Consider the following 144,179-nt stretch of genomic DNA (forward strand, 5'->3'; position numbering starts at 1 on the left):
TCTAAAGATAAATAAATAAAATCTTCAAAAAAATAAAAGGAAGCTCTCCAAAAAAACTTAAAAAAAAAAAGGAATAAAAAGCCATTAGCCTTTGGAGATGGCGTGGTGACTTCTAATAATAAAGGAATGCTCCATTTGGTTTTAATCAAATTATTGTATATATTTAACAAGAGATGTACACATTTTCTGAAAACCATATGTTGAACTTGAACTAGTTTTTGTTGCTACTTCTTCATGTACCTGAATCCCAGCTTTTCCCTATCATTTTGCCCCCACAGCCCCCCACCCCCTAGTACAAGCAGATTAAGGGAAATGTTCTTCGATGCCCATTACTACATCCAGCTTCACTACGTGAAATCAGTATCAACTGTTCAGTATGGTTTCCAGGTGGGAAGAACCAGGTCCTCTTAGGACTTCTTGCCACTCACAGCCATATTATTTCCAGGATTCGGTGTTTGACACCTCCCGACAATCACAGCCCTCGGTCCCTGCACCACTCTGACTTCCTCGCCCACAGCCCGTCCTTCATCTTCACTGCGATCTCTGTTTGGACCTCTGCTTGTTTCCAGGCCGTCACTTGGCCGTGTCTGCCCCTGACTCCTCCTACAGCCTGTGGCCCAGGGGCAAGCATCACCATAGTGCATTAAGCATCTTCCTACACCACTGCCCCGTGGGATCACCAGTGTGCCCATCTCTGCCTCTGGGGACACCTGTCTCTGTTTTTCTTCCCAATGGCCAAAGGTACCTGAAGAAAGTCAAGAAGACATCCGTGAAAGACACCATGCTCTCTGATGTCAGCTAGGCCCTCACTGCTACTTGCAATCCTGTTATCCTTCTTATTGATTATACATCAGCATTCTGAAAAATCCTTTTGGGCAGTCGCAAAGTTAAAAGGTTGGCATACACGAGCTCATGGAGTCGGAGAACAGACGAAGCCGAAGTCTGGAGTAGGCCCGGCTGAGACAGGCGTGACAGACAGGGGCCCCAGAGAGAGGGGTCAGAGGAGACACCAGAACAGCCTGCTATTTGCACATGCTTGGATGTCTCTGCCCAGAGCCGACAAAGACAAATTCCACTGTGGCTGAACAAATAGGCTTTCCTCATCCTCAGCCAATAAATATCCCATATTCTGAATAGGCTCCCAGTCGACGTCTTAGTACAATTTGACTTGATGGGCTGCACAGCTGTGTAGAAATGAGGGCTTGAGTTACATCACAGACAACCTCTGTGACTGTAATTGCCCCATTACAAGCGTGATCAACAGAGACGCCGCTGCCAAAAGTCCCTCTTTGTGAACTCCCCGAGCCGGCTACTGACTGTGTTTGATGGACGGCCAGCGGCTCGGGGATTTACTCCCCTTTGCGGTTCTGCAGAAGGCAGCGAGGCCCGCTTTCAGGGCACACGGAGGGAGCCATCTGTTTGCTCAGACCTGCGCCTGAGTGCTAGCCTTGCAGTCCCCAGGGCCTTTGCTGATGTTATTATTATTGTTATTCTTCATGATTTATTGATCACCAGGAATACATAATGCACTGAGAGCTGATAATGTTCATAGGAAGTATAGTTCATGTGTATGAAAAATGCTGTCTCTAATACACTATACATATTGTTTGCAAGCATGGTGCTTCTTACCTGGTAACGGATGGGGTTAACTACGTAAAGGGAGTAGATGTTTTTTGTTGTTTTTCCTTTAGGTAAAAATGAGTCTTTTTAAAAAAAAATTAACTACTGGAATCTTTGTCCAACTTATCTCCTGTATGATTGTCTCGCAGAAACTTATTTGATCTAGGTTGGTTGGATTCCCTAAATAGTCCTTCACGCACTTCTTTTCCTTCCTTTGTATTTCTTTTTCCTTCCTTTCATGTATTCATTCATTCATTCATTTTTAATAAATAGTTGTACAACTTGCACTGTGTGGCAGACATCAGGAAATCAAAGATTAATGAACTACTGTCATTATCTCAAAAGCTTATCTTTAAAAAGGCAGCCAAAGCGATGTACTACCTATCACCTCCCATCTCGGTAGGAATACTTAGATGTTGCCCTTAAGATTAATAACCTCGTAATTAGTGTTGTGGTTAAGATCCTTAATAGCACAATTATAAGAATATTTATTATTTATTATATGGATGATATGAAAAGGAAGTGGTTTTTAAAATTTGCTTAGAATCAAATATGATATTGTAAACATAAGTTTAAGGATACAAAGTATGAGAGGTATTTTTATTTTACTAATATTTTTATCTCTCCAAATGGCACAATTGTCTTAATTTTTTTCTAGTTTTAGCCTGTTTCCATGATAAGTGTCTTTGTCTGCATTTCCCACAATGGAATTTCCCAAGCTTCAAGGATAAGGAGATATTTACAAATCAATCAACTGAAATAAAACCAGACATATTTTGGAATATTGAGCTTCTATGAAGAAAATTAGCAATAATGTCACCTATTTTCCTTCCTTGAAATGTAGTTAATAGGCTCTGTTATAAATATAGTAACATGTTTTAACATTTAGTTGTGTAGAGACTTTTTTGGGTCTGTCTCTGCAGTACCAGAACTTTTCAATAGTTGGAACAATGTATTGACATTTGTTTTCTATGACCTTTGTAGACATCAATGTCTTTACAGAGGTTCAATACTTTCCTTTGAATAGGGAGAGTTCAATGGAGAGAGTGAAAGAAAGACATCCATCTTTGCACGCCCATATTCACAATTGCCAATATGGTACATTTAAGAAATATGTGATTGTCCAGCCTTTTAGCCTATTTGTGCTCTGGTTTCAGTTTTCTTTGTATTCACATTTCAGTCTAATCATGTTTAAATGTCATCCAGTGGAGATAAATCTCATAAGAAACCCTATAAGAGAGCACAGAGATTTGCATGAAATAAAGGAGGATTCATGTTGCCTGTAACACTTTCTTTCTGAAGCTAAGGATGCCCTTGTTTTCTTAGTTCTACTCGTGGGAAATGACAGAAACTAAATCCAGAACATTCCTTGCTGACATAAAGATAAAACTAGTTTCATAAATTTAATAAAGAAATAAATTACTCCCATGGTTTTTTTTTATTGTAAAACCATAGTGTTTAAATTATAGAGATTACAGAATGGAAGAGAAAATATTGTATTAGACCCTATAAACCATTAACAAATATTTTTAAATAATTAAAAGATAATTTAAACAAATATTTTCACTAGATCTAAAATCTCTTTCATAATAATAACAAGTGATGAGCCCAAGACTCACTATTATTTTGAAAGCTGGCTCTTTAGTCTGAGAAGTGGACTTTAGACTTTTAGTAGAATCTGTTGTTTATCAAGTAAGTATTTGAGGAAAAGTCAGTAAATCTTATTTGAACCTAAAAGATAAATAGATGTTTCTCAATGATTGTCAATTCTGCTTCTTCCATTTTTATTTGGATATTAAAACTTTGGAAGGAAATACTAGTTGAGATAACTTTGGTCTATTTTATTATTTTGAAGGATGTTTTTTACAAGCAGGATATAAAAAGCCATCATTTGAAACTAAATATTTGAAATGACTTTAGTTTTTGAAACAATTTGGTTGAAGGAAAAATATCGGAAATGTCACTACAATGATATCACCCTGTGGTGCGGTGGAAAGACACTTGACTTTATGCTCTGCCCTGAACTCTCTTCTTGTCAGGCATGGGAGGTGGGACTAGGTATCGGTCATCTCTGATGGTTCTCTTCTAGCCTACGTGCTACGTTGTGTGATTTCAAAGATGTCTTCCCCCCCGAACTCCCCGGCATCCTTCAGTCTGCAAACTACACAGGGTGATCCTACACCACAGTGGTATCTATGGCACCTACTCACAGGACCAAAGGCAACAAAAGCCTTCTGTAAATTAGCCAATGTTGTTCAGAGCTGAAGCACTCTCCTCTAGATGACAGACTGTGAAGGGCCAGAGAGTGAGGGTGTGGGCTTTGCCCGCTATACCATCTTCCTTGCAGCCTCTGTGGTAGCGCAGAGTCTGCAACTGCAGGTGATGAGTTGATGAGTGAGTGTGGTCGTGTTTTAACAAGGCTTCTTTACAGGCACAAATACTTGAAATCCATTATTATTGTCATGTGTTGCAAAATGTGATTATTCTCCTTGTTTTTTCCAAATATTAAAGAAGTGTAAAAATCATTGTTAGCTCACAGGCCAAATGGGTGAGGGCCTGGGTGTGGCCCATCAGCTGGAGTTTGCTTACTCCTAATCTAGACCATGCACCTAATTATCTGAAAAATCTCAAATCCTGCTCCGCAGAGTGAGAACCTGGAATTGTCTTAGAAATGCAGAATCTCAGGCCCCTACCCAGACCGATACGATCCAAATATTTATTTTCATCAGAATTCCCTAGGTGATTCTCATACTCATTTAAATTTGAGAAGCCTTGATGTGGAACATGATTAGAAATCCGAAGGAGCAAAGAAAATAGCAGGCTTTCTGAATGGAGAAAGCATTAGCACAAAAGTACATACTAAGAGCTGTGCAGTTATTAACATGACAGCCCTTTAGGCCCACTCTCAGAACAAGTTTTTATATAGATTATGTGTTTTTGTCTATTGCTATACATATTCCATGGATTTGGGGTATGTGAGTGCACGTGGAGACACAGGCAGGGTGGAACCAGTCTACAGCACACTGCGAAAGGCGGATGTTGCTGTGAGTGTGGTTCATCTGATAAGGGTAACAAATAATATGTGAAAGCCTGAAATGCTTTTTTATTTTTATTTTTTCCATTTTTCTTTATTTTAGTTTATTGTTGTTTGAGTACAGTTTTCGGTCTTTTACTCCCATCCCAGCCCACCACCCCCAGTGCTCCCTACCTCCCGCCCATCCCCTCACCCTTAGTTGTTGTCCATGTGTCCTTTATACTAGTTTCTGTAAATCCTTCCCCTTTTCCCCCTGAAATTCCCTCCCCTTTCCCCTCTGGTCACTGTCTGCCTGTTCTCTCTTTCAGTGTCTTTGTTTATATTTTGCTTGCTTGTTTGTTTTGTTGTTTAGCTTCCTGTTAAAGGTGAGGTCATATGGTATTTGAAATGCTTTTTTAAAAATGAGGTCAAATTAAAATTATAAAAGATCAAGGGTATGGACTCTGTCAAGTTGATGGTTGTGTGTGCCCTCAACAGTCCCCAAGGGTATTGTCAAGTTATAGCAAAATGCGGTCACCATGTTCCCAGTGAGAACCTGGGGCACAAGGAAAAGTGGGATTGGTTCCTGTGTTCTCTGCCTAAGAAGACTGGGACATGTCTTTGCATTTTTAAAAAGACTTCCATCAGGGGCAGTTAAAATGAAAAGAATAACTGTGCCTAAAGGTGCTTGCCTTTAATTATTCATAAAAGTGTTTTGTTTAGAATGACATTCTCCATTGGTGCTAGATAATTATAATTTTGTCCCTTTGAATTTCTTTCATGTGTTACATTTTATTGACCATGCTTGAAAATGGACATCTCCAATTCTTTATTTCATGCTTCCCATTTGAGAAGAAGTAACATTTTATATATATATATATATTTTTTTTTTTACCTTAAACTTCTTAATAAGACCAGAAAGCTGCTATTATAGGTTAGCAGATAGTTGTGGGACTAAGAAAAGATACTGTTATTTTCATCTTTCTAGTTGTTCCTTTCCTCAAAACAGAATTATGATCCATCGTTTTATCATCATTCCTATCTCTGTGTCTCACATTTTAAAATTCTACATTTACTTATATACTAAAAAATGTATTATCCACAAGATCGCGGTTCGATTCCCAGTCAGGGCACATGCCTGGGTTGCAGGCCAGTTCCCAGCAGGGGACTCAGGAGAGGCAACCATACATTGATACTTCTCTCCTTCCCTTCCCCTCTAAAGATAAATAAATAAAATCTTAAAAAAATGTATTATGCTATTCTGTGACCCTCTTCACCAACCTGGCATCTAACATAACACAGGGAATAAATAGATCAAAGATATATATATATATATATATATATATATATATATATATATATAATTTGTTGGGGTATCAAATCCAGCCCATCATCCACTTCAAAAAATTGTAACCATGTGTAGTGATGGATATTAACTAGAGTTATTCTCATGATCACTACACAACATATGAATACATAAAACCATCATGTTGTATACCTGAAACTAATATAATATTATATCACTTATATCTCAATAAAGAAGAAAGATATCTAGATAGCTGAGTAAGTAGAGATAAAAACAAAGCAGTCATCATTAATAGTATACCCAAGCTACATACTTTTGAGCTTCGAATGGTTGTAAAGATCATTTTGTTCTCTGTTTAGAGCAATAAATACAGGACAGCTGAAATATAAATGAAGACTGATTAAGGAACTGCCTGTACTAATAGTGTTTAGAAGTTTGTTTCACATCCCTCTTTTTTCCTGTTGCGTGGTGAGATGAGAAAGGACAGAAGGGTGTCAGAGAGGGTAGAAATAATATATGTAGGGGAAAAAAAGTAGGGGAAAAAAAAAGAAAATCCTGTCCATGATAGGACCATTTCTGGTCTCTTCCCTGCAATTCTAACTGAGAACTCAGGCATCGCAGACTGCCGGAGCTATGGTCAGGCCTGTCACCGATAGACTATCCAGTTCCTAGGCAACTTCCTCTGTATGCTGTATTAAAAATTAAATGGCAAAATGATCTGCATTAATGAGGGCCCAGAGCACTGTCAGGACACTTGTAGGAAAGTCATACTTATGGTAATTCAGTTTCAATAGGTTGGTCTTGTAGAGAGAATGGCTGACAGCAGGTTTATCAAAGCAATTTCCAGGTGGGTAAGTGAAGATGGGCATTCCCACTGAATAGGGACAAAAGAAACGCTTCAAGGACAGAGTGAATACACGTCCTAATAACCTAGGAAAGCCAGCATTAGCTCAAGAGCAGAGTGGCAGAGTGCAGCTGGCAGAGAGCAAAGGCAGAGAGCAGTTATGAAAATCATGGCAGTAGGAAGAAAGCCACCTCAAGTTGACAACTACAGTCAAGGTCATATATCAAAATAGAGAAGGTCTGTCTGGCAAAAGCCCAGCTATTGTTAATATATCGAGAACCATTTATGAGCCATCAGTGTAACATTTCAGCCAAGGAGAGTAGACCGGAATGTGCATATGTTAACAATGACAACTGCACCTTACTAGTCAGTGAGGGTGGTAGATACTGTTGAGGGAGCATGTGTATTATGTGGCCATCGCAAAATGACTAAGTGAGTAGCGTAACAAATCTGTATCAAATTTTGTCTCAAACTGGAACATTCCTCTGCTAAAACTATTTGGATGATTCACAAGGCTGCAGCTATGGGCCACTGGTGATCGGCCACTTCACCATGACAACTTGCCTGCTCATGCATCATGTCTAGTACAGAGTTTTTTGGCAAATATCAAATCACCCAGGTGACTCAGGTCCCCTACTTCCTAGAGGTGCCCTGCAACTTCTGCCTATTCCCCAAACTAAAATCACCTTTGAAAAGGAAGAGATTTCAGACCATCGACGAGATTCAGGAAAATAAAGTGGAGCAGCTGATAGTGATTGGGAGAACAGTGTGAGGTCCCCATGTGCCTTCATGGAAGGGACTGAGGTGTCATTGTCCAATGTACAATGTTTCCTGTATCTATTATCTTCTTCAATAACGGTCTCTGTTTGTCTCGTTACATGGCTGGTATCTTCCAGACAGACCTCTCGTCTTATGCACATCCATTTAAAATTATCTTTATGCTTCAAATTAGCTTTTGTAGGAGTACTTATAAATTAAAAATTTATGTGCATAGGACAATCATAATTTCGTGCCACACTGGTTTTTTTTTTATTAGAAAACAGTAATTTTGCCTTCAGTACCTTTTCCCCCAAATGTTGTGTGTTTGGCACTCTGTGACCAATGCACGCATGGCTTCAGAGGGAGGTCAAGTCCAGATCTTACCCTTGTGGAGCTTACACTTGGATTCTTGAATAATTCAATCGAGTCTCTTCTTTGTGACTGGAAAAATGCATTCGTGTTGCTAGTCTACCTATATAAATGTTTTTCACTATTTCCCAGTGTTTTCTTTCAGAGAGTTTTAACCATGGGTTTTATCCACACATCATCATTTGTGTTCATTTTTTAGAGTCCACATTTCCAACACAGTGTTCTAAGAAGCCAAGCTCTAACAGATGGAGGGGTTGGTAGAGGAAACTATGCTGGTTTTCTCACCAAGGGGGGCATCCATCCCTGACTCTGCCCTCAAGTGAAGACCTCTGTAACATGCCTTGTACTCTCCACGACCTCAGGGTTAGCCATGCTGCCTGAATGACCCATTGATTATCTCTCAAAAGAGAAACCTCTTTCAGAGGTGCCCAGGCTACCTTGTAGCAGGGTATTCAAGGATGAGAAGAAGATCTTGGCCTGGAATCATCCCCTTATAAATGGTACACAAAAGAAAACAGAAAATGCAACAGTAGTATCTCACGGGCCATTAAGATGGGAAATGAAGCACATCGCTCTCTAGTTGAAGGGGTAAATGCGAGCTAAGAATATGTGTTGGCTTTCAACCAACACGAAGGAGGACTTCCTCATGTGCTTCATGCATGAATCATTCCAGCATGAGCATTGGAAAAGGGAGAATCTCAGAAAAGATAGTCCCCGTGAAGTCCTCCTGGGAGAGACCACTCACAACACAGATGGCCTTGAACGCCACCTCAGGACTCGACTGGGTGAGTTGGCTGAGCTGGACGCTGCAGAGTGCTGCCCTTAAGAGGACCCCACGGAGTGTCTCCCATAGGCCATAGGCCATTCTGTTAAAACTGATGGTGGGAGGAAACCGTGGTTGGGTGGTTTTCATGTGGATTTCAGTCAGTTACTAAGGAGCCGCTTTCTGCCCAGGAGCATTCCGACACTTGACTCTGAATTTGTTTAATCTCTTTCACAGAATACAAAGGCAATGAGCCTACCTCTCTTTCATTTCTTCCTTGGGCTTTACTTCTTTCTCACTTTTTTCCTCCTTAGAGGAGCAATTCCTCTAACAAAGAAGATAATTTTGAAAGTGGGCCACCTAAGTGCTAAGGAAAAGTCGTTTTCATAGACGAGGATGGTTTCAGTCAAGCTGGAAGAAGACTGCTCTCGTGCACATTTGCATAAAGCACAGGGTCTGGTGCTATTTGTTAAAGCAAGGTGAATAGGTAGTACTTAAGTTACGTACAAATGTGTGTTGTTTTGAACTGTTTATGTCAGTAAAGTAAATCTAATGACACAGGCATAATAATACCTTAACTGCATTTATAACCAGTTTAGAATATTTATCACGGCTGGAGCACAGCTAGCGTTATCTGCAATTCAACAGTAATTTTCCATCGCAACTTGAAAATAGTTAACGTTAAAAGGAATCAATGCGCACTGCGTTTTATTGCATACCCATGGGCAATAGCTTGCAGTTAATGATCACAACTGCCAACTTATATCTATCACAGTAGTTTTTCTCTTCATAAATTAAATGGAGAGAAGTGTGAAATAGACACCAAGATCATGCTCTGATATTTCGGCATCTTCCTCTCTCATCCACTCCCTCCCGTGTTCACAAACCAGGTTTTCTTCTTTTTAATGTTGGCTATGCACTCCATTGTCAGAATGATTACCACCAAATGATAAGGTTTTGCCATCAATGCCACGAGTGGAACACCAAGAAGGCTGGGTTTAGTGCTTTTTCTTTGATCCTATTCAAGCCACTGAGTAAAAAAATCTAGCTCTTTAAAATTCCCTGAAAAGATCAGTCTCATGCCAAATACATGTCACTGTAGAAAGAAGTGACATTGGATTTGCTTTTCAGAATATTTATGATGGCACATCCCTGGGTCATTGGTATGCGTTATCCGTTAGAGGTGACATAGCCTAGTGAGGGTGCATTCTGTCTTGAACATTCTTCGTCTAGCTTTTTAAAAATAAATATGCATTAAATGTTACTGTGTCACTTTTGAGCCTGACACCATGCTTGTTGTTGAACAGAATGAAAGGAAGAGAGAGAGAGAGAGAGATCCATCCATCCATCTAAGAAAAGTCCCTGGACCATGAGAAATACAAATTGCTCACTGCTGTTCTAGACCATTGATAAATTTTCTCAAGCCAACTCGAAACATCTGAAAGTGAAATCAGAGATGTGTTAAATGGACCTTTACCGGAAAGGTAGAAGGTCATGGTCTTTCTCAAGTTCCATTTAGACATCATCACTGTTAAGCTATTAATGTCACCCACATTGTACCATCATCTGCTTGTTTAACCATTTTCCTGCCAAGTGTTACAGACCCTCTCCTAACTCCAATGGAAAGCAACCCCTTAGATCTCCAAAAGTGGGATAAAAGTAGGTTTATGGTTGTGACCATGTAAAAGTTTGTTCTTTTTTTTAAAAGCTATATTTTTTAAAGATTTTATTTATTTTTCTTTAGAGGGGAAAGGAAGGAGAGAGGGAGAGAAATATCAATGTATGGTTGCCTCTGGTGTGTCCCCTGCCAGGAACTGGCCTGCAACCTAGGCATGTGCCCTGACTGGGAATCGAACCGCAATCATCTGGTTCACGGGCCTGTGCTCAATCCACTGAGCTACACCAGCCAGGGCAACAGTTTGTTCTTATATTAGTATTTATTAATTATTGTATTATTTTCCCTACAAACAACTATAAATCTACTTTTCCCCACCCTCTGCCTGTGTATCTACTATTCTGGGGACTGGTTCTCAAATCTTACTTCTTCCCATTTGTAATGCTGTTCTCAGTGTATGCCAATTTAATTTGTTCTTCCTCTAATAATACCCAAATTCCATTTACTGAAAAAACTATTCCTAATGAGATTCTAAGGGCTTTATGTTCATCACTAAATTTCTACAACAAACCCTGTGAGTTATTTATGACTTCATTTGTAACATGGATTTTTAGGTTACCAGTGAGGAAACTGAGGCTCAGAAAAGTGAATTTATTTGCTTAAATTTAAGCAGCTAGCATGGGGGGAAGCTGGGTCATAAATGAGAATTCATCCCATAAGGAGTTCACCGGATGCATGGTCTTCCTTCCATGTGACTTTCTGGTTCCCCACTTGTAACTTTTGAAAGGTCACTCCTTCCCCAAGGAATATTGTCAAAATTTTGCTTAAAAAATGTACTCCCTCCAGTAACCCTCCATATCCCCCCAACCAGCAATAGCTCAGCTTTCCTTTAGTTAAGGTGGCACAACGTGCCGTCTCTTTATGCTTTGAGATGGCTGTCACTTCCTCCCACGTCTATGTGGGACTCTCGATCTTAAACAGTAAAGCTGTTGTCCTCAAGGGTCCTCTCCTTGAATGTGTTTGTGAGTGTAGTTTTCTTTGCATTACCCATCGTTAGTGGTTACCTACATAGCAGACACTCAAATACCCCTGCCTGAGTTCATAACCCATTGTAATTCCTATGGAGACTATACAGTGCAGTTACAAGTTTAGTTACTGGTGTGGATTGTCTGAACTTAACCATTTATTTAACCTCTCTAGTTGTCTCACCTGTAGAATGTGGCAAGAATAGTACCTGACTTGTGAATTGGCTGAAAAGCTTAAACAATAATATGTAGAATTAGATTGGCCATTGTAACTATAATGGCTGTCATATAGTAAGTGCTGTAATAACTTAAAGCTATTTTTTGTGGCTGTCATTGTTAGCAGGAGTCCTTTATTCTTCTCAAAAAGGGTTATTGGTAACCAAATTTCTTTAGACCTGGGAACATCAAAATTTCCAGTTACCCACCCTTTCGCTCAGTGCTTTTCTTTTGTTATATGTATGCATTGTGTTGCTTATCTTTTTTTCACATTGCTTTCTGTTATTCTTTCTGTTTAGCCATCAGATACGTTTCTCTTCTTCCTTGGGCTCTCAGGATCACAGAAATGTAAAAGACCCATTGTTGCCGCCAGTGGTAATAGTCAAGCTCTCACTGATTTCATCAAATTCACTTGGTAGATGGAAGGCACTGATATTTCAGTGATGGAGAGGTACGCAAATCCTCAGAGAGTGAAAGTGGTCTGTGGGTCTCTGCCTTGGAGCAGTGGGTTGCCGCTCAGAGACTGGCAAAGAACATAAAAAGGTACCTGCATGCCTGAGCGAGAATTCCACAGAATACACTCAATCGTTGCTGATCTTGGAGAGAAGTGCAGGTGATCCAGACACAGGTGGATAACTGTTCTCACTGTTGTCTTCCAGTGGAGCGTTCTGTTTCCCGCAAAGCCCTCCTGTACACGCTCTCCTTTCTCTTCCTCAATCAATATTCTTTGAGTTTCTTCTGTTCTTTGGTGGAGAAAGCTTCAATTAGCTGATTATCTGTCTTTAGCACATTTCCCTCATTTCTGATGGAGTTGGATTGCCTCTAAACAAAAAAAGCTAATCATCTATTTTTATCAAGAAGGGTATTCTGTCTGCAGAAGTCAGAGAGCACCTGAGATGAGCTGACACCTCAGCCTGACCTGAGGAGAGGTTTCCGTGAGCTCGGATAGGTCATCAGAGCACCCTGGGCCCCAGGGCCTGGATAAAGCACTGAGTTTCGGATCCATAAATGTTACTTCAATTCTGAGATTTCCAGATGAGTATCTTTTCTCTGTGTGTGGATCCTTTCAATCAAGGAATCAGGCACACGGTGAGCTCTGCCTCTGGAGAAGTCAGCATCCACGCAGGGCTCTGGGTCATTCTGTCCTGCTTGTCCAACCACGCTAAGTAGTAAAATCTTTCTTAAAGCCCCAGATTAAACAGGTCTGTCTTTCTTTCTTAATCTTACTGCCTGACTAATACCTGGCTAAAAGTTTAGGGAAGGTAGATTACAGTTACTTAGTTCCAAGCCACATTAAGTGTCTTACCAAGTAGCAAGTTATACCAAGACCTGATTGGATGCTCATTAGAAACAAAAGTCTATATTAATCAAATAGTAATATTTGGAATCCATGTTTCCTCGTGACTACTATCCCTGTATTACATTTTGGGGATGTTACTATGTGTCAGACACTGTTTTACGTGTTTTATCAGAATTCTTTTAATCTTTACAATAGTCCTTTGCCACCATGATGAGTATTATCTCTACTATGTAGTTGGAGAAAATTAGGCAAATGTGTTTATTGGCTCCCCTGAGGTTAGCAGCTCTTACAGGCAGAACCCAAGTGACACCAACCAACCCTTGGCCCCATTCCATTTCACAAAATTGAATAGTTCTATAGATTTCCATAGCAGAAGAAGTCAATTATTGTACTTTTATAATTTTGAGTTTAGAAAATGATGATGGCAAAGAAAATGGCAAGGACATGAATAAGTGATGGTAAAAATACCGCCGTAGGAGCAATGAGAGCTGGCCAGGCATGCACCCCCCTCTCCATTTTCACTGTCCCGACATTTTCAGGACAGTTCTCTCCCCTACATGATTATAAACAAAAAAAAGCCTGTGATAGGGCTTTCCTAGGTTAGATAAGTCAATCTCCTTGGTGAACCGAAAACTCATTGAAGGTCTTTATTGAGATGGTTTACCGACCGTCTTCCACCTGTCCAACCACTGTCCATTTCCCTGCCCCTTTAATGACTCAGGTAGCTCGACTGAATGAATAGGACTGATGGGGATGCTTCCCCTTGGCTTCTTGTTGAGTTTAAACAGCCTGCAGCATTGACAGGTCAAAGGATGGACAGGGCAGGAGGCCAGGGTGTATCCTGCTTCCTTCCCTGACAATTCACCTCCCGTTGGCTGCCCCAGGCCACCCCAGCTCCTCCTGGCCGCCCTCTGCAACCAGCTCACTGGGGTCTTACCAACTGCCTGTTCCCTGAGGGGTTGGAAATGCTCCTGGCACTTGTAACCCCGAGCACATCAATAGAGCTTCTGCCCACTTGGTTGCAGTTAGTGCCTTTATGCTCCTCCAGGACTCAGTGTGAGCACACTCACATCCACACTCAGTCCATTTCCTGCCAAAATCCTGATGGAAACACAAATCTTTGGAATTCAGTACAGTGCTATCCATTTAATATTGCCCTTTCTATTCAAAAACAAGTACCCCCATTTTTTTCACGAAGCATGCCACCAAGAAACTCTACCGAGTGTCTGCTCATATGTGTATGATGTTGGTTTCGGAAACTCAGGTGGAATTTGTAGCCCTTTATTTAGCAGGAATCCTATGTTATGGGTAATTTTCATTGTAATCTAGAGAAAACATCGTGTGAATTGTGTGTGGTGGAACTCGGTAACGTCGTCAGCATCTCTGTGTATTATCGGGGCCATCAGAGTCAAGAGGCTTATTCACGATGAGTAAAGGGCTTGACTACCTGAGGTTGACAAAACTGATCACTCACGTGCATAGTCATTGCATCCTGAAATGACTGGGTGCTGTGAAGAACACAGAGGGTGTGAAATAGACCCGTGTGCAACTATAACAGGGGAACACTGGAAACACTCCTTTCAGGAGTTCGGGTTCCTTTGTGAATGGAGGCCTGCAGTCAGACCTCACTGCAAATACACTGCAGAACTCATGTATCTCCATGTCCCATGCCGGGTGCTCTTTATCCCAAAGTGCACCCTTTTTAAAACATCTGAGTCTTAAAATACCTGCTAGGATTCAAGGCCAGGGTTCTCAGATTTAATACAATTATTATCTGCATGGACAAATGAATGGATTGACTTTATGCTGTGAAATACACATAGTCCTTAAGGGATGCTTAAACATGTAAGAATAACAGATTAGTATTTCTGAAACCATCTTATATCTTGAACCACAAATATGACTCATATAGCCAGGTGTTCATGTGAGGTTCTTGGGAGATTTATGTAACAAGATTTTAACAAAAGTGTGAATTGTAAGTGTAGATATAATGCCTAATATATTCAATACTTATCACTACACGCACATGATTAAGCTATGCAAAACTATGAGTTGTTTATTGTAACAGTTAGCCTTGGATGCATAATGAATTACCCCCAAACTTAATATCTTAACTAATATGTATTGATTCCTAATGCTATTGGTCAGGAATGTGGGCAGAGCTCAGCTGGGTAGTTCTCCTTTTTATCCATGCTCATCCATGCATCTTGAGACTGTTGCCAGGTCCTCTGGGAGGCGACTAGTCTAGAATCACCTCTTCCAGGGGAACTCATTTCTGCTCCACGTGGTCTCTCGCCCTCTGGCAGGATAGCCAGGCTTGGTCATACGGCCTCCGGGCAGGATTCCAAGAGGGCCAGGAGAAAGGAAGAAAGGCCTGCTTTGTGTGGTCTAAAGCAAGTCGCAGGCAGACCAGATTCAAGGGGAAGGGAAATGGCGTCCATCTATCAATATGAGGGACTCCTAAATCCCAAAGCAAAAGGCCCATAAGGAAGAGTGGGCAATTGTACACAATTTGCAATCTACCAAAAATGAGATAATAAGAAGTGCCATGGAATGGAGTGATGAACCAAACACACTCTTGTGCTTTTGTGATAGAAGACGACGGCGAAGGAGGAAACATTGTTCTGCATGGATCGGCATCTAGAGATAGCACACACAGGCACATGTGCACATGCTCCCATTAGACATTTCTCAGATGCTAGGGGAGCTTTGCTCCCTAGCAGCCCTCCACTTTGGTCTTAGTTCTCTTTTTCTCCAGCCTTTCCATTTTTTGCTTGGCTTTTCTGTACTCTCCCTTTATTCACTCCCTGACTCTCAGATGATTCTCTCTTCTTTTTCTGCATGAGTTTTATTCTTCCCAAGTCTCTCCTTGCCTGTGTCTATTCCAGATTCTGGCAGAAACCAAGTCAGTGAAGAAAACACTCAGTCATTTGGCAACATGAAGAAGCAATTAGACGCCAGCTTGCAAAGAGCCAGAGGACATTGAAACCCCTCGCACTGAAAATCTCACTGAAATTGCAGGCAGAACAGAGGGGGAAATACTTGAAAGACTATTAGCCAGCCAGAGCTTGGCCCCTTCACATTTTCCCATTGCCTGCTGTAAGAAGGCTCTCAGGTTCTTGTTTAAGTCAGTACAAGTGGAATGGAGAACAGATCGATGAACAGTGGCGAGAGACTTCCGTAGAAGTAATGAGAGCTTGTCTCCGTCCTTTAACAATAAGATTTAGAGTCTGTGATTCCCAGGCCCTACTGGAGCTCCTCTGGATGCAGGTGACAATAAAGTAGAAGATTCCAAATTCCCCTGGTAAGCCACCACGCGGTTAATGTCTGAATGGTTACTGAGATGTATATGGTAATTAGAAGCACAAAAGTAGCTATTTATTTCATTCTGTAAAATATCCAATATTACGCTGAGACCTGCAGTAAGCTATTACTCAGGCATCTATTTTCAATTTTTTTTTTAAATTGTTTTTTAATACAGACATGCCCCTTACCCAGGCCAGGCTTCTACTCCACTGAGAGGTTTCCGACATCATTAACCACAGGAAGAGAACATAACACAGCAGAGACTTGGGATTGAATAACAACTTTGAAATTCAAACTGACATCCTGTATTATTGTTTGCATTATATACTAAACAGTTAGTGGGAACAATTAGCAATTAAAGACTCTTAGGTGCAGTTATATGGTTTTCTAAAATATCTCCTGAATAGCAGGATAAGTGCTTTGGCTGTAAGCCAGTCATCAAAAAGCCCACAGAAAACCCTAATCTAAAATGCAGGCTCCTTTACGGCCACTGAATGAAGCTCGTTAATCAAGCCACGCCGCACAGGAGACGGGGGTGGGGAGCTTCAGGTACATACTTTCACGATGAGGCGATCTTCTATTTGATTCCAAATCCATGTATTCCCAAAGAAATCACCAGATTTGCACACACATTTTTCTCTACCTCACTTTCGTGGGGTGGGGGGGGAAGACATATAATAAGCACAGAAAGAGAGATCTAGAAATATTTTTAAAGAAATGTATCCTGAATCCAGGACAAAATGACTATAATCTCTTCCATCTTCTAAGTCCTTTTGTACTTGACACTGATCCTTGGTGTTCACTATGATGTTCCTGAGGCCCTAAATAGTCTTTCTATAGCGTCAGAGTGAGGCCATATTGACCAAACTAACATTAACATCAATTGTAGTATGTAAGTATATAAGTATTTGTTAACACATATCTATGTTCTTGAAAATTAAGTATACTATGGTGGTTTTCGTGTTCTCACAATATGCATCCTTCCAAAAGGCCATATGCCGAGTGAATAAATTGGACTTTGTGTTTTATTGTGCATTATGCTTGCTTTATTAACACCAAGCAGCAACAACTGTAATAGTATAAACAATAACATTTAAGAAATATATCAGAGTGCTGGCTTCGGTGCATCATAGTTGTAGAGGTGTTTTTTTCTGTTTCCAAATCAGAGAATGACCACACAGCAAACTGATCTCAGTCTCCAGGGTAACACAATTTTAAAGCATGCGAGATACATGGAAGGCGGTTGTCCAGCTTCTGTAGGGAGCTTCCCATGGAAAAGAGAGGCGAGTACTAAGAAAAGTACAACAGAAGTCTCAGGTACTCACTGGCCTCGCTCACCCGGGTCTTTGGGGTAATCTGCACAGTAACAGCTGACCCACACTGAAGGGCACAGCTCACCTCTGTCTCCATTCCGAACATAGCAGCAGACGTAGCCCTGACGTGTGCGACAGCAGCTCGAAGGCTAGGTGATTCTATTCTACACTTGAACATGACCTGAGCACCTCTAACTTCGCATAGCCTCAAGTTCTCCTGAGGGAGAAAAACAGGAAACAAATGACTGGAAGCAACAAAATCCATTTTCTTGTTTTTGTTTAAGCAAGAATGGACAATATGGACAGTCACTACTTCAAAGTTTGAAAATAAAGTGAGCCAGTGTATACATTGACACTTGAACTATATACATAAATATGCAAAATTGGAAGCAAAGTTTGCATAACCGAACCTTAGCTTTCGAACATGAAAACAGAAAAACAGATGCTCCACAGCAAACTACGGTGTGGAAAATGGTAACCAGAAGCCAGGTATTCTGTGCAAGTTGTGATTTTTACATTTGCAATGGAAAATGGCGCTAAATGAAGTTTGGAAATTTTCCAAACCACGAACTCCATACACTAACCTGAGCTCTTGAGTGTCGGTGCACCTGGCTCCGCAGTTGCTCTCGGGGGCCCGCAGCCTCTGCGTTCACGAGGTGGGCTGTCACGGGCCGTGGGCTGACTTTCCCTGGCGCTCACGCCCGTCATTTCCCTCAGCAGCTGAAGGCTGGCTAAGGGAGACGTGTGTTCCTCTCATTCTGATTGAGTGGAGAATAATCTCCCATAGTGAGTGAGGCACACTCGGCTGTGTAGGGGAGCTCGGGTGTCCTCTTGGCTGCTGGTGACTTGCACTTCCAGGAGCTGGGGCTCTGGATTAGTCTGAATTCTCACCTCCTTTCTGGCCAAGGCACTCAGAGAGGGGCAGGGAAAAAAAGGTTTAAAGTCTCGGAATCTCTTTTAAGCAGCTTAAAAAGGAATCCTTATGGATGGCTTTGGGAAGTAGGAAATGAGTTGAGAACACAACTATTTAGATTCAATACAAAAAAACTTCCCAAACTTAATTAAAGTGCTTTAATGACTGTATAGGTGCAGGAAAATCGGAAGGGGTCGAAGCCCAGTGTTTTGCTGGCTAGAACTAGGTATTTATGACTCCTTTAAGAGGGAGAAGTAAGATTAGCTTTTAGAAAAGGGGAGAGGCGAAAAGCATGCCAAGTTGCTGGTGGTGGTTCTTGGCTTTGAATGAAGGCCAGCTCATTCCCAAACCTGATAAGAGAATATTTATATAATTATTACACTTATTAAAGTGGTGCTATTTTACATTTTTTCATCTGTTTACGCTGACATATTTTTACCAAAATGTCTGTCCTTCCCCTTGATGTTTTCTCCCCTTTTTGTAGTCAAGGTGTTACTGTGCCTTGCAAAGGTCTGAAGTGCACGCTGTTCTCTCATTACATGCCTCCCGTATAGGGAACCCTCTAGTTAGCACGGTTTCTCAACCTGCAGCCACTGAGGTCAGTTGCTGGCCATAGAGGACAATCGTCCAATCACAGAAACCCACTCTCCATGGAGGAAGAATGTTCTGGATGGTGGCTCAGAGGGGCCCTTCCGGGTAGCGATATGCGATATGGCATGGGGACTTCCAAAAATAAACAACCAAGGCAATAATAATTGTATTGGGAGAGTTTTTACAATGATAGGATGTTCTTCTGGGTTTTACCTGGGTTGAGCCCCTCATGGCTGAATGTGTGAGGTTGGTGTAATCACTCACTTCACCAAGGAACCTGATGCAGGGCACCGACTGGATGCAGGTCGTACTCTCAGCAGGTGAGAGAGCGGCGTTTCTAATCTCCACCCTCCAAATCCTAATCTTTCCCCTAGGTGGCCTGAGCCACGAGGGTCTTCCCTGTTTTGTTTGGGGTGTGCTGTGGTTCCTCACAGACATGTGTGAGCATCCTCATGTCTGATAGGACTTTGCAAGGATGCGGGGCGTTATCTGACTTTTTAGTGACATTGTGGTGGTCCCTAACAGACTTTGGGGCCCTCAATAGTGCATCGTGTTCCATAGTAATGAAAGGGCAGTCAAGCAATCATTTCTACTATGGAGTGTTGGACATCCATCACAGTCTTTTGTGATTGTTTTAAATTTGTGAACGATAACATTTGGGGGTTTGTGTCTTCTCTATATTCCAAGCTTCAAATTCTCTTTATAATTCTTGACTTCTTATTTTACTTAAAGTTAGACTAGCAGTGATGGTTGATAACTATTAGTTAACATTAAGTTACCATAAGAAAAAAAAAAGTTAAATTTCCTCCTAATCGCAGATGACTTTTTCTTTAAATTATAGGTATGGAGCGAATTTTTATAACATGTATATTTGGCTTTTTTCTAATTTCTATCAGTTCAGAATATACTAAATAGGTCAAATACTATTCATAACACTAGTTATTTTTCAATATATGTTGATATATGATGATATGATTGATAAGATAAAATGGACTCACAACTCAGGCCTGAGTTTGAATTCTGGCTATTTCTCTCACCAGCTATGGAGCTTGGTTACATTGCAAATCACCTCTGAGCCTTGGCTTCTTCAGCCATAAAGTGGGGACACGCTTTACCTCACAGGACATAATACATTTTTGATACCATGAATATACTTAGGGACAGTCCTGTGACAGGCACCCTCTCTCCATTGCTCTCCATCTGTTCCAGTTGGTCCCTTTGTAAATGGCCACCCCTCTGGTTTCACAGGCTGCCTGAGCCCTTTTGATTTTGGTCTGATTATAACTGAGGAATCGGGTGCTCCATTTGGCCAGAGAAATGTGCATTTACCGAGTTTCTGAACTATCTCAGTTTTGCTTTCTTGCTAGAACTTGGGGCAGAGATCCTGTCAATACAACTTTCAGAAGACTGAGGGGAAGTGGAAGATAGTGAAAGAAATTAGCCCTCTGCAGGGTCCCCTAATCATCTCCAGGGTTTCATACAAGTGGGGGTGGGGACTCAATGAAAAAGGCTCCTTGGGACAAGCGGTTCAAATGGACCTGCCCGCACAGCTTTGTCACCCAGGAAAACTGGCTCTAAAACAATATTCGGGGTTAGTTCTACCTGTATGTTTTCACCTGTCACCAGCCTCCTCGGGGGACTGAGGAAGAAAGGCCTTCTGGAGGACCAGAAGTCCACGGGGGTCTCGGCGTGGGGATCTGCCAACATGAAATCCAAGTAAGAAGGAAAGTACATTAACAACCGCTCCTTTAAAAAAAAATAAACATGAAAAAGCAGTCCCACCAGACATGACTTTTCCAAGTGTTACTGCAGTTAGCACTTTTTAAAAGTCTCTGAATATAAAATATGAGAGGAAAGAAAATGTGACATTTCATTTTTTGTAAGTTTTTCTTCTGAGTGACCTCATATGCTAATTGCACACAGAACTTATTCTGTTTACTTTCACCTATAAGTTATAGATTCAAGTTGGTAAAGGTGTCAGTGTGCTGCACATAAAGTCGCAGCATTAATTATACATTTTATAACTTTTGGGGAAATGTAACACAAGATAGGCCCAGTGCCGGGAAGGTATTTTGTAAAAGTGCACTGTTACTCATCACAGGAATGGATTTCATTTTTAAAAAAGCAACTACCTCTTCTATAACCCGGCTGTCTCTGGCTGATTATTTTGGCTCCTAATTTTAAGGGTAGTATTTGAAAAATAACTTCATAGAAAAAAATCACAAACCCTCCCCTCTAAATTTCATATACCGATAGAGGAAGCCAAGCACTAATGTTAAGATAGGTGAGAAGTATGTAAAAGATATCTCGTCTCAGGAAGGAAAGAGCAGAGCCTTCCGTTTCTTCTCCTGCGTACAGTAACTTTGGTTCTTACAAAGGCTGGTAAGTCACCCCCAGCCAGCAGCAGTGACCTGATGGACCCCCAGACCGCCCACCCACACAGTGGCTGAGTGTCCCGTGTTTGAAGACAGTGATAATAACGACATGTAGAACACATTCCCCATTACGCAGGGAGCCTACCAGCACGATAGGTAAATACGCCATTAATCATGCTATTCCTTAAGCGCATGCAGTGTCCTTGCTCAATTATCACCGCTAATGAAGAGGAGCAATAGGGTGGGGGATACGACGCGGCGGAGAGAATAATTTATATTGGAGACAAAATGCCTTTTTGTACTTACATCGGTGTGTAATTGTGACCGATGTTCGGGGAGTCCTCATTGAGCGCCCAGCGGGCTGGGAGTTCCTGAGCTGCTCCTGGTTCCCGGGCGGCAGCAGAGAAAGTCAGCCAAGGTGCTCGTGGTGCCTCTGTGAGTGGCCCCGCCGCTGCGGCCCAGCCACGCACCCAGGGTCTGCGGGCACAAGTGTATTTGCTGCCCCTGCCCAGGCCTGCCCTGCTGCAGAGCCTGGCAGGGGAGGGTGAAGGAAACGCCACCTGCCTGGAGTTTGGGTGTTTGTACACCAGAGATGGATAAGTCAAAGGCGATGACCTGGAACTGGAAAACATTTTAATGAGACTGGGGGAAAAAAGGCTAGGGGTGGAGGGACACGAGAAAGCAGAGAGGTAGCTCCAACTAGTTCGCTAATGCAGCCACTTCATGAAAAATACACCTCGTCCGTTTATTTACCTGGGCCCAGGGGCTCAGGCATAACCTGTTTGGGCACCGCCCGCCATTTCAGAATGGCAGATGTCTGCGCATCTCTCCTAGCTGGTGCGTCTCTTACTCTCAGCCTGGTTCTCGGGTTACGGCTACTCCTTCTTGGAGAGCAGGGCTGGGTTGGGAATTAGAGAAGTGAGGGAGGAGACGGCAGACACACGGGGATCAGCACGGTGTGGGAAACGGCCTGCAGCACGGGGACCCCGAGGTCCTGCCACTAAGCTGTGGTCATCAGGAGCAGTATGAGCACAGAAAGCATTTCACTAAAGGGAATGAGACAGGGGAAGGAAGAGAAACGCATACACACACACACACACACACACACACACTTTAGTATATTAACAGCATATCGGCAGTATATTACATATTTTGTTTATTTTTTACATTTTTATGTATTTATTTTTAGAGAGGGGAAGAGAAGGGGAATGAGAGGAGAGAAGCATCAATGTGTGGCTGCCTCTTGCACGCCCCCTACTGGGGTCCTGGCCCACAAACAGGCACCTGCCCCAGACTGGGAATTGAACTGGCAACCGTTGACTCACAGACCAGCACTCAGTCCAGTGAGCTATACCAGCCAGGGCTATTTCATTTTTCTAAGAATTTTTTTTGCTATAAATACCTAATGGCAGAATGTTTTGTTTCAAAACCACCATTGTGCTACTATACAGGTATTATTATGAGGATTTCACGCTCTTTCAGATATGGATGAGAAATTATTATTTTTTTTAAATATTTTATTTATTTATCTTAGAGGGGAAGGGAAGGAGAGAGAGAGAGAGAGAAATATCAATGTATGGTTGCCTCTCGTGCGTCCCCCGCCAGGAATCGGGAACTGGCCTGCAACCCAGGCATGTGCCCTGACTGGGAATCGAACCGCGATCGTGTGGTTCGCAGGTCCGCGCTCAACCACTGAGCTACACCAGCCAGGGCTGGATGAGAAATTATTGATTAGCAGATAAAGTTACTAATTGAAGGAAAAGCAACAATGGTAAATACCGTTTTTTTTAAAGAGTTACTTTAAAAAGGTGCATTTAGACTGATGGGACTCAAAGAGAACCGTATTCAATAAATGCAAACTGTCTTAGTCTGTTTCAGGTGCCATAACAAAATACCAGAAACAAGGTAGCTTATAAATAACAGGAATGTTTCCCACGGTTCTGGAGGCTGGAGGTCTGGGCTCAGAGGGCCAGCAGGGTGGGGCCACGGCTCTCTCCTGGGTCAGGGCTGCTGCTTAAATCCTCACAGGGGAAGTCATAGGGCTCCATCTGGTGCCTCTTTTATGAGGGCGTTCATCTTCTGTGTGGCCTCTTTTGGCTACAATTATGAGTCAGGTAAAGTCAAGCTTTGCATATTCAGAGAAAGAAACTGGACATGTTACACCTTTGTGTATTTTTAATACCAGGTAATTCTCTTACACATGTAAGTAACATGGAATACTTGAGGGATTTAGAGGAACATATATAAAGGATACATGCACAACAATTGAGAAGGGTGGAAATGGGAGGGAGCACGGGGGGTGGGATGGGATGGGAGTAATAGACAGAAAACTGTACCTGAAAAATAATTAAATAAAATTTTTAAAAAATGATAAAAAAATAAAATCATGTGCTTTATGTTACCTAAGGCAGCTAACTGATATTTATTGTGCAGAAATGCACAGATAACAGGCCGATGACAGGATAACGAAATGGCCACTCATACTTTGTCACAAATCTTTTCTCTTTCTTTTTTTAAAGTGTGCATAGTAAATATAACTGAGGTGAAAGGTTCTTGGTATTAGTTATCTGCGTTTTAGTTACAGTCAAGAAATACATTCCTAAAAATTCATGCAAATGTGGTAATCTGTCGTTCTCATAGAGAAACGTCCATGAGGAATGGCTTCAGGCATGGTTGAATTTAGCTGTTCAGACACTATTGCTAATCCCTTGTTTCAGCACCAATACACCTTCATTTGTGGGATCTGCTTTCATTTCTCCTGACTTTAGTTCAGCCACTTTCTTTTCTCATGGACTCAAGTGGCCCATCAGGAAGTTCAGGCTTTATTTCCTAAATGATAAGAAGATGCAGCCAATGGATACCCATCCCCAGTAGTTCTACTGAGAGCCCCAGGGCTGACAGTCACTGATTCTGCCTGACCCGTCTGGTGTTGTAAGCCTGCCCTGACTCCCTGTCTGTAGCCAGGGGAAATGGGCCGTGCTGATTGGCTGGCCTGGATCACATGTAGAAGGGGGTGTTCAATTCTCCCAGGAAAGTTAAGATGCTTCTAAAAACTGAATGGAAGAGGTGGTTGCTGGACAGACCAAAGGGCAGGTGTCTAAGAAGGTTGTGTACAGAGTTGTGTAGAGAGTGGGCAGCTAACAAATGTTCACGTAACTGAAGTTTGAGCTATCAGACAGGCAGAATAGCCAGGAAACATTGGAACCTCCAGACAGCCACTTTGGAAAATTTAGTCTCTAGTGGGTGTTATGTTTGTTTTGGGATAAGGCGTACTTTCTAATACATAAAGAAGAACTTCATTGGAAATTCAAAGGCAGTGAAGTTTTATTCCTGTGTAATGAGCACTTTCTTCGGGATTTTCATTTCCCACAAGGGGCTTTATTGATGGGGCCTCTCCTGACTACCCTCCATAAAATCAGTGGTGCCTCCTCGGTCCCCCGCCAGTCCCAACACTTTGTATCCTGTGCCCCCCGCTTTGTGCTGCAACTCTCTTTGTCAACCTTTAGCATGTTGTCTATTTAGTTAATGCTCATCCTGCATATTTATTTATTTATCTGTCTTCTCTCGTTAAAATATGAGTTGCATGAGAAGCTTATTTGTTTCTCCCTGTTCATCTAGAGGATGGGTACATAGTACGTGAATAGTAAATACTTGTTGAATGAATGAGAGAATGAACTAATGGCTAAGTGAATGAAGGAATAAATGGCCAAGATGATTTAAGTGGCCATATAAGATTCCCCAAAGCTCAAGGGAACTGCATTCTATGGGTCAACTGATACAGGATAATTTGTCATCGATTTAAGACTCTTCTTGCCTTGAGAGGTGTGGCTCATTTGGTTGGGCATCACTGCGTAAACCAAAAGGTTACAGGTTCGACCCCTGGTCAGGGCAGAAGCTTGGGGTATGGGTTTAGTCATGCATCCAAGTGATGGTTCTCTCTCTTTTTCTCCTTCCCTTCCCTTCTCTCTAAAAATAAATAAATAAAATATTTTTAAAAGACTTTTAAAATAATAACATGTAATGAAACTTAAGTATCTATACTTTTAAAGTGTAAAAAGCCATACAAATACACACAATTCCAATTTTCTTTAATTTAGCAAATTGTATTTATTACTATAAACCTAAATTGGTATTTTTAAAAGATTTTATTTATTTCTTTTTAGAGAAGGGAAGGGAGGGAGAAAAAGAGGGAGAGAGACATCAGTGTGTGGTTGCCTTTCACACACCCCCTACTGGGGACCTGGCCTACAAACCAGGCATGTGCCCTGACTGGGAATCAAACCTGGACTGTTAGGTTCACAGGCTGGCACCCAGTTCACTGAGCCTCACCAGCCAGGCTTAAATTGCTAACTTTTTATCTTGTTAGAGTTCATACTGATACTTTTTCTCTGTAACTGATGCTTTTGCCTTTCTTTCCACTAATTACAGATTTAATTACTTTTGACTCAATTTGTTTAGCATTAATGGTGATGTAATATTTGTCTGGTGGTAGATACCACAAGAAATAACTTACACCGTGTCCACACACATGTAGAGACTATATAAGGTGCCATTGAGGCTCTAGTGTTATTTCTTCCTAAGTGAATGCAAGCCCCCGCCTGAATTACCAACCGTATGCTGTAGTGTCACTGGTTTTTACCAACCAGTAGGTGCGTGCCCTGCACTGCCAAGCACTTTTCAGAGACCACAAAAGATTTAAATGATTTGTATCTTGGGGAGGTAAAAAGTAATGCATTTAAAGGACACCCGTGGTTTTTTACCTCCTTTTAGCCTGGGCAATGGAGACAGAAAGGTGTGAACGTGTGTACAGAACCGGCTCGAACCCTCCCTCCTCTTTGATGTTCTCCTAACACATTCTAATCTTTTCTGTCATCTAGGCTGTGCTGTCACTCAAGACCTACTTCTCTTTAGGCAGTGTCATCCATAGCATTCGGACGGTCTCTTGTGTTCCTGCAGGAACTTGTCATGTATCTTAGTTTTAAGAAGCATAGGTAAATAAGTTTGAGCTCATAGGCATGGAAGCAAAAACTGTGACGTGCCCAAGCACGCAATTACCAAGCGCAGGGAACTGGAGTGCACGTTGAGACATGCACTTCTTTGTCCTGGTTTTATCCCCTAGCTGCGTCCATGATACCAGACCGCCGACAAACTGCTTTTCCAAATATGAACTTGCAGTTGTCACACCCTCCTCAAAATCCACAGTGATCCTCACTACCTCCAGCACAAAACAGAAACACCACCTGTAGGTCCATTGCCACCACCCGTTCTAACAGGTTTTATGTCCCACTCACCTCCCACTGAATAAAACTTTAGAGTCAGGGCCCTGAAGAAAAGTTTGCCTTCGTGCTCATTCCTATGTTCTCCTTTACAATTTTAACTATTCAAGGTCCATCTCAAGTTCTACTTCCTCCACGAGGCCTTATGATATTCACAGACCATGCTGCTTCTTCCATTTTGGGGCCAAAGCACGTAAACTCCCACATTCCTAAGACTTAGCTGATAATAAGCTCTCATCACATTTTGCTATGCTAATTACAGTAATGACTATGATAAGATTCATGACTTGGAATATGTATTGACTTAGAATGAAAAGGGGCCATGTATTCAGAGGAAATACAACAAAGAAAGTGATATAATTCACTGGTGGGAAATTTATTTTAAACATAAGCACTAATTTTTATAAAATGTAAATATATTTTGCATCAAGATAAAATATCCTAAAATTTATTATGCTTACACACTAAAGATGATAATTTTAGGAATGAAAGTGATGTGTGACATGCATATTATGTATTTTATAGTCCAACATGTATTTTTTAAAGATTTTAGTTAAAAATTTTTAGAGATAGGGGAAGGGAGGGAAAGAGAGAGGGAGAGGAGGATTACTGTGAGGAAGAAGCATCTCTGGGTTCCCTCTCATCCTCTCCCTGAGGGGGACTGAACCCATCACCCCAGCATGTGCCCTTACCAGGAATCGAACTGGTGACCCTTTGCTTGGCAGGATGATGCTCCTGCCAACTGAGCCACAATGGTCAGGGCTATCAGCATGACATATTTCTAATACAACCTTGCCATGATTTGCATGCCTTTAACAATTTTTGAAATTTTATTCTTATGATAGTTTTGCTTAACATGTCATGAGATACAATGTCATTTCATGTATGCCATGTATCCCTGTTTTAAAAAACATTGAAAAGTTAATGTACCTTTGTTCAATTTTTCTAAGTGTTCATAGTGTGGAATGGCCCAGTTTTTATGTGTGTGTGTGTGTGCCAAATCTTTTAGAAATTATTCAACTCCACTGAGGTGGAATCTATTTCTCTTTCTCCTCTAATCTAACCCCCCAGGGCCACTTCCATGTGAGCATCTCATCCTGCTAAATTAAGAAGCCCACCCTTGATGTTTTGTGTGTATCTTATTTAGGCCATCAGCAGACAAAATGGAAATTGTGTTTTGTAACCCACGGTGTGGTCCACAAGGGAAATGAGGAGTTGACAAGGGTGTATCCAGGACACTTTACTCTAAGTGATAATTAAAATCGGCACGCAGACACACAGAGGAAAACTTGAAATGAAATTGTCAGTCGAAAGAGTGTCCATTTGAAAATCTCGCCTAATTTTTCTACAAGCAGTGGCTCCAAAGAACCTAGAACCTTATCAAAACTTGCCTTTTCCCTCCTGGGTTCAATTTAGGAGGGGGGGTGGAGAAAGAAAGCTTGTTTGTACCTTCTAAAGTCCTGGTGTTTCCACAGTAGTGAAGGCGGTGTTGGCCTTTTCATTAACTTCTAGGATAAAATACAGCATAAAAGGTCAACGATGTAGGTGGCTAAGTACTCTGTTTGGGTGAATTAACNTTTTTCTACAAGCAGTGGCTCCAAAGAACCTAGAACCTTATCAAAACTTGCCTTTTCCCTCCTGGGTTCAATTTAGGAGGGGGGGTGGAGAAAGAAAGCTTGTTTGTACCTTCTAAAGTCCTGGTGTTTCCACAGTAGTGAAGGCGGTGTTGGCCTTTTCATTAACTTCTAGGATAAAATACAGCATAAAAGGTCAACTATGTAGGTGGCTAAGTACTCTATTTGGGTGAATTAACCAATTAACTTACTTGCTTTTTAATTTCAGGTGGAAAAGAGTGTCCTTTCACTTTAAAGGATACCTTGATTTCCCCCCCTATTTCAAGTGCTTATTTTTCAAATACAGTCTTGTGTATCTCCTCCAGAATCTGGGCTTTTTATGTACGGTTGCATACAATCTTTGTCTTTCTGGTGTCTACATGATAGCATTCTATTTTAAGAAATGAAACTCCATAGTTACTGAACTGAGAACTTAAAGAGAACATGTATTAAGCAACTTAATGCTATATATTTTTATTTTATGACTGGGGATTGTTTTTTTCTCCAAACCGGTCAACTAGTATTACAGAAAGTGGGCTTTGTCACACCGTCCCATCCCAAAACACTTTCTAAGCATAGGTGTATAATTGAAGTCATCTAAAATAGTGAAAAGAAGTAATCTAGACACAGAGCTCTGGGTTCAAATCCTCACTTCCATTTATTGAATGATCTTAGGCATATGACTTAATTTCTCTACGTGTTAATGCTTTCATCTGTAACAAGGGAATAAAAATAGCACATAACCCTAGATATTTTAGGGACCTTAAATGTTTAAACAGAGCTTGGCACAAGCTCTTGTCAAAAAGTAAGGGCTTAATAAATAGCAATTTTTAAAATAACTGAATATTAGGTATGCAAAGAATTATTCGAGCAGTAATACACAGCTCCCAGATCAAGGCATACTCAAAACCAAAACTACGTAATACATTAAACTGAAATGTAATAGTTATTTCTTTCCCGTGTAAGTATGTAAGAACTTTACTATTCTACTGGATATACCATGTAAAATATCTCCAGAAATTGTTTTCTGTGATTTTTTCCCCACTGTTGCACAGGCTAAAACATTAAAATGGACACACCAGGACCAGGATATAAATCTTACATTTGAGAAACTGTGTATATGTCATGCTAGACAAATACATGGAGTGCACTAAATGATAAGGCAGGCAAGGAGAGAGAGAGAGAGACAGAGAAGGAGAGAGAGACCGGGGAAGAGAGCCGTTGCCCCAGAGATGCAGTGTCCAGGAAGAAACCAAAGGTAAAACCGTGCCGTTGGTGATCACCTGGACAGTCCAGCCCAGCAGCATCTCAGTCTACAGGAAGCCTCGAAACTGCCAGTGTAGCTGCCTGTGGCGTCTGCCCCCGAGTCACATGCGGCCACGAGAAACACACACCACACAGGGAACAGCAGGGAGAGGGAGCCGTGGTTGAGACGGGCAGGACAGCTTCACGCCGCTGCACCATGAGATATTTTCAATATGTATTTCCTTTGTAAACTGACACAAAATGCCTTATTGTAATGATCCCCCTGGACCAAGGTGGCATCGATCCCGTATTTACAAGGCCATTTTTCTTTTCAGGTCTCTGATAAGGATCGGTGTGTTTTAAATCAGGCTTTCAATTAAAAGTATCCTATCAGATGCAAAGTATCTCTTATCTAAGTTATCTAGAGGCACTCGCCCTTATTCAAAGGACAGACTTCTGACCAGATGTATACAATTAAGAGGTTTGCAAAGGCAGTGTGTTAGATACACTAGCAACGTGTGCTGTATAAAGGAAACCTAATATGAGTCTTTTACTGCAGTGATTATTTTTTCCCGAAGTTGTATTTTGAGAGGATTCAGGTTTTCACAGCTATATTGAAAATCTAAAAATTTTAAATGCCTAGTCGAGAGAAAAGATAAAAGCTATGAGATAATGAGTACCTACAATGTGCCGAGCAGTGTGCTACAAGTTTTCTCCTAAATTACATCATTTAATTGTTAGTAAAACACTATTAGAAATTAGCACACTAAAATTGAAAGCATTAAGTGACTTGCTCAGGGTGATATATACTTGTGCATGTATCTATTAACTGTCTATTTTTTAAATCCATTTAGTGAGATTTGAAAGCCGTATGTATATCTGATTTTCAACATACTGTTTTTATGCCTGTTGTTTTCAACCTGTGAGTTGTAGATATTCAGAAAGATATCAAATTTAGAACATATATGGATCCCTCCCTACAAGCATATTCTGAAAACTAGTTTGGCTCCATGTCATACCACTTATTGCAAATAGGTGTAACATAAATAAAATGCAAATTCACCTAAAACACTGCTGCTGTATATTTAGTCAACATTTGTGTTCCACTCAACACGTCATCGAAGTAAAACCACCAAACATGGGGGTTCCAGGAGATTTTTGACATTTAAGATGACTATTTTAAAGTAGGAGAACCCATTGAACCATACATGCATAGAGTCACACTTTTAAAAACGGAGCCTCCTTAAATACTATGCAAGCACAAACGCTTCCAGTTTTAGAGGAGTTACCCAAAGATGGTCTCATTCTGTGATGTGATGACCTTGCTAAGCTTCCCACTGGCTCCCGTGATGGAGTGAGACTGGGAACCAGGCCCAGAAGAACCCTGGCAGCTGTCCGTCCAGCGGCAGTCTGCAGGGCATCACTGATGGAGAGACTGCCACGTCAGGCGTTCCAGCTACACCAGCAGGCGGACCAGAAGAGCAAGGACCAATGCTACTCACGAGACTGTAAAAGCACAGTCGTCTCATCTACATTGGTCTCTTCTTTCTGCTTCTGCAAAACATCATCGTGTTTGGGAATTTGAGTTCACAGGTGGTGTGGCCGTCCAAACACAGGGGCAGCGTGTTCTCCCATGGGTCCACGGTGGTCCAGTCGTAGATGGGACTTTTCAGAAAGTACGTTATTCCCACAGGGTAGCACTTGAATGGCCTGAGATAGTTAATAAGGTTGGTGGAAGGTCTAAATTTGCATTAGAATGAATGACCCAAGGCAGTACGGAGCAGCAGAAACAAGAAGTTTAGTTTCTCTTGTATTTCCATAATTGTTTTGGGTTTTCCTTTTGACCTCTATGGTGTAGCTAATGAAGTTAGTGATTTGGGGTGCAGGCAAAGATTTTTGCTTGACGTATTGTTTAGATAATTAAAATGACTTTCTGTACTACTTTTTCTGGCATTATTTAGAACATGTGCTTTTTCCTACGTGCTATTAAAGATGTGTGTCCACACCTTCTAGGACCTGCTCGGCCTACATTTGTGGCAAACCTGACATTCGTTTTATAATCATTGCTCGCTGATTGCAGACTTCAAAACATTATCTCCAAGCCATATCTACTTGAGATTTTTATTGCTAGCTGTTAAAACACTCACAGGAGCTGCAGGCTTCTCTCCATCCTGTGATCCCTTTGTCCTCTTGCCTGATCACCCACAGAAGCAAGATAGGTTGAGAATCAGAAGTCCCAGGTGGGAATTCTTCTGGTTCTTTTGTTTCAATGAACAGAAACTATCTGTACCTCTGCTGGAGGGGGGAGGAGACAGATTTCTCTAGCACCGCTCCCTACGGTACAGAAACAAGAGAGACTTTTCAGTAGGTTTTTTCTTAATGGCGTCTCAAATAGTTTTAAGGCACCAACCACACTCGACGCCAGATGTCTCACATCAAAGAGTAGATGTGTCAATGTCACGGGCTTGATGTCCACATTTTTGTTAACACAGAGTTCAAGGCCTCTCCCTGCAAATCTGGTATAACCGTGGAGCTCCTCTCACTGATCTTCCCTTTCAAATTCTCTCCCTTGTAAGTGAAATCTAGTGCCACATTATCTAAGTTTAAACCTACATTTAATATATTTTTAGAACTGCTTTTATCTGAAAGCATAATTTCCATTTTTTAGTCCATCACTTCAAATACACACATGAAGGATTCTTTATACATGGGAATGATTGACAGATAGATAATGAAAGTCTGTTCACTATTTGTCATACGTGTAACACCCATTTTAGGTGAGAAGTGTTAAATTTGTGCAACAAATTCAGAGAAACATTCTTGGTCTAGTGCATGCTTCTTGGGATTTAATTCTCACAAGTGGAAAATTTTTATAATGAATGTAGAATTCAGAATGCATATCAGTTCCATTTACAAACAGTACAGTTTAATGAATATTACCAAAGGTCATGTGGCTTGCAAACGTAATTAGCTAATTTTGCTGTGCAAACTTTTAATTTGTCAAGTATTTTTTTTTCTAAATGAAAATGAACATGGATATTCAGTGTGCTGAGAAGTGTAAGTCAAGCATTGAAAGTCTTACTTCGTATTGATAATAATTTAATTCCTTGTAATTATAATTCAGTTCAAAGGATGTTTGAATTTATTAGAATAATTCCTCAAACTGAAAATAAGAATTCTGCTAATCTTTGTGAATCTGTTAGTTTGCCAAATTCCGGTTTCCTGGGTGTAGCTAACAAAAATAACTGGTTGAAGGCAAAGCCCTGTTTACAGCTTATTGCAGTAAGTCATCTCTATATTTATAGAATGTCAGTGGAGTCTTGGGGAGGGGAAGGAAAAGCCAAACATCGATGAAATTTGGAAACTTTTGAGTAGGAGCTTGATAAAGATTAGGTGAATCTGTGGCCTACTGGTTGATGGTTGGTAGACACAGCTAGGCAAAGCTTTCAAGGTATGTCTTGTCGATTTGATGCGCGTGGCTAAGCTGTGTACTGTAACTAGTTCTGGGCGTTCCAGACCTGTCTTAAATAAACCAGGAAGTTATTTGCAATTTTTCACCTTTCTGGGTAAGCGTGTCCTAAAAGAGTAGAGGCGTATTACTTCCGTTAGTAAGATGTGGAGCTACATACAGTTCTGGCTACAAGAGGAAAATAGTCATTGCAACACCAGCCAGATGACAGCCTTGATTCATATACTACATGCAAAACCATCATTTTTAATTTGAGGTGAAACAACTATAAGTAATTGACATATTTACCAAGCATTTAGATAGTATTGTCCTGTTTACATGATCTATACAACCAAAAAAATTTGGGGCATAACGATCATGTAAAACCACATTCAAGAAAAAATCCAATTTCAGATATTGTCAGGACAACAAGTGATAGCACTCGGTTGGGTGGAGGGGGTTTCAGCATAGTCTAGGTGTGCATAGTTTTTAAATGATTATAAAACAAAGGGATTCTAGTGGACATTATATATAGATAGCAAAGAGAAATAGAATGTGTTCCCCATTTTTATTTATTTTCCTGCATAAGCTGCACCTGAGAGGCAAATGTTTGTTTTATTATTTGGACCATAACTAACACGTGCGTAAATATTTTCCAATGTTGACTACATTTACCTCTCCCTTGCCCACTTAATTTTTACAAAATCGTATGAGGTATGCCTGATAGCCATATTAGTGTCCCTTTTGAGTAGATAACAGGATTACTTTTCAAAGAGGCTGTTGGGTTAGGAATAGATAACTTAGTGGAGATAGAGCTGAGTCTTGAACCTTCTGACTTGGGATTCTTGGAATTCTTCTGTTACTAAAAGTCCTATTAATCATGATTTCTCCAGGCTTCATTTGCTTGTAAGTAGTGTGATTCAGAAAGTTCTGCATGAGATTCTAGTGGATGTTCTCACTCTGTAATAAAATTTTGGCCAGTAAGCAATTTAAATAGAATCTGAACTAGTTAAACATGTGAAACAGAAAAGAAAAATGAGCCCTCCCCCCGCTTTCTCCCTTGTCATTGGCCCTGATTATCTTCCCATGGGAAATTTCCTCCACAGGAAATCATCAGAATTTTACTGATATTAATTTTTAAAAGAGCAATAATGACCACTAAAATGTAATGTTCTGACCCCTCTTCCTTCCACTGGGGAGTTTTAAATTCCCACTAACTAGGTGAAGGAATGGTATTCTGTCAGCAAGAACCTATGGGTTTATTTTTGTTTGTGTTGATTTTTAATTCAAGCCGAGAAATTACTCCTATTTTCCAGCACGTCTGCAATGAACCATCTATTCCATACATGCTGACTCTTTAGTGTCGTGGTTGCTGTTTCATCCTCTCTTTGGAATAAAAGAATTTCCTATCCTATCAGGTGGAGGAGAACAGACTCATACATCTCCTTTCACACTTCCAAATTCTGTGAAGCAGCAACATAGCGCTTAATTATTGAGAGAAATTTACTCTAACCTCTTCTTCTCCTCTTCTTCTCTGCCCATCTGAATTTTCAGCTGCCCAAATGATTTACTGGTTTATTAAAAAAATTATTGAGCCCTGAACGAGGAGCACCCAAGAGAATATAAAAATAGTACAATGTGATAAGTACGATGGGTACATGAAACCCACCCTGGCCCCCCTAGCAAAAGTGAATGTTCTCCATTAGTACATTAACTCTCTTCATTTTCTTTTTTATGTCTCTCTTTAGCATTCCTCACTGTTCAGATTTCTCTGTTTTACTCATGTAGCCTGTGTTGGAAGTCCTGCTATGAGTAAGCCCCCCCAAGGTAGAGGTGTCTGTCTGCTGTGTCCCCCGTTGCAGCCTCAGCCCTTAGAACAGTGCCTAGTGCAAATAGGTGCTCTATAAATAATTTCTCCTGAAATAGGTGGGAAGTGTCCTCTTAATGGATTTAGTCTTCCTCCCATAGACGTGAAGGGGTCCAGGTCTGTCTAACAGGGTTCAGGACAAAGAGGGTCTGAGACAGAGGTGGCCGTGACCATTATGAGCTAAGTACAATAAACGTGGTTTAGGCATAGTTCCAGCTCTTTGCTGATTTTGTAACACCTTCTGTATCAATTCGTAATGACCATAAGTCATAAAAGAGTTAATCCACTGAGCAGCATTCACGTATTTCCCAGAAGCCCCTGGCAACCCAGGGAGCGGCTCGAACGCTAGGAGATTCTGGCTCAGTATGTAACAGAATTGGGTTAAGAGAACTATATAAGGCTTGAAAAAACAGAATCATAGAAATTAGAAATAAAAGGGACTATTAGATCACATTGTCCATCTCCTGCCAGGGCAAATTGTTGCCAACGGGATATTACAGCTTTATTCTTTGCAGTTGGTTGGTGCAGACTTCCCGGGAGAGGCCTCTCATCTGTCCAGAATAATGAATGGGGCGATTTCCCCCCCAGCATCTCACTGCTAGAAGGCACCGTGTCTGACCGACAGCGCTATTTTGGGGACTACATTGATGTCCAGCATCCACCTCTATTAGCTTTGTGTAACAGTAGGTGCAAAATAGAGGCTGAGCTGTTGGGAAGAGAGGCTTATGTGATTTCTTTGTACTTCATCAGATTGTTTTTGTTAAAGAGCTGATATACTTAACCTGAGAGGCTGGATATTTAAGATGCTTATAAACCTGCAGGATCATTAAAAACTGAAAAATTCAAAACTCCTTAGGTGATTAACTCAATCACTTATTTTCTTGGATTTTGTGTATAAAATGTCAAAACAAGCACAAGCCTTATACAGTGTATTAAAATTTCTTTTTTAAAAATATTTTATTTATTTATATTTAGAGAGGGGAAGGGAAGGAGAAAGAGTGGGAGAGAAACATCAATGCGTGGTTGCCTCTCATGTATCCCCTACCGGGGACCTGGCCTGCAACCCAGGCATGTGCCCTGACTAGGAATCGAACTAGCAACCCTTTGCTTTCACAGGCCTGTGCTCAATCCACTGAGCTACACCAGCCAGGGCAAAATCTTAATAGTTTTACTTAAATCATCTAATGGGTGCCTATGCCATCCTGGAGGACAAAACACCAGCATTTTCTATTTTATAGAATAATTGGCAGGGTCCTGGAAGGGTTGAGGATGTGGGTGTCAGAACTCAAACCCAGGGCTTCCAAAGTGCCCTGTCTGACCCCCCTGCCTTAGGTGAAAAAGAGCCTATGAAACTAAACCGCTGCAAAATGCATTATGGTTACTTATCATAATCACTTGTAATGATTTTTTAATTGGAGCAGTTTAACTCTTATCAGAAAATCAATTTTACATTTTTTTCAACATGAAACGTTATCTCTTTGAAATCCATTTTTTTAAAAAGACAAATACCTACGTTCTGCTTTCAGAGTTCCAAAACTAATCTAAAAGTAGTAAAGTAAAAATAAATCTTGCTTTGTGACTCATAAGCTATTTTTACTTTTGGTGAAAGGTGAGTCTCCAATTCTTCAATCTGGCAGTCTTTGCCGTATAACTTAATTGTAAAACCCTTCTCTGGCTTTCCAAATGGTGATTTAGATATTTTAACAATTTGTAGGATGTCAGCTTTTCCTCATAAAGACTTTTTAAAAAAAAACTTTGAATTGTCGATTATAGCCTATGAAGTCTGTCTGTTTAGATCCACCATTCTATTTCAGGGGAAGAGATGGTGATGATATAAAGAGTTAAGAAATGAAACATCTACAAGCTCATTACAACATAATTGATGAGACTGGGCTGGTGGATTTGGGAGAACCTAGCAAACTGGTGTCCCGATGAAAGCGTGCAGGATTGCTGGAACTTACAGTAATTACTAAGGGCCAGGTGCTCTTCTGTGTTGTTGGCAGATAATCATTTATTCAACTTCCTCAACAGCCTGCATGGGGAGGTATGGCACAACTGTTATCCCCGCATTCAGGTCAAGGACGTGGAGGCATAGGGGAGGAAATAACCCCCCCATGGAACCCAAAGGTGGGGGAAACAGGAAGTGAACCCAGCGTCCATGTTTTTACTGCCTCTCAGCAGGGCCTCTGCTCGGCTCCCGGCCGTGGAAACAGGGGACCCGTCTGGTCACTTCCAGTTTTGTCAGAGAAGTCTGAAACCCGGGGTGGTTTTTTTTGTTTTAACTGAGGTATCAGGTGACAATAGAATGATTTTATATTTATATATAGGGTGAAAATATCAGCATAATTAATCTAAGCCATGTCCATCAGCACATACAATTAGAGAATTGTTCTCTTGTGATGAAAATTTTTAAGATTTACTCTCGTAGCCACTTTCCATGTGTAAGTTTTATATGGAATTTCTTAACTTTTCAATGTGAGCAATGGATTGTAAGTGTTTTAAAATACAATGTGGGTCCCGTAGAAGACACCGGCAGGCTGGACTGGGCCGTGACCCTGTAACATATGACCTTCCCAGACAGGTCAATTTCATGTGTCCCCTCTCCGGGCACTCCCAGTGCCACCCCGCCGCTGCCCTCTGAGAACCCATCTTTCGTTGGTGAGCGCAGGCTCCTGAGATGTGTGTTGGCCTAGGAGCTTGTGAAATACAGGTGGAGCGTGTGTCGGGGGACCTTCTCAGCCCCAGGTACGAGAAAACGGAAGAAACTCCCGACGTGAGTAGATGCAGTGGCGTGTTTCAGTCCAGAATTTCTATGGAGATTCCATTCTAAACCAGGGCACACACTGGAGCTATAATGAAAGTCTTCGCCTGAGCAGCAAAAAATATTGTTGGGAAATTACCCCAGAGAAGGAGCAGACACTTGGAAATCATGGCCAAGACCAAAATATAGGTCCTGTCACACTCTCTCAGTTACTGCATAAAGCTGTGGTGTGAACAGGGTGGATCTTGGCCAGCGAGGGCACTTCTCCCAGGTCAGTGCTCCAAAACTACATAAATAAGTGCACACACCCACACATACATACACGCAGACATAAATAAAATATTTAAAAATTAAAAAATGAGCCTAATAAATCATAAACTGTATTTTTAAATTATAAAAGCGCTGACCTACATCTTCAACGCACTCACTGAGAAGTGGCGCTTTAATGATCTAAGGTGCTCAATGGGTATTAAAAATATAACTCATTTAACATGTATTTATACTATATGTCATTAGGCAGTTCTGAGGTCAAATAAATCATTTACACATGCGAGGCATTTAATATTCACAGTCGTGCTAAGAGGACAGATAGGATTTGCCCAAATTTACGAAGTTACGATGGGGTTGAACCAGGATTAATATGTAGAAATGAGATCCCAGTGACAACTACTCACTGAGCCACCCTGCCTCCCACGGGCTGGGTTTTCCCAAATGAAAGAGTCACGGACTGCAGATGGACTTGGTCTGGAAGAAACTGATAATGAGCATTTGCTGATTGGAACTAAGAACCAATTTAACATATTTTTTATTGTACAAAGAACTATAAATGCAACCAGAAGGTATTTTATATTTTATTTAAAGCAATAATATTTGTTATCCTACGTTGAACCAAATAAGGGAAATGACCACTAATGTGATTCTCAGAGTAATGCGATTCTCAATAGACACGTAGTAACATGACTTTTTTGTTTGTTTGTTGTTTGTTGGTTGGAGGTAGTGAAAATGTCAAATCTTACACAGTGTGTTCCCCAAGGGTAGGAATACTTCATAATTTTTTTTAAGATACAGTTCTGTAATTAATTTCAATTTCACTGAAATAAGTTGAAATTCATTTACAACTTAATAATCTTCCTGCTCTTTCTCTGCAAGGTATAGTTTTGAACTTCATGTGCTGAGTTGACTGTGTATGATGTCAGCAGAGATAAGTGGGAAGCATCCCTGAATGGTCCATCTTACTGATGCCAGTGGTCCCTAGCTGCATTTAAGGTGCTTTTTGCTCAAGACCTCCGATCACGAATTTTGATACACTCCATTTTCTGAACAGATATATATTTTACAACATCATTCTTGAGACACAGAAAAGAATAAGCCAACACTTTTTTCAGGTGATTGTTACTATATATAATCTGTTCTCCCGGCCTTACTCTTCAGTATTGTGACCTATACTCTGTACCCTATAGACTTGACCCCACACTCTGCCACAGTACCTTGCATTGTAATGCTTAGTAGCATCTGAAGAGTGGATGAGTGGTTCAGTAAGTGAATAGAGGGGGAGAAAAAGTGAGGGACAGAGACTGCTCGTCTAGTAGCAACACCAATAGACACATTGCAATCAAGGTCACTCCCACAAGAACTTCTTGTTGTATTTTTTCCCAGGGGTGTCCTTTTTATCTGCTCTATGCCCCTCTGTGCCTTTTAATCAAATGGGGTTTTTATGTTCTCACTGTTTCCCCTTTACTAGAAGCTACTCGTACGAAAATAGCCTGTGTCTCTTCCAGAGCTCAAGTGTGAACTTCCCGTGACTTTGTGCTGCCCAGGGGTTCCCTGTAACTCATTTCTGCCCCCTGCCAAAGGAAGTTCAGGTGTTGGAGAGGGAAACGCAACACAGCTTTCCTAGAGAGAACCCTAAACGCGCTCTAGGAGAAGCAGCCTGGTGGGAGGATGGGGACAGGGATGGGGGGCAGTGATAGGGATGTGGGGAAAGATAAAGAGGAAGGGCGGATTCGGGTGGGTAAGTTAACTAAGCAAAGCCACCTAGTGCGAAATGAGAGTAAGCTTGTATTTCACTATTGAAAGACCCTACTGGCCAGAATCAAAGAAAGCTGCCTCTTCTCCAAGAGGGCAAATTTGAGCAAATCCTACCCAGCACCCTCCTTCCTGTTCCATGCCTCGCCCTATCTAAGGTCTGGGTCTTTGAGACACTTGAACATCACTTTAGGGGAAAGAGAAAGACAGGGAGTAAAGAGTTCTGTTTAGAGGCTGGGGCAGTTGATACAGCTCCCCAGGCCTTCAGAGGGAAAGCTGGGCTGCCCTGGCCTCGGGGCGAGGAGTGGTCCCTGAGCCCTGAGTGGTGTGGCGCCCTTTATCAGGGGCCAGTGGGGTAGAAGTTGAGGAAGAAGAGGAGAAAGAAGAAACAGAGAAGAGAAAAAATATTTCTGTTCTGTATTGCCTTCTCCATTGTACTGGTTCTCATAACGTTATGTGGGAAAGCTAGAAGAGATTGTCTGTTGATTTTATAGAAAGTTGAGGCACCAAAGAATTATAAAAACTACCTCAGAACACGTGTCTAGTTAGTGACAGCCTAGAAATGGGATCTCACCTCTTTATTATGTATCCCACGACTAGCTTCACAGAATCTACTGGTTATGAGGTTTTAAATATTTAGCAACAAATAATATAGGCAAAACAAAAAGTGAAAATATGAACAGAAAGCCACCAGAGCAGCAGTCAGATATCTTTGCAGCACTGTGATCAATACTCCAAAGATAAGAAGAAATCGTTTTCCTCCCCCAAATTGGACACTGTCAGTTTCATATTTAACAATGTCTATACAACTTTGTTCATTTAAAAATGTCCTATTCACAGATATTAAAAATATTTGATTTAGTATTTGACAAAAAGCCTTTGTATACCAACGGTCTTTATAACTCAATAAATAACAAAACACAGGATTTGGTGTCAAAAGACCTCTCTTCACAGCCCAGTTCCCTCCAAGTCGGGCCGGGGGGCGAATGTGCTTAGTAGCACATGGCGATCAGAAAAGGCCCGCGTATGGCTGTTTGTGGGAATTAAAAGGAATAATCTGAAACGTATAAGCCAGATCACTGCATATTACGATGTGCAAACAGTAGGTGGTGGGACAGCTTCACGCCGGTCTATTAAAGTCGTTTCAGGGCGGGAAAGGCGGCTTCACTCTCCACTGGCACGTTAGGAACGTTTGCAATGTTTCGGTTTAGTGCAGAATGTACATTTCTGTTGTAATCAGAAAATAAAGCCTGTTTAACATGAGATGGTCGAGATGGTCGGTAAATAGACATGATGAGCCAATGGGAAGCTGTGAGAAGCGGACAGCGGGACAATTGTCCCAGCCCATGTGCATGATTTGAATAGAATCATGAGCAAACATCAGGCAAGTTCAGATGGGCAGGCATGCTACGAAATGTAGAATGGAACCTTCAGAAAGGTCTGGAGCCCTCCAAAAGTCCCAGTGGAGGAGGCTGTGGGGGTGCGGAGGCTCTGTTCCGGATAGGAGCCGTGGGGCCTGCAGGGCGAGGGAGAGACGCCTGACTCTCTCGGCGGGAGAAAGCGAGTGAAATTTGAACAAGGTCTTTTAGTGAACCTGAACATGATTTTTTGTACTTGCCTTTTTTTTTCTGGTACATGTTTGACTTTTCAGTAAACTTGAAGTTGTTTTAAAAGTAACTTCTTTTGAAAATGAGGTTGTTTGTAAAGTATTTACTGCAGTTAATAACAGGTGTTAAATAAATGTCACTTCTCTTTCATTGCCCTGGTACAGCAGATGACACTTTTAGTTAAGTATGACTGACCGAATGTGAATTCTGCTATTTTAACGTGGTCTTTTAACAATTTTTAAAAAAAGAGTATAGCATGGAGACATTAGAAGCCTCATTAGATCACAGATGCTTCAACATGAAGAAAACGACTCTTCATTTGTGTTTTATCCTCTGGAAATAATTTGGGACCTTGTATAAAACAGATGTGCAATAAGTACTTACTGAATACACTGTATAAACTATTTGTAATTTCTTACTTCAAAAATGTAAATAGAGGTAAAATAGTTTAGCCTTTGTTGCCATTGGACGAGATATCTGAGGGTTCGCAAATATGCTTCGGATTCCATTGTCCTAGAAAACTGATCCAAAGAGTTAAACTATCTACATTTAAATACAAAATTTAACTTGCAGCTTTTCTTAGGAACCAATGAAAACGAAAAAGAGCAATTGTAATTACTTCGTTTCTGCTCTGATGCAGAGCAGATTGAATAGGGCCCAAATACTTTCTTCTGTAGACAAATCTGTGTTCTATGAACTATCTTAGAATATGTTTGAGCTACTGTAGAAATTTAAATGAAAATGAATACCCCACAACCCAAGCCATTTCAGGGGAAAAAATTGGGATTTCTCGTTGTGCTGTCGTTTATGGTTCAGCTGCTCCGAGAGAAACAGAATGAAACCTGTCTCATTCCTTGTGTAGTTTTTCACCCGATTGCAGAGATTCTCCGCGTGGATTACTAGGAAATGGCCTGGTTCTACGGTGCCATCAGATTTCAACCCTCAGAGAGGAGTGTAAGCTGGTCAGATAAAGAGGCAGGGGCTCTGCTGAAAAGTACCAGTCCTTTCCCAGCTGAGAGTGAGGGTCGCAGAAGCAGCAGAGATGGGGTAAAGGCCGTTTGCACCCGCACCCTCGCCCTTAGGAGAACGCCTTCGCTGTAATCGCTCTATTCTTCCTCCACCTGCTAAGAGATCCCAGGAGATTCCCCTCAGAAAATGTCTCGAGCCTTTATGGCATCCGTTCTGTGAGACCGCCCATTAGCGCTCGGGGACCCTGCTGTGGGTCAAGCCCACACCCTATCTGATAATAGGGTATGGGCAATATTGTTCCCCCCCCCCAACTCCTACATCAGCCCCGCATGATTAATTAATATGCTAAATGTTATCTGAGTCATCTGATTCATTCTAAAAACTAAAAGCGACCCTACACTTTTCCTGCTTCGTCTGCTACAGACACCGAAGCTTTGAAACCAAAACAGCAAAACAAAGCGACCCAGTGATCCTCAGACACCCCACCCCCCATTCAGGGATCACGGAGGACCTGACCCACTTTTCTCCAGTCCCATTCGATCCTGTGGCCAAAGTTTGTAAGCAGCGCGTTTTCTGGTTTTAAAGACAAGGCAGAAACATTTGACAGCAGTGGGGAACGTCTTCTTATTCCTCTAGTGGACAGCCTCTGTGGGCAAGGACTTAAAGAAATTGGATTGTTACCTGCACAGCAATGGAAACTGCGATCAAGCGTAGTTTCCCATCTGCAAAGTGCGGCCAACAGGTGTTGCACTAAATACAGGACAGCGTCGAAGATGGCCAATTCTCAATGACCTGGTTACAACTCTTCCATGATGCTGTGATGTTATATTGTGTCCTCTAAGGTCAGTACGATCATTGTGGAACTTTACAGAAAACCTATACACTGTGGAATTTCAAACACTAGACTGACGGATGAAATATTTGAGGCAAAATAACCCTTCGTCTGTTGATCATTTTCCTTCTGCTGCGTGTAGTGGAAGTGAGCTTTTAAACCCAATCACAAAGGACTCTCCGGGGTGATCAGTACACCTCATTGTACAGGGGCTTATCATTTGGGAAGGCAGAAAGCCAGAACGGGCATTTTAAATTAGTATTAGAAAAAGCGCCGATGATGACTTAGATGACCCCGTCATCTATGAATAGAATATTACTTGTTGGCTTTTATCAGTGTGCTATTTTGTTACTGTATTAAAATATTCATAATGCATAGTAATAAACTCCCAGTCTTTGATATCCCTGTGCATCTTTTTGTCTTCTGGAGACTGTGGGGATGGAACCGCTATTGATGAAAGAGGAAGGAACAAAACGGCCCATTCACACCTCAGCAAACCTCCTAACCAGAGCCTAATAGCAATGCATTGTGTATCTTTCAAGTGCTGTTGCTGGGTACCGGCACTTTTTCAAAGAAACTTGCCGAAGTGAGGCAAACCATGATATGACTGAGCTCGTGAATAAGCCCACAGCAGCAAGTGCCACGCACACTCACGATGCCCACAGAGTGGCCTTTGCCGGTGGTGGGAGAGCACAGGCTGGAATACTCTGAGAACAGCAATTCAGCACCATTGTCACACGGGTCACCTTTAATGGTCCCGCTCCCCTGTTTCCGCACGAAGCAACCAGCAATGGGGCAGCTCAGCTAAGGCGGACCACGCGCATCTCGCCGCAGGCAGCCGCCAGCAGCTCAGTAGCACCTGCTTCCCCAATGGCTCTCGCAAGTTTATGGAGTTGTCTTACGGGACGGACTCCCGGTCTGGCGGTGAAATGCCCATTCCCTCCACAACTGTGCATTGAAGGAGGTCAATATATTCAAACGAGGGGACCTCTGTCCAGGTGGAATGGCACCTGGGTGGGGGCGTCGGGAGACAGGAAGGAGGGGATGCTGAAGCAGGAAGCAGGGCCTGACAGGGAGACGCACTGAGGGAGGGAGACCAAGTCAGGGGAGCTCTGCCATTCTCTTCTGAAGACTCCATGCTTTGCCACAGGCGCAGGAGGAGGCCTTGAGCCTTTCGGCACAAAACAGAGAGAGCATCTCACACTGACCCTAAGCAGCGTGGTAACTGCCATGCTTTCTCCTGCCTGGACGCCTGCCCAAAGCTCCGTGTTTTCTTTCCCCTGCTCCTTACCTTTCAGCAACTCTGCCCGGGACTCCTCCCTCTGCCCCCTCCCCCCACCCCCCCGCACCATCCTAACCTAACAACCCCCACAAACACAAAACTGACCCTCTACCGCCTTCCCCTTCACAGCCCATTCAGAAGTCTCTGTTAGGCTTTAATTCCCATTTTAAACTGATTTCACAGGCGTGATTGGTCACCTTTAACATTGTTCACATCCAGAGACCCCTTACAATTGATTAGGCAGAAGTCCTGAGGCTGTGGTCACTAGCTTGGTCGTAACTGTCACCTCTCATTCCTTCAATTGAGTTATGTGCCTGGCTAACACGAAACACGTTCAGGCTCATTGTCACTTAGAATGCCTTAAATGACAACATGATACTTTACTCCCAAACCACGAGTCACTGTGCATTCAGAAAGCTTAGCAACAGGTCAGAGGGCCATGGATTCGATATTGTTGAAGCAAGCAAATCCAAGTAACAACAAAGTGTGTTACTGGACCTAAGGAAGGAACATACCCACAAGTGGGTGAAGCCTGGTTGCTTGGTTATTGAGGGGTTTGCAAACGGTCACTGTCACATGCCAAGTCATACTCGGATGGTGGAGCAGGACTGAATCCCAGAGAATGGGTGCACGAAATTTCAAAGTGCCCAGAATCTACTAGAATCTACTCCTGCTTTTGTAGGGCTCACCTGAAGGTATGCTGTTCAACTTAAGTTGTGTTTTTTTCTTCCTTAGTGGGTTGTACGCTGATACCTATGCTTCATAAACACACGTTTTACAACAAATTTTATGAGATGTAATATCATTCTGTAATAACTTCTCATTCTTTTCTTTTACTTTCTTCCCTGTTCCCTTTTCCTTATAGATTTTTCATGCCACGACCAGATTGTAGGCTACCTGAAGGCAGGACTCTTTCCTTGTTGACCTTTGTATTACTCTCTGCCACTTGCCCAGTACCTTCCACCAATAAGAGTTTTCATGTGTTAGAAAAGAAATCATTGTTTTGTGGCTACGCATTTTTCACAAGGAGAAAGGCGGTTACCAGAGGAGAGGGAGAAAAAGAGGTCACGCCCACTGAATCTGCCTCATTTATATCTGATGCTGGTCCAGTAGAGAGAGCAGCAGCTTTAAGATAGACCTGAGTTCGTCTACAGGTGCCACCTGGATGAAATGTGTAAATGTCCCAACTAGGCAAAGGGTCTCACCTCCCGAAGCCAAGTTAGGGAGGCAAACTGCAGAGTAGAAAGAAGCTGCTACTATACAAGTGTGTTCCCGTGGGGAACATGTTCAGTGCGTGTGACCAATAGTGCATATCCCAGGAGGGTCAGCATCTCCCCACCCCCCTCTGTCCCTCGGGGCCATCAGTCTGCACAGGAAAATCGGAGGTCTGCTCGCTGGTATCAGCGCTTGCATACCAGTCACGTGTTTTACAACATGTTCAGATCTGGTTATTACATATTTTTGGACTATAAGACTCACTTTCCCACGGCAACACTTAAGAGGAATAATGATTGTTAATGCTTCTGTTGAGTGCTGTTTACATTTGCATTGGTGAAATATTATGTCGTTTATGTTATTACATATTTTACCACATTTTTTTGCTTCAAACTTTTTTTCTATTTTCCTCCTTTAAAACCTAGGTGTGTCTTATGATCCAAAAATGCAGTATTGGGTTTTATCTGTGCATGAGGGCTTTTTCTTAAGTAGTACACACGTTTCCCACCTTGCAGACTATCATCTATAATCTGGAATGGTGGGGTCTAAATTTTTAAATCTCTCCCTGGTCAGGTGATTATGATGCACTGTTAGGTTGGAGCATCACTGCTCCACCAACACTTGCTATTAATTGTACTATTTGGTCTAATCTCAAGGTCATATTGATGTTTGACATGTATTTGAGGGGCAGAAGAGCTGAAGAAAGACAAAGAATGTGGGCAGGAAACCATCGAGCAGGTCTACATCTTCCACCCTTTGTGGGCAGTTTATCGAGGTTGGAAGAATGACAATTTTTAGTGTTTCCTCTTCCCTTCAGAGTCATGTGGTAATGATGTTCCAGAGTTGCGTGATAAAGTGCAGTCTCTCCATTCACACTGAAATTGATGGTTACTGCTTAATCTTTAAATATTTAAGACAAAAATTTGCTCAGACAAATCTTGTCCTCCACATAAATTCTGGCTTCTACAGACTACTCTCTCTTCCAAACCCCATGGGATGGTTATAATCATTAATTATGGGGGACACAGCCAGATTACTCAAAAGGACAGAGATGAGCATTCACAAGGAAAATGATGCAGTAATCATTTAAAGCGTTTTTTGGCTTCTGATTTCCCAGACTAGCATCATTAAATGCATATTGATACTAACACACACACAGACAGAATAGCCATTGCTTTTAAAGTCCCCTAACCCAATCACCAGTAGGACCTTCAGGATGTAACCAAGGACACAGAAACGGTGCCATGCACTGAGTGTCTGCTTCGTGCCAGGCACTACACAAGAGAATGTATTTATGTTGTATCTAATCCATACAACAAGCTCAGATGGTAGAAATTATATTTGGACAAAGGCAACTGACTTGCCTACCATATGATGAATGAGTAGCATCTCTAGGGAGCTCTAACTCATAAAGCTAATGAATTGATCCTCTTTAGATTAGTCCCACACTGGAGTCTGAGCCAGCAGGACAAAGAGAATGGAGTGGATTCCTCCTCAAGCCCAGGGCATTTGGAATCACTGACAAATTCCCTCCACTCCCAGCCCCAGAAAAAATATTGTCCCGCCGTGTGTACTTAAGACCCAGGTTTGGGTCTTAAAATAGAACCAGAGGCCAAGATTGTTCATCAGGCATGTGATATGGGTTCTGGGAAGGCCCCAGTGCTCCCCAAATCCTCCTGCACCCTTCTTTGTATACAAGGAGCCTCTGTGGATATTTGTGAGTTCTCCTTCCCAGCTTCACCCATTTGCTCAAAGTTCCAATGTCTATTCAAAGCAACATGGGTGGGTCTGGAGAGCACCATGCTAAGTGAAATAAGCCAGTCAGAGAAAGACAAATACCATATGGTTGTACCCGTATGGAGAATCTAATGCATAAACTGAACTAATGAGCAAACTAGAGACAGACTTATAGACGGAGAGCAGGGTGACAGCTATGGTGGGGAGGAGGTTAGGGGGTGAAGGGATTAGCAAAAGGAAAAAGGACTCATGGACATGGACAACAGTGTGGGGAGTGCAGGGGTGGGGACTCTAAGGGGGATAAATGGTCATGGAAAATACAATTTAAAAATAAAAAATGCCCCCCTCCCCCGCAGATGTAACACTTTAGAATGTCATCAGACCTTCCCTTTTTAGTTTTGAGTTGGGGATTACAAAAGAGGAAAGGAGGGCCCTAGTGCCTGACCAGGGAGGGACCGTTCCCCCACGCAGAGCTGCTTTCCCAACAGCCCCCTCCAAAGAACCCACATAGCCAAAAGCCCGCCTGCTCACAGCACTCCCCAAGGTGGAAAATGAGCTAGAATTTCCCGCAGACATGATCTTCTTGTCCCAGATTCAGAAACTACCTCCCACCAAGCCTGGAGCCTCAGCAGACCTGGGCTAAACTGGATATTTATTTCCTTGATGTGTCCTACCTTTATGGAACCCTCCCTGCTCAAGTCATCACTGACAGAGAAATTGTTTTAAGATTTTTTTATCCTATTAGGAACAATCTATTGCAGAGAAAAACTTCTGTAAGTACCTGTATCTGAAAAGCACACTTCACTGCTCGCAGCTGGGGTTCAGTGCATCAGCTCTGTATGTCCTGCTCATTGCTACCCACTGGCAGAACCCAATGGCCTGTGTGTCACCGGGGGCGGGAGACCATAGGGAGTTCTTTTGGTGGTGACACTTTAGGGGGCAGATGAGTGCTGAGGCTCTTCCTCAAGGAGAGAGCTATAGGAGGTGGTTAGGTGACCGATGACCTCAAGGGTGACTTGCACGCTTTGCTTGTCTCTGAGGAAATAGCCCCTACAACATGTTTCCGAGATGGAGGGATTCGGGGCAGTGCCACTGGGTTTCTGGAGGAAGGAGTGAAGGTGATGTGGTGCTCTCTGGTTGGTTGTGAGAGGTCTTCATCCGATTGTAGACGTTCGCAGCATCTAGTGAGAAGACTCTCTTTGGAAAGTGTGAGTGGACCAGTCTGTGCCCTGTCTCTGTAACTCTGACTGTAAATCTTATGATATCACACATGTGAGAGTGAGAATATGACATTCCATTTTTTAATTTAGAAATAGAGTGGAATTGCGGGGGGGGGGAGTGTTCTCATAAGGGGAAATAAAACAAAGTTATTGTCTAATGTTTTTTTCCCGAATTTACAACGTTGCCCCATAAACACATGGTAAAGGACAGAGCCTCAGTGTCTGTACAGAATTTTTGGAAACACTTGTCCAATAGCAGGATTCTAGGCAATCTGGGATATACGCAATGGATACGTTCCGCCAATAATCAGCCACCGATACAAATGAGGACTACGTAGACACAAGGAAATATGTTCTAATTAAAAGGAAAAATCAGAATTAAAAATATATATACTTTTTGTCAATGTACACTACGATTTCAAGTATCAAACAAACAAAAACTATATACAGATGTGTTAACCTAAGTGTCCGTATAGGATAATGAGATTGTGAGCATTTTTTTCTTTTCTTTGGATTCTAAATTGCCTATAAAATGGTCCTATTATTTTAAAAGTTGAAAAGAGACTTCTTTAAACCAATGTACAGAAAATATCAAATAATTCAGACTTAGCCGTTAGTCCAATCAAATGTCTTATTTCCTTTTGAATTATTTAAAAATAATTCACCTTACTTCCATGCAAGTTAACATATTTCTCAACATAGACTAAAGATTGAAGAAGGGAACATTTAAAGTAGGAAGCTACTAGGCAATCAGTTTCTCTGCATAAACTGAGAACGAGGTACATCTAATTTTGAATGTCGTTTATTCTATGAGGATTTTAGAAGCCCTCCCAGGCACCTACTATATCAGGGACAGCAAGCAGTTCATTGTATTCTAGAAGGCTAAGGTGAAGGTATGAAAAGACTTTTCCTACAGTTAATTTTCTCTTTTTCCTTGTTTATGTTTTTATTTGTGTGTATTTGGACCCTAGCTCATGACATTAATTCAACCTGTGCTAAGACATCTATGATATTTGAAAAAAATAGAATTTTGAAAAGTTACAGCTACGATGTCAACACCCCTACAAGGGCTGCCATGGTTTTCTGTGGATTTGACTAGATCCCAGCTTGTTTACGTCTGGCCTTGGACCCCTCCTCCCAGAAATCAGTGACTTGGGCTTGAGTGGAGCAGACAGGCTTGTACAACACCCACCCGCCCTGAGTAGTGGAAGAAACACAAATAGAACGTGCCATCGATCTAAGAGTCCCCAAATTTTCAAAATACAGAGGGAGCAGCGCAAATCATACTCCTGAGAGAAAATAATACGTAAAGGGCGAGCTCTTTTGCAGTGATTGAGGAACTTAATTGTTACTCCACTTCTTGATATCTGAATGACTGATCATTTAATATCTGAGCCTTGGTTCGTCTCATGTCTCTTTCCTCCTATAGGTTCCAGATATGGTAACATTTTCTCAAACGCTAAAAACACTTCACAGTCTGGGTGTGCTGGTCCTTGAATCACAGGGGAAAGAAGGGTGAAGGAAAAATGGGGAGTAAAAAGGTGAGAGGACAGTGATGAAAAACTAATTAACTGGCAATGTTTCTTTTTCTTTTTAAGATTTAGCTGTTTCATGTTTAAACATTACCCCATATCTGCTATGTGTTCACATGCTATAATCTTAAGAACTGTAACGAAGTCAACTTGAATGCATCTAGAGTCCCCAAATTAAAAATCAACTAACTGCTCAACTACATGAGAGACTAAGTAGAATTAAAATTCTCTATGTGAAATAACATGATTTCAACACCTGCCTTCCAATAACTTATCCACTAATCAGAGAAGAGACCATAGGTTAGGACAGAAATGATAATATAAGACTAATGGGAACTAAATATACATATGTAACATTCTATATATAATACATGATTCGCTATCATATAGTCAATGCTATTTTATATAGTATATATACGTATATGTATTTATTTGGGTATTCTATAGAAGTACATGAATGAGTGGACAAACATGTAAGGGAAACATGGATATGGAAGAAGAAAGACTGGAGATTTGGGAAGCCCAGACTTCTGATTTTGTTCCAGTAGCAAATAAACACTGGCTGCAGCTTCTCCACTTGGGCTTCACACACTGCTGCTAATAGCACAACCGATAGTAGCTTACGAGGGATTGACTACCACGTGCTGGGCACTGTGCACACCCTCTTGGCACACCCTCTCGTTGAGGGCTTACGCCTGCACTCAGGGGCAGGTGCACACCTTAAAGCTTGAACCAGGAAGGGGTGGAATGGGGCTGTCGGTTCAGACCTTGCTGACTCCGGTGTCCACACAGGTTAAGCATGTTGTATAATAAGTGAAGCACATAAGTGCTATAAAAGATCGTATCTCCATTTTCCAGGCAGGAGTTAGGTTTCAGTAATCATGGTAGAAAATAACACAGTGCCTTAAAGTTTTTTTTTTTAAATTGTCCTTTTTATTAAATTTACTGGGGTGATTTTGGTTAATAAAATTATATAGGTTTCAGATGTACAGTTGCTTTTATTTGTGTTTGTCATGTTTTCATTTGAAGATGATGTTTTAACATTATCATGCATTGGTAAAATTTTCCTTTCCTATGAAATCTTCAATTTAGTTATTTGGGGATAGGAATAAATAAAAGGGCTCTGACTGAGTGCCAGGCCTGTGAATCAAACAGTCACTGGTTCGATTCCCAGTCAGGGCACATGCCTGGTTTACAGGCAAGGTCCCCAGTTGTGGGCGTGCAAGAGGCATCCACACATTGATGTTTCTCTCCTTCTCTTTCTCTCTCTCTTCCCCTCTCTCTAAAAATAAAAATAAAATAAAATCTTTAAAATAAATAAATAATAAAAGGGACCATTTTGATGTTTTTTTCTAGGACAGTGGTTTGGGATGAGGACACTGTGTTGCGATTCCAGTTCTTAGAACTGTTAAGAGTGAAATCTGTAGTAAAGTATCAAAGCTCGGTGAGCTTGGGTTTCCTCATCTCTACTGATGGAGACCTTATAACTTAGACATCGTCCCTTAAAGCCCAGTGACCACGCAGTCCCCTGCGTCCTGCCTGGCACACAGCATGTGTGCAGTGTGGCCAAGTGAATCATCTCTCTCACTCTCTCCCTCCTTCTCTCTCAAATAAACTTTAAGTAATTAAAGGAAAGATCATTCAGATTTCTAAAAAGTCACTGGATTTCATAGATGAGAATAGGATCTCCATTACCATTCATCAGAAAAAGTCATAATAATTGACTTTTACTCTGTGAAAGCAAATAGTTTCATGCTTCCCTTCGGCTGCAGTTTGTCAGTAAAGCAAAGTTTCCTTCTCTTCATAATGTCATACTTAATCCTTTTAGTGTAATAGGCTACATTGAGGTTCATAAAACTTTGAGCTTTAAAATGATTAATACACCTACTAAAATGACCTCTTGCATGTGCACCTTGCCAAAAATTGATTAAATCCACATTTTGCCCCTTATGTAACCCTTGAATGTAATAAGAATCTCAAAATAATAAAAAAAGCTCAAAGTTATAATTCTTTTTTATTTTATTTATTTATATGCTAACTACTTTCAGACAATTTCCCGCAATAAAAATGTGTGTGTGTGTGTGTAATTAGATAGAAAACAAGATTTTCTTAAGTGTCAAAAATCATCTGCTTCAACTATAAATTGGTAAAGCCAAATTTAAAAATAAGTACAGCACTCAAAAATATTCTTTTTCCAGCCCTTTCTCTCTGTCATAGCGCAGGAATTCTGGCTCCCATTTATCCAATCCTCATGGCAATTACAAGTTGTCAGCATGTTAAACTATTAAATTGAACAAAATTCTCTATTTTTTATAACTAATATTCTGTCTAAATTACTTCATAGCTTCAAACTCAACACGTGTGAAAGAAACCTCTCAGTGACTCAATACTTAGCTTCCCGAGTAATTACCCTTCTCCTGAGAAGACAAATCGGTCTCACAAGCTGATTCGGTCCCCTTCTTTGCCCTGGCTGCCAGAAAACTCATTTGCGTGACAAATGGATAAAATCTCAAGTACACATTTCGTTTATCAACCTCACGCTGGGCTTTGTGTTATTTTTCCGATACTTATGTTCCAATTATTCTAATCTGCTTACCAATTTTACTTGGCAAATTTTATCTCATTTTTTCTTTATATGTTTGTCACACTAAATCACTGCATTTTTAAATATTTGGGTGCAGATAACCTTAAAAATAAGTCCACCCCCACGAAGCCCCACGGTCATCCTGCGTCTGCCAGCCAACTCAGTGACTGTGGAGGTCAGGTTCTCGGTCCCCCTTGGCCTCGCCTCTCTCATTCCCACATCCAGTGGTTCATAGCATCTGGAGTTTCTGACTCCACCTCCCTATGCTTCTCTTTAATGGCACTTCATGGTCTTCGTCTAGAAATTCAAATAGTTTGACATGTGGTCTGTCAGTTGTCTCATTTCTTCAAACCATCTTTGAAGATTCTTGCCCAAATGACCTTTCAGAAACACAAGTCTGACAGTATATTGCACAGTTAAAAGCACAGCAAACTTAGGTTGTCTCAAGTGTTGTGTGCTTCTCGCCCCTTACTTGTGTTCAATTTATTACTCTCGCAAGTTTATCGTCTACACATTCCTTTACAATCGGATGTCCATTAAGAACAATGATTAATCGTGATATTGTGAAAGATGAAATGCATTGGAAAAGTAAGGAGATGATTTTATTCAGCCCATTGCAATAGGAAGAACATTCGTTAAGGAAAGCCTCAAAAGGGGGAGTGGCTGAGGTTTTGTAGAGGCAGGTAGACCAGAAACGCAGGCATGAGCCCCAAGGGAGTCATGGAGATGAGTCTCGTCCAAGGTACTGAGGAAGCATGGAGGTGGGAACACGTGGGACCAGTGTGTCACTGGAACCTGACCTTTTTCTGGAAACACAAAAGGGTGCAGGTATTTTGGAAAAGAAGAGGATGGGGAGATACCTTAACTTTCACTATTTTCCAGTAATACAGGGTTCGGGTGAAGTTTAACATTTTCACTAGTCACCTATCCAATAAAATTCTATGTCTTCACAGTTGTAATAAAATTATTCACACATGTGAAAGTAGAAAAATGCCAGTTTCCTGAATATGCTCTTGTTCCCATGTATATATAATCACACTCAGAAAATTATATATGCTACATATAAAAGTGTGTGTGTGTATATATATATATATATATATATATATATATATATATAGAGAGAGAGAGAGAGAGAGAGAGAGAGAGACAGTCAGTCACTCTCAGGAAGACAAGAATAGGGAGAAACTACATTAGTCAATAAACACCCTTTCCACCCCAAACCCCAGATGACACAGAAGCAAGTGGTTAGCAGGCCACACTTTAAGAAACCCAGACCTCTGTTATAACGTGTCCTACCCTCTGGTTATAAGGGGAATTTCTCCTTGTACCCCTCGCAACAGCCAAGAGCACACTGACCCCTCAAGCCAGGCAGGGAGACTGACTCCCCCTGGCGAGGTGGCCTTTGTGTGAGGTCTCCCAACTGTAAGGAAATGGAGTCATTTCATAAGCCTCCAGTTTCCAAGAGTAACTTCAGCTGTAATTTCATAGACATGAACTACCCTGAATTCCTCCCTCTAATGGCACGTCGGTGTAGCAGCTCACTAGAGAGCAGACGCCTCAGCTGTTCTCGCCTCAGCCAGGTGGTCAAAGGAAAAAAATATTTGCTTACCTGTGAAAACAGGTTGCCTATAAATCAAAAGGGGTCAAGCTATGTCCACCAGATGGAGGTTTTAAAATCTTAATGTGTGAGTTAAGATATAATGGATTACGGGAGGTGAAATTTTCGTAAGGGGGAATCATTTTGTTGCCTACCGGGATCGAGAGCGAAGCAAAGGTTGCAGCAAACAAGAGTGAAGTCAGATTCTCATCTTTGGTGACCTAATTACAAAGGATGGGACTCTAACCCATTAAGTTTCAAAATCATATCTAATTATCTACCAGTATGGCTTACTCAGGCTCAAAAATTCATGGGCAAACAGGTTTTCTTGGCTAAGTATATAACTTTTTTTGCATGAGTACTAGACTTTGGCATTTTACTTGCAAAATGATTGTGGTTGTGGGTGGAGGCGTATTGAACAACCAAGACCCATCTCTCTCTCCCCTTCCCTCTAGTTGTCTCTCCCTCTCCCTCTCTCTCTTTGTCTGCCACTTCTTGGGCCCTGATGTGAAATAAACCGTGTTAGGAAGAACAAACAGAATTCAAGGTAGTTTTCTCTTTGGGGGAAGGGAGGAATTTGAAATATTGTTTAGCCTAAACCTTTGGCATTGAGGTGGATTTCATTCATCCACGTTCCATCACAGGAATTAGCTATATGAACACAGGAGTTATTGAATGATTTCATTTTATGTAATGAAAGGGACCGTTACAAGGAAAGCTGAAATAATCTATGAGTGACAAAGAATATTATCAAAATACTTATTTATCCCTATGTGTAATTATGGTAGCTCTACAATATAATTCATTTTAGATTATTTTACAGTATTATTCCAACTGGGAATGATGAGTATCTTTCCTCACCTTTTTCTCTTTAAAACTCAGTGGTGTGCTTGTTTCTCCCACCTTTTGTGAAAGAGTGTGAAATTGTACTTCATAACACTAGCCACTTTTCTGGCCTACTGGGAATGAAGTTTTTTGATTTATCAAGTGAGCGTAAATTAGCATCTTCCTGCCTTGGGACTCCAACAGAGAACGTGACTTTTTTTTTTTTTTTTGGTAGAAGGGAGGACATTTGGATAAGTAGATTGTTCAGTGTGCAGACAGCTCTCTGGTGTCTTAAAGTACTGTATTTTGCTGTGTATAATGTGCACATTTTGCACATCATATGTGGGTAGTAGTAATTCCATATCTATATAATGTTTTTAGTTCTTCTATATATGCTTAAGCATTAAAAAGTGTAACTCTGGAAGCAATAACAATATCCACATGTAAAAATCATACCCTGGAACACGATGATCAGTTTTGTTTCTAAATATAAATTAATTGATTCATTAAAATTAAGACAAAAGACTTTTCCTGAACGTTCAAGCCAAACATGGATGTGCATTATACTCAGAAGTACCTTATACTTGGCACAATACGGTAAAGTCTTTGCCCTCGTCTTAAATCCTGAGCTACCTTAAAAATATCTCTACATTTAGATTTAATCTAAACCATCTCTGGAGATGGTCATCTTTAATGTACAACCTTAAAGTTCCTCTACATAATGAGAATCTGTTTCAGAAGACAAACTTTTTTGAAACATTTTAAATCATTTGGTAGAGACCATCGCCGTTAGTGGGAAGGAATGAGATAATACGCTGAAGTGACTTTTAATGAGAACAATGGAAATGTGGATTTTGCTTCTCTGTGTAACTCATGTTTTGACACAGGTTCCTGACTTGAAACTCATTTAATCATATGTACTTTAATTCATATGGGCCACAGTTATGATCTGAGTTTTTAGCTTTGTATATGTTTTTCTTTCTTCTTTTTTTATTGTTGTTCAAGCCCATTTCCCTCTACCACCTCCCCCAACCCCAGCCTAAGTAGTTATAAAGTGAAAGTGAAATTTTAATTTCATGTACATTTAATTATTATGTTTCTTTATGTTTTAAGACCTTTAATCTGTTTGATAACCCCCTCCACTCTTATTTTTCGCCTTTACCTTAGGTCTGTGAACATGAGAGCTAAGTAGAATTTTAGTGTGTTTCTGAAACAAACCGTTATCATCCAGAGCAAGGTATTTCCAGGAAGTCAATTTACGTTAATGTAGATAGGGACATTTGTCACTGGTTTAGTTCTCAGTATTATTCCTGGAGCGAATTGAATGCAGAGTAATTGAGTATGGATGCTCCACCCCAAAGGGAGTGTTTTCGTCCACTTGGTAGATGTATTTTTGTACTCAGCTCTGCAAGTACATACCTATGAACCAGATAAAATCACCTGTGAGCTAGCTAATATATGTACACCCTCATTTGCCTGATTCTTTGATCTGCTCTCCGTACATTGAAGCAAAGATAAAGACGTCTTCTATCTGTCATAGTCTACCTGCGAATAAATACATTGATGTTCTTCTCCTTGCTGTTCACTAAGGCAAAATGGATGTCTCCTGCTGTGAATAGCCAGTCACATCGCCAGAGTAAACCAGTGACACTCACACTGAAGGCTTTTCAGTGCTCCGTGTTTTCTTTTTATTGGAATGGAGAGAACTCTAGGACAGAGAAGGGTATAATTCCTCATTCGACAACTGAAGAAAGAATTCACCTAGATTACATCTCAGAAACTGAAGAGACAGCATCACTTACCACATGTATTTTTATGAATTATATCTTAAATATATATATATAGAAAATAACTGTGTAATCCAAGTGCAACACGTGCAAATTGCCATGAGACCACAACAACAGTTCTCATGTCAGCAGCTCCTGTTCTCATTTCCACAGAGGACAAGACCTGGAGTCGGTGATTTTGATTAAGTGATGTGAGTGGTCCTTTGCCAGGTCTGATGGATATAACACTTAACGCCAATAGTTTCTCATGTTCTCACCAGTGTAAAAGGACATTTCATTGCAGTTAAGTAGAGAAAAATCACCAGACTTTGAAAGACAAATCTATTTAGCAGGATTTTGACTAGCATATTCATTTCCCATTGTAGAAATGACCACTATTTTATTGTAGAAATAATGATAAATGATTGTATGTTTTTTCTGATGAGGCTATAAAATAATACAATTTGAGGGTTTGCTGAAGTTAACAAAGAACTGTAGGTCATAACCCACGTGGGTGGGCTGCTGAATCAAATTCAGTGGATTATTTCTCTTTTGCTTTTGATGATAATATTTGTGATAATAAAGACAGCAAGTACAATTTGCTGTTTGGTGGGAACAGTTCTAAGCATTTATGTGTCAACAAATTAAGTTATCAAAACAGCTCCATGCAGCAGGTACTTTTGTATTTTGGGGGGAAATTGTTTGGTGCACGAATTCCTCAACCTACAGAGTGAAGTTCGGGAGGACCAGCTCCCACAGCCAGCTCTCATTTCGTTTTCCTCTTTTGAAATCAATCCACCTCTAGACTTCATATAATAAAACAATCCAGCATTGAACTCTGATGTCCAAGGGTAGTACAACTGAGAGTCGGAATATATTTAAATGTAAGGTTGCCGGTTGACCGATGACAGTTCATTACCGACGTACCTTGAACGTCTGTCCAATAATCTGCTTTGCTTGCGGCGTAACCTGGACTCAGGACACCTCGGCTCCAAGTCTCTGAGCTCCTTCCTGGTCACACTAACATTATCGTTCTGATAAGAATAGCCTTTTGAACTTAACTCAGAGGTCAGTCTATACATCCTTCAGGCAGCCCAGATCTGCCCTGTTAGGTTTCCTTCCATTTCTGCAAGAAAAATGCGACTTTCAGAGATCATCCCTTCCAAAGAGCTGCTAGACAGGCAAACCAGTATATAATTATGTACTCCAATTATATAGTTCCAAAATATGACACCTTATCTAAAATGTAAATTTATTTATCTTCAAGATTTCCTTTTCTGGCTAAGATATATTAAGGTTGTGCAACAACTAGGAAATAAAGGGCTACATTACAGTTAAATCATATTTTTGTAGGACAATGGAAAGCTATGGAAGCAACAAGGATTTGGGGTAGATAAAATCCCTTTATTAGGTGAGCTGAGAATCTGTAGCTAGTTGCTTTTTTCCTAAGGTTATTGGCAGAATTGAGGTATGGGTCAAGGGCAGGGCTTGGCCTAGGCAGGCATGCTCTGCTGGTGGGGGAGACAGAACAATAGAGCAATTGCTGGGGTGAGCAGGAATCTAAGGGACCCGCGAACACAAAGCCATTCCCCAGCAAATAGTTACTGTGTTCCAGGTGCAGAGTGGGAATCTCCAGGACTTTCCTGCAATTTTTCAGTAATTAGAAAATAAGATCCCGGTAAAGGTGACCGGTCACAAGGACACACCAGGCTCCCTGTTGAGACGTCCCCAAATTTGAAGCCATGAGGGGTAAGACACTAAATCTCCTGGAGTTGTTCAGGGCCCTGTGGACAAGGATATGCCAGGCTCTCAATCGAAGGCTCAGGAAGCCATATCTAAGGAGTGGGAATATAACAGATGTGGACTGAGTTTAGAAGTCTCCAGCTCAGGCCAAGCCAGATAGTCTGAGACAGATGGGCCTAAGTTCTCTGTCTAACAGAGAAAAGCATAACCCCTTCTGGTATCCACTGTTACCATGTAGACCAACGATAAGATTTAGAAATAGAAAAGCCAACCCACCGATTATGCAGATTGTATGGCAAGAACATTAAAATAGCCATGATCAGTGTGTTCAAACAGGACAAAAGACGGTCGATGTGAAGAGTTTTCAAAGAAAGTTGGAATCCGTTTCACAATTGAATACTTGCTCACATTGGGAAAAGTATTACCTACCATGAGATCTCTCGGAATTCTGTGAAATTTAATAATTAGTTGACAGGATATTGTACAGGTTGAGAAATACAGAGAAAGGAGATCAAAATCTATGAAACGCCTTGTTTGTGCTAGACATTTGCTGAGCACAATAGATATATCATATCCTTTAATTTTCTATGAAGAAGTCATTGTGATTCCTGCTTCATAGATCAGAACTTCACAAAAGTGTTTAACATATCAAAGCAGAGGCACATACACCCTCTTATTTGTTGATTTTCATTGTAAACAGAGCCTTCTAAACTAGGAGAGCTGTAAATGAACTCACGTCCCCCAGAACATTCTCCTGCTGTCCTAAACTTCTGCCACCACCGAACCCAGAGTGACTGGAAAGCCTTGGGGGCACCAGCTATAAACTGGGAGATTCCTCACCCAGAGATGGCGGCTGTGCCCCTTATTTGGGGGAAGGGTGTTAAATGAGGAGGGCAAACAGTTGATTTTGTTGTATGCCTTTACTTTCCCATACTTAATAACATGGGTGAGACCAGGAAGCATAAAGTGAACCACAGGATTGGAAATACTTGAGGAGCCGAAGACAGTAACTCTTATTTTTAAGGACTTTGTGTGTAGAACTGACTCTGTTATTGATGGTGGGTTTTGTATAACACGCCTGATCTTTGAATTTCTAAAAAATACCACTAGAAACTGCCTTCCTGGGAACAATGGAGTCCCTGGTGAGGTGTCTTCTCCCTGAAGAATAGTAAAATGTCAAATAGACAAAAGTAGGAAAAATTGTGTCTCCAAGACAGCCCCTTTGCTGGTGTAACTTCAAAATGTGATGCTTTGTACTGTACACAGAGTTTGTTCCCCACCAACTATTGTACAAAAATACCACTTTGATAAAGGAAAATGATATTAATTATTCCCTAATATTTCCTGTCCTGTCTCATGACCACAGTAACAGCAGTGCCCATTTTAAGCCCTTGTAAATCAGGCACTTGACAGGCACATCTTCTACTAAATCTAAATACTGTTCCCCTTTTAGAGTTTATTTTTAAAAACGTGTTTTTAAATAGAATCATTAAAAAGAAACCCTGGACTTAAACCCAACTTTGTCCAAGGCCAAAACCCTCTGCCTTGCACTACGGTGCACTGCCTGACACGTGGACTACATAATCGTGATGCCAATGCCTTGTTCACCTGCGCCTTCTTACAGGGGCCGGAACGCCGCACTAAAGCATTTCCTCTCAATGTCCACGAGGTCAGTGCAGGTACGTGATGACTCCCAGGCAACTATGCATGTATCACCCTGAAATTGGGCCTGCGTTTAAGACACAATGCAAAGACACTTCTTACTCTCGAGCCGATTTCCAAAACAAATTAAATCGAAAGAACAGGAGTCCAAAAAGTAAATTGCTTCTAACCTTCTTTCTCATTGGCTTCTTTTGGCTTAGTGCCTAGATGTATTTTTTCCCATCCAGAAATCCTTTTTCCAGGGTGTTCCCGCAGCTGCATTGTGTTCCCCACCCTCTGCTCCCACATGTGAAATCTAACAGCCACTCACCGGATGTCTTACCTGCTTGCAAAACAAACAAACAAACAAACAAAACAAAGAAACACGTGTTTGTTTCATAGAAAATAAACAAAACATCAAAATGAGACTATAAACCACCCACTTTTCTTTGATTCAAGAGAAATCAGTGTGAACATTTTTGCATCTGTTTCGTATTTATATCTCTGCGTCTCCATCTCCATCTTTGTTATGTTGCTGTCTTTTGTTCTGAACATATTCCATCACTCTGTGTGTGTTGCATTGTAAGTTGCTAAATTTCATTCACCTCAGAAGAATAAAAAAAGCTAATAAGAGTGAAGAGAGTTAATGTACATTGAAGATAAGCCTAGAGGCAATGCTGTGCTAACAGTTCTGGAAGCCAGGGTGCCAGTTCTGCCCGACACAAGACGCTCCCCGAAAGACCAAGGGCTGTGAATCCTCCCCCCAAGTCACACCTGTTCCTCCAGTTTTGGAGGGGAGCCTTCTCCTTAGACACCAGAAGACCCAATAATCTTGCAGAGGGGGCCCAGTCTAGGAGAAGAATCGGGTGCACAGTGGTTTATGAAGAAGAGGAGTGAAATATTTGGGACAGTGTATAAAAGAGAAAAGACACTTTAAAAAATTCACTTTACATTAAATGGGGAGGATTTCTGACCTGGGAAAGCAGTTGATATTTGGTGCATATGGCTATACGAGGTCTGTTCTCAGGGTATCCGGCCATGGAATATGAAAAATAGAGACATTCATGCAAGAAGATATGAATACAAGAAACATTGTACATAGGACAATGGCATCTCAGTCACCTTTAAATTAGGCACCTTGGGACCTCACACAGTTCTCCCCATCGCGATCAGCTGCCCTATCATATTTTCCTGAATCTCATCAATGGTCTGAAATCTCTTCCTTTTCAAAGGTGATTTTTAGTTGTGGGAAAAGCCAGAGGTCCCAGGGCACCAACTCTGGGCTGCAGGAGGGCTGAGTCACCTGGGTGATTTGCTGTCTCACCAAAAATCCCTGCATAAGACGTCATGCATGAACAGGGACTTTGTCCTGATGAAGCTGCCAATCACCAGTTGCCTGTAGCTTCTGAATCATCAGAATAGTTTCCACGGAGGGATGTTCAACCTTAATGCAAATTTGGTGCAGATTGATTGCTCTACTAACTTATTTTGTATGCGATGATCACACAGTGTACATGAACACTCAACAGGGTCTACCGCCCCCACTGACTAGTACAGTGAAGTCATCATTGTTCACACATGTGCATTCCAGTCCACTCTCCTTGGCTCCCAGGTTACGTTGATGTTGCACAAACACTTCTCATTGTATTAGCAATGGCCGGGCTTTTTCCCAGACCTCATATATGTTCAGTCTTGGCAAAGAGATTCTAACTGGGATGGGCGTGGAACTGATACAGAGGTATGACAGGGGAAAAGAGACAAGGTTTCATGGTTGAGTAGTTCCCATTTGCCCTGTTTGGGTAATTTGTCTAAAATAATTCCTCCCAAACTTTCATCCTGAACAGAACCTAGAGCAGAAGAGGAGGCGGTACCTGCCCGTCTCATCTGAGTCTTTTTTTACCATCGTGAATGTTTGCACATGAGGCTCAGACACACCCAAGCACTGTTCCACTGTGTGTGTGATTCCTCCATGGTGGTCAAGGTGTTTCTTTCACTGTAACTCAAACTCCATCCACCGACGAGTTTCCTTAGCACATCAGAAAGCTAACGCCTTTGGACAATGAGCACTGTTATTGAAAAACAAAGTAATTTTCATAAACTATTTTACAAAGATTCCACAATGGAAATTTATTTTGCTTCATGGTTCCATAAGAGTAGGTGAAAGTCCATAATGCCAACTATTCAGGGGAAAAATGTTACCATGGCATATTAATTTAGATATTGGCTAATAATCAATAGGAGAGTTTTCATCTAATTTTTAATTTAATACCAGTATAAAGCTAATAATAGCTAGTCTAAAAGTGAATATCTGGTCATTGAAGTTTCAGCATTTTTTTTAGTTATTTTAATTGTTTCTCTTTTTTCCAACTTGTCGTTTTTTTTTTTTTACTTAAATTTAAATTTTGTGAATCTCTTAGTCCCCACAGAATTCATTTACTATATCTAGAGTAGGAAAAAAAGGCCAATTTAGCTGTAGTTATGTTTGGTGATTCTCATTTGGAGCACAAATGTCTAATCAACACCTCCAGTCTGGGTGTGCCTTCGTTAGAGTACTGGGCAGGCTGCCAAGAGGGGCATCGAACAAAGCTTCTGATAGACGAAACATTTGCAAATGAGTCCTCGGGTGCCTAAGTTATTCATGCAATGTGAGGCCAGTAGGGCTGCTTTGAAGTGCTTTACCTTCCTGTGTTTGTCTTGACACATAAGCTAGATTGATACTATTTTCACACACTAGCCATCGCTTCTTCTGTCATTTAAGATGTTACCTACTCATATGATTGAGAGAGGAGGTGGCAGAATAGCAGAATTTAAATTATCTGGCATTTTTAATTCATTCCTACAATATTTTCTATTAATATAAAGACAAAGTCTCTAAATTGCTTGCTAAGAAGTAGATTTTGTTTGTTGAGTTGGTCCTTTGAAATAATAACATAGCAATCATTTTATATCATGAAACTTCCTGCATGCATACTCATAGCCATTGAAATATAAACATATTCTACTTTGAAAAGATAAGCAATCACACATGATTTGTCCTGAAAACCAAGCTTCAGACTGTTCATATTAATTCTGAAATCCGGTATGTACTGTCTCATAGCACAACTTTGGATGTATTCAGTTTCAAGTACAAAGGAAATGCCAAGTTGCTTTACCACCAAAGTCACCATCAGTGTGTGTGTGTATGTTTTTACAAGAGTAAAGGGCAGCATTCAAAATATCATTTTCCCGGCTGTGACCAGCATATTTATTTTTCCTGCCTAGTGACTGGAACCTGATCTCCCTGGAGGAGTGAGAGTCGAGTCTTCTCTCTGAGGCCTGGGCTGCAGCAAGCTCAGACCCAGTTTCCTAGAGTCCACAACAGACGAGCAAACATAACCTGTCTCAGCTGTAGTCTAAGTCCAGAATGGATCATTCACTTTTTACAGTAATTAATATAGAAGCAATATTGTTTAGCTGAAGCTACAAAAATTGTTCAGTGACCCAGAAAGTCTCCGCAGGATCTAAGATAAGTAATGATACTTTCTCACCTGAAGGTCAAATAAGGCTGTCTTTGCTAATGAAAGAAACTCAGTAGACATCTATGATTTATTACTTCACCCTCCTTATCGGCCGTTAGTGCCTACTGGAATCAGGGCACTTTTCAAAGGTGGATTCAGAGTTGCTCTAACATGTCGGCATTCGTGGAGTAACTGGCGTTTCAGGGCTCACCCGGGGAAGGGAGAGGGGACATGGCGAGCTCCTGGGCTAACCCCTAACCAGGTGGGATGGTTGCCTGCCGGACCGCATCCAGGCAGCCGTGGTCTTCCAGACCAATGGCTCCGGAGCTTCACCGCTGTCGGCACGGACGTTTGGCAACCTCTTCTATTGTCCACCGTGTTTGTGACCAGGCTTAACCACAGCTAAACCCAGACATACCATTCAACTTGCTGGCACACTTTGTTCACAAGTATAGGGAAACATGTTGAAAACACAGAAGAAAAACCACGTGAAAAACCATGTGTGTGGGGGTGTGCATGCACACACATATATGAGGTGTGTCTGGAAAAAATACAGCCATCGTTAATATAGTGAGAATGGTTTGCACGACATTGATGTGACCTGGCAGCCAAGGAGAGTGGACTGGAATGCGCATGTGTGAACGATGACGACTTCACTGTACTAGTCAGTGGGGGTGGTAGACACTGCTGAGTGAGCCTGTGCACTGTGTGGCCGTCACACTCAAAATGACTGAGCAAGTAGGACAATGCACCTGCATCACATTCTGTGTTAAGCTTGAACACTCCTCTGACTAAGCTATTCAGATGACTCAGAAGGCTGCAGCTCTGGGCACCTGGTGACGGGCAGCTTTGTCACGACGATGTCTGCTCACACATCACCTCATCTCCTGACTCAGCCCCCTACAGCTCAGAGGTGATGCCCTGGGACTTCTGGCTTTTCCCAAAACTAAAATCACCTTTGGAAGGGAAGAGATTTCAGACTCTCAGTAAGATTCAGGAAAATGACAGGGCAGCTGATGGCAACTAGGAGAACTGTGCAAGGTCCCAAGGTGCCAAATTTGAAGGGGACTGTGTACAGTGTTTCTTCTATCTTGTATCTTCTTCCATAAATGTTTAGTTTTCATGTTATGTGGCAAGATTCTTTCTGGACCAACCTTGATATACACACTATACATAGTCTGTATATGTATTTCTTATATATATGAGCAGTGTATATGTGTTACACACTATATGTAGTCTCTATATATATCCTGTATATATAACCAGTGTGTATGCATGTATGTGTGTTTTCTGTATAAATTATGAAAGGAAGTTTTTCCAGGATGAAAGAAACGTTAGCTATGAGTATAATAGAAGTACCTATTTTTCGGAGTGTTGTTTTTAAGGGTTCTTACACTGCATATCTATTAACCTCGGAAGTTTGTGATCCTTTTTAAAAAATACAGTGGTTGCCCTGGTTGCTATGGCTCAGGGGATTGAGCTCTGGCCTGGGAACCAAAAGTTCCCTGGTTTCATCCAGGGCACATGCCTGGGTTGTGGGCCAGGTCCCCATTTGGGGGCGTGCGAGAGCCCACTGTCTCCCACACATTGATGTCTCTCTCACACACTGACGTTTCTCTCTCTCCCTTCCCCTCTCTCTAAAAATATGCAAAATCTTTAAATGCTGCAGTGGTTATAAGAATTAGGCAAACTAACCTGAATCCTATCTGTACCACTTACTGGCTCCGTGCGCTTGATATGTTTATTTCCTTCATCTTTGCCTGTTACCCAACCCAGCCTACCTGAGTACGGGCATAATAATTATGGCTGCTTTATAGAAATGTTTTAAAGGTAAAGCACATCAGACATATAAAGACCGACATGTAGTTAACACTCAACAAGTGTCAGCTACTTCCATTATTTTAATTTAATTAGAGTAAATGATATTTTAATCCTAAATGAATCAACTCACGTATATGTTTTAAAAGTTAGACATGTTGATAAATTATGCTTGTCCTAACCCTTAACTGATTGATCTATAATTTTTAAATGAACATTTAGAATTTAGAGTATTCACTCTTTATATTCTAAATTACCATTCATAAAAATCTCTATTTTCGAAAGTGTAGTACAGGGTACAGATGGGGTTTTTGTTTCTTAGGTTGTTTTTAGTTATGTCTATATGTTTACCCAGGCCTCTACTCTTCTCTGAGGGAATATAGTTGCATCAGTTGCTGAGGTAACGGGGAGGTGGAGGGACACACACCAGTAGAAATTGTGGGAATGACGCTACAGGGGTAAGGCGTCTGCGCAGAAAGCATCTCCAGCTCCGAGAGCCGCACACAATGAAAACTGGATTTATTTTCCTTTCTTTCCCCAAGAAGGAAGGCAGAATATTCTGGAATCAAGTGTACTAATTGCTTCCACTTGACATCTGTCTTTGCTCATCTTTTCATTAAACAATAAGTCTCCTTGGAAATGTGCTGACACCTTAAGGACACCACGCAAGTGTGTGTAGAGGTGCAGGTTCAGAGTGAGAATCTGATAACTAGGAACCTCATCCGTGGTCAACGTGGGATGACTGCTGGAGCCCACGCCTTGGACTTTCTCATCTGGGAAGGAGGATGATCAATTTTGGGGGGAAAATGACTTAATGCGCTAATAACCATATCACTCCATAGTTCACACTATATGTAGTAACTACTTTTATATTTATGCTGACAGTGGAGAGAGACTATCTTTGGTTTAACTTGATGGTTGTACCTAAAAACATATTTTGAATGTGCTTATAATGTTCTAATTGTTTTTCTTTAGCCAATTCATCTTTTGTAATGTCATTTTAATTTGCATCCTTTTCTTCAGTCTTAGTGTGTGTATGTATGTATGTATGTATGTATACATGTATACACATATATGCATAGGTATGTAGATATGTCTATACACACATCTACACACAGTATTCTCTATTCTCTCTCTCTCTAAATATATATATATATATATATATATATATATATATATATATAAAATACTTAAAGCTCAAATAATTAGGCCACCACATAACAATCTGAACTAAAAAATTCTAAACTTCTTTAGTTTCCCTTATAGCAATTATAATATTTTTTAAAATATGATTTTTTGAGTGTAATGATTATGCCCCAAACATTATTTTATAGAACCCATAAATTGTGCCCTTAATATTTTCCATGTAATAAAATACCCTCCAACTTAGAAATGTACACTCACAATATCCAAACGAGTTATCGTGCAACTTGCTAAAAGCAATGTGTTCGTATCAATGTCAAAAATACCATGGGCAGCACAGTCATCATCCCAAGTAAAATTTTTATCTTTAAACCCATATACATATATATTTTTCAAATAAATTCACTGCTTCGATTCCAAGTAAATACATTTTTAGAGGAAATGAAAGTCAGTTCAGTAATGCCTATAGGCACCTAATATCCTTGCATAATCATTCGGACTTGGTTAAGAAGAGCGTTGTATGGACATTACCTACCTCATAGGAATGCTGTGCAGATTAGGGAAATATCTGAAAAATGATTTGAGCCTCTTTGGGAAAGATGGCATTAATATAAGATGGCATTTTTATGTGAATGAGGGGGAGATTGAAAGGGGATTAGTTCCTAAAGTGGAAGGGAGACTCCGAGGTGAAGCAATCGAATGCTCCACCTTAAGACGGATTACAGTGATACCGAAAGGACACTCGGCTGGTTCAGGCCCAGACGACAAGAAGGAAGAAGCAATTTCTCATCTTCGAGCCAGCCCCTTTGGGTTTTCCTGAATACATTCGCTCTGGAGGAGAGTGGGTCGCAGGGGAGAAGGTTTGGGGTCAAGACAGTCAATAGCTGTTGAGCCAACCTAGTTAATGCCCCCCTCTGCCGCTCAAGATGGGACGCATTGGGCGACACATTGTAATTTGTGCAGAACTCTCCTGGGAGTGGACATGCTGGAAACTGCAAACAGCATGGCCGAGGTGGATGGGTTTTGAGCCTGCGTGATATATGGGGCCTATGCGTCTGCCCTATCAGAGCTCAGGATAGAGGCTCATAGTTCATTGGGGCCTAGCAACCTGACCAGTCAATTTTGGAGCATGCCGACCAACCCACCCCTCTCACCCATCAACTAAAGCAGCACAAAACTACACAGTGCTTCACACTGAGTAGCTAAGCACATAATAAGATATTAGGATTAATTGCTTTTTGTTAATCTGGTTGGTTTCCTTAATTATTACTCCCACTACAATTTCAATGCTTTGTTATATTTTATCATCCTGCCCCCCCTCCACCATAGAATATATAGCCTAATTTTAACATCTCTACCTGAAAAAAAAACACCACAGAATATAGTGATGCTTATGATATTTGTTCATATAATTAACAGTCTAGTTTATATTGGAATAGAAAGTCAAACTAATTCAGTTTACATGAGGCACAGCTGTGATGTGGCTCTTGGAAAACCATTCAGAAACCATATTACCAGTAAATAGCATCTGAATTCCCAAAGTCTTTATTCAGGCAAGAATGAGAATTGTCAAAACCAGACAAATCTGAGCTTCTTAAGACTGAATGAGGGAAGTCATGTCAACATAAGGATGACAGGTTGGGTTCAGGGTAGCTTCTGAGCTGAGTGTGTGATGAATCTAAACTCCCACTTATCCATCTATTAAATGGGAATAATTTAGCATCAGCTTTGTTTCCCTATGAGGAGTGAAGAGATAATACATATAAAATATATTTTAAAATACTTAGTGCATGACCTGGGTATATTGTACATGAAGTATTCAAATCAGCACTTTTTATGACTGTTACTGGTGATCATTGATGTCTCCAGTGAGATTTTAGGGTGACTGGGCCACACGCTTAAATGTGAGCTCTAATAAATGCTGTAAAGAGTTAAAGAGGGACAAACAAAGGGAATGTAATATTCTGAAGACACATGATCAGAAAAAACTAGGTCATGTGCCCCGTATCCGAAACCCATGCAAAACAAAGACAGGTGAGCAGCCCACTGTTCTCGTTCTTCCTCACCGCACGGCTGCATCAGACGCAGCGCCAACCGGAAATCACAGCCCCGGCCATGGGGTTGCACAGAGGGGCCCGGGACAGAGGTCAGAGAACTGGCAGCCCAAACAGGGGACACAGACAAGCCAGAGATCCATAGTGGCACCAGGCTACCCCTGTACCTCAGGCTGGAGAGGCAGAGGATGGTGTGGGTGTCACCTAAGCCTGTCAGCGGAGACTGTCACAGGTATGTGTGGTCACTGTGGCTTGAGTCCCACCTGAAACGGAAGCCAGAGAGGACGCTTCCTCCCTGTTCCAGGCCAGCGCTTCTCACTGGCCCAAGGTAACCAGAGCCAGGTGGTGGGGGGCCCTGGAAAGGCTGTTTGTGTGAGGTCCACCCCCAGGCAAAACAGGGGAAGGTAGTCTTGCCCATTTTAGTAAGAATTAAAAATAGAAAAAGAGGTAGTTTGCTATCTTAAAGTGTGTATTACCTATTAAAACTAGTACAAATATATAAAAGTAAATTTATAGAATATAGAACTCAAAGTCAGACTAATTGTATTACAATTCAAATTAACCTTTTGGGGGCCATTACTAGATATAATTAATATATCATTATATAATTGGCTGGGTGTGATTCTTACTTGCCAATATTACAATTGATTTTTTTAATCAATGTCTCTTGTTGAGAGTTTGAATCTCCAGATCTCTACTTCAGACTCTTGACTTAAAAGTTAACTTTTTAGGGGAAAGAAAAAAAAAACAGAAATGAAGCCTTCTTAGAATGATCTTACTTCTCTTCACCCACGATTTATACAAGGAAAATCCACAATGAAAACCCAATCAGAAATAGCACAGGAAATCCGAGGAGGGGTGTTGAAATACCCCTTTCTTCTGGGCGCTAACTGAAAGCATAAAAAGTGGTCACCTCTAGCAATTGTTCAGGTTCCTGAAACTCTTACACAGTGTCCCCTTGCAGGGTGTCATCCTGTGGGGTGTCACTCACTGGCCAGGACCCAGGAGCCCAGACTGGCCTCTCCAAATCTTGAGCTGTCACACCAGCTGGGTGTCCTGTTCATTCACTTTCCTCCAAGGCCTTGCAAACCATTTTCACTGTCAGCTTGGTCCCCTCCCTTGACAAGTGCTTTCAGTTGCAGATCATTTGTTCCCTGGTCATTATTCAGTACCAGCTTCCCAATGTATGTTGTCACTTTTGGTTAACCTCTTCTCTGCAGACGTATGTAAATATATATGTACGTATATTTGTTGACTCTCTATATATATGTACATATGCATATGTACATATGTATACATGTGTGTATCTGTATACAGAGAGAGGGAGAGACTTATGCAAATAATGCTCTTTGGTAAGCTTGACATACAAAATCCTCACGAAAATGTTTCCATGGAAGTCCTATACAGTTGGTAGAAAAAAACAAAATCACTGGATTACAGATGGATCTCCCTCTGACTTTATAAAGGATTTTACCCTAAATTCTCTCATTTAAAAATACAAAGAGAAGAAGGACACACTTGTGCATATGTGTGTGTGTGTGTGTGTGTGTGTAAGATCTTAGACAAATGAACATTTATCATGGTAAACTTTTCATATAAATCTGCACGTTATTTTTACAGGAAGTAAAAATAATAAAACAAAAGTAGCTCATTTTTTTCCTCATTTCTACACTTTTTTCCCTTTGTAACCGAGCAAGTCCATTTAAGAGTACATGTCAGAATTGCCCCCAGAAGGTGCCGTAATTCCATTTCCGTGTGACAGTACATTCCGCAGGAAACCACTTCTGAGATGCTCTGCAATAGGTTGCAAGGCTACCCTCACAGCTGTCCCTGCAGCTATCAGAGCTCATAAATCATGTGGTCTATAATAAGAGAAGTAAGTTTGAGAGGTTAGAAATTTAAGAAAATTGTGACAGAGGTGACAGATGATGTGAAATGACTACATTCTAAAGAGGTGATACAAAAGGGAGTGTGTTGCATTTGAGATAAGTATGTCCTGGATTTCTTTTTTTAACCAGGAGTGTAGTCGCAATGTAATACAGGGCGCACTTAGCAACATCATTTGATACATGTGAAGCATTTGTATATTAAAGGGTTTCATATAAAACCAAGTTTTATCTGAGCTTTCAGGAAGTCTCAGGGGCCGTTCTAATTATTTTGGACTTTGTGGAAGATAGCTCGTGTTCTCAAGTGGGCCTTCGGCAGTTGTTAGAAGTACCCAATACTAAGTCTGAATTCATTCGCCAGTCTGAAACTATTTCAAATACAGCGTATGAAACAAGAAGCACGAATAAATAGCCCTGGGGCTGGAGATCGGATTTCTGTGCTGGACTGGGAGGGCCTTGGCGTGGTCACAATGAGCAAATAAACCCTGAACGGGATTATGGAAAGACCAAGAAGCTTTGGTCTTTGTGAATGCTTACAGCAGAAACATTGGTGCAGTGTTTCAATATTTGATTTTTTTATTGTTGTTCAATTACAGCTGCCCCCATTTTCCCCTGTTGCTCCCCTCTGTCCTGCCTCCCCACCCCCTCCATTCAACCCGCGTCCTTGTAGTTTCTGTCCATGGGTCCTGTACACCTGTTCCTTGATTTGTCCCCTCTTGAAACAATTCTTTTGAATTACACCAGGAAATGTTCCAATTCTTTAAGCAATAGGTAATGCTTTTTTATTACTTATATTGAAAGCAACACCTTGAAAGACTCCTATCAAGAGAACGTCTTTCGCGGCCCCCAGGGTCTGTTTAGTTGCTCGGAATGGCCCATGGCCAGATCAGGAAAGGAAGTTCAGAACCAGAACAACTCACTGAAGAGCTCATGACGTGAACAAGTTTCTATCTATTCCCGGTGCTCTCTTTTATGATAGCACGAAGTATATGTATATTGAGAACCATTTAGTCCATCTGCATGTTCTTTTGGGAGGCCTAGATGCATCAGTGGCTTTTACCAGTGACTAAAACAAACAAACAAACAAACTCGTATTACTGTGAGCTACAAAAGTCTAAGTTTTATAACACATACACATAAACTCATAACATACTTGAGATATTTAAAACATTATATTCAGAATGACTTTGTCTCGTTTTGCTTGAGTCTTTCAGACAACCATTTTTTTTGTTGTTTGTTTGTTTGTTTGTTTTTACCAGAAAAGATATTCAATTCTTCTAGGGCCCCACACCTGGCTTCTCCTATTAGTAACATCTTTTGTTAATCTGGCACATTTGACACTACGCATGCGCAATATTGATACATTCCTATTAATTGTACCCCATCCGTCATTCGATTTCCCTGGTTGTTACCTGTTGTCCCTATCTCTGAGCCAGGAACGCACCCGGGACACCACTTCACAATTAGATGTTGTGTCCTTGGAGCCCTGTCGACCCGGTTGGTGTCCCGGACTTCCCTGGTTTTGATGACCTTCGTTGTTCCGAAGCGCGCCGGTCAGGTACTTTGTAGAATGTCCTTCCGTGGGGATTTGTCTGATTCTTTCCCATGATTAGACGAGGGTTCTACGTTTTTCTGAGGATGATCCAGGAGATAAACTGCCATTCCCCTCACAGCATGGTCAAGGGCATAGCCTAGCAGCATGACCTGGCACCCTTGATGTCGACCTTGGGCGTCATCCGGCTGGAGGTGAAGTCTGTTCAGTTTCTCGACTGTGACGTTCCTCTGTCTACACTGTTCTCTTTGAAAGAAAGTCACCACGCACAGTTCTTAAAGAGTGGGGAGACAGGTTGTTCCTCCTTGAAATACCAGCCTCCAGATAAATTGTTTACACTTCTGCACAGGAGGTTTGTCTGTTTTCTGTCATCCATTATTTATTCAATCACTTAATTGTATCCGTATGACTGCTGGGTGCATATTTTGTACTGTGAGTTATAATCCAGTGCTACTTGGTGTATTTCATTGCTCAAATTCTCTATCTCTGGCCTTCGGGAGCTGCCTCAGCTGCCTTCTGGGACCCCCTGACACACCTGACTCAGCTGCTTCTAGGCACAGAATAGAAATAAAATCTAGCAGTAGGTTCTGAGGATTTGGGGACTCTAAATTTTCTGGAAGTCTCCTTTTTAGCATATTATTTTCCTAAGGAAGTGAGTGGTAGAGTAAAGCAATCAAAACTTGACTGAAAATAGTGCAATACGCCGGCCGTCTGACCTTGACTAGACTACGCAATGCCTGTGAGCCCCAGTTCGTTCATTGTTAAGGTGAGAACACTTGAGTTTGAGTGACGAGGAGTTGCGAACTGTCGTAAAGACGGACTGACATCACACGGGCAAAATAATTTTTGTGTGCAAAAGCACATGCCTTGCCCCTTAACCCCACCCCCCATCATTTAGAAAAGGCTGGGTGGCCTGCCGGCCACGGACATAGGAGACGACACACTCCTAATAGTTGTTTCAGGGCAGGGAGGGGTACAAAAAGGCATCTGAAGCACTGATACGCACCTTCTCCCCACGTCTCTTAACCAGATGAAGGGCAGATTTTGGTACTTACATTCTTCAGTAATGACTGGATCTTATTTTTACCTCTTTTCCAAATCCATTTCAAAAAATGAAAGCTCGCAGTCTAGCATTTTACCAGATACTGAACACAAATTGATACCAGTTTCCTTATTACCTTGAAATTCCCCATTCCTGTATGGCAAGCAAGCCTCTGAAATTATTATATTCCCTCCATATAATGAGATACATTAGATGAAGTGACCCCAGCCCATTACATTGAATGGGGGCTCTTTAAATGCAGCGGAGCACCTGTCTGTCCCACTCAAGTGGAACAAGTGAGATTACTTCTCAGCTTTAAATTAGATGTGCTTTGCCAGCCCCTGGAAGTTTGTTTTGTGGCAATGACCGACGTGTGTTCTACTGGTATGAGACCCCCACCGGGAAGGCATTTCATACTCTCTGTACACTGATGGCATGAAAATCTGGGCCTCAGTGTGTGGGCTCTTCCCCTTTTAGTACCGTTAGTGTTTTGAAGAAAACAAAGAACCACACAGGTCATTTGATTTATGATGTTAGCCAGAATAATTGTCCAAAATAGGAAGTAGATAGACTTGTCTATGTGTTGTGCATCTGTCGTCCGTGTGTTTCCCCCTTGATTTAGGACCAGAATAGGTTTTTCAAGAGAAAGAATGCTCGCCTGTGGAAAGCCTTTGTAGGTCTCCCTCCTGACAAAGTGTTCACTCAGAAGTCACCATATTTCATCGCTGTTTTCCCCACACTATCTGGTATGGGCCTTCTTAAAAAAAGGTTAGTTACAAGGAGATATCAAATAAATGAGGATATTATTTTTCACAGAATAAGAATTAGCTTATGAATATTAAAGGTCCCCTGTTAGGAATTACAATATTAATCAATAATGAGAAATTATTTAGGAATTAATGGTAAAAATTGCCCAGTGCACTCTTATGCCCACCATTTAACCCACCTGTCTTGCTGAGGAAGCAGCTACCTGCCTGGTTTCCTTTGATTGACATGAGCTCCAAGCCACTCAGAATACTCCCTCCCGCCCCAAAGGGCACTGCAGTTTCTCTATTGGTGAAGACTCTGTAGGGTGAGAGCGTGCTGTTTCTCTGACTCCCGTGGAATTGCAGTTACACCTGGAGTGTTAACATTTTGTGTCCCAGGCACGTCCACCAGCCAAGCTGTGAATCACAGCAGGCTTATTTCATCTCCTTCCAAGCTCTACAGAAAAAGCGGGCCCCTCCACCCTCATTCCCCCACTGACCACCCCTTCTACAGCCTTTACTCACAAGACACCCGTTGCCTCCTGCTTCTCACCTCATATTAACCTCTCAACTCTTGGCTCATCGGCTTCCACGAACAGACAGTTAATTTATCACGGTGACTTTCTATGGTTTCACCATGTAGCATATTTCCAGTTCACATCCTGCTTTGACTGAAATCATTTGGGTTTTTTCCCCTTGAAATTCTTTCCTCTCTAAACTTCGTAAAATTTCTCCCCACCTCTCCTTTGCTCAATCCTCATCACTGAGTCTCCTCAGTTTCTGTAATGGTTAATTTTATGTGTCAACTTGGCTAGGACACAGACCTTACACATTTGGTCAGATTATTCTAAAGGTCTCTGTGAAGATGGTTTTGAGGAGACATTAACATTTGGATCAGTAGACATTGAATAAAACAGATTAACCTCCATTTTCCTCCAATCATTTGAAGGCCTTGGTAGAAAACAAGACTGCTCTCTCCCGAGGAGAACTGGGTTCTACCAGCCGACTGCCTTTGGACTCCAAATGTGACTTTTCCCTGGGGCTCCAGGCTTCCAGCCTAACCTGTGAATTTTGGGATTTGCTACATATCTGTATATGTAGATATGTAGATATGCATCTTGTAGGTCCTGTCTCTCTGGAGACTGCTGACTAATACAGTTTCATCTACCAATTCCCACTCCTTCATCCATCTCTTAAATCGCTGGCCTCCTAAGGCTCTGTCTCTGCTCATCTCTCTGCTCATCTCTCTTTTCAAAATACACTAAATTTGGGGATTAAAAAGGAGGAAGCCAGAATTACAATTATGTTTTTTATAAAAATAGCCCAAATGGGAAAAGGCAGCTGCAGTCCAGTACACCCCCTAAAAGCAAACAGCAGGTATGAGTTGATGTGTAACCATCGATGTGATTGTGTGTGTTCAGTTATACAAGGAAAGCAAGCATGACTCGTTCTGTGTAACTGTATTTTGTGTTTCTCTTCTGCTACTTTGAAATGTAGCATTATCACAGCCAATCCGGTGTCTTTAGTAAGCTCAAGATTTCTCCCTCCACCCAGCCCCCTGCCTCCCTGGAATCGCATTTACGCTTTGGGAGGAGGGTTGTGCTACCCACCTCCTCCTAGGTACAGTCATTATCACCACGGCTCACACAATGATGCATGCCTTTTTACAGCTCTTTGCATGTATTAACTCATTTAATTCTCACATGTGCTCCAAACAGACAGCACTATGGTGATTCCAGGTTAGAAATGAGAAAACAGAGGCAGAGAGAAATCAAGCAGTTTCGTACAGTTCACACCCCATCGATTGTGAAGCAGGGACTTCAACCCTGACAGTTTTGCTCCACCATCCGTTCATTCTCTGTGATGCCCAGTGGCCCCCAGGCCACGGAAGGGCTGGGCCTCATGGAGCCACGCTGACCATGGCCTCCTGTTTCTTTGTGTTTGTTTCTGTCTTGGCTGTGTATCCCTCACACCGACAGAGGATTCCTGTTTCATTTTTAGCTGCAAGTAGGCAGTTGCCTTATCTGGACCCCAACTTCAGACTGTGCTCCCTCTTTTCAGAGGTCCCCTCTCTGCATTCCCTCTCAGCTTAGAGAATTTGGGGATTGTTCAAGCGTTTGAGTAAAGTTTATATTCAGAGTGTGGGGCTCACAGATTCTCTCTGGATCCCTTGATTCTCAGAAATCCTCCTAAAGCTCCACCTTCCCCACCACCTTGCAACTGTCTTCTGCCACGTTAGCTCAGGAAGGCTTGAGCTCTGCCATGGGAGGTGCGCAGGGATTTTGGAAATGCCTTCCATTCAAAAGCAGCAGACACGAAATTCCTCCCCATGCACCGGTGTCTGTGAGGGATAATTTTCTCCCCCGTGCCTGCCAGCCCAGTCCCCAGCCCCAAGCCCCCTTCCTCTTCACGGCCATATGGAGTGTGGGAGTCAGCTTGGGGTTTACGCAGAGTTTACGCTCAGTTTGGGGATCTGTTCTTTCTCTCTTCCTCCCAACCCAGCATTTCCCCCCCGAAATTTCCAGTCTGTCTTCCAACTCTGCGTTCTCTTTGCCATCTTTAACTAAGCGAGTAAGGCTGCATTGGCTCTGCTCTCACAGCCGCAGATTTCTTGGGTAAGAGCACTAAAAGCTGAGAGCTCTCACCCCTTCCCTTGCAGCTGTGCAAGAGGAGACCCCTCTGGGGATTCTTTCTGGCATTAGATATTTTTTTCTGCGATTTTTCCAGCCCTCACCTCCCTTTGCTACCTCCGGCCAAGGCAATGGGGCTGCGTCTGGTTCTCTGCCCCATAATTCTGGGAACCTGGAGTATGCTTGAGTGGAACCGTTCGGGACACCCCCTTCAGGGGCAGGTTTTCAGGACTCCATTCACTTCTGCATATGTTCCAAGGCCTTCAAATAGCAGTTACAATTTTGTCCAGATTTCATCATTTTGATCTGTGAGAAGGCTTGCATGACAACTTCGGTCTGCTGCCATTCCTGAAAGCCCCCAATGTATTTTTATATTAATAGAAGAACTATTCACCAAAAATATGTAATAGCTATGGACCACTCTGCTTTTGAAGTGAAAAACGGCACTTATTGTCAGGTTGGTTCCCTTTTATGAGGCCGTGAGCTGAAACGTGAGTTGCGGCTTAACAAGCCAACTCTGTATTCTTTACATTTCGGGAGAACATAGGGCCCAGTTGGCCAGGGCTGTCTCCACGCATGCCTGTGAGCCAGCTGGAATGTTTCACTCACCCTCTCTAAAGACAAAAATGTTTGCATTATGAGGAACAGGGCCAGGGGAGGGGGAGGACTTCAACATACAAATTTGGGGGTTTACACAAGGTACCCCATTACACTTGTAGGGAACAGTGGTGTAAGAATCACAATAGATACTATCAGAGAGGCAATGTTTGTAAGATACAACGGAGTCAGTATAAAAACAGCATTCGATTTAACTCCTAATCATCGGGTGCCTTTTCCAAGCCAGGTGGTTACTGGGCCTCAGAAACTTGAGGTTGTCTCTGCATTTGACACATCGATTCCAATGACACTGTGCGCTCGGCATTCGACACCAGGCAGCTGGCCCAGTCTGCCGTTGTCAACTCGACTCGCTTCCTGGGTGTCCGTGTTCATCCAAAGTGGGGGCCGTGGATAGACAGCATCAGAAACCCTAGGAGGGCTTGTTAAACATGCGGAGTCCACCCCAAAACACACCGCTAAAAATTCGGGCAGGCAAGGCCCAGTGTTTTCATTTTTAATGTGCTGCCAAAGACCCTTAAGGCACACTGACATCTGAGTTACAATTCAGCGTCCCCTTGAGTATGATCCACCCAACCTTTTGCTCTTCATTTGAGGGAAAGGCCAGTTAAAAGACTCCAGGCAGAGTGGGTACATCCTTAAGATGCTCAGAGGCGCTGGTCTGCCGCTGGTATTATCAGACCAATCAGGATGAGCAGCGCAAGCAAGGTACAGCAATTTAGCACTAAATGTACTCACTAAGGAGAGCATGGGGGTCCAGCCTTCAGGGAGGGAGGAACGGTGTTGCAACCAGCTGCGTGCAATTGAAGACGGTTTACCTTAGGAGACAATGTACATGCTAAAGATATCTAGATAAACATTTGTAAAGGCAGATTTTCTGAAAACACCCTTTCTTTGGGACTTAGGAAATGCTATGAATTTTTTCACTTACGCATCGTGACTTTCAATAAATATTTGAAGCCTGCCTAAATAACTGTGGCACTGCCGGAATCAGATTACTGTCCTGTAACAAGATAACGAAAATGCAATAATACCTCTAATTGAATGGCTGACTTTCAAATGTTAGCATTTTTCCTTAAGTGAAATTGACCTTGTCACAAAGCCTGTCCCAAGTATTCTCTTCTGGCTATGATGAAATATTGCTGCAGAGTTATTAACATTTATGTGGAAAGGTAAATGTTTTAAGGCTGCTGCCTCTATGATACAGGCATGAACGTGATCTTTGACGTATGCTATGGAGATTCAATAATTATTACTGGATTGGGTCCATAAATTCAGAAAGATGGAAAAGGGTTCCAGACCGAGAGCACTTTATGTTTGAACAAAATTGATCTAAGGCCCTCTTTGGCTAATTTATCCATGACAACCAAATTCGGGCCATGGTCGCACACGCTCAGCTTCCATTGACATCCATAGAATTTGTACATGAGTTACTGAGCTCAGAATTAAGCCCTAAGGAAATAACTAAAGATTTTTGGTGAGATATACTTGTGTGATTAAATAAAATCATTTTTATGGGCTTTGTTTTCTTGTTTTCAGACTGTTTCTTATGAAGACAAATAGCCTAAGCACATCGAGGTTAATATTGCTTTTAAGCTATTTGTCTCCATTTGGGAACTAAATGCAAAGAAAAATGAATGTTTTACCTCTCAGAAGCTTTTTTTTCGGCTAAATGTTTTCACTAAATCCAGAGTCCAGCAAACTTAACCACTTTCCCAGGAACAGACATTAATCACCTCCAAATATTTTTGGAAAATAGTGGAAAACCCTATCTGGCTGGAAAAGTATTAATTATGCAGTTATTTGTCCCCCAACTTGTACCGCTAAAGCTTGCTTTCCTCTGGGGGAAAAACATATCATTTGATTTGACAAAATACATCGATTGATATATGCACCTCTAAAAATGTACAAATTAAAGATGTAAGTTTGGAGAAATTTTAGAAGCAATTAATGCTTAAAATACCTGCCCTAAACAGTGAGCTAATGTAATTGTTTTTCACTTATTTTTTTATGAATGGACTACCATGCTTAGTTTGTAAAAGAAAAGAGGTGAGCTATTCTAGAACTAAATGCTGTGGGCTAGGGGCTGCACAACCACTTTTTATCCGTATTCCCAGTTTCTCCTACATGTTTTCTCCATTTTGTAGATAAAGACATTTGAGTATAAGAGGGTGAATAAATGTATCAATTGGAGCAAGCATTCAAATTCTGGTGTTTTGCTTTATTTAACAGAAAGGACTCTTTAAAATTAAATGTAAAAAGTCAATTAAAAGAAAAATGTTTCGAAATCCAATTTCAAGTAGATTTGGATTTCAAAGTAAATCTTAGGGAAATACACATAAATAAATGTAAACACTTGTCAGTTGTCTGTAGGGACAGTGAATTTATCTTCTCTGAAAAATTAGAAATGAAGATTAATATAAAAGTTATACAAATAAATAGCTTCAATATAGATAAAGAGAAATGAGATAAAATTAGATTTGGTGTCAGGTTTCATTTTTACTGCATTCCATATACCACATGAAAAGTTCATAAAAACTGGTGACAGGCTTCTAAGATTCAAATAACTATGTTGCCAAGAGATAGTCAATTTATAAAATATTGGCTACAGTTAATAAAATAAATATACCTCATAATAAAATAAACATATTTATTGTTAAATTTGTTTAGTGTTAAATTCTGAGTTGACATTTCTAATTCATAAAATGAATAAATGCTAAAACTAAAAAAAATCTATAGTCAGGATTGAGGTCAAATAATATGCTTATTTTCATGACATTATTTTTTCAGTTATTAAGTTTATACAACATTACGTCATTAATAGCTTTTAAGTTGACTGGTTGTGAAACCAATTCCAGAAGTAAATGGGCTTAAGATAGATGTTTATTCCTCTCATATAAGATATTTCCTGAGACATGCAGTCAGGAGAAGGAGAGCAACTCCACAGTCACTACAGATACAGGCTACTTCTGTTTTTTGTTTCATTGTACTAGTATTTGGCTTCGATCCTCAAAGAGAACTCATTGTACAAAGTGGCTGCTGGAGCCTTAGCTGTCACCTCTGCATTCCAGACCTCAGGAAAGGTCATTGTAGAAACAACACAAGGGCAATCTGCCTGCTACATGATCTTTTAAGCAGCTTCCCTGGAAATCCTGCCTACATCCCATTGGCTAGAATGTAACTGCACGTGTAACATTAGCTACACGTAGATTGCTCAGGAGGATAAAAGAAGTCATATTCAAGAAGTCATATTTAAGAAGTCATATTCAAGAAGTCATATTTAGTTGGCATGGCTTCATGACATGCCAACTAAAATCCAAATTATGTTTCTTAAACTGTAGAAGACGGGATCTTGATGGCAATTATTCATCGGCCACAATTGTTTAACAAATAGTAGTGAGCCTCTTTTAGGGGCCAGACAATGTGCAATGCCCTGAAGTCCATGAATTAAAAACCATGGTCCCTAACCACAAACAACCTGGAGACTGTTTAGACGAGAGATACTTAAACATGCATAGTTTATGGAGACAATACAAACATATTTATCAAAAGCTATTAAATATTTACATATTTTGACCTATAATTTTCTTCTAGAAATGAACCATAAGAAACTAATTCAAAATAAAAAGAAACTAATTCTAAAGATAAAAATGCATAAGCAGGTTTATTGCCACATTGTTTACGGTAACAAAATATTGCCTGTAGCATAAACAGGAAAACCCCAGTAAATTTTGGCAAATGTACTTAAACATGATACAACCTCTGACCATATTTAAAACCTTCATGACATAGCCACAGACTAGAAAAATAGGTTCAGGAATATATAGCAGATGCAGGACTAATATGTGACGATTATAGTGTTAACTGAACAATCAAAATATTGTTTCTCTCTTTTTATGTATCCATAAAAATTATGTGTGTATGCTTAAGAACTGGACACCATGAAAAGGGAAAACAGTTTCACTTGTCACGGCAGAAGTGCTTTGAATGACTTGTTGTTTTGTTTAGACCTCTGTTACTCTTTGTCTAAGATGGATTTGTATTTTGTTACTCAACATAAAACTTTCTAAAGATGAAAGTTAAATGCAAAAAAAAAAGGGAAGGTCAGACCCTAGACTCTCTTTCAGTTTTCTGTCTTCACCCTTTTGCCTTTTTAATTTCTGTACTTTGTTATTCATGTGATGTTCATTACGTGATGTCCTTATTACTAGAGAGTTCTCCTGTTTGAGATTTCTATTTTTCCTCTGTATCCAGGCATCTTACTAATAATCTTAGATATATTACCCAATGCTATATATCAGTGGGATTGGCCAAAAGGTCCATTTAATTTTCTTGTAAAATAAAAGACATACTTTTCATTTTCACCAATAACTTGATTGATTTGGATATTTTGAGTATGTTGGCTATCTCCCAGATGGTGTAATGTTCATTGTTCTCAATTAATGTCTGGATTTGATCGCTATCAGCTGCAGTTGGTCTACCTGACTATGGAACGTTGTCCAGTGAGAAATCTCCAGCACGGACTTTTGACACCTTCCATCAGTCACAGCACCTTCTCTCCACACTGCACACATCTTTTTTGTGTTTCAGTTGCATCTTTACCTTTCTCAAAATAGCAAAGCACAATGTGCCAACAATGTTGGGTCTTCCTCCCTCTTCAGTATAAAAACGGCTGCACAAAAATTCACCCATTTTGATAAGTATTTTCTTTAAAGCACGCAGATAGGGCAACTGTCCTATTACAATCTAACAAAATTGTCTCAAATGACGTTAAAGATAACTAAGCACTACTAGAGCCATCCTACAGGAAAAAACAAAACAAGCTTTTTTGGCCAGCCAGATAGGCCCTGCTTTCCTGGTTAAGGCCCCAACTATCCTGTCTGGTGGGCAAAGCCCTTTCCATCCTTCAGAGACAATGTGGCCTTGGCTGTCACCTGCGTACCCCTCCCTTCATCTCCCAGTACAAGGCCTTCCTGCTGCTTGGGCACACGTCTGCACTTCCCTCTCTGAGCTGTGGCCTCGGCAGGTTTCAGTTGCCCGGTACCCTGCTGCACCAACACGGGACTCCCTGTGAGAGCGAGCCCCACGTGTTTTGCCTTCTGGTCGCCAGCACCTAGTCCGAGACAGGCATTGGGAACCCCATCAACTTGATCGCAGTAGATCAAATTTAATTCACCCTTGATCTAGTGTGATCCAAATTTTCCAGTCCCTGCAGACACAAAAGAAAATTGTTTGTAATTTGGGGTATTCTGAAAAGAGACAAGTACTTCCAGGGGAAACAAAAAGAATTATGTATTATTTTTTCCCTGTCTTTTTCCTAAAAAAAAGCATAATCTCTGTTTTTTCATGTTAATCTACAACAAATGTGTAGTCAACATTAGTTAACTATGTGGTTATTTTTAAAGAAGTCTATTTAATTAAAATCAGTGATACCTAAAATACTTATTCACTGTAGCATTACTGGATATGCTTAGACCTTAATGTGTATAAATCAGGAATTTGGGTGAGAGATGCAAAAGAGTACCTATAGCAGTTTTTAGATAATCAGTTGCACATGTATTACTTTTTAAAGTAACATATTGAACATATTTTGTTTTAATTTAAAATATATTTGTATTGACAGCATAGTTAATATATCACAGAGCATAGGTTATGTATTAACAGTATAGACATTCTAACCATTGACTCACATAGTCTAAATGACCTGTAAGCATGTTTCCAAGGAAAGTTTGGTAAAAAGGGTGAAAAATAAAAACTTTAAGATATTAGTCAGTTCCTATTTTTCTGTCTATGCATTTATGTCCCTGTTTCTTAATCTAATTTATTTTTTTTTCAAAGAATAAAACATAAACCATTCTCCTTTGGAGAACATACATAAGCTTATTTGTCACTGTGTAAACTGTTTGGTCCTTAAATAACATTTGCTATTTATATCAATTTTAAGACTGAGCCCTGGCTGCTGTAGCCCAATGGATTGAGCCTGCGAAACAAAGACTCACTGGTTTGATGCCCAGGGTACATGCCAGGGTTGCGGGCCAGGTCCACAGTAGAGGGCGCACGAGAGGCAACCACACATTGATGTTTCTCTCCCTCCCTTCCTCTCTCTCTCGAAATAAATAAATAAAAGTTTTAAAAAATAAAAGATCAAAGAAGTAATGGGTTGCCAATTAATTCTCCTTCAAGTCGATTGGTGCTTCCTCGTCGATTGGTCCCTGCTCATGCTCAGTGTTGATGGTAGTAAGAGCTGAGAACGCAAAAGAAAATCGAGTCTGATCCTCCCAGATAAATTAGCCGTTGACCTCAGCAACCAGAAAGTTTGTAGCAAGGGACCCTGATTCTTGTCATCATATTTATCCTGCATTTTCAGGTAGGAAAATCGCCTTTTTAGAAAAGTTTTCTATCCATGCTTAAACACAATGAAGAATTATGATGAACTTCCCAAGATGCCTCTGGGCGACTAGCTGGGTGAGCCTCTTTGACCGTGGCAGAAAGCAGTTTTCTAAGATGATTTAACTCATCATTTGCATCCACCTGGACCATTGGCATTGATTTGCCTTGTCAAAATTCTAATTATATTCAATATTCATGTCTTCAGGATTTGGGAGGAAATATTCATAGAAAAGTTAGGTCTCATATTGACTAGTGTATTCGCTTCTTAGTAGGTTAATACAGCCCAGTTTGAGTGTTAGGAAAACAGTTTGGAGTTTATATTTTATTTTGAACATGGAAACATTTTAAAGGTAGACACCATTCAGAATTTCTACTGTAAGAAAGTATTAGTGAGATAGCAGAAAGAGCTTTGTTTTTACCTTTCAAGGCTGGTTCAAAATCATATCCAAGTTATTGCAAGGTTTATTTCTGTCTTCAGAGATTCTTTTTTATTTGCAGTAGGCATGTTTATGACTTTTTTAACTGTCACTGTTTGGGAACACTTTTATTATGAATTATGCAATATTACTTCACAATAAATTGCACTAACAGGCTGTGAGAGCTGTCTCACAGAGAAACAGTCTCTCCTGAGTTCGGGGCGCCTCCTTGCTCGCACTCCGTCCGCCACCATGCCCCGTGTTTACCCAGTGAGACCGTGAATCTGGATGAGTCAACATCGTGCCCTCATTTTGGTTCAGCTGGATTATAAACACACACACAGCACCTGTTCGTCAGCTTTCCCGAAGAACAGGGAGGTAGACATGAATATAAACAAGGAAAATGGCCCTCAATTGTGAGTGTTCTTTAGAAGGAATATATTAAGAAATCTATTTTCAACATAACCAGAGACATTGAAGGTAGAACAAACTGACAATAGCAAGAGGGGAGGTGGGAGGGGATGATGGGCGGGGAAGCAAGAAGGGGGTTTTCAGGAACAACCAGAAAGGACACATGAACAAAACCAAGGAGGGGGTGTGGAATCGGGAGGGCGGTGAGGATGGCTAGGGTGGGGGGGAGTGGTGGGAGGAAAAGGCAGACAACTGTACTTGAACAACAACAAAAAAAATCTATTTTCAGGACTGTTTACTGCCTTTCAGAAAGGGAGAGTTCCAAAGAAACACGAGCAGGCCTCACAGGGTTAGGCTGAGATCTGTTTACATTCTCAGTGTGAGGAGGCAGCTCCGGAAGGTTTTGAAAGGCATCGCTTTCCAGCACTTATGTGCTCTGCCCTTTGAATTATTTCACAGCCTTCTCTCCTCTGAAGAGCCTCCCCCCCCCCCCAACTCACCTCCTTACCCGCCTTGGCTCACCGGGAATCCTGCCTTCGGGGTTCTGTCACTGCTCCCAGGTCTCCAATCAGGGTCTTCTTGAATCCCCTCTACAGCTCCTGACCTGATACTCCAGTGTTACAAGATTATTCATATAATCTAAAGGGCTAGATTTCTAGAACTTTCGTATATTTCTTGCCAGAAAAAAAAATACAGTTATGTTCTTCAATCTAACATTCTGTAATAAACACAACACAGTATTGTTCTCCTTTTAGGATTGAAAAGAAGAGGTGTGTGTGTGTGTGTGTGTGTGTGTGTGTGTGTGTGTGTGAAATAAGTTTCACAGCTTCACGGGACAGGTTCACGGGACCTATCAGTGACAGGCTCCAGGAAAGAACTGAAAGACGTCTCCAGGGGTATAGTTGCCTGTAATAATCCTACTGGTGTTTGTTGAAACAAACAAAGTCCATGGGACATCGGCCCCCCTCATTCAAGTTCCCCCCAGGGTCTCTCCAGCCCCTCACCCCTAACAAACAGCCAAGAATCAGGCCACCCACAATCATAGCCATTTTCTGATGGAAACAAAAAAACTGCCACTGGGATGCTCACGCTGGCCTGAACCCACTCGGTTCTCCTGTCACCGAGCCCTTCTTCCAGGAGAAAATGAGTCACACCATTTGTGCTCTGAAGGTGACTCTGTCATGTCTTATCAGGACCACGGTTTGGCTGCCCAACCCCAGGTCTTCCTGTCTTCATGGTGTTTTTTCTCCCCTTCCCATCAGCCTTCAAGCATGCTACAAATCAACTCTTAATCTTGAGTCGAGTACAGGCACCTCTCTTAACGGCCCGAGCAGTGCCCTGACTTAGGCAATGCAGATTTTACGTGGAACGGAAGACTCACTGGGATTTGTCGGACTCCACAGTTACAGAGCTCAGAGCTCTCTATCCCTCCTCTAATACTACTTACAGCTCACTTTCTAGTGGTTAGACTGCTGTGCGTCCACTTCTGTAATAAACCGCAAGGAGAAGGGCAAATATAAAATGACCCTATGAGGCCAAATTCCCTGTGGGGACCAGTTCTGTGACCTATGTCCAGGGTTGCCTGGACTCTCCATTGAGGACGCTGGCTAACGAAAGGTTAATGAAAAGAAAGATCTCATTTAACTTATATTAAAAATAAGAACCTTCTCCGAAACACTTCAGGAATGGAAATATTGAACAATATTCTCATTCTTATCCTGCCTTTTATTTTTTATTTCTTTCCAGTATCAAATCAACTCTGAACGGGCATCCGTTAGCCTTGGTCCTGAGGACTACATTATATTTGATTTTTCCCAAATGTGAGTCTTCTTATGAAGACTCACAATTGAGAAAAGTGCTGCTTGGAAGTATAATTTTTATTGTTCATGGGGTTGTTTTTTTAATTTTTACCACCTTCTTTTTATCTCTCCAGCTTATAGTCTTCTCCAATTCATGAAGTATGGTGTGGTTTATTGTTGGTTTTCCTGTAACCCATTTTCTATTTTGCAACCACAATATTCCTAACTGATCTTTTAAATGTAGCTTGTTTTCAGTGGGGCAGAGCTTCTTTTAAATATAATCTTCAGCTGATCTCTTTAGAGTCTATTCTATTAACTCAGCATTCAATAATATCTTTAACCCCTAAGGCAACCTTCTGTGTGAAAATAAAATAAAAAATGGTGGGAATTTGCAGAATGAAATTGTTAGAGATGTTCTCTTCAAAGTGGAATCACAGATTCAGAAAACATTTTACATGGAGACATTCGGAGCCAGGTGGTCTGGGTTTCTCGCCTTCACGTAAACCAAGCTCCCCAGGGCCTGTGTGGTTTCCCCGTGGCCTCCCACGACAGTACTAGCAATAAGTTCAGAGGTTGCAGCTCCCATTTTGACATTATTTCCAACATCCCATACATCCCAAGTGTATTCTTCACAAAAATAATAACTATCTATGGATTGTGACATTGACCAAAGGAAAGCCTAGGACTTGTACCGAATGTTCATTCACAAAAAAAAGCAAGGCATGTGGAAAATTGAACTGTGTCTTTTTATTCGAATCAAAGTAGAGTCGCCATGATTTTGAATGTTGGCATTCAAATGCTTCCAGAACCTGGGCCAGTTTATCACACAAAGCACCGGGATGGGACAGGAGGCACTTGGCCTCACAGTGCATTTGTGGCCGCGATGGCCGCCGAGATACAGTGTCTGTGGTTTGAGCAAGACTCTGCTCAGGGCCCCCTACCTCCCCAGTGGTCCAGTTGCAATGCTAATGACAGATGAACACAGGGCATGTTTTCTAAAGGCCAAGGGGGATGTAACATTGGACTCAGCAAGGAAGTCATTTCTCTTTTCATATATGCTCTTGATCAACTCATCAAAAATGGGAAAGTTCATGTAGAACAAATTTCTGATCTTTGTGAAAACATAGTCATTCACCTTCTGGCTGGTAACATTGAACTCTCACCTCAGAAACTAGAGAATGAATGCAGTCGGAGACAAAGTGAAGAGAAAGCCTGCCTGTCTCAGTCATGGAGGACAAAGGATTCCGGGCAGTTTATTTGGTTCTGTCAAAATGATCACTGAGCCGCTAGCTTGCTCGGGCCTTCCGCCGAGACCTGAGGTTCCGGCCACCCATTCATTCCCACCCTCTCATCTGTGCCTCCGGGGAGCGCTGCTCTTCGGTTTGGTGGGTTTTTTTAAAGTTCAAAATTTCTAAAGGGACAAAGAATCATTACTTACTATTTAACCCAAAATAGGTATTTTATATAGCAGTTTTGCCAAATACTACTTAGACGTGATTGAGCTGACAATTTCTTTGCAGATAATTGCAATTTTCAAGATAACACATTTGATTTCAGCATTTCAAATAATAAAGCAGAAAAAAAATTAATCTTACTTTGGAGTGTTTCAAATGTGAACAGAATTGATAAAAGGCAGGGTGTTTATAAAGTCCTCATACCATGTTAAAATGTAACAGCTTTGAACGAAGACCTGACAGAAGAAAACCAGAAGCTAAACGTTGAACCACGTTTCATTAGTTTTGATACTGGCACTGATTTTTTTATTTTAAAAATAATTTTATTCACAGTTTGTCATTTCAGGATGGTAGCGTGTCTGATCTTCTTTGGTAAGCATTGTTGTAGAAACAATTTATTGCTAATTTTGTCATATTGACATATACTATATATAAATCAATTTTAAACCAATGCAGACACATCCCTGGCTAGGTGGCTCAGTTGGCTGGAGTGTTGTCTGGTACACCAAAGGATTATGGGTTTGATTCCCTGGTCAGGGCATGTACGTAGTTCCTGGTTGGGGCACGGAAGAGAGGCAACTGATCTCTCTCTGTCTCTTTCTTTCAGAAATCAGTAAACACATCCCCAGGTGAGGGTTTAAAAAAAAATGCAGATACAAAATTGAACAGTATGGATTGCAATTATACAAAAACAGGATATTAATGACAACAAGCTGTGGCCACAGGTGCTTTACACCTGAACTTCTGGGCGTGCCAACCTCAAAAAGGCATTTAGAAATATGAATTAAGAAATCTGCAAGCTTGCTCTTGCCGGTGTGTCTCTGTGGATTGATGTGGATTCAGTGCCAGACTGCGAAGTAAAGGGCTACAGGTTCAATTCCCAGCTGGGGCATGTGTGTGCCTGGGTTGTAAGCCAGGTCCCCAGTAGGGGGGTGTGCAAGAGGCAACCACACACTGTTGTTTCTCTCCCTCTCTTTCTCCCTCTCTTTCTCCCTCTCTTCCCCTCTCTCTAAAAACGAATGCATAAAATCTTTTTTAAAGAAGATCTGTAACCTAGAACCAGTAAGACAAAAGTAGACCCCAAAGGTAGACCCTGAAGTCTAAGTGATAAGGCAGGTGGTGGTTTTTAGTATTTAAGGGGCGGTGCTGGGCAGGCAGACAGGACTGGCGTCGCTGTCTCTGGTAAGCATCGCATAACTGACATGATGCACTGAATGCAAGAGCTGCGTGTCTTTAAAGGTCATGGAAGGTTTGGCCACACAGATGACCCGGTCAATAGAGCCATGCTGGGACCTTAATATCCAGGGCATTTAGCTGGAAGACAGCATAAACTGAACCTGCCACCCTGCAGTCAAAAAACTGTCCTCTGAGTGCAGGACCCTGAACTATCCTAAAGGACTTGTCCAGGCTTACGGGGCCACGCGCCAGGAGTGTTTGCAGAATGGGACAGGAGCCTAGAACTCTGGTCCACGTCCTCTTTAATAAGCTCTTTAGGTAGCAGAGCAAGGAGAAGCGGCCTGTTGTGATGTCCATACTTCACTATTTTGGGGACATGGATTCCAAACATTTCTTCTCACACAGTAAGAGAGCAACCATTCCAAATCCTAACGTACAGATTCATCTGGTTTCCTTACCTACCTGGCTACTTTGAAGGCTGTTTCCTGTTATGTTGTTTATTCATACTGTATTCTATTTCTAAGACTCCAGCATATGCACAAATAGGCAACAGGAGTCTACTTCAAATACTCACTCTGGGAATCTGAAATACAGGGTAACGCCCTTGAATCTTTCCCAGGCCCAGCTGGTATCTCTGAGGTGCGTAAATCAGGTTGGTCTAATGAGCATGACCATTAGTGAGGTTACTATATTTCTCAACACATCATCATTTAGTCTCATTACCTTGTATACAAAGATCGATCTTAAAATTACCTGAGTGAACAGGAGTATGCAGCCGAAGTTGAGAGATAAAAGGGTCTTTGCACTTTCTGGGTTATATCTTCTGAGCCTCACGTGGAATCCAGTAAAGTATGGACAAGTTAATAACACGAGAGAACCATTCAACTGCATGTCACGTAAAGGGCGAGCAAGAATTCCACAGGTTGTGACTTGTTCTTCCTTGATTCACAGAACCGGCATTTTTTTCACTTCTCCTCACTGAGTTTCTGAAAAAAGAAGGGCTATTTCAGTCCAGGAAATTTTCCAGAGCCTGCAATGGCATTTAATTTGGGCTCTGAATACTTTTCCTGGATTATAACCAACTGGTTGCATTCGAAGCAGATTTATTGATTTTGGCTCCTCCTAATATCCAACCACAGGAGGTGCACAAAGCTGGATCCTAGTCCCCTGTGTGTGCATCGCGGGGCACTGCTCCCTAATGAAATGCACTGGCCCTCTCCGAGGATGCAGAGAGTCCTGTATATCAAGTACAGGTCTGTGGACTGCTGTTACAACAGCGTGGGTCTTCCAGGAAACAGATGACAGAATGGAATTACATGTGTGAAAGAGTTATTGAGGGAAACATCTGAGAAGAATAAAGGGGAGAGAAGGCCAGAGTGAGCGGGGGGAGCTCACTCAGGCTGCGATACCAGTGTGCCCCCCATGAAGGGAAAACAGTGTGGGGACAGGAGGACGGGGTGGGAGGAGCCTCAGCATCCCTGTAGCTCTGGGGCGGGTGCCTCTAGGTTGATGGAGCAGGGCCAGGGAAAAGGGTGCTCCTTTGAAGAGCTCCTCATTGGTTAGAATGACCCAGACTGTGGTGAAATTGCACTGTGGTCCAGTTTCTGCTCCAGTGAGCAGCTCTCCCAGGGCTTGGGTGTGAAGCGCAATGAACACAGGGTCGCTGCAGCTGGAGGCGTGTGAGCTGCACTCTCTCTCTGCAGCGGGGTCTCCTTCTGTGTCCCCTCCTTCCACAGACATTTGCCTGGTGCCCCCCATGCTCACCTCCCATGGCTGCAGTGGATGGGTAATGTTCTTTGCCACCCGTGGGGAGCACCTTCTTCTTCCAACAATAAAAATTTTCCCAAATGTGAAAAGTAGTTCAAAGCCCAGATGACTGAAAACAGTGATAAATACCTACCACCTAACTCCAGACATAAAAACTGAAAGACAAATAAAGGTAGTCAAAGGCTACACCTGTAGTTTTTTGAGATGAGAAGCCATGATTGCATTACTCAATGCTCTGCAAAGCTTGTAGTTATTGCAGTTTCTCCATGCTTTTTTTTGCAGAAATGAAAACCAGAAAATAGTAATCCCTGCTTCATTTTGGAGGGAGCCAAACTGTTCAACTCCTCACTCACTGTGGCAAAATAATTACTTCTTTGTTTGAACAACCACCAAGTCTGCCTATACATACATACATATATATATGTATATGTATATATAAACAAATAACATTTAGATCAAACCAGCTCTGTCAGCAGTATAATTGAAGTACATAGTATAATTCAGAAATTCCATGCAAAGTAGGCTACGGATTATGTTGTCATCATCATACCTACCACCAAGACTGCATCTCGGATGCTGGAGAACAATGAGCTACACCAGTAAGAGTGTTCCCTTGTAAAGGCGTGCACCAAGGAACACGTGATTGTTAGGAATTCTCCTCCGAAGACCTCTTCTAAACACTCCGACTTTTTACAAACAATACTTCTTGCCTTCGTCACTTGGAACTGAGGAATCATTCCCATTCTAGTTTTCTGAAAGCACTCAAAATATTTTTCTCGGTGTTTTTTTTTCTTTTTCTTTTTTTTTTGCTAATTAACCAAGAAGGACTTTTGGAACTGTTTGTGACTGTTTGCCTGTAGTAGTAATGAACCCAACAATTCACTACTAGCAGAATCACCACATGATTACAATGGTGTTAGTGTTAGGAACACAGTAAAGCGGAGAGAAAAAGAGAATACAAACACAAGTGAAGCTTCTTTAATTTCTCTGGAAGGGGGTGCTGGGGGTTTGTGGGTAAATAATGATGTGCACCAGCCAGGGATCTCATGCAGCTTTGTGCATAGTTTAATAAAGTAGTTCTCCTTGCAGTCTGAGTAATTAAGTCTTATGACATTCCAGGAACCATGAATCCTGCTGAGTTGTTTAAGTTTAGGAGAGCCTCTTGATGTACCATCAAAATAATAAAAAATAAAAAAGGACACTTCTCTGGTTCTTACCAAGCAGCTTTGCTTTTGTACCTTGGAACACAACTGAATGTGGCCCACTCAGACTGCTCGGTCTCATTGTTCAGTAGAAGTTCCTTTTTGAAATTCATTGCCTTCAATTACATGCTTAAAAAGAATTTTAATTGCATGGCTGTAAAGAATAAAGACGCTCTAGGCTCCATTTGTTTATCACGGAGGGGCCTCAAAAAGGAGGACAGAGCTTCCCTGCTCGTGCATGGGTTGCAGAGAGAGGGAGACGACTTTTAATTCGACAAGTTCAGAGAGATTTCTTAGTTTGACGCGCTCGGCAGGGGGTCTTTGAGTGTCTGGCGATGCTTCAGCATTCTGAGCTTTGAAAGCCCTTCCCTGCAGCAGAAATCGTATCAAAAGCCAATGATAATATTCCCTGCAAGGTAAAGCACCCTATTGAAGATTTCGAGAGCTGTTTATTTATTCATCACAGTTTTTCTTTTAGGACATATCAGGCATCTAGGTAATAATTCACATAGATGATAGAAAATGCAAAAAAAAAAATCCTTCTCATTAATCTTTCACCTTTTCCTTCTTTCCCTTCTCTGTAGGCCACATGTAGATATAAAATGTGCTTTCTGTTTGTCCCAAACACATATATCTTCATTCCAAATCTCAGTTTCTGTCCCTTTCTCCTTTCGTTTTTAAACAAAATTGCCTTTTTCAGACTACCTTCGACCACCAGCTGAGCCTCTAAGGTGTTTATGGCCATTTTCTCCTGCTAAATCCTCAAAGTGATTAATTAATTTTACAGACGTATGTTCAGTTTCTAAGGCCCTTTTGGAAACTTGGTATTTTAAGTAGGTTTCAGAAAGCTGTTTTCAAAGCAAATGTTAACAATCGTGCTGGTCTCTGGGAGGCTATGCGTATTTTAATATTTTGCATTATATTTGGGATCCATGGGAGGAAAGGAAATGTTTCTCTCTCTTCCACTGTTTCTAGGGCAGAGCTGGGGATAAGAGACCACAACAGCCCCGCCCTCTTGTGGCATTGGTGTCTGCCATGGGTTCGACAGAATAGGTGAAAACAAAAAAAACAGCTTTCCCCCTTCTGCTTTCAATAGCATTAAACGTGACCTTGCCTTGCAAATATCTGTGAGGGACCAAAAGGGAAGCAGTCACCCTATCACAGGAAGTGTTCTTAATTTTTCTTATTTTAACTATGGAGACTTAAGGATGGTGTGATGCTTACAACGGCAGGTTTCTTTCTTTCTTTCTTTCTCTTTCTTTCTTTCTTTCTTTCTTTCTTTCTTTCTTTCTCTCTCTCTCTCTCTCTCTCCCTCCCTCCCTCCCTTCCTCCCTCCCTCCCTCCCTCCCTCTCTCTCTCTCTCTCTCTCTCTTTCTTTCTTTCTTTCTTTAGTGGAATCAATGAAGGACCACTATGCATGCAAAAGAAACTTGGAAAAAATTCAGTACCGCGTCGTCCTTGGGCATGTTTAAGTACATTTCACCTTACTACCATAAAGTAGGTTGTAGACTGTATTTAAGCAGCAAAAGTGTGAGACAGAGGAAACCACCAGGCTGAGTATCCCTGACAAAATAGCCACAGGATAGCAGACGCAAATATTCCGTCCGCTCATTAATATTCACTGAACTCCCATAAAGGGCAAGCAAGGCACAGCGCGCTCTGCACAAAGACAGTCCCGTCCCGAGGATTTCCAGCTCTGTAGTTGATTCAGGATCATTTTCACACCCAGAGAAGCAGAGCCGGACCAAACGTAGTCCCAAAACGGAACGGAGGGCAAAGTAACCATTCCTTCTCAGTGTAGGGGTGGCTACAGTGTTGTGGAACTCTCTGCATGCTTTCAACACAATAAATCAATCGGTCCTAGGTTTAGAGCTCGCTTCCGCCCAGCACTGCTGCCGGAACACTGAGGTTGCCTCCACCCAACCACAGCAGGGGAGGTGGGGGGACGGGAGGGGGGGATGACGTTCAGTTCTTCTTCTGAGACTGGTACAATGTTTCATTCCCTCACTGTGGGGGTGAGGGAGGTCGGAGAGTCATTCCTTTGATTACCTCTGGATGCAAAATGAACACAGCTAGTCAGACTTTCAAACTCACTGGTGGTGTCTCGACTAAGCTCTGTCTATACATTTGAAAGTCAAGTCAATTTAAATTTGATATATAGGTGATGATTACCCTCCCTTATTTAACATTCTGTACTCATTTCTCAATGAAAGAACTGCAGAGACCCATGATGACTTTTGCATTCTTAAGCAATCTCTGTTTAAAATCCAATGAGCGGTACAGGTGAGAAGAACACGTTCAGGTGTATTATTGAAGCATGAGTCATCTCAAACATGGGTATCATAAAAGCATATTTTGATCGCTGATGTTTAAGAAAAGCTCAGTGCCTTTTGCTGCTCATCAGAATTTTCCAGGGTTGCTGCAGATTTGCTATTCACTGTGGTCGCGTCGTTCACCCCCACTTCTCTTCCGATGAACACCATTGTCTGTCAATATTTGGGGGGTGCACTCAGGGTCTGGTTGATGGAATTCGGTTCATTAACTTGGAAGTCCTTGAAAGTAACATGATGGCAACTAGATCATTCACAGGACCAACAGATGACTGGCTTAAAATCGTTAAAGTAAAAAAAAAAATTCTAAATTTTAAAATGTTATATAAATTTTCTTTTTTTAATTTTTTAAATATTTTATTTATTTATTTTTTTAGACAGAGAGGAAGGGAGGGGGAAAGAGGGGGAGAGAAACATCAATGTGTGATTGCCTCTAGCATGCTCCCTACCAGGGCACTGACCAGCAACCCAGGCATGTGCCCTGACTGGGAATCGAACCTGCAACCCTTTGGCTCACAGGCTGGCACTCAATCCACTGAGCCACAACAACCGGGGAGGGGAGGGGGAATCTTATATAAAATTTCAGAGCTGAATATTTTTTTTTCTTTTTATCAGTCACATAAAAGAAAATGTTTTCTCCTTGTTAGTTATTGGAGAAAATTCTTAAGTGATTGTTTTGAAAGCATACCACATTTTTTTCTCTTGATAACAATGTAAAATCGCAACTTGAGCACTGAAATCAGCATGTAATTTGTTGGTAAGGGAGGGGAAGTTTTTATCTGAAGCTTGCTTGATGTGATTTGATAAGCTTATACTTGAAGTTTCTTAGAATTTAACGTACTACTATTTTTAACCGGTGATCTAAATAGGCCTAAGGTGCCTACAGTTGTGGCATTATTTTGGATTAGGACAACTTCCTGGGAACATGCAAACAGTCTCTATGCCAGTATAGTAAAATAAAATGATGAATATATTTGAACAACCCCAGCATTATAAATAAAGTTAGTTTCCTTCATAGCCATAGGTGTTCGTGTCAGAGGGGAAAATCACCTTGCAGTTTCCCAGGTTGTGAGGAAGTCAGCGTTTGGGGGAGAGGCATTTTGTCTCAGGTAACAGCATCAAAAACTCAGATGCAAAGGGCTGAAACACAGCCATGGAGCATCTCAGATGTATCCAGTGTCCGGCTCTGGATTATTGGCTACAGGTACAGTTGACAGCGATTTGCAGTATGGAACCCGAATGCCAACAAAGGCACTTTCCAGGTTGGCTGCCCTCCTGTTTGCCAAAGAGGGTTCCTTTTTTGCCTCCCCAGTTGGCTCGACTCCCTCCTTCGAAGGAGATACTGGCCCATCTTCTGGGGGAGCTGAACGATCCCAGAATGTGGAGGGAAGACGGGAGGAATGAGTATCAAGGCAACTGCGCTTTGCTGGGGGCCTCGTTGCCAGAGGTGCTAAGGAGACTGTTGCGGAGGCAAATGAAAGGGAGAGAGAAATTTTCCAAGTACCACTGGGACTCGTCCGTCCTCATCACTTTGTGGAGAAAGGCGGGTGGAGCACTTTGGAAGCACATTTCAACTCTTGTCCTGTGCTTCTTTGCAAAGGGGCCCTGTGAGTGGCCGTTTCATAAAGGCCACATTTTCTGTGGGCACCGTGAATCCTGACGCAAATCTAGTGCCGAGCGCGAGTTTCAGAGAGCGTGAAGCCTGGCACCAGAGCTTCTCTCCTGCACACGCCCGTGCGTGCTTACACTCAACTTGGCTTTTTCTCAAATCTTGGCAGAAGTCAAAAGCCCCAATAATTGCTCTTCTAGTGTTGATGCCTTTGCCCCTCTCCAAACACAGAAAGCCCTAACGGTGCTCACCCACATGACGCAGCAGCGTGGAGTAGATGGAAACACGAAGAGGAACGGCACACACACCCATTCTTGGCTTTGCGTTTCCATGTTGTTCTGTTTCTGACAATGGGAGGAGAGGGCTACAGGTGATGTCTCTGGTCAGGCTGGAAGAGAAACCAACACAGAGCCACCTGGGAGAGCAGGCGGAGATTGATGGCTAGGAGACAGGACCAAGTCAGAGGGCAGGAGCCCGTTTACCCTGGAAAGAAGCACACACCCATCCGTGCTGTGCTCAAGCAAATGAAGTCTGGCAGTGAGGGAAAAAAATGAGACTCTCAGTGAAAAATGCATTGGGCCTCTCTGGAAACAGAATGGAGGTAGCAGGGCAAGTGTGAGGATGTATTCCTCAGGGATAAATAACTTCTGTTTACCATCCTCCTCCACCCATGGCACCCCACAAGTGACACTACGTGGCCTTCCCGTTGAATGAGGAGCCTGGCAGGGATGGAGGGGGTGATGTGTGCACTGCAGTGTCTGAGACTTCAGAGGCGGCCTGGTTCTTGGATGAATATTCTGAGATGGGTTCGTTACTGTGAGGCTTCCAGCAGAATACACTGAGCGGACAAGCACGCGTCCCTGCGGGGTGAAGGGGAATCTGGAGAACCTCTTGTGTGTTTCCACTGCATATAAAATTCTCTAGAGAAAGAGCCACTTGCCTTTGTCCTTAAATATGCACATATCATCTGTCAGAAATGAGGTTATGAATAGGAGAACCAGGAGATAGTTTTGGAATAAATGAAAGCAGAAAGTCAGTCATTGAGTGTAACTTTTTCCATACTTAGACGCCCCCTTCCCTCATTTCTTATGTTTCTTTTTTTAAAAGATTTTATTTATTTATCTTTAGAGGTGTAGAGAAGGAAAGAGGGAGAGAAATATCAATGTATGGTTGCTTCTGGTGCATCCCCTGCAGGGAACTGGCCTGCAACCCAGGCATGTGCCCTGACTGGGAATCGAACTGGGATCATCTGGTTCGCAGGCCCGCACTCAATTCACTGAGCTACACCAGCCAGGGCTTATTTTTCCTTTTAACCTTTTTTCCTTGCTCTTTTATCTTCACAACCTCTGTTCTTTTATTACCTCTTTGTTTTCTTTCTCCACCTTCTCACACCATTTTTTTAACTAAAAAAAAAATGGTGGGGCCAAAAGGAGAAGGCTCCCAAGGGGAAGACAGAGGTAGGCAACCCCAGGTCAGCGGTGGAGCTTCAGAGAAGAGGGAGATCATTTTTTCACTAGATTGAATGAACCATGAATCTGACCAATATGAAAATCCTTGGGTTCTTAAAATTCAGCATCTCGTGTGGGGATATTGATTTATAACGGAAAGCCTAGAAAATGGAAGCTTCATTTTCCTGGCCAAAAATATAGTAGAAAAAATGTGAAATTAATATATGTATATATGTATATGTATGTATGTATGTACGTATACATATACACACACACACACATGCATACAGGAAAAGGACCATGGCACTTAATCTGCAGTCCACGCTCCACAGATGAGCTCGCAAACAAGCATTTTGTGTTTAATATCTCTGTATGTTGAGCAGTGTTTTTAAAGACTAAATGTGATTATAAAAATGATTTGCATCTGTTTGGGAGCTGCATTTTTTTCACGAATGCCTTATGTGAAATGGGGCTCCTGTCCCCAGCTGGTCTACCAGTTCACACCAAATAGACTGGAACCTGAGATACCAACCCGTATTTGTAACATTATTTCTCACGGAAGTCAACAAAGTGGGCTCTGCACGGTGCTTGGCCTCTTTCCTCCATGCAAAACCGAGATAATGGTTCCAAACTCACAGATCTGACCTGAGGAAAAAAAGCTCCTGGCTTAGATACTATATCCTTTGGTGGCTTGTATGATTCTATCCCAGAAGGCAGCTGAAGGGGAAGTTTCTAATGTGTCCTTGAGTCTGAAGTGGCAGCTCCAAACCAAAATCGGGCACCAGTTTGGGTTAGAAGGGCCATGCACTTGCCGAACAAGCACACGCATGTGCATTAGCAAGAGTGTCCGTCGGAACAAAGGCAGAAAAGGCTAGTGAAGCCCTATCATGCCCAGTCCCTGTGTTCTGGGACAATTACAGCAAGAGGCTGGCACGGTGAAGGCTGGTCAGAGCCTCATACCAACACTCCGCAATAAACGATCTCTGGCCTTTGGTATAAAATCTCGATAATCAGTGTCTTGTCCACCTATCCCAGGGTAAAGAGCAGATGTTAAGGCATAAAGGTTGTTGTTAACCATAGTTACTGAAGAAGCAGCAGTCGGAATCAGCTGTCTGAGCTGTAAGAAACGCACTGTTCTATTTGTGAACAAAAAGCCCCAAATTCCATTGTCCCTTCATTCATTCCTAAAACATTCGTCAAGACATAGATTTTCCTTTGTACAGTTAACAACCATTAGTATTCAGAAGATTGTATAGTTTACATTTTCCTGCATTCCATCTTATGCTCCTTTAAGTGCCCAATGTATTTTCTATTTTACTTCAGTTTTGTAATTTGACTTTGATTTTAATTAGATTTTTATACTTTGTGCCTATCGGAGTTCAGGAAAGCATCTGAATAAAATTACTGTGGGCTGAATTCTACTGTGCTGTTTCCTGAATCACCGCATAGACTTTCTCGTCCAATTTCCTGCCAATACATATGAAAATGGCTATGTTGTTTCTGTTTTCTTTCTGAAAATAAGAGCTAGATGCTGGTCCCGTAGGAACTTCCTCCTCATCTAACATTTCATTATCTGATGTCTTGCAAAGAGCCCCTCACATTCTGAATGCTCACGATTACCTCCAGTTTATCGTGAAATTCAGAGCAGAAATTTTTACCATGTCTCATTTTTGAAAAATAAATATAAAAGTGTTTTTTCAAGCAAAAGGTCGTTTTTAGAATACTTGAAAGTGTAAAAAAAAAAGTGTCGTGCTAAAGGTTCATAATGATGTGGTCATCTTGGAAGGAAAATAGAAAAAAAATCAACTCTCCTTCAACCTTTCAAATGATAAGAAGTAAGCTCTTCTCTCTTCCAGAGGATGTGGGAGGGGCTCTTGTGTTTGATTACCTGAGGAAATCTAAAATGAGTTTTATGCAAATTTTTCTACAATGAAACATTTTGTAAGCCGTAATACTGAAAAGACCTTTTACCAAGCACTTGCAAAGCAAATCAGCCGATAATTCTGCAATATCTAAACAAAATATGATACAATTAAGGTTTCTCTTGAATTGTGAGATTTCTACTGAGGCATTCCTGTATCATTGCAAATGTGGAGGTGGATTTCTCCCTTGATTCTCCTGCCTCCATTGTCATTCCCCCACTTAAAAGGGATTTTTAAGACTCTTCTGGTCTGTTGCCTGTTGCCACTGAGACATTTAAGTTATTATAGAGCTTGATTTTTATTTCGGTCTCATGAGAAATGGTTTCAGCTCGGGGAAGCCCAAACTTCAAATGCCCATGGAAGTGCGATGAATGTAATTTGAATTCTGCAGGAAAATAACTTCAAAGGTGACACTTTTGTTGGAGGTACTGAAATACCAACAGTAATACTTTTAACAAGGGTTAGTGGAGAACACCACTTGGAGCAAGGAAATCTAACATATCCCATAACTGTCCAAACGTAAGCCACACTGAACCCCATCACCCTGAAGCGAGGCGCTCTGAATGGCTGGATGAAGATGGACAGTCAGTCTCTTTGGGGAGAAGACTGGCCATTTATTTTTTCTTAGTTTGAAGAGTGATACCGTGTTGCATCATGGGTGGAACAGTATCCAGTAAGAACCTATTCTGTGCTTTGCGAAGTACCCTTTATTCACTTCTTTCCTCCACCGGGAAAATGCTCCAGGTGAGAGGAGAGGTGCCAAGGGAAATGTGGTGGATCTGGGCTGTTCTGGAAGGTTCCAAAGATGCCAACCAACCAAGAGTGCCTCTCCTGCCTGTCCCTTCCACCTACTGGCTCTTTTTTTTTTTTTATCTCTTTGTGTTTTCTAGCACTCTACAAAAGCTGAAGTATCACGTGGATAAGGAGGTGGTGGTTTGTTTGAGGTGAGAAATACAGTATCATTACCCTCTAGAGGTAACACTTCAGCCCTGGCTGTTGTAGCTCAGTGGACTGAGTGCCGACCTGTGAACCAAAGGGTCATTTGTTCTATTCCTAGCCAGGGCACGTGCCTGGGTTGCAGGCCAGATCTTGTCTCGAGTGGGGGACCCACAAGAGGCGACCACACATTGATGTTTCTCTCACTCTCTTTCTCCCTCCTTTCCCGTCTGTCTAAAATAAATAAATAAAATCTTTTTAAAAAAGGTAACACTTCATCCTAAGTAAAAAATGAGACTATCAAAAATAACGTGAAGCCTAAAAGATTTTGACATGCCCTTAAGGTTAAAATGGCGTAATCGTTTGCAACCAGAAGCAAGATTAAGTCCTAGCAACTTAATGTACAGTATGGCAAACGTAGATGACAATATTGTATTACAATCATCAAACTTGCTACAATACTAGATCTTTGTCATTTGCTATAATGACAGTCATATCACAGTATACATAAATGCATTGCATAAGCATGCTGTACGCCTTAATTTTACATAATGTTACATGCAAACTATATTTCAATTACAAATTGTAAAGTGGTATAATTACTGCCTAATTATAAAGTGTGTACACCTTACGTTACTGTCATTCTCTTGAGGGACCTGGTAGAAGATTCCTATTCATTCAGTAAGAAGCTTCTCAAAGCTTGATTCACTATAACACCAGCGATAATAATAGCTAGTTGCAAGGCTTGCTGTAGAGAAGGAATACATGAATTATGACACAGTCATCCTGTAACGACTGGTGCTATGGAAAACAACAAAGGGGTGACTCATCCCTTCCCCTAAATATTCTGTGACCCTGAGAGGGAAGCTAACATACGTTATAGATCTCTAATGTCCAAGGACAGCCTCGTGTAGCAAACAGGGCCAGCTTCAGGACTATGCCCCCTGTGCCATCTCTCAGGGCCAATTCTCAGGAAGAACTGCATCAGCAAGTCTCAGGGATGGGAAAAGAATGTCAGGAGTCACAGTGCCTGCCTGGACTAAAGGTTTCGTAATCCAGCAGTGGTGAGGAATGCAGCTCAGGCAGGGTGTAGGCACCTCTAACTACTAGGAGGAGAATTGTGGGTTTCATACTATAGAATTCTGGCAACACATGCCGATGGCTTCAGGCCGATGAGCTTAGCAGCAGAATCAAAGCTTGTGCGTTCATACTGGTTGAAGAAATAGAAGGAAATGGCAGGTGCAAAAGAGGTGTGTGAGCAAGATATATTGGAGGTGGCACCACCTTGTTCACTGGGGCAACAATAGATTTCATGACATAAGTCAGTCATAGTGGCAGATTGAAGGACCTATATCATTAGATATAGTGTGAGGATGGAGTGGGTTAGTTAGCTAACCCCTGAGAGTGATCATGTGACCTCTGGAGGTGTCTAAACAAAAACCACTAATTGACTTTGACACTCTGTAAACATTTATGAAACACAGTCTATTGGACTGTTGCTATAAGCATTTCTGCTGTGTGAAATGGAACCAAAGAAAGTCCAAAAAACTAGCTCCCCAATATAACAAACTATCATAATATTTGAATATTTTTAAGAGTTTTGGAGAAAAATGTTTTGTCTGTGCATATACATCAGAAGTGCACACTGACAGAAACAAAACAGAAGGAAAAAAACTTCTAAATCCCTGTTTTTATGTGAAGGCAAGGTGATTCCACACCCTGCACAGCTATGAGTTTTGATTTCTGTCACTTTTTTTCTGCGCATACATATGCAAAAAAATGAAATGTTTATGGCACAACAAGAGTAAACTACCAATGCGATGCAAATGAGGGGCAAAGCTACCTGGGATTTCAGGCTATAGGTGCGTGTATGCATCACTGGTTCTCCTGGTCTTCCCCTGATAACGTCTGATTGACACCACAACAGCGCTGCGTTTGGAGAAACCAGCTGAGTCCTGCAGCCTCGTGCAACTGGGCTAAAAACTGTCAGTGCCTGGTGACCACTGAGGCCTGACCGCTGCCACCAGCTGGTGCGTGAAATGTTACCCATCACTTAGAAAAATCCATGGTGTGGTGTATTAACTTGCATAATTAGAGATGGTGAAGTAGAGAGAGTTCTAAAGGCATTGCCTTGCTCTCTCCATTGGTATTTTTTTTACCTACTTAAAGAGACTATCTTAGCGAAAATGAGTTGCCCTTCCTTTTATGCTACGTTACTCAAGGCCAAGTGTTGCGATTCTATGTGGATTAGCCAAGCTGCTCTCAACTATTCCAGCTGTGATTTGTCAAGGGCCCTTGATTCTTTTTCATTGTTCTACTCACTGTGCCTACTTGACGACCTTTCGAAGGGTAGATTGAAATGGAGAGGGGAGGAATGCTCAAATCATTCAATTTTACTATGTTTAAAAAAATCTAATACTTCTCTGTTAGGGCAAAACTGCTAGATAATCCAAAGCTCTAAATCTCTGTAGAATCAAATGATTTGTGTTCTCTCTTCTCTCATGATAATGGAGAGCTAAAGGGTGAGTTATATATATACGTACATTGTATCATTTTCCTACCAATTCAGAAGATACCACGTGAATTTAAGTACTACTTGGTAACACATAAGAGGAAGCCAAGATCTCAAAATTCCACAGTGCCAGAAAAGATCAAATTTAAAGACAGATCCTATATATAATATGTATAAAGATAAATCTGGAGTCATTTTAGATAGCATGGCTTAAAACGTCATACCGCATCAAGACTAAACATCCTGACTGTCCTCGAGCTAAATCTGATTGAAGAAAAACACCACATTGAGTTGTTCCAGGGATGCACAGCCAGACAGAAATGTGAATAGCTGGGTCCAAGCAGGGAGGAACTATCAAGCTAAAAGGAGAGAACTGTGTGCAGGGAATTCACTACACTTGCCTAAAACTAAGACCTTTGTGACTCGTTACATAGACTCGGTTTGGGGGCTGGATCCTTGAAATCTAGCTGCAGCTGTGATCCCTTATGCGTACATCCCCGGGGAGGCGTTGAAAATGGCCAGCGCCAATGGCAGTGGTGATGGGTGTCGTCAAGTGAGACATGGTAGATGGTAGCCCAACACAGAGAAGGTGATGGAAATGATGGACAGCTTTTGGTTTAGGTGCAGGTGCCTAGACCCGGGTGAGGAAAGCAAAGACTGGGCTGCTTTCCCTGGCGTTACTGGGAAGAAGGTTTGAAGTAAATAAATTGCAGACAATGAAGAAAACTGGGCTTAACTAAGTAGGAGTCAGGAGCTGAGGTCAGGAAGCATTTTGAGAAACAGGAGATGGCTGAATGTGACAAACGCTGCGAAAAGGTCGAGGAAAGACGAGGCTTGGAAATTGCTCGGGCCCTTGGGCTCCGTTGTAATGAGGTCGTCAGAGACCTCCCTGAAGGTCAGTGTCTCCCCAGTGACAAGGGCGCACGCTGGGTGAGATGAAGCCAGAAAAGGAGTCTTGTGAGACAGCACAGAGGCAGCAAAAGAAAACAGAGTTCAGGGACCAGTGTGTGACAAGCAATTCAGGTGGAGACTCTACTGGTTAGATAATTTTATGGTGCTTATAAAAATTTAACAAGGCTTTTGGGGTTATGCTAAAAAAATCACTGGACTTGAATTAACTTCATTTGTGTTCAAGATATATCTTCTCACCAGGTACATACTTTCTACTGCATTCCTTTTCGCTTTTATTTGTCTGTTTATCATTTGGCTAAGCGGCCATCAACCCTACCTCTAGGAAATCTCAAAGTGGCCCACATATATAGAAGTAGAGAGAAACTAAAGGGAGCAAGAGAAGGAGGATGTAAGAGAGAAAAAGAAGAGAGGGAGATTAAGGAAACAAATGTTTGTGTGTGCGTGCAAGGAGATGCACACGGCAATGCACACACAGACACAAAGGGACACACATGACCACATGCACATGCAGATACAAAAATGCAAAGTGTGTGGCCGCATGCATGTGAACACACAGAGGCATACATGTCCACAATGCACACACAAAGCACATGGACACACTGCACATGCAGACACACAGATGCACGCAACCATGCAGATGCACGCACAGACACATGCAGGTACACATGCCCAGACTCACACAGAAATACACATGACTGAGACACACACATATGCATACACAGGCCACAGATGCAAATTACCACACGTGCACACACATTGCTCACTTTATAAGTTGTACTGTGAAAACCACACCTGTGAGAAAGCAGGCACTTATAGTTACCTTAACACTGGTAAGGAAGAGAGGGTAACAATTCAGCACTGCTAGGGTTTAATAATAAAATAAGGCAACATTCTTTAAAAGTGTGTTGGTCAGCAAGTGTTGAGTCTAACCTCCAGCCACGTGAACTGGTTCCTCTGTGCAGATGCTAGTGCACGGGTTTCTGGCTGGAGTAAGAGGCCGATGCTGTACGTCGCATCCTGTGGGGGCCGCGTGGAGGGCAGACTTCCACCGGAGCCCGCTCGGGCTGCGCTAGTACCAGGCACTGACGAGTGTGAAATTATCAGCAACGGAACATTGGGGGGGATGCGTTTTTGCATCAAAGGTGCCCTTTACGCCTCCACCAGAAAGCCAAACTGCTGATTCGAATGAGCTGACCCCTTAAAATTAAGGGATCCTTCATCTGGAAACTCCAAATGCTGTCTTTCACTACCTAGTTCTGGGGATTTGCCCTTTTTTAGTAGAAATCACTTTTTATAGCCTGGGGAAATTTTAATGTGAAAGGTTTCCGTTAAACAAAACCCAACTCTGGGATGTCTATCTCATTCGGAAACTGTTTAGTGCAAATTTACAAAAAAGGGTAAGTGCCCCTCGGGGTCACTCCAGAATGTTTTGGGGGGTTTACTCTGTGGGATATACAGTCTGAGTCAAATGTTTTGAAGAGGAGGAATCAAATAGATTGCCCTATTTTGGGTCTTTCTCATCTGTATACAGTAGTGCAGCTCTCCTAGACCTGAAAATTGCCCAGAGACAAACTTTAAAAAATAGAGGGCTTTCGAGGCAGAAAATTGCTTTTCTGCAGGATGGTCTAAAGGACAGGCAGTGGCGGGAAGACGAGACACTGTCACCACGCCGTGACATGGTAAAGCGTCTCCTGCACAATGAAGGGGATCGTTTGTTCCTATTGTCTTCCTTACGAGACCACGCAGGAACGAGGGAGCAGAGACACCCCGACCGTGACTTCAGCCCTGGAAAGCAGGCGCACGGTTAAATTATTGAAAGTCCGTCTTTGACGCTACACACGGCACTTTCTTTCTATGGAAAACAAATAGCTTAATAAACTAGATCATTTGTTTTTTTGCCAGTTTCTTCAATGGTCCTGCATGTTTGGGCTCGGGGATACCATATAAACTAATTCTAGATTGTCTTGGTTTTTGTAAATATCAGCCAGTTTCATAGTTGTGTTACAAGCAAGGCTTTTGTCATTTCACGTTTCTGAAAAAAAGGACTTTCGGATTTGGATTGTCCCCTTGATATTTTTGGAAGATTTTGTATGTGATTTAATTTCCATTTTTATGGTGGTGTGAACGAAAAATGGGAGAAAATATGTCTTTTTTGTGTTGAGGGATTTGAAACTCCTTTGGGTCTGTTACCATGTTAATGAGACAGTTGAGAGATATCAGGATTTTGTGTATTAATCTTAGCAGGCATTTGCACACCAGAACTTCTCATTTAGAGTTTTAATGGCATTAGCTGTGAATTTGCACAAAATTAACAAAAAATAGCTCCACATTATGGATCCATGATACCAAATGTTTATTAAAAGCTATTTAAAGTATCGTACAGGGTGAGGCAAAGATAGATTTACAGTTGTGAGTATGTAAAACAGTTTATTCTTGAATTATTCACTAATTATTGCATTCCTTTCTATACAAACAACTGTAAGCCTACTTTTGCCACACCCTGAATATACAGTGAGCCTTATCTAAAAATGAAATATTTAATTTTGAAACATTTCTTTTACAGTTTTGAAATATTTTGTTCTATTGCACACATAAAGATTTTCTAAATAGGTTTATACCTGATTAAGATACCCATTTCAATGTTAATATCCTTTGATCTTCAATTTCTATTTTTTTTAAGTTTAAGAAAAAGCTTTCATTCATTTTAAGACCTGGCTCTCTTGTCCCCCCAACCGGTCCACAGATGTCAGTCACTCCACTAGGGTGACTAAGTGGAAGCAAAGACCAGCTGGACATTCTTTATTTTTCCACTTTTGCCAAATTACTGAATTCCTAGGTCAGAGAGTGGAAGAGGCCTGAGGGATCATCCAGGCCTGTACTCACATCCCTAGGGAAGAATCACTCCGACAGAAGTAAAGAGACTTACTCAAAGTAAAGACCTTCATCTTCTGGTGCTAAATTATATGAGATGTACCAATGGTCTCATTTGTTTCTTCTCTTTCTTCTAAACTATCTGTCATTTTGGCGGCATGCCTCATCGTTGACAAAAGTCACTGTTCTTTCATTCAACAATTAGTTCTTGACTATCTGCAGGTGTTAGTAGTTGCTAGGCACTGAGGACCCTGGCTCTGCACGCTCATGGAGTTTACGATTCAGAAGAGAATGAACTTAGAGCTTCCAGGGGTTGGCCTGGTCCACCTTACCCCGCACTGTAATGAGACTGCTGCTCCAGTCGTTCACTGTGCTGATGTTGGCCAGACTCTCTCCTTGGGGGCGGGGTTAGCAAACTATTTTCAACGCTTTGTCAGATTTTATTCTCCCCCAACCTCATTTTTCTCTTCCTCTTATCTAAGACATATATCCTCAGATGGGTTTACATATTTATGTCATTTTTTTTTTCTATTCAACTCTCCTTGGATGATACCTGGCTACTTTTCTGGAATCTAGAAGCATTAGCATCTCCCTAGGGCTTACTCTGTGGTTCTTAGCCGCAGACCTGGGAACATGCCTGGTGAGCAACTAGAGGTCATGTCTCTATTCTGAGTCCTGAGTGAGTGATCTTGAGAGGTAATTGGCAAACAGGGTTAATTTTAAATGATTATTTGTTGGGTCCACATGTTGGGTGATTATTGCGGCTTTTCCTATAGGACTGAACATTTACATCATTTCCCCTGAAATGTTAATGAGTGTCACCTAAATAGACTTTGCTTGTGAGTTTCACATGGAACATCATTATACTCTCCTGTAAAAGCTACTCCGGAATTACTGCACAGTGACATCCAGCAGGTGGGCCCTGTCTTCATTAGCCGCCAGTGTACTGAGCTGTGACGGTCCCAGAGGCGCCGCGGGCTCGGTGACGCGACGCACTGCCTCCGGCCTGCTGACCTTTCCCTCGCTGCCCCTTGTACTTCTTACCCTCTGACTCCTTTGGTGCAAAATGCTCCATTATTTTCAATTTGTGCTGTGCCCATCTCCTGCCTCGGCCGATTAATCCATGTCGACCACAGAGACAAATGGAAGCAGATGATTGCACGCTCAGCGGTGACCTCGTTGAATTTCTATCGCCGATTCGGAGGAGGACTTTGCCAGAAGTGCGCTCCGGAAGGCTCAAACGGCAGGCATGGGGCTTGGTTCACAGAGGGGCCATCTCATGCCAGGATTTCAGACAAACGGGCACGCAGTAGTCGCAGGAAAATCACACACTGGCTCTCAGTGACAAATAACCCAGAAACTTCTACAGAATACTTTAAAACATTGGTTCAGGATTCAGTTATCTTATTTAAAGGACTCCCTATATAGGATGAACTTCTTGAAATCTTCATTTTTGAACCTGTAGGGTGTGGAAGAAGTTAATGTCTGCTTGAGTGTGGTTGGTTGAGTAATACTATGGGTGAACTAATTTATAGTTTTAACTTGAACATTTCACCTAAAATGCCATATGGTGTGCTTGAGTGTGATATTGTTATGTTACCAAATTACAAGCTTATGATTTTGCGATAAAAGATTTTCTAATAAGAAGGGGTGTTATTTGTACTAGACCCTGTTTATTTGATCATAATTAAGTGATATTGCATTTAAAACCTCACCGTCTTGCCCTTTTACTATCCAATATGATGATTTTACCTAAAGGATAAGAATAGTCAGTGAGGAGATTGTGTTTTTTTGATAAAAACCAGCTTAGAGAAAGACCGGAGCTCATTCCTCTGAACAGTTGTTCTATCCAAGTTGTTCTCCAAAGACTCCTGGAAACACCCCACAGAGGCAAGTCCTCACCCTGCCTCTGTCTGAATTCTGCTGGGTTTTTTTAATCTGTTTTATGTGATCAGTGTCCTCACAACATTGTATTTGAGGGAAGAGTGTCACTACTAAAATTAAAGTTTGAAGTTCAGTGTAAAGTTGTAGGATAGACGGTGGCTTTGTCCCCAGATAGGGTCTCAGACCTCCTGCAAAATGGTCAGCAAAATTAATTAAACATATTTAATAAGGAAAGATAGCAAATTAAGCTTTGCTGTTACAAACAGGATACTTTGATGTAAATAGAAAGCAGTTTAAAGTTTATGTTTTAATATCAAGTCATGGGTACAATACATAGCAATCCCCTTCAAGCAACCTATTTGATTGAACAGATAGATTTTTAATAATTCTGAATAAATAAATTTAATCCTATATTAAAAATATTGTATAATTTACTTCCAGATAGATGAAAAAGCCATAAATGTGACATGATTGTCTTTTTTATTAATACACTCTACACATTAATTTATATATATCTTTAAAGTTATGCTTTATAAGTACTGTGATCTTCATATTAATTCTTTGATCTACATTTAAAGTATTTACATGAGTGAATCTAGAAAGGTGGGCAAATGCTTAATTAGGTTGGCTGAAAATATATGCCCAGCGGGTATTATACAGGTTTTCCTACCTAAACTTGGTATCCAAAGAGGATTGAATGGCGAAGGTAAAACCAGTATTTTCAACCCATCACCACCTGAACTTGGGCTGACGGACCAGGCTTGGAGACAGGATGGCTGCCTCCCGTCTGAGTCGGACTTTGCACATGGTGCCAGGTAGAATTTAGACCTCCTTGCTTTGGAGGCAGATCCATATTCTTGGACCTAACTATTGGTATCTGGCTTGGAGGATTTCCCACAACCTGTACAAACGCCAAGTAGTATGCAAATAGACATGCTATTTTTAATCTTTATGCATTCAAATTCATTCCTTGAACACTTTTCCTTCCTTGGAAAGTGATTTTTTGAGAAGTCTTCCATAGAATATATTCTGTAGTTAATACTTTAGCCTCACTATTGTAGTTTCAGGCTCTTAGCTTAGCCTCTCCTTACATGTCAGATAACTTGGTCTCCTCCTTGAAGGATCAAGATTGGTCAAGATGAGGCCTTTTGGATTTCTTCTCAATGAATATATGCACCTTTTCAAAATGATTTATGTTTTCAGCCCCTTTTCCTTCCCTCTCCCTCCAGCTGTCTCTCTCTCTCTCCCTCTGTACAATTGTCCTTCTCTATCTCATCTTTTCTGTCGTCTTGAATGTTTTCTGTTCTGTTTACTTTAGGATTTTATTCTATCAGTTAGTTCCCTTTATTAGCCATAATTTCCTGCCACTGAAACTAAATCCCTACATAATTAAAAGCAATTCCAGATCGTTAGGCTCAGTAGTAAATCGTTCATACGTAACTGTTTTATAAGAGCAAACGCGTCCTGTGTGCCTGGACTTCCGTGAACACTGACCGTGCCTACCCTTACAGTGTGTGGGGACTGCATCTTTTATAATCAGAAGGAAAACAATTGTGTTCCAAGTTTGCCCACTTCTTGGTCATTTTGATTTAGATAATTTAACATTTTCTGCCCTAGAATGAACCTTTCATCTGAAAACTTTGAAACTCATTAAATGAATCTAATTTAAAAAACATTTGAAATTTATTCTAAGACTAAAAGGATGCAAACATAATTTTGGAAAAAATAAGAATAAAAGAGAATAATCTCTTTAAAATGGCCAAGTTGATAATCAGCATTTTCAGTGAAAATGTTCTTTATTTCATGCAGGGTCTGCACTTTTAAATGAGACTGGGTTCCACCAGATCTAACCAAGTACCTGCCAACAAGCCCTGGGATCCCTCAGAGTTTAATGAAAATCAAATATACCAAAAGCAATATGCTATCACCTTGAGTATGTGCGTACCGGTCACAACGCTATCTGGCCTTCAGGCCTTCCACACCTGCGCTGTCTAATATGGTCATTACTAGCTACCCTGTGACTATTTACTTTTAACTTTCAATTAGTTAAAATAAAATGAAATTGAAAATTCATTTATCAGGTGTTCAAGCTACACTTCAGATGCTCAGTAGCTGTCTGAGAAAGTAGAGATCTGTAGAATATTTCCATCATTACAGAAAGTTCTACTGGACAGTTTTGCTATAACTCAAGCTGAGAGCCTCAGCTTTCCCTTTCATGTAAAGCGATGATAAAGACCAGCCCAGAAAGTTGCTAGAGAGGTCATGTGAAATGCTACGTATGCAGTCATGTGATTAGCTACTCTACACGCAGAAGAGAGTTTATTTTTTGTGCAGGGTTTCTCAGTCTGGGCCCTTTCTCATGGTTATTACTATTTCTTGAATTAAGAAACAGTCCACTGAATAAAGATGCGTGTGATCACGTACCAAAATTTTTCATCTTCTAAAATTTAAACATATTTTACAGATGCTTTTTTGACAATCTCAACAATCTTTACCACTTGTTTGTTCTCTTGTGTAAAAGGTGGTAGTGGTTACCATATCTTTTCTTCTTTTCATGAAAGGTAGTGGAAAGTTCTAGAATAAACCACAGGGATCACGGATCATGACTTTTCTGAAATGTCTAACATGATGTTTTGACAATAGCTTTTCTTGAAAGCCAAGGCGTCGGTACCATGCACTGGGCACAGCTAATGAGGTTCCCTTATGCCAGTGGGGTACCAGTGACCACCACACATTTGCTCTATAAGAGCAAGGTATCAAGTTTGACTTTCTCTCTCACTTTTGCCAATGATAAAAACGTTTAGTCTTCTTCCTCACCAACACAGAGAAGTCTAATCCAAAGAACAGAAGCCCAACTAAAAATTGCACAACAAAAATAATAAACAAACAAAAATAACTATCTACCCTTTTGTTGAGTCAGTTATCTGAAACACTGACTCAACAGCTGAGACTTTCTATGCCTAAATAAATGGATTCCAAACTACTGAAGCTTGACTCGGGAATGCTGTTTTTGCCATCATTAACTGAAAGTTGTACAACACTAAATGTGAAAAAGAAAGGAAGGGAGGGAGGGAGGAAAGGAGGAAGGAAGGAAGGAAGGAAGGAAGGAAGGAAGGAAGGAAGGAAGGAAGGAAGGAAAAGAGGAAGATGGGAGCTAGAGAAGGAAGGAAGGAGGAAGATGATAGTGAAAGTATCTGCTTTCACTATCCAGTCTCTTCCAGGATCTCAAGGCTTTAAGAAGGTTCCAGGCAATCTCTGTCATGCAGGGACCAGCACTACATTGTCAGGAGAAATAACTAGGTTATTCTTTAAGTCTCTTCATCTCTCATTTTCACAGCTCTCTAAGTTAAGCTTTCAGGGTCAAGTACTTTTAAGGAAAGCCAGAAGAATTCACACAGCCTTACCATCAAAGTGCCCAAGAACGCGCAGAGTCAACCACAGTCTAAAATTTGTCTTCCAGGTGCTAAATGTCTTTCCTTGGACAGCAGCTTCTTCAAGTAGAAAACAAACATTGATTAAGGAACCAAATAGAATGTTCTGCCTTGATAACTGTAGAAGCTTTGGAAAAGGACACCCATTCTCCACATCTAGCTTTGCTAAACGAGGGTCAGTTGCCTTAAGCTTTCTGTAGTAGATGCTCAACCCTGCAGCAAGTGAATATTTTAACTGCACGAACACTGACCACTCAATGATATTTTCATAATTGCAATTCGGAGAGTCAATAGACATAGTAACCTGAAGTAGCTCACTTGGAAGAAACTTGATTTTCTAGCTAAAAACATTGTATCACACACCATTAATAAACCTGGCTACTAAACTCTGAATATAACAGGACAATTACCTCCTGGAAGTGTTAGTATTCAGTATACCCAAAACATTAGTTGACATAGACACCTGCAGACATAACACTCTTAGTACACTTACAGTGCATCAGAAACCTTCCATGGAATGTTGCTTGAGATTTTCTGCACATCTTGTTTTCTGTCTCAGATACTCTCTTTCAATAATACCCTGGCTAAATAAGGAATTATATATATGTATATGTAGGTATGTGTATATATAGATGTATATATGTATATATATGCATATATATTTGTCCATATGTGTAGACAAGTATGAAATAGAAAACACAGTTGTTGAACTCAATGAAATGTTTGCTGCCCTATGGTAACCTAGGGCAGCGATTTTCAACCAGTGAGCCACAAACATTTTTAGAGCACACAGTAGCTGACTATTTAGTTAGAGGCACTGACCTCTTTTCTTGTAGATTGGCAAATAAAAAAATGACAATAGCTGTCTGGTATGAATGGATCAAAATTATGCCTATTTTTGTCAGATTGGCAAAAGACATATTTTTGGTGTATTGCAGAATATTGGTACCTAGTTTATTTATGCCATGAGATGAAAAACATTGAAAATTCCTGATTTAAAGGGCATGAGTTAATACATAGTTTTTTTTTTCTTTTGCAGCCCATATAGTGTTTCAGAGAAATACTATTTCACTGCAAACTAAACGTTAAGATTGGGTGAGCCTGTACTTGCCACCAAAACGTAAAACATCTCCTTCAATTCAATGTCTTCAATTTGGACTGTCAGTTGCTTTTCTTTACTGAGTTGTTGGTATTCATTTCAAGACACCAGACGATGACGAAAAAAGGGAACCATTATAACTAATAATGTAGAGCAGAATATAGCTTTAGAAGTAAAATTGTGGGATGATGTTCAAAAGACTATTAAATGCCACCCCAAATTCTGCAGCTATGCACAATGCATTTTAGAAACCAAATACATGCTGGTTTAGAAAATAACATGCTGAACTTGTGACTCTCAACAATTCTCAAAACTGATGAAGCAATAAAGTGATCCTGGGTAAGTAAAGGATTGTTTGAAATGCTCTTTCAGAGCAGATCGAATGGAAATTGTAATCACAGACAATTAATTTGCCAGAAAGATCAGAAGTCATCTAGACCCCCTCCCCAGCCTCCATAATGCTTGGTGCTCAGGCGGGGCGGCGACTAGAATCTATCTGAGGTACTTTACGTTTTAGCACCTGAAGAGTTCCAGAATCTGGATCTTTTTTGCAGTTCACAGAATGGGCCTTCAATCATTCCAACAACACTGATGAAGAAAATAGGCAACATTGAAAAATGAGACAAAGTCAAGTTTACTGCTAAGGTTATTGGGACAATGTATGGGACGGGTTTGTCTCGACCTGGCACATGTGACTCCGCTCTGTAAGGAAAACCTACAGATGCGAAGGGGTGAGCAGGAGCCAGACTTGCAAACCAAGTTTTCCCGTGGGAATCAGGCCTAGAAAATGCGTACAGATTGTTATGGCTTGCTCTTGCTAAAACTCCCTCACCCTGGTCTAAAGCAACAAATGTGTATTGTCCATCTTCAAGGTAATTTCCAAAGCCTGTGTGAACTCTCCCAAGAACAGAGCTAATCAGCTCATTGCCATCCCCCTCTGCATGTTATTTTTATTTCCTTGATTGTACCTAGAATGTGAACAATGATATTCTATGTGATAGATCATAAATCTTTCTTTGATGTAAGACCCCAGGAAAACAATAAAAGCCTGTCTAGGCAAGGGTTGGGATGCTCCCCTCTTGAGGGAGTGGCCGAGGCACCATAGGCACTCTCCCCTTGAGAGAGTGGTCGTGCCTGTTCCCTTTTTCCACACAGGATTGTTGTCGCCTGTGCACTGATTCTCGTCGTCAGCCACAACAGGTGGACTCTGCTGGACAGGGTCTGCCACAGGACAATGGCTATTACCTACTTCTGTTTTTCAATGAAAAAGGAGAAAAGATGAGAAAAATAAAGATTAAATAGATATCACCCATACTTAAAAATGTAATTCTATACAAAACAGGAAAATATATGCCAGTGGGTTTTGTGCAGATTAGTAGAAGAGGAAAACTGATTTATCATGTTCTCATGACCTTTTAATGCTTTTCCTTTAAAGATGAAAGTACCTACTGAGTCCTGCCTTTCCTTCTTGTCATTGCCTGTGGTTGACCCCTTTATGCTACGGAGTAGTATTCCATTGTGCGGTACAATTCTTTTATCCAGTCTCTGTTACTGGACACTTTGACTGTTTCTAGTTTAGGGCTGTGATGAATCAAGTTGCCATAGACATGCGTTTGTTGGTGGGGATGCCATTTCATTCCTCTGGGGGAACACCCAGATGTGGAATCGTTTGGTTATATGATCTGTGCACATTTAACTTTATGAGAAAGTGCCAAACAATTTTCTAAAGCGGTTGTCTCATTATACACACCCACCGAAGGCGTTGCATAGATTGGCCAAGGTATGTAAGTACGTATACATGCAAAGCAAAAGAACTGGGTAAAGAGTTAGCACTGTAAACAGACAGTTATTTTCCCAGTGAGAGGACATCATTGTCCTTTACACTGTGACACCAGGCCCAGCAGTACTTGAAATGTGTCATAGTCCTTTCAATTTGAATAAAAAGAAAAATGGAGAGGGACTTATATAATTGCTGTGGCTTAAGTGGAAGTATCTTCAAAATAATTACTTTAGAATTAGTTTAGAAAAACTATTTGGAGCCCCGTAAGAATTTTATACGCCTCTGCTATCACAAGGAGAGCGCCGGAAAGAAACAAGGAGTTTGGATTCCAATTAATTTCCTGGACTCTCTGCGTGGCTGTTGATAAAGCCACATAAATTATCAGCAGTCTGCCCTCTGCCATCAGACAGGGATAGTGGCCTATCATTCATTTCACCTCCTTGACATTCTGTACCATTTGTTGGCTGAGAGTGTCCCTTTAACTGTAGGACGTGGTTGCAATTTTTTATAGATTTTTAAGTTGTTTCTAATTCACATCAAATTCATTATTTTTAATCAACTCATTATTTCCTTACAAAAAGGAATAAACATAGATTTAAATAAAAGCAGTTCTGTGTTAAACTCATGCCTCATGTAGAAAGATATGAAAGTGAATAACTGAATTATGCGTAATTTCACATTTGGGGTTTTCCCGTTGAAACGGTGAAGCAGGGTCACAGTGTAAACTTCTCAACTGTTTCTGTTAGAACAATACATGGTACAGTTTGTGCATGAAAACATATGAGAGCTTCCTCTTCTCTGGCATTTTGTTTCACCCTGCAGTTCTCCTGTGTCTAGAAGTGGACACACGACTCATCTGCTGTACACATTTCACAACAGGCTGTAGAAATGCTCCGTGTCTTCGTTTACTTTTCTTGGCACTTTCCTCATTCCACTTCAGACTGTGAGGACACTATAAACATCATTAATATGGAGATGCAAAGATGCACGCAAGATAATTGCTCCACTGACCTCCATTAAATTAGGATGTGAATCCTGAATAATTGATTAGAAAAGTAAACTAATGACAAATTTTTCTTTAAACTACTAGGAGATAAAAATGGGTTTCTTGCAAAGGCTATACACCAGAAGATAAGCACTCTGTTTTATTAATTTTTGTATGTACTCTCCGTATTTTCTACATTTAGTCAGGAAATCACATGCTCTGGGTTTTACGATTACAAGTAGGTTTCCTATACTTAATACATGGAGGTGCTGTCATGATGAAATGAGATGACGTAATGATAGTTTGTAATAAGGTAACTGGAGCAATCACAGGAGCTACCTAAAATTTAGGTAGCCCCATCTGCTGTGGTCCAGCGGTGCATCAAAAGCAAGGATCCCCTCTCAAATGTCACATGACCATGCCTGTATAATCCTCAGCCCCAATACTTCTGTATCTGTTTACTCTTCAGTTAGCCTCTGCTCTGGGTGTAACAGCATCCTCAAAGGAATACCGCCAGATTTTAAACCCTTCCTTGTATCTTCAAGTGTCTTACCATGTATTTGAAGAGGCAAGGTGTACAGGCATGAAAAATAGAAGAGATAAGTACAGAGCTGGAGCCATATACTTTAGATTCTGGTAAAACGCTCAGGCGAGTGGGGGTTTCTGGGAAGGGGAGGCCGGCGTGGACCAGCGTCCAGGGGCTTTGGGAAGAAGTGGGCTTGAGGTGAAACTTCAAGTAAGCCTTTTCCTACTGGAAGAAAATCTACAGAGGCAGAGGTTCTAAGGTCAATGCAGTAAGGAATATCAAGAATACTGAGGAAAAACAGACTTTTAGGTCAATACAAAGGTGAAAATCCAGTTACATGGTTACAATAGGACCATAGTAAGACTGTGGAATATACACATGGAAGTGTCCTCTCAGCCACTGAGAATTCTCCAGTCGGATGAAACTTTCCTGAGCTTAGTAACTCTAAGAAAACCTGTTTAAATGGTCCGTGAGAAAGTAATAGCATCTATTTTGCATGGGCAACATTGTTCAACATGTTCCTGTGAGTGGATGCTGCATATTTTTTCCTAGTGCCTGTGGACATTTTTCTTTTCGAAGAAAAAGGCCCCAAAGCACAGCACTATGAATACCATGCTGTAATTCAGTTCTGTGGATCCAAAGTGAATATTTTCATTAAATGAAAATAGGAAGAATTAGCCATTTCCAACAAGATTATATTCAAAATGATATTCAGTGGGTAGAGTAGTAATCAATCATAATAAACAGAAACTTCTTTTGTGTTTTGTGCTAAAGCCCCCAAGCTTCCGAGGCATCGGTTGACTAACTATCCAAGAGGAATATAAGGTTGCTAACAATATCGGGGCGATTTTTCCTTCTTCTTTCCTTTGTGTACATATTGGTAACTAACTGGAGACAGAGCCAAACGACCCCAATTAATTCAGCACTGTTTGGCACAATTGGCACCCCCTGCTGAGAAGAGACCCAGATCTGAGCTAAGCAAAAGGTCTGAATTGGTGCTTCCCAGTTAGGAAGATGTGCTTCCCAGATGAGTATTACTGATGTTACCTGCATTGCATTCTGGGGGCAGCTCACTTTGCAAGTTGCAGGAATCACACACGGCTAGTCAGTAAAGAAAGACTAATGTAAAATCTTTCCCTTCAATTTAAAAAGAACCTGGCTATCGTAGACTTGAGTTCTCTCTATGTCTGTCCATATGAGCGAGTGTGTGTGTGCACAGGATTTATTTGCTAAATTGCTGAGTCCAATCAAAAAAACATTCGTGATTCTTCAACGTTGCTTTTGTAGAAATGTGCACTTTCAAGGTTTGTAGCCAAAGGCATGCTTTTCTACTCTCTATTTGTAAATTAAAATCGATTAAACTTGCCTTCATATCTCTGAAGGCCTTCGTTTTTTTGTAACCTTTGACAATTCAGTGTCCACTATTTTGGAACCAAACCAGCAATTTTTTTAAATCCCTACAAGGGATTTTTAAAAAGGTAATTCTTCAGTTTTATTCAAAGAAAAGCAAAGTCTTAATGAGAAGCCGAGGCACCAGTAGCTTCAGATCCTATTTGAAGGCAAGGATGATTACTCATTTTATTCTTACTATTGTATTAAAATAATAATTTGTTGAAATGTATTATAAAAACTGGATTTCATTAGTCATCAGAAATCTAGTAGATTGCTCTTTGGTGAGGAAGTCATCAGACTTTGGGAGCCGTCTATCTGTTTGTTAAGGGAGGTACATGATACCAGCATGGATATTTGTAAGTTGTCTTAAGTTTTTAGGGCAAAAAGGTTTTGAAGTAAAGAAATTTTAGTACAGATAAGGTTTTATTTCAAAGATAAGGGTAACTTGAAATGAATTCTGCGAGTGCTTCATGCTTTAATAATCTTAAGAGTTATTGTGTCTGAAAAGTGTTAGAGTTTTCGCTGAAATTATTTTTGGTACTGTAAAATGGAGTGTTCCCTTTTGCAATTCCTACAATTGGATGTCGGATTGGATGTTTTCTCTGCTCTTCCATAGCCCTCCAGGCAACATATGTTATTAAACCACAGACAGTCACCAGGGAAAGCCATGAGCATGTGGGAAATTAGGGTTCCTAAGTAGAGAGGAGTTGGTGAATCTCTAAAACTGTGGATAATCACTCTCTTGGGCCATCATTCTACATTAAATGATCCCCGTTAACCAAAATAAACGGAAGGAATCATTCCATGGCTAACGTGCTTTGATATATTTTACTCAACTGTGGTCAGGAGGTCTGTCTTAGATTTCTGTAACAGATGTTTTCTCTTGGCACTCAATGCTATTGATTTTGTGGGCAAAGGGACACGATCAATGAAGTGACAGTCTCAGGCCTAAAACTGATTGGGGCAGGAAGTAGAGTGATCATCTGCTAACCTCAAAAGGCTGAGCTTGGAGATGCTTATCTTGACCTCTGGCCTTCTCAAAATTGGGAGAGAACCCTAGGAGAGCTACTTTTTTGCAAGGATTTCAGTTAGTACATACTTCATGTCAGGTCAAAAATACCATAAAAGCATCTTTCCCACTGTCTTTTAGTCAAGGGGCTAGAAACTCTTAAAGGGCACTGCTAAAAAAAAGCAAGTAAACTTGTATTTGTTATTTAATGGAGAGAGGTAGCATTGACAGTTCTTAAGTTCAAGTTCTTTTTTTTAAAATTAGGTATAAGAAGTTATTTTATTTTTTTAAAGATTTTATTTATTTATCTTTAGAGGGGAAGGGAAGGAAAGAGGGAGAGAAATATCAATGTATGGTTGCCTCTCATGGGTCCCCTGCTGAGAACTGTCCTGCAACCCAGGCATGTGCCCTGACTGGGAATCAAACCGCGATCGTGTGGTTCATAGGCCCGCACTCAATCCACTGAGCTACACCAGCCAGGCTTAAGTTCAAGTTCTGAGAAAGGGCCAAGTTACATTTGTTACTCTTTTTCAGGAGTAAATGTGGCCATCTGATCATTGCATTTCCCCTGCTATAGAAACATTGGTTGGCAGATATAATTCATCTGTATCTGTACGTACGGTAACGTTTTCATAATGTTCATTTTATGCCCATTTAATTCCTTACAGTGCTTTCTGCTCATAGAATTATCAAAACTCTGATTAATCGAGCAGTTACTGGCATGCTACTTTTAGGCTAGTACTATGTTAGGTGCTGAAGATTAAACTATGATGATTTAGACACAATCCTCTCTTAAAAATACCTCATAGTCCACTTATCCATACTCACTACATTGTGATGTGTCAATCAAAACCCATGTAATCCATGTCAGAAGAGGGAAGACCATGGAGGAATCTTTCTGAGGACAGAACCTAAGATTAGTAACGTGGTAGATAAAACTAAGGCAATGCCTATGCAAAACGCCCACAGAAATGCAATTTTCTTTGGCAGTTTTACCAGGGGGAGCTTAGTGACCCTGGATTACACAGGATTGCTTGAGCACTCAGAGGGAAGTTAGTCTGAACCCGAGCCCAGGTAAGCTCATGAACGGTGGCAAATGTCCTGCAGGCAAGGGGCCCTTTTAGGCAAAGGGGAAAGACAGCTAGAATTGCAATCAGAGAGGAGCTGATCTGAGTGTGTTTCAGTCAAAGAGGTGACGATGGCGCTTACTGTGCATCTCTTGTCTGTTTCAGTGGGGCCCCAGGTGACTTGGAGAAACTCTGAGAACTCTGTACTTCTAAGGCAACGTAGCAATCTCCCTGCCAGTGATACTTTTGTATATTTTTGGAAAATATGACCAACTTGACAAATGATATAAGCGCCCCCCTACACATGCCCATTGGGTTAAAAATGCTATCACCGAGGTTTACTTATTTCTCACACCAATCTTGTTTTAAAGGATTTTAAAATAGCGGACATTTATAACTTATCAGATGATAGATACCCTTATGGCATGAAAAGGTGCTGATATGCAGGGTCTGGCATAAGGAAGCCTTGTTTGAGTGCCTGGTTGGTAGGGTAATAATACAGGTGTAATAATGTATGGTTTTGATTTGAATATATCACCTAAAATATCGTGGGGTGTGCTTGATTGTGACGTTGTTATGTTACAGAATTACATGTTTATGATTTTGTACTGAAAGATTTTCTAATAAAAAGGGACATTATTTGAGCCAGACCCTGTGTTATCAGAGGACATTCTAGAATACCCTAGAAAGTTAGGCTTGTCATAGACGTGGTATCTATTTTGTAAGTTTTAAAACAGGCAGCAAGCAAGGAAGGACTTTTTTAGTCTCATGTATTTACTTAAAACTATAAAAATGTGCCTTTGGACATATGTCTTCTAAATCAACTTTTCTCATAAATAAGATTTGGAAGTAATTTTAAAAACAGACTATTGATTAGTTAAACAACAACAAAAAGGATGAGTTGCACGTCTGATATCTCGTTTTGAAATTAGGGATTATTTGAGTATTATCCCCATATTTTGTTGGTATGAAAACTGAACACTGGAGACTGCTAGCAGCAGAACGCCTTAGGCAACCAGGCATGACAAAACATAGAGCGTGGAGAGATTTTCACTCCTCCTGCTATTTAAAGACCTATTTTCGTGAGCTTATTAGCTCCTAGTGATCCCCAAGGAGAAATACAATTAAAACTTAATCATACCAAAAGCTGGGATTCTTCTGATTCAGCGAACTTGTAATCTATTATATTTAGTAGTTTACTTGTAAATGTCTGAACCCTGAGAATGAGAACCATATAAATGGACTTCATTTTGCAATGGTGCAACTCCTTGGAATTCACATCACAGGATTTGCCTTGCCTGTGTTCACATCACTCTATCATGCTCCCTTCCCCCTCTTCTTCCACTGTTCAGGCTTTCTAAGTGTGGCATCTCTCTTTTCTTTTGTGAAAGCAGAATAGCTTCCATTCCCTTTAATGATCACGTTATTCAATTTCCGAGATCGTAGATATGAAATCAAATCCTTACAAAATAGATGAGGCTGAAGAATTTGAGCCCACATTAGCAAGGCAAGGAAAGAGTTTAGAGATATGTAAAAACCACACTCAAATGATCTTCTATTTGCCCAAGAGCTCGAGGTGAACAGGGAGATCCTATTACTCAGAGTACGGAGATGACTACACGCCCTCATTTATAAATATTGATTCTCTAGCATGTCCCTAACCTACCTCCCTGTGCTCACCACCACCTTTTTTTTACGAGATAGTTGAAGTTTCCTGAAAGCCAATCAACTCCTAGTAAAATGGAAAGAAGCAATGAGAGAAAACCTGAGGACTAGCATTGCACCCCATAGCAAAGAAGGGTCCCCCACTGTTTTCATTTAGAGGCTGCTCAGCTTCTCTGCTACAGAAGGAAGCCTGGTCAGGGCATATCAAGTATCACAGGAGACACTGGACAGCCAGGGATTCTGCTGGTCTAGGTCTCTTCCCAGCTGACAATCTAGGCCTTGAGAAAGGAAAAAAAAAACATGTGAAACGTTTTGTGACATCTGGGGACAGAACTTGATACTTTCATGGGTACTTCTCAGAGCATCCTTCTTTTATTATAAGTCTACTAGTTTTAGCCAATAAATTTATTTCAAAGCAAGGCTGTGTGTGTTTTTATGCAACTCTGTAACTGTGATTCAAGGTGTAATTATTCTTGTGTCCACGCTTGTCTTTCTATTGGGAAAAAGAACAAAGAACACGAGAGCAGAAGGTCCCCTCTACCAACTGAAGCATAATTTTAACTAAATTAAATAAAGAAGAAATACCAAGTTCTGTGCCCATTAAAAAAAATTCATAGCTAAGATGGCACAAGCTTCGACTATCCAAGCTACATATATTACTAGTGGCCTAAAGGAGCTCATTAGTACTTGGTTTTTAGGGAGGGTCGGCCAGAAGTCCTCCCGATAAGTAACTTTATTAGGCAGAATCTGTCACCCGCGAGTCCTCCAGGAGTCTCTTGCTTTTCTCTCACTGCCTCTAATTCTACCTCTCCCTTTGGGCTTCATTTTTACTTTTGTCATCACATCATAACCTATTCCAGCTTGTGATTTAATGTTTGGAAAGTTTTGTCACTTAGCATTGGACATGTTTTGATCCACCTTTAGGTAATTGGGACAAATTGCCACAAAAACACAGATATATGCTTTTGTGTGTGTGTGTGTATATATATATATATTGGGGGGGGGGCATTTTAACACAGATCTAATTCTGTGGAAAAAGGAAAACTAAGAATAAGGCAGAGAGGGCTGGGAGTGTTGAGGACAGAAGGGGCGGCAGCCTGGCTCCCTTCCCTAACCTGAGGGCAGCCCTCTCTGCTCCAAAGGCAACGTTGCTTCCGTATGCGCTTCATTACACCTTCTCTCCTCCCACACACGTGAGTGAGCTGTCCAAGGGATCGACTTCACGGCTTCAAAGGGAGGTTTGGTTCACGTTCCAGCCATCTCTTTCTTGCTTGGGTCACAGAAAAAAAGACATGCATTTGGTTTCGTTTGTTTGTTTTAATATTTTATTAATTTTCAGAGAGAAGAGAAGGAGAGGGAGAGAAACATGAATGTGTGGTTGCCTCTCACATGCCCCCCACTGGGGACCTGGCCCCTAACCCAGGCATGAGCCCTGACTGACCCCTTGGTACGCAGGCCAGCACTTAACCCACTGAGCCATACCAGTCAGGGCTGCATTTGTTTTTGATGGCTCCGTCCTTTGGTGCAGGGCCAGGAACAAGGCTGGGGAGTTTAAGGCGTGGTCCTATCATATCCACGAACAAACAACCCCAAATTTGAAAAACTGACTTTCTGTTTACCCACGCAGAGCACTCACATAAGAAATGTCTCGTGTAGAAAGCTGACGTAGTTGTTCCAAATACAAATGGGGACGCTCACACGTAGACGGGTAGTCAAGGGTGGTGTGTGTCAACTCAATGACACCACGGAGTGCTTACCAGTGACCAAGCAATGTTCGAAGCATCCTTTCCCACATCAGCTCATTTCCCACTCACAGTAACGCCTAGAGGGTCACTGCCATCATCCGCATTTTACAGTGGAAGAGTGTGGCTGAAGTGTTGACACTGAGTTCCTTGTTCTTGACCATTGATTCTAGAAATCACAATTGTTGACTTCCTTATGTTTAAAATGAGGTTGGGAGTACTTTCCTGATATATGTATTGATGAGGATGAAATAACTGCCTTGTTCAGATGGCCTCACTTGTCCCCTGAACCATGGCTGCTGTCCCTGACATTTCACTCCCTTTACCCTTTGTAAAAGGTTCAGGTCACATGATAGAATTAGACTCTTTTTTTTCCTGTGTTGTAGTTATGCCAACTTCCAATTTATCATGCATGTAATTCGTTCCAGTTCCCCTTATTAATTAATAAATAGGATTTAATATCACAATTTATATGACATTCAAGATCATAGCAAAGAAATATTCATACAGCATCCCCTATATTCCAGGCACTGTTGTAAAATCTTTCCATATATTAAGTCATTTCCACCCTTTTCATATGTAATACTGTTAGGAGCCTTATTATGCAGACCAATACACTGAGGCACATAGGAATCAGAGATCTAGTTTGGTGAATGCAGAGACCAGATTTAAATGCAGATGTTTAGGTCCAGAGTTCTATGGATCTAAGTACGATATACACTTGCTTTCTGGTAAAAATAACACTTGATAAAATGAAGCTCATTATCATGAAAATTTGAAGGTCTATTCCACAATTTTGGATATCTGGGGGTTTTATACTGTATCCAAATGATGCTGAAGCCAGGAGCAGTGCCCAAGTGTTTGGGACAAACATTTCTTTATCAGCTACCTCTTCCATCCATTTTGAAATGCTGATTGGTACCACATTTTATTTATTTTTTATTTTTTTAAAGATTTCATTTATTTTTAGACAGGGAAAGGGAGGGAGAGAGTTAGAGAAACATCAATGTGTGGTTGCCTCCTACATGGCCTCCACCAGGGAACTGGCCTGCAACCCAGGCATGTGCCCCGACTGGGGATCGAACTGGGGACCCTTTGGTTTGCAGCCCACGCTCAATCCACTGAGCTACACCAGCCAGGGCATGATTGCTACCACATTTTAGAATGGATAGAACCGCACATCAAACACATGTGAAAATTTAGAATTTTTCTAACCACAGATCATGAATTGCCTCAAAATCCCACAACTTTGGGAGAGTCCAAATTGTGTGAACATGTTAAAAGTGACAATGGCTCGGCTCCAAAGCCCACCAGACCAGAAGGTCAATTATGAATCAACAGCCAACTGTCTAAATCGTTGAGTAACATTTGTGAGAAACTTGATCTCAGGTTATTACTAATGACATACTATAAATTTGAAAATTATACCAAACTGCTGCTGGAAATAAATATAATTAGAAGGCTTGGGAAGCCTTTCAAATTTTAGTCATTGCGCGCAGTGATACGTCTGCTGTGGAATATTTCCCCACAGAGGAACCAGACCGGGACCCACTTCATTCCGATTTGTTTTTCTCTTTTAACGTTACTGAGACAGAATTTATTTTCTTCTAGAAGAGGAAATGCTAACAGGAATTTTACAGATGTAAAAGCGAGTTTATTATCTCTTTCTTGCCTTCAGACACTTAAGAAGTTCATAAATATTGAAATCGTTCAAGTGCCCATTTAGACACTATTACTGGAAACTCAGTATCGGCAGCTGTTTCATGCATTACACCCTACATTTCACAACATCCGTAAATGTCAGGTCGGTAGGTACGCAGAGAGGGCAAAGGGTGAAGTCGGCATTTTTCTATGTTTGCCTGATCTCAACTGAGAAGTTCAGCAGGAAGGTGATGTGCCAGGGATTTTATCAGTCACCATAAATATTAGAACCTAAAGCGTATTTGAAAGATTCATCTAAATGTATCAACAATGTATGAACACACACTATTGTAAAACCAGCTGATATTTTTAGCGTCTGATCATTGATCAGTGTCAGAATCGTTGCTCAGAGCCATGGAAAGTGATACTCCAGGAAAAGTGTCTTGTAGCCCCCATGGACTTTGTTCCTGCTCCCTACACAGCCACGCTCCTTGTGACCTGGATGTCATTTTGGACCAGCGGTGCTCAACCGTTGCCACCTCATGGTACACAGACGCTAATTTCTAAAATGCTGTGGCACACCAAAAATATATATTTTCTGCTGATCTGGCCAAAAATAGCTATAATTTTGATTCTTTCACACTGCATGGCTCTTACTACGTTGGCTGTTACCATTTTTTCAAAAATTTTACAATCTAAGGGAAAAGAAGTCAGTGCCTCTGACTAAATAGTCAGCATGATTTAAAAACCCTGTGGCTCACTGGTTGAGAAAGAGTCAGTTGGACTGTGGATGTTATTGTTTGTGTCAATGGTCATAAGAATTCATGTTTACTGAATGTCTGACACGCACCAGGCTCTGTGTTAGGCACTTCACAGATGGTACATCCGTTAATCCTCTCAACAGCCCCATGACAGAAATAATACCAGCATCCCCATTTTATAAACGAGGAAAGGGAGGTTTAATGAGGTAAAGCATTTGTTTAAGGTCACGTGGTAAATGTCACCCTTGAGTACAGTCCTGGTCAATTTGACTTCAGAAGTCAAGCTTAACTGCTCAGCTATTTTGACAGAATGTCTTCCCAGCCATCAATGGGGGTTTGCCTGTGAAGGCTTATTCCTATAGCGCTACTTAGTTGAATAATGGCTGAGGAATCTCCCGGTATTTTTCCTATCAAACATGAAATAAAAGCGGCCACATATTTATTCAATCAGGAAAAATAATCTTTGCTAGATTGTTGGTGTGTCCATGAAGTAATTTGATAAATTAGCGAGTGAGCCCCTTTTATTTGTTATTTCCTCCTGCGAAGTGTATGAGTCTTTTACAATCCGTGGTGACCTGTTGCAGACGAGAGCGGATCTGAGAATGACACTCTAAACGAGGCAATGAATAAATAGATTTCATGGTAGAGCAGATTATTTTTGCTGATTGCCTGAACAGAGTGGGGAGATGCATTCATTTCCTAGGGCTGCCATAGCAAATTGCCACAAATTTGGTGGCCCAAAACAAGAGGAATTTATTGTGTCACAATGGTGGAGGCCGGAAGTCAGAAGTCAAGGTCCTGACAAGGTCGTACTCGCTCCTGGGGATCTACAGAAACCCCCCTCCACCCCCCACCCCCGCTGTCTTCAGCCAATGGTGGCCCCGCTGCCTCTGGGCTTGTGAAGGCACAGCTTCACTTTCTGCCTTCACTTCCACAAGGCCCTTTCATTCCCCCAATGTCTTTTCCTCTTCCCCGTCTGTCTTTTATAAAGACACTTGTCCTTGGATTTCGTCATTGGGTTTCACGCATACTGTAGATAATCCCAGAGGATCTCATTTTGAGATCCTTAAGTGAGTTACATCTGCAAAGACACTTTTCCCAAATAAAGTCACACTCGTGAGTTCTGAGAATTGGAACTTAGATATAACTTTATAGAGGGGCTTCAATTCACCCAAGTGGAGTGGGAAATGAAATATGAAATGGTCCTTCGATTTCTAGGCAGTGGACTAGACTAGAAGTTAAGTTGTATCATTCACTGAGATAAAAAATATAGAAAGGGAGAAAAAGAAAGGAAATAATATGTGTTATTGCGGGCCTATAGATATGGAGATGTGTTTATGCTGGGGAGTGTATTGCAATTTTTAGTTTGATGCCCCCCCAAAAGAAGTCAGGGCCGGCAACAGGTCAGCCACAAGGGAAAGCTATGGGAGTGTTTCGTGGGGCTGAGGGGCATATGGAAATAACCTCTGTGGGCTGAGAGAGTCCGAGAGGAAGCCACGGGGCTGGCTTCCGCCTAATTCAAGTAGGTAGAAGAGGAGCTATCCGGAAAGTCTGAAAAGCAGTGTTCCACGTGGACACTCAGAAACAGTGAACTGTGTTCGGGACCCGAGGGTGCAGGACGGGCACCCAGGAAACGCAACAGAGAAACGCGAGTGCAGGGAAATGCTAAGGAGCAGCCGCCCGCTGCTGAAGGTTGCCAGTCATCAGGTCTGCGTCTGGCTAGCGCGGAGATTCACGGCCACGGTCCACTTCTGCCCCCTTGCCCCACGGGTTGTTCGTTGGATGTTACCTGGACAGAAGAATGTGTGGATTTCCTACCTGCTCATGCGTCTCTAGTTCTTTGTTTGGCTCTCATTGTGGACAGCGAAAACCTAGTGTAATTTTACTATTGAATATATAGCAAACTGACCAGCAGGATGCGTATCTGTGATTGTCACTGTTAGACCTGACCCAGGGTCCCCACAGACCAGCAGGTTCTGAGTGACTGGTTTTCCTCCCCTTTGTGCACATGAGGGTACTTAGTGCTTCTGTCCATTAGACGAAGCAAGTAAACAAGCCTGGCCCTCGGGGCCACCAGCACGACAGCAGCAGTAGGTTCCAGTTGTTTCCTGTCACTGTGTCAGTTTTTTTCATTCATTTTGGTTTTGATGGAAATACAAACTTTGTACGTATCGCTTAAGAAAAGTATTCATCTACATAACTCTCTCGTACCTAAGCCTGATATTGGCGATGTTTCTCAAACTTTGTTGTTTTTGTTTGTTTGTTTGTTTTTATCATTGTCCCCCTAAGGAATCTTTTGACCTTTTTCCTTTTGTAATCACCGCCCGCATATTAGATGTTAGTATCATTGTGTTATATATCTATTTGTGTATTGTTCCCTTTGAAAGGAACGAAAACTATAATGTGGGTATTTTGCAAACCTTCCTCTGTGATGTTTACCACCCAGGGGAAATATGCTCTTGTTGCAAATGCATGGATTAGGGTCTCCACACTCAAGTTCCCTTTGGCTCCTACAATGGCAAATGGCCGTTGCATTCATGGGAGAAGTACTTTACTTCAAATTGGAATCATTTTATGTCCAAGGGAGAGCATATTTTACTTGCTTTTCTCCATCGGAGATTCGGGCACATTATTAATAAAGCTAATGAAAATTTAACTGCACAGATACTTATTGCTGAAGTTAAAATTTTTATCACCATTACTTACTATTTAATTTTAATCAAGTGCCACACTGTACTAGGTGCCTTCGTAAGTCCCACCTTGACTCCATGGATTGCTCCTGAGTGACCTATGTGAAGGTCACCTGCTGAACTTCACCACACCGAGAGGAAGTTCAAAAAGCCTCCCCTCCATCCATATTAATCTTGTCTTCCTAAGCTGCCACCGTGGGAACTCATTTTAGACTCTATTCTCAGGGCATTAATTAAATATAGGTACCAATTTTCTACCTCCCAAACGGGCTTATTCAGAAGTATTCAGCAAGTGAAAATGATTTTTTGTGTGCGTGGTTGCTGCAGCCCAAGTTTTCGGTGCTGTCCTTGTCACCTCCAAACTCAGTCTGCACAGCCTGTTAATCAGCTCCTTCTTTCAACTCTGCCTTCCACGTAAAACCAGAATCCAACCTCGTCTCGAGTAACATTCATCTCCCATCTCACTCATCACTACTCAGTCCCGCCTTGGCCTCTGGGATCCCCTGTGAACAGCAGCCAAAGGTTCTGTGAGAACAACCCCATAGGACCCTCTGCGGCTGACCACCCACTCAGAGCTCCGTCTCACGCAGCGTAAAAGTCAAGTCCTCACCGTGACCTCTGTGGTCCTAGGGGATGTGAGCTCTGTTGCCCTCTCTGCCTTCTTTCTTGTGCCCACTCTGCCCTGGCCACACTAGCCTCTTGGCTCTTCCTTGAGCCATCTAAAACATCCCCCCGTCAGGGCCTTTGTCCTACAATTCCCTTCCTCCAGATGTTCCTCTCTCATACGTCCTCCTGGCTTGTGTCTCCGTTCAGATGTCTGTCGATTGGTGAGGTGTTCTCTTAAATAGTCAAGATGAAACAGAACTCCTTTCCAGGACACTTCATCCCTTTACACTGCTGTATTTTTCTCTTAGCCTTTGCACCAACATCTTCAATATTTATAAGAAACGTGTCTGCACCTACTGTAAATTTTACCTTTGCCCTCACAACTGTATGCCCAATGCCTGGCAAACTATAGGGGCTCCAAAATACTTCCTGAGCACAGTCCTTCGGTTAAATTTTCTTTTCTTTTTTTTTAAAGATTTTATTTATTTATCTTTATAAGGGAAGGGAAGGAGAGAAATATCAATGTATGGTTGCCTCTCATGGGTCCCCTGCTGGGAACTGGCCTGCAACCCAGGCATGTGCCCGGACTGGGAATCGAACCTCGATCATGTGGTTCGCAGGCCCGCGCTCAATCCACTGAGCTACGCCAGCTGGGGCCGGTTAAATTTTCTTATGCATTACTCATTTACATATTTAATTATTTAAATCAATTCATGTATTATCCATTTAGTTGATAGTAATTAAATACTGCTTTCAGTGAACCCTCAGTGCTTGTCCCCTTGCAGTCCCGTTTATGCAAACCCAAGGTGCAGTTCGACAGGAGCCATGCTAGGTCCAGAGGACGTAAGAGTGAGGGAAACAGCTTAGGTCCCTGCCCTCGGATTTGCAGCTTTGTCCTGTCTGCTTCTGAGCCACACATTTTCCTCAAGATTTTCAGCCCATTGAGCTTTGAGCACATAGATTGGTTGTCTGCTATGGACTAATGTCCCTAGATAAATACAAATAATTCTTCTCTTTTAAAATAACTGTTACATAGGAAATGCATTTCATACTCAAACGATTATTAACAAACTATTTCACCTGTGATAACAAACCTATATTTTATTTGGTGAAATATATAGTATTGTGGAATAAGTATGAATTTTTATAGTTGAGATCAAAAAGTTTTAAATCACTAATAGGTAAAATAAACTTCTCAAAATACAAGTTACAAAGTGGTGAAGACCCAGATAGGAATAATAGTTTACCAGATTCCACTATTGATTTCTGATACCTAAACATGAAGAATTGTTACCTTAGCCTTGGGTTTTCAGGGGTGTGGTTTAGTGATAATGCACACATGTGAATACTTCACTGTTGTTACATGTAGAGCGTGACTGTGCATGTACAGGGGGTGTCTCAGTGGTCATGTTTAGCACTATGCTATGAACAGTATGGTGAAAACTTCCATGTTAAAAGAAGGGTTCTTTCAAGTCAAGTATTTCCATATAATTATATGTGAATTTTAGCCAATAGTTGTACACTGTATACATAGTGTAGTAATAGGAGAAAATTTTCCAGTGGCATCCCATTTTGCAAACTCTACCCTAACCCACCCTGCGTGGTCCATCTCTCCTGCCTTGAGTCCTCCTGTGGACATGGTCGGAATCTCCTGTGGCATAAGCAGTTGTTATTTATGTTTCCGTAAAGCAAATGTGGAACATCATATATCGGATAACTTACTGTTTTGAGAGTCTATTAGTGGCTTTCTCTAATTATCAAAAATATCTGGATTAAACCTGCCAAGCCATGAATTACGTTGATTGTGATGCTTATTTTCCTGTCCTTACAATCACGTTCCTTTTGAGCCCCACATTTCCCTATTAAAACATAATAAATAAGCAAAGATAAAAAATTAGAAGTATCTATGAACAAGTGTTATATTTTGTGAACACCTGAAATAATGGAGATTTTTGGATACATTTTATTTTTTAAAGATTAATCCAGTTGCAAGAAGTATCCTATCAGGAATTCAAGATACCCATTGATTCTCTGTAAATGTGAACACACTAAAGTACAATCGTGAGATGATAGAAACCTTTACACAGAAATTACTGCCTTGCTTTGGAAAACCCCAAGCAAGAAAATATGAAATTAATTACACCTGCACTAAATGTTTTTCTATTGTTTCCCAAGCACATCTTAGTTTGCCTAAACCAGGTAATTTAATATAGTGAATCTAGTTTTAATTTTAAAGTCTGGGGGCTAAGAAACCTGCATTAATAGTCTAAATACTCTTTTCATGTTGACAAAACAATGTAAGTCCACACCGTAGAAATGAAGAGCCTATCGCTGTAATTAATGTGATTAATTTTGAAGCATTAAAGATTTAAAGTGATTCATAACAAAATAAGGCATGCATTTCTCTTTCTCACAGTTAAGTCCTGTATTTCTCACTGTACCTTTATGTTGAATTTAGGAATGTTAGATGGACTTTTTAATTAGCTCTCCAATGACCACTGATGTAGCTGACCTTGAAGGCAATATTAATTACTTGATCTAATATCTTGCAGGTGCATATTATTAAAAACAGACCCAGAGAGATGGCATAACAATGATTAAAAAAATACACAGTCAGGATTTGGAGTAACTACCTGGCCAATTTGGATGAAGGTTCAAGGACTTAATTTATTCTTTTTTGAGTCTTATCTAAACTGGACACAAAAGGACATTTATGGAGACACATCTGAGGCCAAACTCTTATGTCTCTGAACTGCTGGCAAAGTGACTCTGATCTGTAGAATCGCGTTTAACGCAGTGGCGACACCAGATGATGGGACCCCTGCATGGTGGCCACACCTCGGTGGTGTCCCTCTCCATCAGTGAGGAGGCTCAGCTAGTGTCAGAGACGGTGTTCCAGAGACCGACTCCTCGGGGTTGCTCAGTACAGAGGAGCCCACAGTGCTCCATGGCTGGTGCCGAGTCGCCCTCGGAGCCCACAGCCCCAGCTGGGGTGCCCTGTGCGCCCGTCATTCCAGATGCCTTCTATCAATAGCCTCCAAGGTGGCGATAAAGACTCATTCACTGGGTGACACCATCTTGAAAGGCCCGTTTCATACTGGAGAAGGAGGAAACAGATGAAGAAATAGTCGGGGTATACAAAAACCCTCTGAATTTTAATTCCTGCCATGTTAAATGTCAGAAATAATGGCTTACCTAAGACTACAAAGGAGGCAAAGCATATCTGGAAATGTAATACATAGGGCTTTACATCAAAGACGCATACATGAGATGGATACTTGGTACCGGTCTCTACAGATCAGTCGATGGTGTGATGAGTGCACTGTAAAACAGGCTCGGTTTCTATGCATGTGGCATGGTCACCCTGTCGTTAACTAGGGGTCTGATTTAACGTGTGATTCAGTCACTTTCTGTGGACTCAGGAAACTGATCGTTTCTTTAACATGCAGGACCGTCTGACAGCGACCAGAGAGGGGAGGGAAGGGGATTCCAGAGGAGAGGGTGAGGGGTTTGCAGGAACAACTATAAAGGACACATGGACAATAACAAGGTTGCAGGGAGAAATGGGGGAGGGAGCTGGGGAGGGCTGGGGATGGGGGGGCGGAAAGGCAGAGAACTTTATCTGAACAGCAATAAAAAGTGTTCAAAAAAAGAAAAAAATGTAGGAATGTGAATCTGGTGATGTTTAGTTCAACCTACTCTGATCCTATGATCTTGTGAAGGCTTAGTTAGGGAGCAAAATTAACAGCAGAGTCCAGAGCTACATTGGATGGCAAATCTACGTAGAACAACGACAAGATCAATGTCGATCGACATAAAATTAGAGGAGATGTCAGAAACAGGGGAACTTGGAGCTGAAGAGGGAGGCAAGTCTCCTGGGCAGATGAACAAGTGTAGGGAAGGTTTGGAAATGCGTGTGGACCTGGAGGAAATAAACGGATTCAAAGTGAAAGGAAATAAAGGATTTTAGATGTGATAACATGACCAAAGAGAGAAGTTTCTTAAACAGAAGGGTAACAAAATGAAAGCAACATTTAAGAAATAGTAGGCAGGCAGCGGTAAAGATTTATTCTCTCTACCGATATCTACTGAGTGGGCATTAGAGGCAAGCACTGAAAATTCAGGTGTGAACAAGCAGACACCCCCGTCCCGCCCTCCTGAAGGACCAGAGCACAGCAATAGGAAGAGTCGGATGTTTGGGGGTGGCAACTTTTCCAACCTGGGAAACAGGATCAGAGAAGACTTCCAGGAAATAGTGACCTTAGTGTTCACACTCGAAAGCTGAAATTATCTGGGAAAGACAGGTGATGGTGTGTGTGTGAGGGGTGGGGAGGAGTTTTAGGTAGAAGAACCGGCATCTGCAACAGTTTCAAAGGGGAAGGGAGATGAGGCAGGGAAATAGAACAGGGTGTGATTATAATCATCTATGCACGAGCTGATAATAGTCTGGGGCAAATTGGTGGTGATAAGGAGGGAAAGCAATATACAATTTTTGCTTCTGGGAGGTATTTTATTATAATAATAAGTCACACATATACATTTAGAGATCTCAGTATTGAAATATAAATGGCTATAAGTAATACATCCCTCTCCATAATTTTGTCATCCAAATATGCCAATTAAAAACATGCAAAATGCGCCCTGGCTGGGGTAGCTCAGTGGATTGAGCACGGGCCTGTGAAACAAAGGGTCGCCGGTTTGATTCTCAGTCAGGGCACATGCCTGGGTTGCAGGCCAGGTCCCCAGTATGGGACACATGAGAAGCAACCACACATTGATGTTTCTCTCCCACTCTTTCTCCTTCCCTTCCCCTCTCTCTAAAAATAAATAAAATATTTTTAAAAATATGCAAAATGCCCTTCCTTCTGCTTTTATTCGAACATACACATCAGGATGAATTGAAAATTATAAAACATTTACAGTACTTGCCATGTTGGAGATATGGGAAAATCTTTACAATTGAGATCCTTTAATGAGTTGAATTTTAAGAACATAGTACCCATATTAGTTTGTCACCTTATAATCTTAAGTCATCTTGGAATTCTATTTATCAGAGTCAGAAAGTTTAATTTCGCTTTCTATCTGTTTTATTCCTTAGGTAATAATTGGAGATAAACTATTTCACTTTTGCTATATTTTCTCTCTCTGAGAAGAGAGAAACATTTCTCATTGTCATATAACAGATATAAAATAGGTACATGGGCCCTTTCAAATGGTAGGCTGGATATATAGAGAAAAATCTACCAGGTTTGTATATGCTTTTGTTATGTATATATCATACATGACTACTAAGTCAGGAAAGCGTTGAACTCCTGATTGTTTTTTTAAAGTTTGTTTATGGACTTTCACTGCAGTAGAGTTCAAAAAACAAAGAAGCCCATTGTAAAAGCTCCTTTTATTGAGTTAACAGTGAATTAAAAAAACCAATGAACTTGATTTTAGAGTCATTTAATTTAGCTCAGAAAAGAGTGAGACTCTTTTATTAACTTAATTATTTTTGGAATTCACTGTTTTAAAGTCCAATAAATGTTCTATATTTTATTGCCAATTAACTCCCTTGTGTCTGAGTCGTGGCTGCTTCCTCCCTGTGCCGCCCCCTCCCCCCTCATCTTTTGCACGTAGGCTGACCTGTGCACTAATGGGCTGGTCTCAGTATAAGTGCATTTGCTATTTGTGTACGGCATCTTGAAAAGGTTAGCTTTTTGTTGATTATTATTTTAACTTTCAGAGTTGACTTATTCCTGTGCCCTAGACGTGGGGCGAGTCCGCAGGTTTCGAACTGCTGATTGCCGGCAACATAATGCGCTGAATGGGGATCACCCTACCTGGACTGGGTGCCAATGCACAGGCCCTGGTTTAAAATAAAGATTTAGTAAATTCACTTGGATAAAGGAAGCGATAGAACAGGGACTCTTTTATGTTTTCCATCACATTTAAGAAATCAGAAAATGTGAAAGCAATATTATCTGTAAACCACAGTTTTGTTTTTACTTACAATTACACAGATTCTGAAGGGGAATTTCTTTCTACCTTGACTTTGGGAGAAATTTTGGACTAAGTGCCTCAGAATATGCAAATCTTAAAATTTACATTTATTCATCTTTAATTCATTATCTTAAGGTGGAGAAACAAAATCCCTGATATACTATGTCCAGGGAAAAGAGTAGTCTATTAGCTAACATTTATTCAAAGATAAAATAAGCCCCAAACATCTCATATTTTTATTATTGGTCACAAGGGGTATTGTATTGTTTTGGGTGGTCTACCTGCTGAAAAACCTCAACATCTTTTATCCACTGGTTTTACTTTGGATAAAATATTTGAACAATAATAAAATTAAACAAAATCAACCCTCCCTCTTTGAGGCTAAAAATGGAGCTGTCAGACAGGAAGACTGGTTAGGGCAACAGCCCTGTAAAATTTCCCCACTAATTGGCTGGCATTCAGAGCTCCAGGATCAGCAGCTGTTGAAGCAAATTTAGTCTGGATATAAGGCAGATTTTTTTCATTTATTTCAATTAATTACCACACACATCAAAATCTCTTCTAAACCAATTCTCCAGTGAATACCTATAAGGATGAAAGAGTGCTTAGGTGTGCATGGACTTCTACTGATTCTTGCACGGCTTTCTCTCCACAATCAACTCATTTTTACTCCTATAGAAATGCGTTTGACCTTCAGTGGGGTTGTAGAGACGTAACATAGCTGGTCGCCGCAAACAACTTGGACGTGATTTCAAGGACACATTGCTAATGGTAGAGTACACCTGTTGTAAAGCGTATGGAGTATCTGGGTGATTGAGTATCTGGAGGACATGTGTCTCCGCATGTGGAGATAATGTTATTATAAGACAATGGAAAATCGCCATTGCTGCCTGCTTACAATAGCTATAAAGTGCACACATGCAGATTGCAATATCTGTGCACTTTACAAAAGTTTTTTATCTTGAAGTAGTGTAATTCTGGATGATGCAATGCTCTAATTAGAAAAGTGCTTTATTGGACAGAAAGGCAAATGGGCCGCCCCAACCTATGTACTGTGATTGGTTACTGTAGATTGTGGAGTACGTGTAACATATGCCTAAAATGGATATGCTTATTAATTTTACTGTAATATTTTTCTCCATATATATGAGTTGAAAGCAGTCATCTATTATTTGCCAGACAAACTGCTTTCAACGAATAGGAGAGGGACTTGTTTCTGCAGTAACAGATTATTTGTATATATCATAGCGTTAAGAAAACATGAGTACGCTGTTATTGCAATTAGGTTGCGATTTATTGTCGCAATTCCTAAACCAGAATACTTAATTGTGCTTTAGTCCAGTCCACCTCTGTAGATGAAATATTTATGAAATAGCTCTTAATGCTGAAGATATAGAGAATATAGACTCTTCAATGTAGATAAATAAAGCACCCACCCTAATGACATATGTTGCCACTTATTTTAGGCAAAGAGAAACAGAACACTCAAGCATTTACCCATATATCCCAGCAAATCTTTGCTTTTTGTTTCAATTCCAGAAAAAAAAAACAAATCGCTGTCGTGAGAGAACAAATTTAAAATTAATGACTAACTCTCCCAAATTCTCCATTCATAAAAGTTTTGACATGAACTCATAAAAATATTTTCAGATATTCAATATAATCCTGCCGTATTTTAGACATAAAAAATAAAGTTCAGTGGTGGTAGAAATACACTTACCACGCCATTCAAAACTGAAACTTTGCCGGTGGATCCATCCTCATTTGAACCATTTCAAGTCACTCTGTGTCCTGCACCAGTGGGTTGAATTACGTATTATGGAAGTACATGTTTTGAATGACAAAGTTCAGTTGTCTTCGAAAACAATCAACTAGCTAATTACATAGAGGGCGAGGCAAAATTAGGTTTATAGTTTCGAGTATGTAAAACAGCTTATTCTACATCATCACTTAATGATTATTATATTATTTTCCATGCAAACAACTGTAAATCTACTTTTGCCCCATCCCGTTCATTAAGTGGCTAAGAGCAACCGGGGTATTTTCGGATACACTAACGTCGAACCATCTCAGTTCCAGAATGTTTTCTTATGTAACTACAACTCAATAGACATCTAACAAAACCAAGCCTCTGTCCGTTACCTGGGGAATGAGCCTTCAGTTTCCTCCCCTTTTGTCTTGGTCGGGCACGGAGGGGCATACAAGGGTTGTTCTTTGTCACAGTGTTTACCTAATGACTCCAGAGGACTCCTCAGAGCTATGTCTCAAAACCAGACATTAACTTGACTTCTGTAGGTCCTAATAGTGAGGTCCTCAGCAGCACCATGCTGAAACAAACTGAATTGAAATCAACAAAGACGCATATGGTTCCTGGATAGGATCGAATCAGCTTTCCCTTCCCCCCGGAATTTAGAGACAGCATTTCATGGGAAGCTGAGTGTTTCTAGAGGTCCAGAGCATTCCCCAAGCGCAAAGGAATGTGTAAGCAGTATGTGATTGAGGTTTTCCTCCTTTAAAAATGTTACTACGTGCATGCAGCGCAGTCCTTGTTTTGGTTGATTAATCTTCCTCGTGATCTCATCATCTGTGCTGCCTCTATCAATAATTTGTATTATATTAAGCAAATCCGTGCACAGAAATGTTTTTATTAGGGGAGGTGTGGAGGAAATAGGAGCATCTGGCAACCACACCTTGATTCATGTCAGCCCCTGGAGTCATGGTATGGTGCATTAATTTCTCAGTTTGTAATTTGCCAGCTGCATTTAATGAAACCAATTTTCATTACATCTGTTCTATGGTTCAAAGAGCTCTTTTAGTTTCCAAAGAGGGGCAGCTTCACACAGATTCTGTGAGGGGCTAATACACTGTTTCTTGAAGTGTTACATAGCCAAAGATGATTTCTAGCTTTACAGCAAACAAATTATTTTTACAGAGGCAAGTTTTACATTCATGACTTACCACTGGTAGGTCTCAAATTAAAAAGTATAGCATGCCCTTTTCCCAGGAATTACAAATTGATTTTCATGTCATTTTCTTCCTAATACCCACTGATCGCCTGCCTTTGCAATTGGTGGTAGATTTATTGTTTGCTAGTTAAAGAAAACATAATTATGCTTAAGTAAATCTTCTTTGTAAATTGCAGGTGGTCAGAAGTTGACTATTTCTTAGGCAAATATGAAATTTATAAATGGTTTTAAAATTTATTATACTAAGCATTATTTATGGACAAGAGAAGGTCACAGCTCTTCATAGCGTATAGTGGGAACAATTTTAATAGTGGAAATGGTTTTGCTTGGGCAACTTTACATTCTTGGCATGTAATTTTAATCTCCATAAAAATATGTCACTGTTGTGTAATACCAAATGTAGGATTTCATTTGAAAGCAACTTCCAACGCAGAGGGTTTTCTCATGGGCAGGAGAGAAATTTGAAATGTTCTACAAGGCTTTGAAGTTCCAAAGCTTCAGCTAGGAGAATTATAAAGCGTTAAGCCTGGGAAGTTTCCACCTGATGGTCAGGAACTAGCAGGCCTATGTGATAACTGATTCCACTTCACTTTCTCGGGCAATCTTTTTTTCCCCCTTTTCAAGTTTCAAAATTATCATGCATCATGTATATTGAAAAGATCATCTTAGACTATGCCCTCTTGAAATTATTGAAGTACATATCATAATTGTATTTGTAATATCAGGGTTCAGTGACATCCTAATCTGTTTGGCCTGAGAGCTTCACTATAGCAGGAGAGCTGAAGTTTATATCCAGATTAGAGTCGACTTTGTATTTTGTCAACGAACTGAAATGATCACTTTGTTCTTGTCTAAGAGGAGAAAAATGAGCAGTGGACTGCTACTTATATTCCAAACTTATAATAGTTTCTTTTTTAACCTTATAGCTTCCCTAGTGGTTCTATCTGCATCTCACTCAAATGTTGCCACAAATTGAGTGACTGGTTTGAGGTCACAGCAAGAAGGAGACAAAACCCAGTCTTAAGACTATGATTCTAACTATCAGACATCTTACCTATAAATCATCTTCCATGAATACGGGATTCCTATTAGGTCTTAACTTCAGGGTTCATATCTAGCATTGGGAAACAGAGCTGAGGAGGCAGGGGTGACTCTCAAACACGATGCAAATTTGTCATTATAAGATTACTTTCCTTCCACCAAGATGGAAATGTAATTACAACAACTAGTATCATTAAAGCCTGTCTACTCGAATCCCCCCATCCAGCAGGCACTGGTAGCTATATAAACCGAGGAAAGACACAGCCTCCAATTCCTAGGAAACCAGGTGAAACGAGAAATGAGGGGCTAAGTGCTATGTCAGCAGAGCACTTAGGCAATGCTCGATATTACATCTGACTTCCAGTGAGCACAGATGCATCCTAAAGTCAAAAACCATTTGTTCATCCCTAGAAGGACATTTATTGCATCCCTGTACTTGCCAAGTGCCTCATTTACTTGAGTAAATATCAATGAACAGGCCCCGGTGTCTGTCAGTGTGAAATGACACCTTGCGTCCCTTTTTCTCGGTGAATTTCCCCCCAGTAAGCAGGAGCCATCAAAATCATCCCACTGATGTCTGAAATCAGAAACTCAGGCTCTGTCCGGGCTGAAAGGTCTTTACCAAGCATCGCCCCAACCTCCACGAAACAGCTGATGCTCAGAGTGCTTGGGTCAAGGTAAACAGTGAGTTACAGGCTGGGCTGGAACCTCCACAGAGGGCTGGTTCTGGGTCCTGCTCCACCGCACTCTGGCCTTGATCTCTGCCTGAGTGGCTTATCCAAACTTCACATGGAAGGGGAGCCCAGCCCATATTGTCATCCGTGAGGCAAACTCTGCTGTTCCTCTTTGCCGTAGAAAATTACATCCTCACCTGTCTTATGACCCTGCATTTCTTTCTTCTTTTATTTGCTGCTTAGTTCCTTCGAACCAGTAAAGCTACCCAAGTGTTCACCCTAAGACATAACAGCAGGAGACAGTGAATGTCCTTTGATCTTACGTCTTCATCTTTCATTGCCACACCATGGCTACGCTGGTCTCTGCACTCAGTCCGGCTTCCTGTCCCCAAGGTCTGAGCAGATCCCGATGGGTTTCCTACACATGAGGTGAGGGCCCTGTGACCCCCCAAAAACCTGACCCTAGCAGCCCTAACACATCAAAGTTTCTCTACATCTTCATTTACAAGGCAAAATAATTCAGTATAGCCTTTGGCTGCACTGAAATGACCGGCCGAAATCTATCTTTTTGTAGAGTAGTCATAATTCTTGTCATAGAAAACCCAAAGATGCTGGGCACCCAGACAATGCCGGTGTCTCGATTGCACATGGCAGTGCATTGACCTGCTTTGAGGATTTCACCCTTCATCGGAAAATCAAGAGATTTATAAGGTTGTTAGCACTAACATCTGAACAGAAACTGAGAGGAATGCCCACCAGTGCAAAGAGTACCTCAGAGGACACACATTCCGTTGCCTTTTTAGACATAGGGAGAAGCTGCCTGAGGAATCAGCAAAACAAAATTAATCACGGAGAAGGGAAAGGTGTGATCCTTCCCTGGGATGGACACAGGGAGAACTGCTCTAGACCAAGAGAGGACCTCAGGCTCACTGGACTCCCTGCACTCCTTCAGGGTGCTCTTGTTTTCCCCCCTAATTTCTTCTGGTTTCTTGGAGCATTAGCCTTGGGATTCTTTCCTAATTTGCTTTGCTAAAGTAAAGCTACCTATATGATTGAAGCCAGAGCAGGGGCCAGATGCTAGCCCACCGCTCGCACCTGTCTCAGCCAGCCTGCACATTTGTCTGCGAGGAAGATGCAGAGATGCCGGCTCGCACACACGAACTCTGGCCATATGCTGAAGTCTGCACAGAGCTCTAGGAAACTCCTCTTTGTAATCGGTCTCCTCGAGGTTTGTTGAAGGACAAAGGAACACAGATACCAGGCCCCTACCTCTCCCTTAAAAACATTCTTAGCGCCACAGTGTTTCAAATCATCGCACGAGGGCACGTTTCTAGTCACTGGAACGTGATTCTGTAATGCAAATTTCTTTGCCAACTCAAATAAAAGAGGACAAAAATAATTTTTCAGCCTACTCTTCCAGATGATATGGCTTGCTTCCTAAACAGAAAGCATTCAAGATAACCCATCTCGTTCCTCATCGAGTCAGGAGGCAACAGAGAACAGCATTGTAGAGCAATCGTGTGAATGCTCACATAGGGAAGTTGTACTTCTGCAATTGCAGCCCTGTGTTCGTGGCAGCCGGAGACTTCGCCGCCATCCGAGCGAGGTCACTGACTCACAGGGGCCAAGGTACACACCCTCTGCATTTACCCTGGTCACTGTATTCAGAAGGAAGGGTGGTTCATACTGTCAGCTTTCTAACTTGTCAGCTTTGGATGCCAAAAATGCTATTTCTTCTCCCAAATGCCAGGGGGAAAATAATCCAGTCCTCTGAGCCCTCTAATCTCTTGTCTTTTTTCATTACACGGAATCTAAAGACAAAAGGAAGCCCTGGCGGTTTCTCAACATTCTGGCAAACAGCCGGACAGTCATGGCTTGGATTGTTTTCAGAATTTAAAAAAAATTGTGGATTATTTTATATGGTAAGGTAGTGATCACAGTAACATTAGTGGTAAAAATATATCTTATCACGGGGGTGACACATTTATGGCAGAGTCTGGAAGGGTCAAAATCAATCCTAAAGTAGTGCCGCAATAATATCTACATTGATGAACAGAAGGAAAAATCTCCTAAAAATACTTCTGTGGTATATATATATATATATATATATATATATATATATATAGGTTTTGGAGAGAGAGGAAGGGAGAAAGAGAGAGAGAAACTTTGACTGATCATTTCCCATATATGCCCGGACCAGGAATCCAACCTGCAACCTGGGGATGTGGCCTGACCAGGAACTGAACCCCCAACGTTCTGTTATACGAGATGACTCTCCAACCAAATGGGCCACCACACTGGCCCAGGCACTTCTGTAGTGATTTTAAACAAGATGCAATAACACAAAAGAAACGAAGCCTTCAGGCTGGCATTCACACTTAATGATCCACCCACTTTTTTTTTTTTTTTTTTTTTTTTTGAAGCTTGGGAACACAAAGACAGCGGAGGTTTTCAACTGATTTTGAATGTAGGAGTATCATGAAAAGAACAAATGGAAATACACAATTAAGCGAGGAACTCTAGGAATCTGAAACAGAAAGAAAAAGCCTCAGTTTCATGAGTTGGGTACCAGAGATAATTGTTCCAGGAAACAATGGAATCGTACGACCTCATTTTTGAAAGTCTGCTACACTGTTGCTGAAAGGACCGTTCTCAGTATTTTGTATTGTTCAGTGTAGACAGCATTTCTAAGACAGCCTCTAAATTCTGCCTCCTCATATCTCACAATACCTTTTTTTAATTTTTAAAGATTTTATTTCTTTGGTTTTAGAGAGAGGGAGAGAGAGGGAGGGAGAGAGGGAGAGAAACAACAATGTGTAATTGCCTCTCACGCGCCCCCTACTGGGGGACCTGGCACACACCCCACGAATGTGTCCTGACTGGGAGTCCAACCAGCGACCCTTTGGTTTGCAGGCCAGCACTCAGTTCACTGAGCCACACCAGCCAGGGCACAATACTTACATTTTTATAACTACTCACTTTCAATATTTAGTCATATTGATAACTGCATAAAAACTAAAGAACATTTGCCACTCCTAGAATAAGGGAGCAAACACATTTTAGAAGCTTCAGGACATGACTGGTGAGTAATGCTACTTCCTCCACATCAGTATAATACAATAGATTTACCTTGCAAGAAGATGTTTCAATTCATTCAACTTACTCCAACTAAACTTATTATATGCACTGTACTATGGTCGGCATCATCCCTAATTCAAAAGAATTATAAAATGTGGTAGTCTGATCAGAAAAGAAAAATGATTGCATATGTAAAAAATTGAATAGCAGTGCACTACACTTGCAATGGCTTGTGAGGTAGTGTGAAAATTTAAGAGTCATCAGGAAGTTGCTGTTCCAGCACTTTCACTAATTCTGTAAGTAGCATAGATTCTCTCGGCCTTAGTAAAATAAAGAACTTGGATTAGAATGACTTTAAGTGCCCTTTCAGCAATTACATGCGCCCACACACACGGAAAAATCTAAATATTTGCACAAAAGAAAGGGACACTCAAGAAAAGATGAAATTAAGTTGGGCTGGGATGCTGGAGAGGGCTTCCTGGAAGAGGTGATGCATTGGGCCTCTTTGAAGAGTAGGGTGTATACTGATGTTTTCTTTTCATTGAGGACGTGCCCCTGTAGTGAGCAGAGTGGACCTTGTGTGTCTGGGTAGTCTGTGGTCCTAAAAGCTTTAGTGGGAAGAAAAGGTGAAGGTCTTTGTTAGAAGAAAACATGTCCTCCTTGGTGTGTTTATTTCTATGACATCATCAAGAGGCATGTGAGGTCCCAAAAACGCCTCCTGAGGAAGCCTGATGTACACCATGCAGGAAAAGGCTAGAGCAGAATCGCTTCCGTACCACTCACACTCATTAATAGTCTTATGAAATCTGCCCATGTACGAATTCATTTCCTTAGGCTTCTTATCATTTTAATGTAATGTATCTTTTTCATCATAAGTTCCCCAATGGGTATTACTGGCAGTATCTTGACACAGTGCTTTGGGAGATCTCAACAACACTTCTACCCAGCAAACTCTGTGAAATGAACTAACAACCAAAATGTACAAAGAGTTATTTATGATAGTGGCCAAAGATCTCCAATGATACGTGTTTTTAAAATAATTTGCCAATAAAAAATAGCTTGACTCCGGAAACCAAAACTACCAACCACTGGGACTGCCTCCAGGAAGCTGCGTGATTTCTTGGGCAAACCGCTCCCCCGAAGTCGCAGCTGGAGCCCTGGTGACTCTGTGTCACTCTTGCTGACCCCCTGACACTCGATCAGCTCCATTGCCCCACTGTCCAGACCGCACTTGGGAAAGCGATGACATCGGTTAGAGTCTAGGGTCTCCCGGGAACTTCTCACTGTCCTAAAAATGTACTTTCCTTCTTTTTCCTCTCACCTTTGTGAGACTAAGTTACCGTATCATCCAGAGTCCTTAAGAAATGTGTTGCCTGAAAGAAATTAGACAAACATGTTTGGAAAATTCAGTAAGAATAATGAAAAGTTTTTGTTCTAGGAGTTATTGTTCGTGAAGCATATGTCAATGTATTAAATGTGTAAATCTGAATACTTGATACAAACTCCAACCACAATTTTTACAGTGTTTTCATGTCCTGTAGTAACCATCATTTTGAACTTTCGCTCTGAATTTTACACATTGGAGTCATCTATTTATTCTTCCTTCTTGTCATCTGGTGACCTTAATATTTTTTGTTTTAAATTTATATTTTAACTTAAAGTTTATATAATGGTATATCTCTATATGAGATGCTACTAATTCTACTGTATGATATCTAAATATTCAAAAAAATTGCCTCCAGTTTTATCACCTCTATTTTCCTAAAGAAGTAATCCATTCTTAATATAATATTCATTGAAAAAATATCTAAATATTAAGAATAGATGTCTAAGTAGTTAAATTTAAAATATCTAAATATTTAAAATCAGGCATATTGCATTCTGGAGGAGAAGGAATATTTTTAAA

Source organism: Sturnira hondurensis, unplaced genomic scaffold (genome assembly GCF_014824575.4).
Source record: "Sturnira hondurensis isolate 20B ecotype Veracruz unplaced genomic scaffold, ASM1482457v3 Scaffold0008640, whole genome shotgun sequence".
NCBI lineage: Eukaryota > Metazoa > Chordata > Mammalia > Chiroptera > Phyllostomidae > Sturnira > Sturnira hondurensis.